Below are 141,435 nucleotides of genomic sequence, written 5' to 3' on the forward strand. Positions count from 1 at the left end.
TCTGGCACTCAGTCTCTGACTGTGTGGGCTCGGGGAGTCAGATCTGGTGGCAAGGGAGAGTTATTCAGGTGTTAGGGGTGGCCTGAGTGGAAGGATAGAAATGGGACAGTGTATGGTCCATTTGAGGGGTGTGGAGAGTAGCCATGACACTGGTACACAGGAAGCATAAAGGAAAATAGGCGATAAGGTGGGGGAGGGGCGCACTGTAGGTATCGTACTATGGAGGCCCTGATGTGCAGGGTTTGGCTTTTATCCTGGAGGCAATCAGTGACCACTCTCGGGGACTCATTCAACAAACCCCAAGTGGAAGAGTTGACACAGAATTGTTTTGGGTGGACGCCATCCTCTGGCTAGGACTACTTTAGAAAAATCCTATTCAGTATATTCCAGGGACCAAGCCTTCTTTGCGCCCAGACCAAGAACCTCTTTGTAGATCCCCTTAAAGAGCACTTGACAGGCTTCAGGGGTGTGCTCTGCTCTGTGACAGGTTTCCTGAGACATTTTGTGGGTTCTGCACTCTGTGTGGTACGGACACTTGACTGTGCAGACGGTGTCAGTCACGACCAGAAACAACAACAGAAGCGCACAGATTCACTGTGAGGACTTGGCTTACGTGGCTGTGACCGTGGATGGCGAGAAGTCCCACCATCTGCCACGTCCCAGCCAGAAAGCTAGCGGCATAAGGGTCCTGCCCAGACCTGGAAGTCAGAACCAAGATGGTGTCAGCCCAGGGTGAGGGCGGAAAAGAACAGCATCACAGCTGAAGCAGGCAGAGACACCCACCTAAGACTGGCACCTAAGACACGCACTGCGCATGGTTTTGTGAGCATGGCGCCTTATAGAGAGAGAAAAACAGGCTTCGAGCTGCAGGTCGGTATCAGGTTAAAGTCCAGGCTGAGATCGCTTAGAAACTGCATGGTTTTGGCAAAGCCAGTACTATCTCCAAGTCCTGATGTTACCATCTGGAAAATGTAAATGATCTTGTCCAGAGCGAAGACAAGCACGAGACCTGCCTGCTATGAGCCTCTGCAAGTGGAGTTTGTCTTACCCTTCCTGGAGCCAGGAAGTGGCTGATATGCCTCGAGGAGGGAGGCTGCGCTTGTGACTAGTATTGTCAGTTGCCCTGAGGTATTTTCATAGGCCTTACCTGTCTTCCAGATCTTTTTTTTTTTTTAAGATTTATTGTTTTTGTTTGTTTGTTTGTTTGTTTTTTATTTTATGTGCATTGGTATGTAAGTGTCAGATCCCTTGGATCTGGAGTTACAGAGAGTTGGGAGCTGCCATGTGGGTGCTAGGGATTGAACCCAGGTCCTTTGGAAGAGCAGACAGTGCTCTTAACCACTTGAGCCATCTCTCCAGCCCTTAAGAGTTATTTATTATTATGAATACAGTGTTCTGCCTTCATGTATGCCTGCAAGCCAGAAGAGGGCACCGGGTCACATTATAGATGGTTGTGAGCCACCATGTGGTTGCTGGGAATTGAACTCAGGAACCTCTGGAGGAACAGTCAGGGACCTTAACCTCTGAGCCATCTCTCCAGCCCCCATGTCTTCCGGATCTTACCTGTTTCTCGGCCCCAACCCACTCTTGGCTTTCGGCCAGTCCCCTCCTTCCAGCTGGGACATACTTAACAAGCTGGCAGATCCTATCCTTGACTGAATAAGGACATTGTCCCATAGGCCTAGAGGTATTGTTGGAAGCTGCTCAGTCCCTAGATACCTTGGGACAACCTGTGCACGCCCCCCCCCCTCCAGCCATGTTTGCAGTCTCTGGGCCTGCAGCAGTAACTGGAAAATGATTATAATAAGCTAAATGGGTGCCTCCTTTTTCTGGAGCTGGGGTGAGTTTTCCCCCTTTGCAACCAAAACAAAACAAAACAAAACAAAAACCACAACTGTGGGTCTTTCTGGAGTGAAGCCTTGAGCTGCTGCTGCACACTGCACACAGGAAACGTGCCTATCTGTGTCCCTGAAGGGGAGCAGACTCCAACCCCTTAACTGCAAGGGGGGCCCTGAAGGTTGTATAGGCCAAAGTGTGGGGTGGTGAGGAGAGAGCGTGTCCACTCCGCGGGCATACAGAGGGGTGTAAGGGAAGAGACAAACCCTCCCCAGAATACTCCTGGGGCCAGACATGTGTGTGCACACATGCTTTGTACACGTGTATTTTCCACGTAAAGCGATTTCCTAGTGGCTGAAGTGGGGCATCTTCTAACTCAGTGTACACTCAGCTTCCAACATTGTGCTCCGCTGGTTAACAGGTCAATAGCACAAGTAGTTACTAGATTGCAACCTGTACTTCCTCCCAGCCACTATAAACTGAGGCGTTCCCAACCAGCCTTCCCTTCCGCCTGGTTTGAATACTGGCTTTAAATGTCTCTTAGAACTCATAGATAAACCTTTATTGTTTCTTTAAAAAGTTACATTTCACCAGGTGGTGGCGGCGTGGGGAGGCCAGCACTTGGGAGGCAGAGGCAGACAGATCTCTGTGAGTTTGAGGCTAGCCTGGTCTACAAAAGGAGCCCAAGATAGCCAAGGCTACACAGAGAAACCCTGTCTCAAAAAAGCCAAAACAAAATCCAAAACCCAAACCAAAAAAAAACAAAAACAAAAACAAAAAAAGTAAAATTTTATTTCTCTTGTTTTGACTTTTTATCCATTTATTTTTGAATAATTTATTTATTTTTATTTGACATGCATAGGTGTTTTGCCTGCATGTAGGTCTGCGTGATATTGGAGTTACAGACAGTTGTGAGCTGCCATGTGGGTGCTGAGAATTGAACCCTGGTCCTCTGGAAGAGCAGCCGGTGCTCTTAACTACTGAGCCATCTCTCTAGCCCTGTTCTGACTTAAAAAACAAAACAAAACAATACACACACACACACACACACACACACACACACACACACACACACACACATATACATGGCTCTGTGAAGGCCAGAAGAGGATGTTGGATCCCCTGGATTTGGAGTTACGAGCTTTTTTATAGTCTTAATGGCAGGGCCACTGTTGTGACTTTTTAATTTATTTCTTTTGTGCTCTGCCGAGGATGAGACCCAGGGCTTTGTGCATACCCTGGCCACATATACAATGTTCTCCGTTTATTATAAAATATACCACAATGGATACAGCCGAGACGCAGAGGACAAGCAGGGGTTTGTAAGCTTCATCCTCTCTGGGGGTTCGCGCCTCCTGCTCCTTCAGGACGCCCTTTAAACCTTGATCAAGACTTTAGTAGACCTCAACCTGCAGTGAAAGCCCACCTCCATCCCGGGTGGCTGGGGCGCAGGGCTGAACCTCACAGATCACTTGGGAGTTAAAGCGTTTGGCGAGCTGTATTTCACACCCTGTCAACGGGTGGTGGGGCATCCGGAGACTCAAACACAATATAGGGGCAGCTGGGAAAGGAAGAGGAATTGGTAATAAGTAAAGGCCTACAGAAAAAGTTTAAAGACAGAGGGATGTGAAAACAACCCGAGACTCTTGATATTTCTTGATAAAGCTGAAACACAAATACCTGTGGGGTTGTAGAGTGCAGACATGGATGTAAATTGGCCCGCATCGCTCACAAGACCTCAGAAACTGGGACCCCTCTTGGTTTGGGACTTGGAAGTTTAGCTGCAGGAGAAAGGCCCACCAGACAGACTGCTATGGGGGACGGACTGACACGGCGCTGGGAAGTGCTTTCACTCAGTGCTTACTGAGGGCCTGTGGTATGCTAAAAGTTGTCCCAGGCTCTGGGAACAGCAATTAACAAAGCGGCCAGGGCTTCCCTGAATCCCACAAGTTTTACGGAAAAGGAAGCAGAGGATCTAAGCATTTCTGGCTCCTAGAGCTGAGGCTGAGGAGCACGTGGGCTCGGCAGTTCCTGGAGGTGTCCCAGCACACGTGGAGTCACCCCTGCAGAACGATCCGGCTGCCGGCGCCTCCGCGGTCTCCGCATGGCTCCGCCCGGCTGGACTCCCGCCCCCGGCCCGGCCGACACGTGGGTTCCTGCACGTCCGCTGGGCTCCCACTCTGACGTCAGCCCGGAGCCTCCATTTAAGGCCCCGCCCGCGTGCTGCTCCGACTGCTGGAGCCACTGTCGCCAAGTACAGGCCATCCTGTCGAGTGCTCAACGCGCACCGTCGTGCACTAGCGGTACGGACGGGCCCACGTTGCCCGCACGAGGGAGGGTGGTCCCTACCCGGGGTGGAGGTGTAAAGGTGTTCGGATCTGGGCACGCGTGGCTTATTGCGCTCTGGAGCACTGAGTAGCCGGCCCCACCCAGCCTGGGACTGCAAGTCCGGGTGTTTGAAGAAGGATTTGGGGGTGGCTGATCTGTAGGTTGGGAGCCACCAAACAGATGCAATGGAGCCTTGAGAAATCTGTGATCCGGTTACTCGAGCCCATACGAGACTAAAAGCCTCAGCACGTTTGAGTGTGTGTTTATGGGGGGAGTACTTGGGAGCAGCCTCGCGGTTTGCATTTTCCCTTTTGTGGACTCGGTGGAGTGGTTGTTCAGATTATAGGGCGCTCTTGGCCTAAATGCAATTTAAGAGGCTCCTGGTGTGGTCTGTGGATTGTGCTAAGCGCGCTGCGTGCGCAGAGGAAGAGCGAAAAGTCGCAGCCTTCTGCACCCTAAACGGAAAGAGGAAACCTGTAGCGCCGGGGAGTGCGACACTCATCGCGTGGGGAGTAGACGCACCCTGACTCAAATGAAGTCCGGAACTGAGGTTCGGGGGAGGGCGGTTATTTGCGAGAAGAAGCCCACGGCCTGCCCTCAGCCTGGAGGAACCTTCAGGGGCTGTCTAGAAATAGCAGCGGTTGTAAGGGGACCGGGTTCCTGCTTGATGGCTCTAGGCTTCTTGCCCGGACATCTTGCCGAGTCCTATTGCTCTTTGGAACGATTTCAAAGAGAGACGTAGTGCTTGCTAGGAAAAATGGCTCTCGTGGTTCTGGGGAGCTCCGGGCCTCGGGCCTTCTGAAACTCTATCGCCTTTCGGAACTGAAGGCATTTCTCCTTAGCGGTCTCATCCTGGGCAATGCGGCCCCGCCCTGGCCGGTGAAGGCCCTGTTTTCTGGTATTGGCATTTGAGATCTGACCCAGGCTGAGACTGCTGGCAGCCTCTCTTCACAATGTTTGTATGTGCTTCGGCTCCAGGAAGGGCCGAAGTGTGACCGAGCAGTCTCATCCATGGCCAGCAGCCACTAGACCTAGCTTACTACCTTGCTCTGGGATTGCGCACGCGCACAGCCTTACCGGGTCAGAAGCATCTGGGCTGGTCATAAAACTTGTAGGTTCCTGTGCGCGGGGAGGGAGGGGGCGCGGGAGGATAGGAAGTAAGTTTGCGCGTGCGTAGGTCTTAGCACGTTGCTTAGCTTAAGGGTCGCACCTTTTGGCCGTTATTGGCGCCCTATGCTCTTTATATTTGGTGCTTCCTGGAGCACCTAGGCACCTTACTGTAGGACTGGGCGATGGGGGAAGAGTAAGGGGAGTCTCTACTAATCGTGTGTGAGGAGAGGCCGTCCCCCTTTGGGATTATTTAAAATGAGTAAGTCCTCAGAAGAATGCTGCACTTACACGGAGACCTCCTTATTCTTTTTTCACTTCAAGGTGAGGACCTTCACCCAGGCTTTTATTTATTTAATTTTCTTTTTCGAGACAGGGTTTTTCTGTGTAGCCTTAGCTATCCTGGATTCACTTCGTAGACCAGGCTAGCCTCGAACTCACAGTGATCCTCCTGCCTCTGCCTCCTGAGTGCTGGGATTAAAGGCGTGCGCCACCATTCCCGGCTAAAGTTGGCACTTTTAAAGACAGGGACTTGGTTGACCCACCCCCCACCTTGGAGAGGCCACAATGGCTTGCATTGTTTCCACCTTAGGTCCCAAGAGATTCAAAGTCCAAGATGGCATCCCTCAAGGACCAGCTGATTGTGAATCTTCTTAAGGAAGAGCAGCCCCCCCAGAACAAGATAACAATTGTTGGGGTTGGTGCTGTTGGCATGGCTTGTGCCATCAGTATCTTAATGAAGGTAAGTGGGGCTCCTTCATGTCACAAGCCCGTGTGTGTGTGTGTGGGGGAATCACCCCTACCTACATTGTCATATTGTATATAAAACTGTTAAGGTTTGCACACTGGGAGAGGGGGTCTGTGAAGCATTTTGCCACATAGTGATACACAGAAAGGATTCTCCAAAGTAGCAGTATCAAGGATGACCAGGCTGAGCTCTGTATAAAATGCTGCCAGCGTGTATGCCCTAGAACAGCCCCTGTATTGTACCTTTACAGTGCAAGGGTTGCATGAGTCAACCGGGGCTTTCCCACATGCTAGGTCACTCTTGAGCCGTGTGCCCAACTCTACATACAGTGCGTGTTGAACGGAAATTTAACACGTGCATGTGGTAAAATTTAAAGTCCTACTGAGCGGGTTACCTTGAACTTCTATCCGATCCAGACCCCATTACTACTTGATGTATATGGTTTTTTTTCCCCTTTGGGTGGAAAATTGTGTGAGCACACATGTGGAGGGCACAGGACAACTTCTGGTTAGTTCTACCTCGTGAGTTCCGGAGAGCAAACTTGGCTCAGCAGGCTTGTGTCCGCTGCTTTCATCCACTGCTTTTATCAGTCATAGAGCAACAGTTTAATTACATAATAAATTACCTACCTATATGGTGCTCTACTTGTAGGCCAGAAGAGGGCACCAGACCCCATTATAGATGGCTATGAGCCACCACGTGGTTGCTGGGAATTGAACTCAGGACCTTCCCTCCAGCCCCATGTTGTTGCTCAAACTAGCCTCAGACAATCCTCCTGCCTCTTCTTCCTGGGTGTTGGGATTATATGTCCAACCTCACTAGCTTTGCAGAATACTGTTATAGTGTTAACTAAAACCTGGCTTATATATATTTTAAATTCGAGGCAAATTTTAAGGGCTTGTTCACACTGGGCAACAGTCGGCCACGGAGCTTTGTGCCTAGTCCTAGTTGCAATCCTTGGTACTGGCCAACATCACCTAGTTAGTGAACAGCAACCCTCACCCCTCACTGCTCCAGGGGGAGCTTTTCCGGAAAGTCTCAACGCTGCATGGGACCACTTGGGGGGGGAGAGCAATGGGTTCTGCTTTGAGTGTTTCCTAACGGACTAGCACAGCGCCACCCTCCTGTGCCTGGAATACAGAAAATGTCATCTCCAGAAAAGTGTTCAAAGTGAGGTCCCGCTTAACTGAGGCTTTTGTCTTTTAGGACTTGGCAGATGAGCTTGCTCTTATTGATGTCATGGAAGACAAGCTGAAGGGAGAGATGATGGACCTCCAGCATGGCAGCCTCTTCCTGAGAACACCAAAAATTGTCTCCGGCAAAGGTTGGTTGCGGCTAGCCGCTCCTAGTGTTAACGACTCGGGCTCCTCGCTGGGAGGGCCTTGGGTACCAAAGCCTTGACAGTTAGTGAAGGGTTCTCAGTGGAAATTCTCTGAATTAGAATGTGATGAGTAAGTTCTGGATCTACAAGTGTGTGATGATGTGTGGGTTGTGGGGGGAGCTGCAGTCCTGGGCACGCCAGGCTGTGCTCCACTTGGCTGAGTGACAGACAGCCCCAACCTTCGCTCTGTTTGGTACTAACACAGGGTTGAGGACTTTACCGCAGGGGCCTGCACAGCCGATTGTTCTTGGCTTGACATTTTTACACTTGACTGGCCCAAGCCAGGAGCCCAGGATTGCAAGTCTTTGCCATCTTACCCCATAGGCAGCTCTCTGGGCCTTCTGTCCTGTGCTACAAGGGGAGAAAAGGAGGTTAGAGAAAACTGCAGGACTCTTGGCAAAAATTAAGTTGGCTATCTTAAAAAAAAAAAATTAAAGAGTAAACAGAATGCCAGAAGAGCCAGACGTGGTGATGGTGGCGGCGGCGCTCACCTTTAATTCCAGCACTAAGGAGGAAGAGGCAGGTGGATCTCTGAGTTTGAAGCCAGCCTGGTCTACAAATTGAGTTCCAGGACAGCCAGGGTCACAAAGAAACCCTGTGTCGAAAAACGAGAGAAAATATGCTGAGTGTGGTAGCACATTACTTTAAAGCCAACCAGAGAACATAGCACATGTCTCAAGGTGCAGTGTGTAATAATACTATGCTGGGATCGAGAATAAATGAATTAATATGGAGATCAAATAGGAACAATTCGTGTTATAATGTATGAGAAAGGCACCGCCCCCACTCTTCCTCTGAGAGACCACAGTTAAAGCTACACACCAAAGGGAGGATGTGGGCTCCATCTGCCATGCACAAAAAGGCTGGAATAAAATCCTCTCTGGTGGAAGGTTTATGGGACAGGTTTTTACTGGGTAGGAAAAGTTCCCTGAAGGCACCTTCACTTATGGTTTTCTCTGTAGACTACAGCGTGACTGCAAATTCCAAGCTGGTCATCATCACAGCGGGAGCCCGTCAGCAAGAGGGAGAGAGCCGACTCAATTTGGTCCAGAGAAACGTGAACATCTTCAAGTTCATCATTCCCAATGTTGTGAAGTACAGTCCCAACTGCAAGCTGCTCGTCGTGTCCAACCCAGGTGAGGCGTGTGGTCTGCGGAGGCACCCAGCCTGTGTTCACCTCGTGGTGACGTGAAATGCCTGACAGGGTCTCTGTGTGTAGCCTTGACTGTCCTGGACTTACTTATAGCCCAGGCTGGCTTTGAACTCACAGAGATCCACCTGCCTCTTCCTCCCAAGTACTGGGATTAAAGGCATGCACCATCACCACCCGACATGATTTTGTTGTTGTTGTTGTTGTTGTTGTTGTTGCTGTTGTGTTGTTTTCAAGACAGGGTTTCTCTGTGTAGCCTTTGGCTGTCCTGGACTCACTTTGTAGATTAGGCTGGCCTCGAAAAATTTAGACTTTTTACTTCTGATCTTGGGGAAGTGAGTAACATTGTGAGTAATTTTATTCTTTTAATAGATGCACAGTTTATTTTTTAAAAAATACTTTGAAAATTTGATGGACACAAATTATATAGAAGGCGCTACCAAAATGCCCATACATCTCGAACAGTGTCAAAGCCATGTCGTCTTTTGAGTTACCCGTTATATGAGTATTTTGTTTTGCTCTTTGTAGTGGATATCCTGACCTACGTGGCTTGGAAAATAAGTGGTTTCCCCAAAAACCGAGTTATTGGAAGTGGTTGCAATCTGGACTCTGCTCGGTTCCGCTACCTGATGGGAGAGAGGCTGGGCATCCACCCGCTGAGCTGCCACGGGTGGGTCCTGGGAGAGCACGGAGACTCCAGTGGTAAGTCTTTAATATCAGCTTCCCTTCTCTTTATGAAAACAAAAAGATTACATAAAAGGCTTCTAGGCATTTCTTTCCTAACCCTCCAGCCTTAGTTTCTGTGCACGTGAGAATTTCAGGTGTGAGTCACCATGCCTATTCACGCACGTTTGTTTGTCTTGGTGCCAGTGATCGAAGCCAGGACTAAGCACAGGGTACTGGGCTAGGTTAACCAGGGCCATTGACTCCAGCAGTTCACACTTGACTTCAAATGCCTGCCCCTGATGAGGTCAGCCAGATGAGATGTGGCAGTTGAGAAGGGTCACATTTAGGTCCACTGCCAGGGAAACCCCCTTTCTGTGTGTGAATGCTCTCATCATATTGACACTAAGTATGTAGCTAAGCAAAGTCGGTTAGCATTTATAGTTCCTGCTTTTTTGGTGGGGAGTAGGTTTTGAGACAGGGTCTCTCTGTGTAGGCTGGCCTCGAACTCACAAAGATCCACCTGCCTCTGCCTCCCCGAGCGCTGGGATTAAAGGCGTGCGCCACCACCCACGCCCGGCCACTTCCTGCTACGCTAAAAGCCATAGCTTCAGTGATCCACCTTTGAAAAGTGGGGGTAACCTTCCTCAGCAGATGAGGCTGGTGAGGGTGGGACGCATACTGGGTGTGAAACAGTAGTGTGAGCTGCCCTGACTGTTCCAGTGCCCGTGTGGAGTGGCGTCAATGTCGCCGGCGTCTCTCTGAAGAATCTGAACCCGGCCCTGGGCACTGATGCCGACAAGGAACAGTGGAAGGAAGTGCATAAACAGGTCGTGGACAGGTGAGGCTTCCCGCTGGCAACCTGGGGGTCTGCAAAAGTACAGCTCTCTAAACGGGTTTTTGTTTGTTTGTTTTTTGAGAGAGGGTTTCTCTCTGTGTAGACCAGGCTGGCCTCAAACTCACAGCGATCTGCCTGCCTCTGCCTCCCGAGTGCTGGGATTTTAAAGGCGTGTGGCACCACCACGCCTGGCTGTAAGATTCTTCAAGACCATAATCAGACAAGTTAAATTCTTTAAGACCATGATCAGACAAGTTAAATTCTTTAAGACCATGATCATACAAGTTAAATTAGGTCTACCTTCCACAACACATTAATTTACTCTAAGAGTTAAAAAAATTTTTTTAATGAGCTACATCTATTTTTGTGTGTGGGTGTTCTGTCTGCTTACATGTACATACCACATGCCACATGCGTGCACTATCCATGTCACCTGGAAGAGTTAACAGGAACTTGGGAGCCATCTTGAGGGTGCTGTCTATCAAACCTAGGTCCTTTGAAGAGCTGCCAGTGCTCTTAACTAGTGTGCCATTTGCAGCCCCCAGAAACCTGATGGGTGTCACCTAGGTTTTTATTTTACTTACACTAAGAAAAATATAGCCAAGTTCTTTATTTGGGTAATGTGGGGATCAAGGTATGGTCTAGTTGTTTTGTTTTGCTTTTGTAGTTCGAGACAAGTTCTCTTTGCAGCCCTGGCTTCCCTAGAACTTGCTCCTGGACCGGGCTGGCTTCCTCCAGAGTTCTGGGATTAGCTTGTGCCACCCTTGCCTGACTTTGATTTTTAAGTAAATTCTAGATTTTTATTTTTGAGACAGGGTCTCTCTGTGTTAGGCTTGGCTGTCCTAGACTCGCTTTGTAGACCAGGGTGGAACTCACAGCGATCTGTCTGCCTCCTCCTCCTGAGTGCTGGGATTTAGATTTTTTTTTTTTTCAAGACAGGGTTTCTCTGTGTAGCCTTGACTGTCCTGGACTCACTTTGTAGTCCAGGCTGGCCTCGAACTCACAATGATCCACCTGCCTCTGCCTCCCGAGTGCTGGGATTAAAGGCATGCGCCACCACGCCCGGCTCCTAGATTTTGTTTTTTTAAGTAAATGTGGGAACTTTGTTTCCTGGCCTGTTTCATTTGAGATGGCCTTGATTCAACTGTGCTGTGTGTGTGAACATCATGGATTTTGTATTAGCGACCTTCTGTTGCTGTAACAGACCAGTTCACAGAAGAGTTTGTTTTGGTCTGGTGGTTCCCAAGGGTTAGAGTCCATAGTAACAAGGCAGAGGCATGAACAGCAAGAGGCAGGCTACTTCAGCAGCAGCTGAGAGCTCCCCTCACCCACAGACAGGAAGCAGAGAGCTGACTCAGTGGTGCCAGCCTGTTGAAACCTGAAATCCCGACCACCCAGTGACATTCTTGCCTCAACAAGACCTAATCCTCCCCCAAACAGCTGTTAACTGGGGACCAAATTTTCAAATGCCCTAGACTTATAGGGGACATCTCATTCATTGAAGACAGCAAAGGTTTTTTTGAGGTGCTTGGAATGGAGCAGAGTCCCCTGCGTATGAGGGACAGAACACACTTCCAGTCCAGTCAATATTTCATTTTGGTTTTCTGCCAGTTCTGTTGGTACAGTTCAATTGTTTTGACAATCTAATTATGTACAGGACTGTCCTGTCCACTGGGGGATCAGACTTTTTGCCTTGAATGTAACATGTCTTGGTGTTACTTACGGTAAAATGTGTTCAGTGAAAACCTTTTCTTTGTCTCTCCCTTGCCCGGCCTTGCTATTCCACAGCGCCTATGAGGTGATCAAGCTGAAGGGTTATACATCTTGGGCCATTGGCCTCTCGGTGACAGACCTGGCTGAGAGCATCATGAAGAATCTTAGGAGAGTGCACCCCATCTCCACCATGATTAAGGTAGGTTTGGAGTTTTAATTATTTATTATGTACACAGTGCTCTGCCTGCATTTACACTGGCAGGCCAGAAGAGGGCATCTGATCACATTATAGATGGTTGTGAGCCACCATGTGGTTGTTGGGAATTGAACTCTGGACTTCTGGAAGAGCAGGCAGTGTTCTTAACTGCTGAGCCATCTCTCCAGCCCTAGAGTTTTGTGATTTTGGTTTGCTATTTTTTTCCCCCGAGGCAAGGGTCTTAGTGCCTGCTGCCTCAGCCTTGAGCTTATGTAGCTGAGGTTAACCTTGAACTTCCTCCTGCCTCCAGCTCCCATGTGCTGGGTTGTGCCAAGCCTAGCTGTTGCTGACTTAATGACTTTCTATTTTACTGTTCATTATTACATCATACCTGGGCATTTCTGGAATAGGCTGGCAATGGCATTCACCATTTTCAAAAGGAGCACGCCTTTAATTCCAGCACTTGGGAGGCAGAGGAAGAATAGGTCTCCAGGTTTGAAGCCAGCCTGGCCTACAGTTTCAGGACGGCCAGGACAACAAAGAGAGACTGTCTTGGAGGGTAGAGGCGGTAAAGATCTAAATCCCAGGAAACTTTAGACAAGATGTAATCTCTGTCATTTGTATCCAGGGTCTCTATGGGATCCAGGAAGATGTCTTCCTCAGTGTCCCTTGTGTCCTGGGACAGACTGGAATCTCAGATGTTGTGAAGGTGTCTCTGACTCCTGAGGAGGAGGCCCGCCTGAAGAAGAGTGCTGACACCCTCTGGGGGATCCAGAAAGAGCTGCAGTTCTAAAGTCTCCCCATGTCCTAACACTTCACTGTCCAGGCTGCCACAGGGTTTCCGTGGAGACCACACTCTGTCTCCTCCTCATCTGGGCTGTGCTTAGTGCGGTGGTGTTGAGGTGGGCTGATGGAAACCTCAGTTCCCACAGCTCTACCCTGATGCTAAGTGGTACTTGTGTAGTGGTAACCTGGTTAGTGTGACAGTCCCACTGTCTCCAAGACACACTGCCAATTGTGTGCAGGCTTCAACAACCCTGGGGGCCTGTTGCGTCACCTCTGTGCACCCACCCTCACCAAACATGCCTAGGCCAGCAAGTTCCCAGCCAGTCACAACCTGGCTCCAGTGTGTAAGTCCATTCTGCAAACCTTGTGCGTAACTGTCTAAAGGATACTATTTTGTGTATTATATGTGTCAGTATACATTGCAATCGTATGTAAAATGTGAGATCTGCACATGGATGATGTAACCAACTACCCAAGTGTCATGCCAACGAGAACACCAAATAAACCTTGAACAGTGACTGCTCTACTAACTTTTTTGTTTTTTGTTTTTTTGTTTGGTTTTGTTTTTCAAGACAGGGTTTCTCTGTGTAACAGCCTCGGCTGGCCTGGAACTCAAGCAATCTGCCTGCTGGGATTAAAGGCGAGCACCACCACAGTGGTAGCCTGCTTCTGCTCTCTTATTAAGAGAAAGTTGAGAAGCTAGTGGAGGTGACCTTTGACCCCAGCGGAGGCTGTGGAGCTCTGAGTTCCAGAACAGCTGGAGCTACAGAGTGATACCCAGCTGGGGAAACAACTCCAGGAAGCCTCGGGTCCCCAGGACTCAGCTGCACCCCTGCCCCTGGCATCTCCGCACTGGGGAGGCAAAGGGAACTGGGTTCAGTGAGGGTCTGTTCTACTGCTGTGAAGAGGCTGCTGTGACCTCACAACTCTTACAAAGGAAAACATTTCATTGGCTGGCTTACAGTTGAGGAAGCACCAGAGGAGCAGGAAGAGCTACCAGGCCTGCCTTGGGCATTGAAACCCCAGAGCCTGCACCCTTTGACACAGTTCCCCCAAGGCTACCCCTACTGCTGCTCCCTAAGCATTCAAACACTTCACTCCATGGGGGCCATTTTTATTCAAATGGCTACAGTGAGGCACGTGTCTCACAAGAAATGTGTCTCACAAGAATTAAAGCGGGGAACTATTAGAAGGCACCTTGGCCTTTACACCTGTGAGCTATGTAGAACCGGTTACCTTGATTACATTGTTGGGAAATAAGGTCTGGAACAACTAAAGTTTTCTTTGTTTTGGTGTGTATGGGTGTTCTGCCATGGGTGTGGGACTGTGCCTTGGGACTGTAGCTGGGATGGTTGTGGGTGCTGGGGACTGAACCCAGGCCCTCTGGGTACAATTTAATGCGCAGCTATATGACATGAATTTACACATTAATGGTGTAACTAGATATTCTTTGGTTAGTTTCCATTTTCAATGGCTATTTGTGTTCTAAACCCAAGGGACTAAGAGCTTCACCATAATATCCCACATTCACATAGGCATTTTATACGTAAACATAAATGCTGGCCAATTGACCATAGGCAGCAGTGCTCCATTAGGAAGGGGCACAGACACAGGGTGCTGAAGAATTCCGGACCAGTGCTTGCCACCTGCTGACCTGAGTTCCCCAGAGACAACAGAATTAAAGGTGAACTGACCCCTACAAGTTGCCTGAACTCAATGCTAAACTAGGGAGCCTCTCGGCTTTCTCTTTAGCCATCCTCAAGATATTTTGTAACCAACTCTTAGGTAGTGTCCTGGCTACTTTTTGATCAACTTGACACAAGCTAGTCATTTGGGAAGAGGAACTAAACTATCTGACAAATAATTGCCCGAAGGCAAGTCTAGAGTGCATTTTCCTAATTAGTGATGTGGAGGGTCCAGCTCACTAGGCAGGTGGTTCTGGATTGTAGAAATCAGGCTGAGCCAGGCACGGTGGTGCACGCCGGTAATCCCAGCACTAAGGGAGGCAGAGACAGGCAGATCTCTGTTTTGAGGCCAGCCTGGTCTACAGAGTTAGTCCAGGACAGCTAAGGTAACACAGAAACCCTGTCTCCAAAAACCAAAGGAAAATAGAAACGAAAAGAAAAATAAAAAGGCTGAGGAAACCAGTAGTTAGGTTCCTCCAAGGCCTCTGCTTCAGCTCTGGCCTCAAGGTTTCTGTTTTGAGTTCCTGTGGTAAGCTCCTGGATGTGGCTGTGTAAGCCAAATAAAGCTCCTCCTCCTCAAGGTTTTTTCTTTTTCTTTTCTTTTTTTTTCCCTTGGTTTTTCTCTGTGTAGCTTTGCCTGTCATGGACTCACTCGGTAGATCAGGCTGACCTCGAACTCACATAGATCTGCCTGCCTCTGCCTCCCCAGTGCTAGGATTAAAGGCTTGTGCCACCACTCACTGCCCGGCCTCAAGTTTTGTTTTGTTTTGTTTTTATGAGACAGTGTTTCTTTGTATAGCGTTGGCTGTCCTGGACTTACTTTGTAGACCAGGCTGGCCTCCAACTCACAGCAATCTGCCTGCCTCTGTCTCCTGAGTGCTGGGACTAAAGGTATGCTCCATGCCAGCTCCTAAATTGCTTTTGGTTATGGTGTTTATCACTTGGCAATAGAAAGCTAAAACACTAGCCCTGGAAATTGCACTATTGTGCAATAAACCAGGGCTATATAGAAAGACTCTGTCTCAAAGTAAATAAATTAATCCTTTATTTTTTTTAATATAAAAAAGAAGAAACACCCCTTAAATCTTAAAAATATATATATATATTAAGTATGCAGTGCTCTGCCTGCATACACACCTGCATGCCAGAAGGGGGCACCAGATCTCATTATAGATGGCTGTGAGCCACCATGTGGTTGCTGGGAATTGAACTCAGGACCTTTGGAAGAGCAGGCAGTGCTTTTAACTCTGAGCCATCTCTCTAAGCACCAAAAATGGATTCTTAATTGCTCTTGTACTCAATGGCAATCTGTAAATGTTGTGTGGAACAGATCATGTTCCAGGCTAGCTCTGAGAGTGGTGGCTGCTGTTCCAGAGGGCCCAGGTTTGATTCCCGCCCTACATACTGGCATGGCAGTTCACACCCATCTGCAACCCCAGCTCCAGGGATCCAACATTCTCTTTTGGACTCCCTCCCACACCCCACAAACTCAGACCCTCTACAAAACCAACATGTGCTCCTAACCTCCGAGCCAACTCGCCAGCCCCCCTAAGGGATCTTGACCATTCAGCTCTTCCACAAAATGTCACATTGCTCCACTAAATCGATGGCATTATGCTGCCTGGATCAAACGACCAGAGGTAGCAACCACTTTGGACTTGCTCTTAAAAATATATGGGCATCCAAGGCTGGGAAATAAATCCAACCGAAACTCAGGAGCCGTCTACATCAGTGAAATTTCTAGGAATCCAGTGGTGTGGAGCACAGAGAGATATTGATCCTACAGTGAAGGGTAAGATTTGGCACCCGGCCCCTCCCACCACCAAGAAAGAAAGAAGCACAGCGTTTAGTGGCCTTCTTGGATTCTGGAGGCAGCATATTCCTTACTTGGGTGTGTCACTCCTGCACTTACATGAATGACTCAGAAAGCTGCAAGCTTTGGGTGGCGCCTGGAGCAGGAGAAGGCTCTGCAATAGGCCCAGGCTGCTGCGTGTGCTGTTCTACCACTTGGACCATACGATCTAGCAGATCTGACGGTACTTAGGGTGTCAGTTACAGATAGAGATGCTGTTTGGAGCCTTTGGCAGCCCCAACGGTGGGTCAAAGTGGAGACCTTTGAGATTTTGGAGCAAGGCTCTACCATCATCTGCAGATAGCTTCTCTCCAGGAGGCAGAAGCAGGTGGGTCTCTGTGAGTTCAAGGCCAGCTTGGTCTACAAAGCGAGTCCATGACAACCAAAGCTACACAGAGAAACCCTACCTTGAAAAACAAAAACATCCAAGAAGAGTTCTTGGCCTCTTATTGGGCCTTAATGGAAAATAAAGTTTGACAATAAGCCACTAAGTTACCATGTGACCTGAGCTGCTGCTCATCATGAGCTGGGTGTTATCTCACCCTGTGTGGGGCTGGAGAGGTGGCTCAGAGGTTCAGAGCACTGGCTGCTCTTCCAGAGGTCCTGAGTTCAATTCCCAGCAACCACATGGTGGTTTACAACCATCTATAGTGTGATCTGATGCCCTCTTCTGGCATGCAGGCAGAATACTGTATACAATGATAAATAAATCTTAAAAAATAAAATAGGATGTGCACTGTAGGCTCAATTTTCTTAGCAAATATATTTTATTATGAACTTATTAACCCAGAGTACCTCACTTATAACTCGACTAACCTAAACAATAGGAAAAGGATTAAAGAATACAATAATGAAGCTGTAAGGATATCAGTTCTGAGGAATGATTCTCCTGGCGTAATCAGCAGGATTTCTTCTGCTGGAACTTGGAGCAGCCAGAACCCAGAGCCTCAGCCGAAGCCTGGAGCCCCAAGCCCTCCCTCGAGCAGTTCTCTCTAGGAGCATCTGGAAGTGGAGCGATGAACAGCCAAATCTATCCAAGTCTCCAAAGGACCCACCTCTTGTTTTGGGCTCATTTTTATACCTCCCCTCAGAATTTGTTCAAGGATGTTTTTCAGCTGGTTAATAACCAATTTCCCTCACACAGTGGTTCGACTTCTAAGGGGATAAACATCACCTGCTCTCCCACAAGTCTTTTTCTCATCCCCCAATTTGTGATCTAAACAAAAAACATGTTTATCTCTCCTTCAGTGCACGGCAGCAATCTATTATCAAATGGAGGTAGTATACACGTGATTAGCCAGGCCGCGTGTGGTGCTGCATGCAGGCCTTTAGTTCCAACACTTGAAGCAGAGGCAGGTGGATTGCTGTGAGTTTGAGGCCAGCCTGGTCTACAAAGTGAGTCCAGGACATCGAAGGCTACACAGAGAAACCCTGTCTCGAAAAAAACAAAACCAAAAATAATAATAGCAATAATAATAAATGTGATCAAGCCCAACAAGTCCTGAAGACACAAGTCGCATGAAAAATTGCCCAAAAGCCTATGGTTTCTTCTGTTCCAAAGCCTTCTGCTCTCAAGCATGCACCTCATGGCGTGTGCCCTGCAGTTGGTGGGCCTGGCTCCCTGATGGTTCTGCAGATCATACAGGCACCACCCAGGAGTGGACAGCTGCAGCATCACAACCCCTTTCCGGTCCAGCCCTGCAAGACACCAGCAAAGGGAAACCTTCACTTTGGGCAGTACACATGGTTGTACGTTTTGTTTGAAAGGAGACATGGCCCAGATGTTCAATTGTTGACTCATTCATAGGAGTAGCCAACGGATTGTTTGGATGGGATTACAGATGTGCACCATCGTGCCTGGCTGAGGTGCGAGTTTTTAAACTCTATTTTGTTTGGGGTTCCTTAATGCCTTTATGCTAGTGCTAGCCACAAGAATCAGCCAGGGTGTGAGGATGGAGAAATAAAAAAGATAGAGGAAAAGATATAGGCATTGGTGGTGCACGCTTTTAATCCCAGCACTTGGGAGGCAGAGGCAGGTGGATTGATGTGAGTTCGAGGGCAGCCTGGTCTACAAAGCGAGTATAGGACAGCCAGGGCTACACAGAGAAACCTTGTCTTGAAAAAACAAACAAACAAAAAATACTGTAGCCCCAAGTTAATTTTTCTCAGATCTTTTCTACAGTATTCATCCATGGGAACCAGAAGATTCCTGGAGCAGAAACACAAGCCACCAATTACTTCAGTGCGGCTCCCCGAGAGCAGCTCCGGGAGTGGCGAGGAGGAGAGACGGATCCGTGGTGGGGAGAGGAAACAGTTGTTGAGGAGAAGTTGAGGACTGGAGGAAAAAGCAGTGGTGCTCTGAGACTCAAGCACGTGCTGTACAGGCTGAAGGTCTTAAAGCCCAGGAGACCTTTTCTATCTGTCACTCTCCCTCTGTCTCCATCTCTGTCTCACTTGCTGTCTGTCTCACTCTTCACTCTCTGTGCACTTCCTTGCTTGCTGTCCGTCTGTATCTCTGTCTATCTAATTATCTATCCATCTGTCTTGTTTCCTGTTACCCATCTTTCCATCTCCTTGCTGCTTGCTCCACATCTATCATTTGCTGTTCCACATCTCACTCTAGCGCTCTCTCTCTCTCTCTCTCTCTCTCTCTCTCTCTCTCTCTCTCTCTCTCTCAGTTCCCCATCTCACTCTCACTCCCCCTCTCTCTGACTCTTTTTTTTTTTTTTTTGGTTTTTTGAGACAGGGTTTCTCTGTGTAGCCTTGGCTGTCCTGGACTCGCTTTGTAGACCAGGCTGGCTTCGAACTCACAGTGATCCACCTGCCCCTGCCTCCCAAGTGCTGGGATTAAAGGCGTGCACCACCACGCCTGGCTCTCTCTCTGACTCTTACCTGCTTTCTCTGCCTTTTATCTAACTAACTTCTTGCTTGTTTGCTGTGTTTGTCTAACTAACTGTCTCTATGGGCCAAGCCCAGTATTTTTATTGAAATGAAGTTCAAATTTTTTGTTACATATTACATTATGATTTTTTTCATCGTTACAATCACCAGGGCAATCAAAAATCAAAGGAATAAGAAGGAAATACAGCCAGGCAGTGGTGGTGCACACCGTTAATCCCGGCCCTTGGGAGCCAGAGGCAGGCACATTGCTGTGAGTTCGAGGCCAGCCTGATCTACAAAGAGAGTTCAGGACAGTGAAGGCTACACAGAGAAAACCTTCCTCATGGGGAAAAAAAGAAGAAGAAGGAAATACAAAAGTTCTGTAACAAAACATACAACCAAAATCAATCATTTTCCAAACAACGGTCAGCATAACCTGCTTCTTGCTTCTTAAACAGTACTCAGGAAAGTTTAATCATAAATTTCCCTGGTCTAAAGCCAATGTGTTCACAAGATGGTCAAAGCAACATAGCTTGAGCTACATGTTCTCCAAAGGAAAAACTTGACTTCCTCCTAGTCCCAGGCTCACAGCTGTGCTTTCCAAGGCCAGGCTAACTCCCAAGGGGTCCTCTATTGTAAAATATCTGTAAAGCATAACGTTCCAAGCCTACCTTCTATTGTTTTCAAAGCAGATTCTAAAGAAACTTTTCTACAGGTAACAGTGTCTAGCCAGATACTGTTCTGTCAAGTTTTAAACCTTCTTTCCTGCAGTTTCTGCTTGGGTGCTCACAGTCAGAGCCAAGACTCGCTCATTGTCTCAAGCCTTTGGCCAAATACCTTCCTTCAACATTCTCTGTGGGAAAAAGTTTTCCCTGTATGATTTTCCTAAGGGCTAAGAAATAAAGAGAAAAAAAAATGGTTTAAGGAGAAATAGTAGATTTCTAAGTAACATTCCCTGTGGACCATACATGATATTTAGGGGCAGGGGTGCTCAGCTGGGGGTCTTTGGAACTTTGTCAAGCAAAGCCTGTATGACTTGTCCTCATGTCTGTGACACTTCAGTCATCTGCATGCTTAGACTTTTTTCATCTCAAGGCCAAAGGTGTACGTCAAGCTCACATCCTCACCTGGAACTAATAATAAACTTTCTTAACCAACAGAAGTATCTGGCCAAGTCCTCAAGGCCTTGCAAAAGTCTGCAAGCCAAGGTCGTGGGTCCTCTGGCCTGCTTCTGTTAAGCACTCCAAAACATGGCGCCTAACACCTTTACCTCTCTTCTAAGGTTCCCCCCCCCCCCAACCCTAGATAGGAGAGAGAGAACATCAGAAGGGACAGGGGATGTAGGTCTCACTCAATTTAGTCCCAGCTGGTTAGGGTTGTTGCTTGCTTTGGGAAAATACCAATCTCAGTCAGGACATCTAGCAATCCAGCATCAGCAAAGCACACACACAGTAAGACAAAGCTCCTCCTTCCGCCTCCATCAGCACCCTCCAAGCTCTCTCTCCCCTTTCCTCCTCCCCTCCCCCTCCCCTCTCTCCTCCTCTCTTGCCCTCTCTGCTCTGGTATTTTATATTCTCCACAAAGTCCTTAGAATTCCACTAGCTCCAGCTGGCAAAGACCACACCCTGCTCAGCCACAGGAGGCAATTAGCAGGTGTGGACAAACTGAAAGCAACCCCATATCCCACACTTGGGATTAAAACCAAAAATCTGCTTACATAACATAGACTGAAGATGAGCAGCCCTGGAAGAATTCTCCAGGCCCTCAGGGGCAGCGTGGCACTGCTGAGACTGAGAAGCTCCCGGACTCTCCGCCTCTCCCGTGTGAGGCCGCCACTGTTGGACTCCACAGATCACAGCCTGTAAGACAATTTAAACACATCTTCTTAATTATGTGTATATATATATATATATAGTGTGTGTGTGTATGTGCATGTGTGTATGTGTGTTTAGATATGTATTTGTGTATTTACATATGTATACAGTCTATTAGTGCTGTTCCTTTAGAGAAGTAGGTCTCATTCCTAAGAATGCAACCCTTTGGTACGGTCGTTTATGTTGTGACGACCCCAAACCATACAATGCTTTTGTTGTTACTTCACAACTGTGATTTTGCTCCTGTTATGAATCATAATGTAAACATCTGTATGCAGCCTCTCCCCCAAGGGGGTAGCGGCCCACAGGTTGAGAACCACTGCTTTAAAGAATCCGGACTAATATCCTATGTGTGTGCTGAGGGCATGTGTGCATGTGAGTGCAGGTGCTCTTGGAGGCAAGAGGCATCCAATTCCCCTAGAACTACAGTTATGTGAGTGTGTGTGTGTGTGTATGTGTATGTGTGGTACGTGGTGTGTGTGTATGTGTGATGTGTGTGTGGTATGTGTGTGTGTATGTGTGTGTGGTGTGTATGTGTGTGTGGTGTGTGTGTGTGTATGTGTGTGTGTGGTGTGTGTGTGTGGTGTGTGTGTGTATGTGTGTGTGTGGTGTGTGGTGTATGTGTGATGTGTGTGTGGTGTGTATGGTGTGTGTGGTGTGTGTGTGGTGTGTGTGTGGTGTGTGTGGTGTATGGGTGTGTGTAGTGTATGTGTGTGTGTGGTGTATGTGTGGTGTGTGTGGTGTGTATGGTGTGTGTGGTGTGTGTGTGTGTGGTGTGTGTGGTGTGTGGTGTGTGTGTGGTGTGTGTGTGTGGTGTGTGTGGTGTATGGGTGTGTGTGGTGTATGTGTGTGTGTGGTGTATGTGTGTGTGTGGTGTGTATGGTGTGTGTGTGTGGTGTGTGGTGTGTGTGGTGTGTGTGTGGTGTGTATGGTGTGTGTGGTGTGTGTGTGTGTGGTGTGTGTGTACATGCTAGTGCACAGGGAAGCCAGAGGATGACATCAAGTGTTGCCCCCTCCTCAGGTGTCACCCACCAGATTCCTTCAGACAAGTATACTCACTGATAGGCGCTAACTCCCTGTCTCTGCCACACCAATTCTGAAATTGCTGCATGTAGAACCACTTGCAGCTTTTTAACCTGTGTTCTGGGATCCAAGTCCAGTTCTCAGCTTGCACTGACTGCGCTTAACCAACTGAGCCATCTCCTCAGACTAGCAGTAATTTAAATAACAGGTGAGTGGTGGTGGCCCACGCCTTTAATCCCAGGCAGAAGCAGGAGGGTCTCTGAGCTAGACGCCAGCCTGGTCTAGAGAGTGCGTTACAGGACAGCCAGGGCTACACAGAGAAACCCTGTCTTGAAAACAAAACAAAACAAAAGCAAACAGACGTACAGACCACCTCCCCACCTTTCCCCCACCCTCCCCTACAACACACAAATAAAATAAATAAATAAATAAATAGCCTACAAACGACGTAAGGCTTGGGTATCCACAAAAGTTCTGCACTTCAGCAAAAAGGTAGCGCAGTTACTGCCAGGGCCTTCAAGGAGGCGCTTCCCGGGCTAGCAGCCTCTGTGTGGCCTCAACGTGCAGACCTAGAGGTCTACGAATCCTTCTGGAGTCCATAGCCCAGGCCCTGCTGGTGGGCGTGCCTGACTGGCAGGGGGCGTGGCAGGGGCGTGGCTTTCGCGCTGACGTAGTCCCTAGCGTGCTACGTTCGTTATAAACGTTGGCCCCTGAACCTAACTGTGGTCCCGGTTTCACTCCTCTGCATCGGTGTCAGCTCTAGGCTGTATCTTTTGCATCCTTCCGGTGAAGGAAGGCTTCTGTGGGCTTGTGGTACTGGGCAGGGGAGGAGCCTGCAGGGAGCCGCCTCAGGAGGCTTCAGTTTTACTCCTCCCACACTCTAGGTAGGGAACCCCTGGGTTTTCCTGGATCTTGGCTCCTGAACTCTGCAAACTCAAGAGGTAGCTTCTAGGCAGGTTTGGTGGCACAGGCCTGTAATCCCTACACTCTGAGTGACTGAGACAGGAGGATTGCTATGATTTCCCCCTACTCTTCCCCCTACCCTCACCCCAGGACAGGATTTGTGTTTCCCTGGCTGTCCTGGCCTCACTCTGAGACCACGAATTTACAGTCATCCTTGCCTGTCCCGAGTGCTGGGATTAAAGGTGTGGGCCCAGCTTTTTTTTTTTCCCCCATTTGTTTTTCGAGACAGGGTTTCTCTATGTAGCCTTGGCTGTCCTGGACTCTATTTGTAGACCAGGTGTGCTCCACCAGGCCTGGCTTTTTTTTTTTTTTGAGTGTGTGTGTGTGTGTGTGTGCCCGCGCGCGAGATGAGTTCAAGGCCAGCCTCGACTACATAGTGACTTCCTAGCCAGCCCTAGATACAGTGTGAAACCCTGCCTCAACTCCACTCCCCACCAAAAAGAAAAAAAAAAAAGTTGTTTAATGTCTTGACTGTAGGGATGGGTATCCACTGAAATTTCCTTCTGTTCTTCAGGCTCAGCATGTCCACTGTCAAAGAGAAGCTAATTCAGAACCTAACTGCAGAAGATAAAACCTCCCGGTGTAAGATCACTGTGGTGGGCGTTGGAAATGTGGGCATGGCGTGCACTATTAGTATCTTACTGAAGGTGAGCAGCGACTCTCTTAGGTCAGGCCTGCAAGACTGATGATGCCTTAACTGAAATAGGTAAATCCTGCGTTGAGCTAGTGAGCTCTTTGGTTTTTAGGTTTTTTTTTTTTTTTGGTTGTTGTTGTTGTTGTTGGTTTGGTGTTTGTTTGTTTGTTGTTTTAGTTTGTGTTTGTTTTTGGCTTTTCCTCTTATGAAGGTGAGTGTTTTGGGCCTTTTCCTTTGAGATGTGAGCTGAGTAGAGGCGCCAAAACGTTGTTTTAGAAAAGGAAAATCTAGAGCCAGGCGTGGTGGCGCACGCCTTTAGTTCCAGCACTTGGGAGGCAGAGACAGGTAGATCGCTGTGAGTTCGAGGCCAGCCTGGTCTACAGAGTGAGTCCAGGGCAGTCAAGGCTACACAAAGAAACCCTGTCTCAAAAAAACAAAAAAAAACCAAAACAAAACAAAAAGCCCTGCTAGCTCAGAGAGGCAGAGAGAGCACCCAGCTGACCTTCCTACTCCGCTCACATCTCAGAGGAGAAACCAAAAAGCTCAAAGCCAAAAGCTTGCCAGCCCAGCTGACAGCCCAGGAGGAAAAGCTAAAAGCCAAAGAGCTTGCTAGCTCAAAGCTCAAAAGCCTCTTATCCACTGTGTCTTTTTTTTTTTTTTTTTTTTTTTGGTTTTTCGAGACAGGGTTTCTCTGTGTAGCCTTGGCTGTCCTGGACTCGCTTTGTAGACCAGGCTGGCCTCGAACTCACAGCGACCCACCTGCCTCTGCCTCCCGAGTGCTGGGATTAAAGGCGTGCGCCACCATGCCCGGCTTCTTATCCACTGTGTCTTAAATCCCCCTCAACTCAAAGTCCTTCCTGCTCTCTACTCCCTGCCAGCTGGTTTCTTGCTCTGCCTCTTGACCTAGCGTCAGCTTTATTAAGTCCTGTGTACAGAAAGCTCTTGGATTAGCCATGTGCTAGGGCTGAGCCACACCATAACCATCTGTTTACAATAAACAAAGTTCTTGGATTAAAGGTGTGTGTTAGGGCTCAACCACACCAAACAAGAAGCAAGTTTTTAACACTTCTCAATCTCCAGTTTACAATAGGATCAAATATCCTGCAAATCTCCTGAGGCAGGGGAATCCTCAGTGTGAGGTGTGCCTGGATCATATAGGGAGAGCTTGTCTGTGTGGCTTGAGGTTTTCCTAAGGCCTAGAGAGCAGGCACAGAAGGTACAGTCTTGGAATAGATTTGTTCTATTGATTTCATTCTTAGGCACTGTCTATGTGGTGGTAGAGCCATTCAGGCTGGGCACGACATACTCCTGTAATCCCAGGATTTTAAAAGGTAGAGAAGGAGAGTCAGGAATTTTAGGCCATCCTCAGCTGCATGGGTAATTTGAGGCCAATCTAGTCTACGAGGGAGAACCTGTCTCAAAAAGCGCAGGGGTCGGGCAGGAGTGGCGCACGCCTTTCATCTCAGCGCTCGGGAGGCAGAGGCACACAGCTCTCTGTGAGTTCCAGACCAGCCAGGACTACACAGAGAAACTGTGTCTCAAAAAAATAAAAACACAACAACAACAAAAACCAGAGGACAATACAACTTATTTATTTATTTGTTTGTTTAGAGTGTTGTTTGTTTCTCTGTGTAGCCTTGGCTGTTCTGGACTTGCTTTGTAGACCATGCTGGTCTCGAACTCACAGAGATTCGCCTGCTTCCGTCTCACGAGTGCTGGGATTAAAGGCATTGGTCACCACACTCAGTGATGTCATAATTTCAAAATAAAATTGTCAAAGCTCACAGATCACATCTTTGTCACGTCTGTACCACTGTGCATGTTCAGGAGCCAGTTTCACTCTGAGGACAGTATGGATTAGTTGCCTGGATGTTTCTTTTTTTCTCTCTTTTGTTTTTCTTTTTCTTTCTTTTTTTTTGGGGGGGGGCATTGAGACAGCGTTTCTCTGTGTTATCTTGGCTGTCCTAGACTCGATTTGTAGACCAGGCTGGCCTCGAACTCACAGTAATCTGCCTGCCTCTGCCTCCCGAGTGCTGGGATTAAAGGCATGTACCACCACCGCCCTGCTGGCCTGGATTTGTCTTACATTTTAACTGTCTTATTATTAACCCAGACATGTGTATGTGTCTTATGAGTGTGTGCCATAAATATATAGGGTGGATGCCAGAAGAGGAAGGGGAAATCCCCACCTCTGGCCTCCTGTTGGATTGATTACAGGCAGAAGTGAGCCACCTGATACGGGTGCTGGGAATTGAACTCAGGACCTCTGGAAGAGCAGCAGGTGCTCCTCACCACTGAGCCATCGCTCCAGCCCCAGCTGTGTGGGATTTGCTATCTGTCAAATACAGTAATGCAGTGAGCACAGGCGGTGAGCTCCCATGAAGCTCAGGGGCCAGTATAAAAGTGAGGGGAGTGAAAGCAACAGACAGCACAGTGGTTTCCTTCTGTTTGAGCCAGAAGGAGACACAGTGAAAGCAGTGTTTGCAGGTCAGTGCCTAGCTTGATGTTCAAGTGAAAACCCTCGGACGGAATGCCCTCAATTCTCAGTGAGTTTAAAGTGCAACTTGAAGGGTTAAAAAAGACTCGTTCTGGGCCTGGAGCAGATGGCTCAGCCCTTAAGAGCACCATCTGCTCTTGCAGCGGTCCTGAGTTCAATTCCCAGCAACCAATGGTGGCTCATAACTATCATGAGATCTGGTGCCCTCTTCTGGTGTGCAAGTGTACATGCAGGCAGAACACTGTGTATGTAATAAATAAATAAATCTTAAAAAAAAAAAAAAAAAACCCTCTGCTCTAGGAGGGTGGCTCAGCAGTTAAGAGCGCTGCCGGCACCTGTATCCGGCACCTGTATCTGGTGGCTCACACACACCTGTAACTCCGCTCCAGAGGATCTAGTGCCCTCTTCTGGTATCTTCTAGTACTACCCCACCCACACACGTTAATGTGTATACCACAGACACACCCACATACACGTAGATGAAAATAACAAAATATAACCTCTAAAGAATTGTAAAAGGAGCTGGGTATGGTGGCACACGCCTTTCATCCCAGCACTCGGGAGGCAGAGGCAGGCAGATCTCTGTGAGTTCGAGGCCAGCCTGGTCTACAAAGCGAGTCCAGGACAGCCAAGGCTGCACAGAGAAACCCTGTTTCGAAACAACAATAACAATAACAACAACAACAACAACAACAACAAAACCCCCATGAGATTCAGGGGCTGGAGAGGTGGCTCAGAGGTTAAGAGCACTGGCTGTTCTTCCAGAGGTCCTGAGTTCAATTCCCAGCAACCACATGGTGGCTCAAACCATCTATAATGAGATCTGGTGCCCTCTGCTGGAGTGCAGGTGTACATGCAGGCAGAACACTGCGTACATAAATAAATCTTAAAAAACAAACCCACCCCTACACACGATTCTCTGTGGGGGGCACACATCTTTTTGGGGGGAGGCAGAGGGGATTTTGAGACAGGGTTTCTCTGTATAGCCTTGCCTATCCTGGACTCCCTTTGTAGGCCAGGATGGCCTTAAACACATAAAGATCCTCCTGCCTCTGCCTCTCTTGAATGTGGGATTACGGATTTATTCCACTGTGCCTGGCTTTGGTGGCATACATCTTTAATTCCAGCATGCGGAGGCATAGGCTGGTGGATCTTTGAGCTGAAGGCTAACCTGGTCTACAGAGCAAGTTCTAGGACAGCCAGGCTACACAGAGAAATCCTATTTTGAAAAAAAAAAACAAGCCGGGCATGGTGGTGCACGCCTTTAATCCCAGCAGTCGGTCAGCAGAAGCAGGCGGATCAATGTGAGTTCAAGGCCAGCCTGGTCTACAAAGCAAGTCCAGGACAGCCAGGGCTACACAGAGAAACTCTGTCTCAAAAAAAAAAAAACAAAATACAAAGAAAAAAGAAAAAGAAAACATTATTCATAACTCAAGTGTGTTTCAGGGTTTGGCTGACGAACTTGCTCTTATTGATACTAATGCAAACAAGCTGAAGGGAGAGGCCCTGGATCTTCACCATGGCAGCCTCTTCTTGAGCACTCCAAATATCGTCTACGGAACCGGTTAGTCTTCTTCGTTCATGTTGCTTATAGAGCTTTGTGAAAAGTGCTGAACTTGCCATGTGTAATTACTTGGGCGCCTTGGTGACTCTGCCATGGCTTCAGCTCCCGGCAACACCTAAGAGCAAAGGCCGCAGCCGGAACTGCAGGCTTCTTGCTCTGGGTCTCACTGGGTTGAAGGGGATGGCAGAGTGGGAGGTGGCCATGTGAATGAGAGAGCATGGGGTAGGCAGGTGGTTGGCGGTCCTGCCTGGAGTGCTGTCTTCTCTCTCCTCCTCAGATTACGGTGTGTCGGCCAACTCCAAATTAGTTATCATCACGGCGGGGGCAACGATGAAGATGGGGGAATCTCGCCTTGACCTGCTCCAGCGCAATGTTGAGATCATGAAAGGAATCGTTCCCGGCGTTGTCAAAAACAGCCCCGACTGTAAGATAATGGTCGTGGCAAATCCAGGTGGGGTGCCCTCCCCTTCCGAGCGATGTTTGGTCCATACCATGGCTTAGAACCGCTCTATTCTACACTAAGGCTGCATCTGCGGGTAATAAGCTTTGCTCATTCAAAGTCTGCAAGCCGTAAATTTGACAGATGCCATCACCCGCATTAGCATCGGGATTGTCACTGTCACCTCTGTGGGGGCTGTGTGCTCAACTGCACTTCATCCCTGTTCCTATCACTTGACTCATTTTCTGGAGCTTAACAAACAAAAAGACAACAGTGAGACAAATTTCTCCACCTACCCGCTTTTACGGTGCAAACTGGAGTCTCCTGTTTATGTTTCCGTGTGTGGGATGTGGTGAGCACGTGTGAGCGCCTGCATGCACTGAGGTTGGTGTCTTCCCGCGCTGCTTGCCAGCATCGCCCACTGAGCCTGCAGCTTGCCATTTTGGCTAGCCTGCTGACCACTGAGTTGTTGAATGAACGTGTCTCTGTGCACCCTGACCCTTACCAGCCCTAGGGTTGTAGATGTAGCATGTCTTACTTTTCTCGTGGGTACTAAGGGATCCAAACTTAGGTCCTTCACTCTTGACATTTTGCCTCCACAGTGAAAAACACCGATGGCTCTTCCAGAGGACCCAGGTTTGGTTCCGAGCACCCACATGAGTGCCTGGTCCAATGAAGGCCAGAAGAGGGAGTCAGATCCCCTGTAACATGTTACAGACAGTTGTGAGCCATCGTGTGGGTGCTCAGAACCAAACCTGGATCTTCTACAAGAGCAGTAAGTGCTCTCAACCGCAGAGCCACCTCTGCAGCCGCTGTGGATGCATTTTTAAGGATGATGTGAACACTCACGTGTAAGCATTTGTGCGGTCAAATCTTTCTTTGGAGTAAGTGATGAGGGCAGAGGGACACAAGCGGGTCACTGCCTCTGAAGTGTTAGGCTCTGTTAGAAGCTGCACACGGATTTTCCGAGTCCTGTGCTGTGCCGTTGACGTTCATACCAGCACTATGTGCTCCAGAGTTCTTGCCCACCTGCTCCTGTCAGCTTTTCCAAAGTTTACATCCAGTGTCTTCATTTTTAAAGATTAATCTGGCCAGATATTTGTGTGTTGACAACTTTGCTACTGTCACACGTGTTTCCTAGCGCTGTTATTTTTTTTCTTTTTCTTTCTTTCTTTCTTTTTTTTTTTTTTTTTTTTGGTTTTTTGAGACAGGGTTTCTCTGTGTAGCCTTGGCTGTCCTGGACTCACTTTGTAGACCAGGCTGGCCTCGAACTCACAGCGATCCGCCTGCCTCTGCCTCCCGAGTGCTGGGATTAAAGGTGTGCGCCACCACGCCCGGCTCCTTGCGCTGTTAAATTTTGTTTTATTTTACTTTTAAGATTTTTATTATGTATACAGTATTTCCCCTGCATGTACACCTGCAGGCCAGAAGAGGCCACCAGATCTCATTATAGATGTTTGTGAGCCACCATGTGGTTGCTGGGAATTGAACTCAGGACTTTTGGAAGAGCAGTTAGTGCTCTTAAACTTTGAGCCATCGCTCCAGCCTTGGCAGAATTTTCCTTAAATGCCTAAAACTCAAAACCCAATCTTTGCTGTTTCCCTCCCTCCTGTCTTCAGTACCCTGATCTGCAGCTTCTGGCTGCCCCTTAGCCATCACTTCCTGCTTGCATAGAGCATCGGCCTGGAAGCAAAGCTGTCATGCTCTTTCTGTATTGCGCATGCTCCTGCAGACCCCCCTGGCGGCGCCCACGCTCCTGCAGACCCCCCTGGCGGCGCCCACGCTCCTGCAGACCCCCCTGGCGGCGCCCACGCCCCTGCAGACCCCCCTGGCGGTGCCCACGCCCCTGCAGACCCCCTGGCGGTGCCCACGCCCCTGCAGACCCCCCCGGCGGTGCCCACGCCCCTGCAGACCCCCCCGGCGGTGCCCACGCCCCTGCAGACCCCCCCGGCGGTGCCCACGCCCCTGCAGACCCCCCCGGCGGTGCCCACGCCCCTGCAGACCCCCCTGGCGGCGCCCACGCCCCTGCAGACCCCCTGGCGGCGCCCACGCCCCTGCAGACCCCCTGGCGGTGCCCACGCCCCTGCAGACCCCCCCGGCGGTGCCCACGCCCCTGCAGACCCCCCCGGCGGTGCCCACGCCCCTGCAGACCCCCCTGGCGGTGCCCACACACAGTATTCTAGGTAACATATTGATAGCTCAGGTGAGGGTGTGGCAGTGGAAAGGAGAAGTCCATAAAGTCAAAGAGGTAGACCTGACCCCTTGTTAGATTTGCGGAAAAGCCCACAGAGTGTCTCGGAGGATGCTCCATGATTCTACTAGCGAATGATTTAATGTAAAACCCCCTGAGTTGCCTACCTTCTCCATTCACTAAACTTTGAATTCTGACGAATCTGCATGTGACTCCAAAAAATAGTTTATCTGTTTAGAAAAGCAACTGTAAAGAGAAATTGCTATGGCTCTTTGTCAAACATCGTCTGCCCTGTTGTTCCTAGTGGACATTTTGACATACGTCGTGTGGAAGCTAAGCGGCTTCCCTGTATCGCATGTGATCGGAAGTGGATGTAACCTGGACTCTGCCCGTTTCCGGTACATGATTGGCGAGAAGCTGGGTGTCCACCCTACCAGCTGCCACGGCTGGATTCTGGGAGAACATGGAGACTCCAGTGGTGAGCGCGGCCCAGCTTCAGGTCCCCTCCTCCGCCAAGATAGCTGCATAAGTCTCACATTTACTTACTTATTTATTGTTTTGGCTGTCCAGGGCTTGCTTTGTAAACCAGGCTGGCCTCAAACTCATAGAAATCTTAATGCTTCTGCCTCCCTGAGTGCTGGGATTGCGGCCGTGTGCCACCAAGCCCAGCTCATAATTTTCATCCCTTTCCTTAGAGGCAGGTTGCTTTTGTTTTTGTTGTTGGTGGTTTGGTTTGCTTTTTTGAGACAGGGTTTCTCTGTGTTATCTTGGCTGTCCTGGACTCACTTTGTAGACCAGGCTGGCCTCGAACTCACAGCAATCTGCCTCCCTCGGCTTCCTGAGTGCTGGGATCAAAGGCGTGCGCCACCTCCCCCCAAGATTTATTTATTATGTATACAGTGCTCTGTCTGCATGTACACCTGCAGGCCACAAGAGGGCACCAGATCCCACTACAGATGGTTGTGAGCCACCCATGTGGTTGCTGGGAATTGAACTCAGGACCTTTGGAAGAGCAGCCAGGGCTCTTAACCTCTGAGCCATCTCTCCAGGGACAGGTTGTATGAGAGTCTACATCGTTCTGTTCCTGTGAAAAAGTGTGCGGTCCTTTAAGTTAAGGCATGTTTCCTAGCAATCCTTTTCTTTGTAGAATCTGCATTTTGTATATTGCTTTAAAATGCCTCCTGCACCACACAATTACAAATAATTCAACTATGTGCTTTCTTTCTGTTTTGTTTTGTTTTGAGACAGGGTTTCTCTGTGTAGCCTTAGCTGTCCTAGACTCACTCTGTAGACCAGGCTGGCCTCAAACTCTAAGTGCTGGGATTAAAGGTGTACACCACCACAGCTGGCCTGTGTTTTGTAATGTTGTGTCTTGTAATTTCCCTTTCTGTCTAATTAAAATTTACTGTGGGGGTTGGAGAAATGGCTCAGCAGTTACAAGCACTTTTTCCTTGCCACCTGTAACTCAAGCCTCAGGAATCCAAAATTCTTTTTAGGGCCCCAGTACAAACACACATGCACAACTAAGTACGGAGGACAAAAATACAAACAGAATACATCTTAAAAAACAAGAAAACCTTAATGCCTTGTTTCTATCTATGATGTGAGATAGCGTCCTACCCATAAGATACAAACCAAAACTCCATCCAGGTATGGCAGTAAGCACTTGTGATGCCAGGACTTAGGAGGCTGCGTCAGGAGGGTCAGGAATTTACAGACATCCTCAGGTGCTTATAGCAAGCCCGACATTCTCAACCAACCCAAGCCGGGAGTGCTGATATATGCCTAAAATCTAACCATCTGGAGGTGGGGGTGGAGTAGAGGCAGGAGGATCAGGAGGTTGACACCATCTTTGACTATACATTGAGTTGAGGCCAGCTGGAGTCATATGCCACCCAGTCAGTCAACACTAGCCACATGTGGCAAAACATACTATGCTCGTCAGCAGTCACTGGGGCAAAGGCAGGAAGACATGAATTTGAAGGTAGCTGAGGCCTTTCTCAAAAGAACAGAAACAGAACAGAACAGAACAGGGGCTGGAGAGATGGCTCAGTGGTTAAGAGCACTAGCTGTTCTTCCAAAGGTCCTGAGTTCAATTCCCATCAACCACATAGTGATTCATAACGATCTATACTGAGGTCTGGTGCTCTGTTCTGGCCTGCTGACTCATATGCAGTACAGAATACTGTATTCATAATAAATAAACTTTTTGAAAAAAATTTAAATCTTTAAAAAAACAGAACATAAACAAACCCTCTCAACAAAACACCCCAGCAGTGAACTCAACCAAGCAGTTGGCTCAGTTTTGGCAAGAGAGACTCATGAGGACAGTTCTGTTTTCTCAGTGCCCGTATGGAGTGGTGTGAATGTAGCTGGCGTACCTCTGAAGTCGCTGATCCCAGGATTTGGAACTGATTCAGACAAGGAGCAATGGGGAATGGTTCACAAACAGGTGGTGGAAAGGTAACCGTAGCTATGTGATTTCCAATGCCTTAATAACTGGTATTAAGAATACATTTTGTAGGTAGGTGCGGTGGCGCACACCTTTAATCCCAGCACTCAGGAGGCAGAGGCAGGCGGATCGCTGTGAGTTCAATGCCAGTCTGGTCTACAAAGTGAGTCCAGGACAGCCAAGGCTACACAGAGAAACCCTGTCTCGCAAAACCAAAAAAACAAAAACAAAAACAAAACAAAACAAAAACCCAAAAACCAAAAACAAAAAACAACCCCCCCCCAAAAAAAACAAAACAAAAAAACCCAACATTTCCTACCTGTTGGTGTTACATACCTTTAATTTCAACACTCAGGAGCCTGTGTTGAACTCTGTGAGTTCAAGACCAGCCTGGTCTACGGAGCAAGTTTCAGGCAAGGCTACATAGGGAAACTGTATCTCAAAAAAACAAAAACAAAAACCCAAAACAAAACAAACAGCTCCCCCTCAAAAACCAAACAAAATGAGAAACAAATTTTGTCAATGGCTCGAGAGCTGGCTCAGTGGTTAAGCATACTGGCTGCTCTTCCAGAGGTCCTGGCTTGGATTCCTAGCACCACGTGGTGGCTCTCAACTTTGTGTCACTCCAGTCCAGGGTATCTGCAGCCCTCTTTGGCTTTTGTGGAAACCAGACACACATGTGGGGCACAGACACATGTAAGCCAAACACCCAGACATGTAAGATAAAATTTTACAAAGAATAAATCTTACACAGACCTTTGCTCCGTTAGATGAATAAGCCTAGGTTTCTGACAGTGTCTCGGTCTGGGCACATGAGGCCTGTGAAGTCCATACCTGCTGCTGGCTTTTTATCTGTGGCACCTCTGTAGGATTTGAGTTTTACTTCCTTTCATGTATTCCTTAGAGTTTCTCTGATGAGCATATCTGACTTTATATATGCATGTGTACCTATATTTGAGAGAGGGTATTGCCATGTGGTGAAGGCTAGCCCTGACCCATAGAGATTTTCCTGCCATCTAAGTGCTTGGATTAAAAGTATGTACCCTGGGGGCTGGAGAGATGGCTCAGAGGGTAAGAGTACTGTCTGTTCTTTCAAAGGTCCTGAGTTCAATTCCCAGCAACCACATGGTGGCTCACAGCCATCTATAATGAAGTCTGGTGCCCTCTTCTGCCATGCAGGGAGAATACTGTATAAATAAAAAGTCATTTGTAAAAGAACAATTTTTTAAAAGTATGTACCACTACACCAGGCCTATACCAGTAATTTTATGTGGTCAGAGAGCTGTATGTAGTAATTTTCAAGGTAATCATAAACTATATTTAAGTATTTAAGCAACAATAATTAATATTACTGACATTAGTTATTGATATTAAAAATTGATCCCATCTTGGTGTCTTAGTAGTCTGACTTTATGATAAAAGAAAGATGAACTGACCAGACAGTGGTGGCGCACGCCTTTAATCCCAGCACTCGGGAGGCAGAGGCAGGTGGATGGCTGTGAGTTCAAGGCCAGCATGGTCTACAAAGCAAGTCTAGGACAGCCAAGGCTACACAGAGAAACCTTGTCTCAAAACCCCCTCCCCCCCCCCCAAAAAAAAAAGAAAAGAGAAAGATGAACTGATTTTGTGGTTTTGTTTTGAGACTATGGATAGCTCTCAGCGGTCAGCCTGCCTTTTCCTCCTGAGTACTGGATTAAAGGTGTGTGCTGCCACGCCTCGCTCTTAGTCAGTTCTTATTTAAAGTGAATTATGGGGCAGGAGAGATGGCTTGGGGGTTCAGAGCATTGGCTGCTCTTCCAGAGGACCTGGGTTCAATTCCCAGCACCCACATGGCAACTGACTGTTCCAGGGGTTCTGACACCCTCACACAGACACATACAGGCAAAATACCAATGCACATAAAATAAAAATAAATGAGTAAATAAAGTGAATAATAACATTTTATGAGACTTATCTATTTGGCACAGGATCTCACTGTGTATCTTTGGTTGGCCCAGAACTTACGGTGTAGATCAGGCTGGTTTGGACCTCACCTATGCCCACTATACTTGGCTGAGACCTATTTTTAGGTCTCATTGTAAGCTCATAAACACAAAAGAACTCTGAGAGACTGTCACAAATGTGTGCTTCAGAAAGGATGTGTGAACAACAGTGTGGTCCTTGAGTTGACATCTCACGACTTTGATTTCCTTCCCTGCACAACTGCAGTGGCCTTGAAATCTTCCGGCTGAAGGGCTGCACCTCTTGGGCTATTGCGCTGTCCGTGACAGATATGTCAGGATCAATACTGAGGAATCTGAGGAGGGTGCATCCAGTTTCCACGCTGGTTAAGGTAGGAGGAAATGTTCATTTATCATGCCTGGTCACTGGGGAGGTTGAGTGTAAAGTAATGAATGAGGCAAGTGGCCGAGTTCCCAGCAGGAAGCTGGGATATAAGGAAAGACCCCAGGAGTGGGGGACCCTTCTCTGTGCACCCAGAGAGCACGAGGCTCTGGGCGAGTAGCGGAGTGGGGACGGATTGTCAGTCTGGCGATCTCCCCTGACCCTCAGCGTTCATACTTGACATGCCTACAATCACCGCTCTTCCATTGCCGATCACAAACCCAGCCTCAGCCTCACAGGATGAGTGGGACGTTTGGGTGGGCAGATGGGGAGAGTTCAGTAAGAGCTCCAGGGGCGGTGACGGGGTAGGTGGCACGTGTGGTTCTTCCCTGGGCGGGGGCCGCGCTGCCGGCCACCAGCCCACCAAGGCAGGAGGGGCAGAAGGCGAGGTGCAGAGCTTAGAAGGCCTCGAGCACTACGGAGATCAGACACTCTGGGAACCACTTCAGGGAGCTAGTTCAACTTTCCTTGGGGGAGAGCAAAGGCTATGTAACCCTTGGGGAGTGGGTGAGGCTTCCAGGATAGGTGTTCATAACTGGTTGGAACCAGGCACTTTTAGGATGCTTGCTTTGTATTGGGCAGCATGCTTCCATCATATGAACACAGCACCTAATTATTCCGCCGGTGAAGGGACGGGAAGGGAGAGCTGGCAGGGAGCTAGGTCAAAGGCCATATATCATCAGCCGGATCACCTACGGCTAGGGGCATATACGTCTAAAGATGCTCTGTAGATGAAGTCAGACAGAGAGCAAGACGCCCTGCTCGGGAGAGGGAGTCCAGCACCTAATGCAATAGCTATCCAGAGCAGGAGATGGCAGCCTCAAACAAGCAGGCTCCTTCCAACAGCAATGAGACAGCAGAGGCTGGAGTATGCGGGCAAATGTATGGGTGGCCATAGCCTTGGCTTTGGCTGTGAGAATGGAAGGGCTGTTGGGCCATTGGCCAGCGTTCCACGGCCGAGTACTGTCTATGGCTGGCTGCTTGTCTGCCATGTCTCTCTGCCCAGCCTGGGAGTCCTAGGGTGGAACTCCAGGAAAGGTGGCAGTTTAGGGTACGGAAGAGCAGGAATACATCCCAAGGCTACATACATCCTCAGATACTATGCTGGTTGTGTTAGAATAACCCTGGGCTGCTCCTCTGGGGCTTTACCTCTAAGGACTTGAGAAGCCATTTGTAGCAGCTGGTGGCCACACTGAGTGCTGCCCATAGTGCCCACTCAGAACAGGCTCCCTGGTCACCACCCACCTTAGCCTTCACTGTCTCCTCAGTGTGCTGGAGAATTCCTGCTCTCGGTCTTTCACAAGTTAAAAAGGTCACATGGAGACAGCTAACCTTTTAGACAGCAAGATGGTCTGTTGAGGGTCCTTTTAAAGGCCTCTGGCACATTCTCCTTGTCACTGACCATCCATGTGGTCCAGGACTCAAGACAGCTCTCATTTCTCCCAAAGATCACTCTGCCTTCTGTAAAGCTCTGCTTAGCGCCCCACCCGCCCACACGGCCTTCTCAAGCTTTCTGGCACAGAGCAAGGGAACCAAACAATGATGTGACCTTGTGTTTCAGGGCTTATATGGAATAAAGGAGGACGTCTTCCTCAGTGTCCCCTGTATCTTGGGACGGAATGGCATCACTGACATTGTGAAGGTGAACTTGAGCCCAGAAGAGGAGACGCTTCTCAGGAAGAGTGCAGACATACTCTGGAACCTCCAGAAAGACATCAAATTATAAAGTCTCCACATTCTGCACTTTAACAGATAGTATTGCATACGTCACATCTCAAGTGTTTCCATGTTAAAAAGTTAAATAAAATATTGGAGACGTATGGCATAACACCAGTCTCAAGATTAGAAAGATAAACGCCAAAGACATCCGCCCCTCCTTGGTTTTTCAAGACAGGGATTCTCTGTGTAGCCCTTGGCTGTCCTGGACTTGCTGCCCCGGGGTTAAAGGCATACACTCACAAGGCCTGTCTGAAATCTCTGCCTTTTAGAAATCCTTTGTGTGTCTGGCTATCAATGCAGGCTGCACAGAGGGAAATTACATCTCCGAGGAACTGATGAGTGAGTACTGCTCAGTTTTATCAGCGCACGTGTGACAACTCATTGCAACGCAGACTGAAGCTCTCACAAAACAGGAAGTACTTCCTCCAGTGTTCTCTCTTCTTTTGTTGCAAGGGAAACATTCACATTGCTTCATTAGTTCCCCTCTCTATGTATATCATTTACTAAATATATGATCATATACATTAAGGGACTGGAGATAATGCTCAGTGGTTAAGGGCACTTGTGGCCTTTCCAGATGACTCTGGTTCAATTTCTAGCATCCACGTGGTGACTGACACCTTCTGCAGACATACATGTAGGCATAACGTTCATACACAGAAATAAAGCTTTAAAAAACATATAAATATCAGAAGAAAAACATTCTTTTTTTTGAGACAGGGTTTCTCTGTGTAGCCTTTGCTGTCCTAGACTTGCTTTGTAGACCAGGCTAGCCTCCAGCTCACAGCAATACTCCTGCCCCTGCCTCCTCGAGTGCTGGGATTAAAGGTGTGTACCACCAGCCTGGCTGAGATGCAACTTTTGAAGTGGGGTAGGGCCAGGCCCTCCTATGCATGGGGCAGCCCATGTCGAGTGGCGCCCACAGCGAGGAGAGTTCAGCTGGCATGTAGAGGACCCTCACCCACTTTGTGGCACTGCCCGGGGTAGGAGTGAGCATGCTCAATGTTTTCCTTAAGTCGATACAAGGAGAGCATGAGACAGCGAGTTCGTTGCTTACCCCTACCTCCACAGGACCAGGCCCTTCCCCTGGGGAGTCGGACGTCATGTGAACCCATTTCCGACTGGCTATGGAGATGAGTAAGCATTTTTTTTTTTTTAAATTAAAGAGTGAGTGTGTGTGTGAAAGGGAGAGTGTGTGAGATGTTTACACTGAGGGTAGCAAAAAACTTGCAGAAACTGGCTCTGTCCTTTGACAATGCAGGGCCCAGGGATTGAACTTTGGCCGGCAGGCTTGGTAACAAGTTCCTTTTCTCCACTGAGCCATGTCACCTGCTCAGGTCTGTGTTTGGGGACCTGCTCTAGTGAGTCCACCCAGCTCCCAGTTTGCTGTAGGGGGGGGGGGGGGTTTCAGATTACCGGCTGCATCTGTGCTTGTTCTAGGCCTAGTCCTGTCTTGTTTCTGACTCAGGCCGACATGTCTCTTCCTGGAAACTGACACATCTTGTAGAGGTGCTCTGATTTGTTGGCTTCCAGCTTGTCTCCTGAAGGCCAGGAGTGATGGCGGCTGCCCTTTCCCTTCAGATCTTAACCATTTGTCTTCTCTCTCTTTAGACTGAATCTCACAGTGTAGCCCAGGCTGGCCTTGAACTTAATGCCTCCTGCCTCCTGATGCTGGGACTACAGGTATGAACCCAAATACCCACAGAGGCTTTTTTGAAATTTTGGCTAGTTTGGACTTCTTGGCTTTGTTCAAAGCCTGTTTTTTTAATGTGAGTAATGTTCTCTACTGGCTCCCCCCCCCCCCTTTTTCTCTTTTGGCTATTTCATTGTTTTATTTCCCCATAATACATTATATTTCTTGGCTTCAGTATACTGTTCTTGTATTTTTGCTTCTTAAAGTAGAGGCTGTAATTGGAGATCTTTCCGGTTTTGTAGCAGGCATGTACTGCTACAGGTTTAGTATTCCTTATTTGAAATGCTTGGTACCAGATTATATATGCCTTAGGAACCAGAGCTTTTCAGATTTTGGAATATTTGATGTAGGCTTTAGCAACTCATGCATCTCTCGTGTGAAATGGATTAAAAATATCTCGCTATATTTTCATAACAAGTCAGTCTCCCGCAAATTATAGTATTCTTTTTGTTTTGTTTTTTTCAAGACAAGGTCTCTCTGTGTAACCTTGGTTGTCGCAGAACTTGCTCTGTAGTCCAGGGTGGCCTCAAACTCACAGAGATGCACTGTCTCTGCCTCCTGAGCTCTGGGATTAGAGGCATATGCTACCACTGCCCAGCAGTATCCTATTTCTTTTAAAAATTCATTTCAAATATTTAAAAATTTGTTATGATTTCCTGCAATATCACACATGAGTTGTAAGATGCTCTATACCTACCCACTGTGGCTGGACTGTCTTGCCTATTGAACATGAGACTTCCTCTTGATTAAAAAGTCACAGTTCAGTTGGTTCTAGAAAGAAATAGATGTATCCTCTAATACACCAACTTCTGTGTTATACCCCACACTAAATGGAACTGTCTTTGTCCTATAGAATACCGAACTGCAACTTAAGCTGGACATTTATGTCCTGTTTGTAATGAGAATCCAGGCTTCTGACTAAGTTTCTGCATCTTTCCTCAAGTCCAAGAAAGAGAGAAATTATGCAACAAAGTTTATTTAGCCCACTCAGTCCTGACACAGCACAAGAAGCTTACAGAGGGTAGAAAGTGCATTAATAAAAGCCAGTCTTTACCCAAAGGAAACAGAAAATATATTATTGATTCAAAATATTTAACACTCAAATGATAAACTGCAATAACTTATTGTGGGTTCTACTGATGAGAGAAAGGAAAAGAAAAGGATGCTTTACGAAGAGGCCGGTGTCCAGCCGATACCGGAGTCAGTAGAGGTCACTGAGACCCGCAGTCTTCCTTGCTTTCTGCATAAGTGCTCTTAGCTGGAACTGTTTACGGGACAGAAGGCGGACGTGCTAGGAAGGAAGAAAGTGTTAACAGGTCAGATTGGCTTTGACCCAGGCATGAGGTCAGAGAGCATCTAGCAATCTTAAATATACATATTTAGCCTTGGATACATAAATATCCAAATAGCAGCCTTTGGAACCATTAACTCTTTATACATGGCTTTTAAAAAGTCTACTGCACTGCAGGGTCTGACTCAGGGTACTTTGGTTGGCTCTGCAGTACTGAGGATTGAACCTAGAGTGTTGTAACCATTAGGTAAGTGTCATACCCTGATATGTATCCCCAGCCCATAGCTACATCCTGAGACACCAAGATGCCAGGAAAACATACTGCAAATCTCACACAAGTTACCAAGCTGTCTCTTACTAAGAGAAAAGGAAGAGCTGAGGAGAAATGGAGCTAACTTTGCCCCTAGTCAATGTCTCCAAAACAGCATACTTTTCTTGCCTCTCTCTTCACATTTTTTCTTGTGTCATGCCCCCCAGCCAGAAGACCGTGGTTGCTTGCATTAGACCCAAGACACATGATTTAGCCACTCATCCAAGTGCCCTACCCAGCTTCCATGAACACTGAGGTATCGCCAGAAGCCAGGTCAAATACACAGAGTGCCTGGCTACTATTCCTAAGCCCATATTCTCTATGACCCAACAAACAGCAACAAGCAAAGCTTACTACATCTTCAGTCTGTATGGTATTAGCAAGCCAGAGATAACCTGCATGAAAGAAGGTAGCCACTTCCTTCTAGGACAACCTGATCTGGGAAAACTCATCTAAATTATCCAACCCTAAGACCAGTAATGGATTAGAAACAGCAAAACAAAACGGGAGTGGGCAATATCTCAAATCCAGGTGGTGTGACTTCTCTGAGGTGCCCTCAGACCCACACAGGCAGAAGGACACCTACCTTCAGGAAGACATCCAGATCTATTACTCCCCGCCTCAAGGCTTCTCCCAGGTAAAAGATAGTGTCTTCAATAGCATTTTCCTCTGCATACAGATTTAGAATCTGTTTATACAGTGGGGCTGTGGGAATGATAACTTCATCAATATCATTATTTTCAGATTGATTTTCCATTTTCTCCAGAGCAGAACTTAGTTCTTCATCCTTCTTTTTCAAAAGTTCTATGTTTTTATCAACTTCAGCCTGAAAACAGAACAATCCGTGCATAACTTTATACTGTTTTGTACATGATCACCTACTGTGACACATCTACAATGTGACCTCATGGCAGTATCTTTTTTTTTTTTTTCTCCCAAGACAGAAACAGTTTCTCTGTGTACCCTTGGCTTTATAGACGAGACTGGCTTTCAACTCACAGAGCCCTGCCTGCCTCTGCCTCTGCCTCCCAAGTGCTGGGAATAAAGGCGTGCGCCACCACGCCTGGCTGACTGACGGTAGGATGTGTGAATGGCGGAAACTTCCCAGAAGGAGCATAATAGTGAGTGAGGCGTGGCGCTGCCAACTGGACCGCAGACACAGTGCCTTCCAAAAGGAAGTCCCTCCCACAGACAATAAAACAAGGAGTTCCACAGGAGAACTTGTGTGTGTAAAGTATTCGACTCTCAGAGCTACAACACTTTCTCCAGTGTCAAGACACTGCAGGTGGTGGCTGTGGCTCTCCATTACACTGCTATCACAGTTCTGAACTGAAATGGTTGGCTATTACGATGTCCACTTTATGCCCGACAAGAGAAAGCCTGAAGACTGAAGGGGCACAAGCTGCATTGATATGAAGCCCTCAAGGCCCCCAAATTACCTGGATGATGAAACCAGAGAAGCTGCTGAGATACAGTTGAGAGAGGGGGTGGGGTGGAGAACATGCAGAGGTACCAAAGGAGACCAGAAACGGGGGTCAGATTCCCTGGAGCTGAGGTCAACAGGCAGGTGTGAGCAGCCTGATATAGGTGCTGGGAGAGCACTTAACCATGGAATCATCTCTCCAGCCCCCCAAAGAGAGTTCTAATAGTGACTCAAACAGCATTTTGGAAATAGCTCTGCAGATCTTGACCATTCACATTCCCTAGAACTGGCATCAGTTTCCCCTGGAAGCAGTGCAGTGCTCCAGACAGCACCCACTTTCCAGTAGGAGACCCACGTGGCTGCACTGGAGACCTTTCCTCTCCCCTCTCTCCTCTGTCTGATCGCCTCTGGCCTCAGTCCCCGAGAACCACCACTCCTGCCTAGAGAGCTTTGCTCACAGACTACAGGCCCCTGCTGCTGACCGAACTTTCCCTTTACACATCCAGGATGTGCACAGAACCCTTTGTTTTGGCGGTAATTCAACCCGCACAGTGTCAATCTTCAATGCATTACTCACTACTTCTTGATCTAAGCGGGTGACCATCTCTTCCAGCTTCTGGTGGCCCTTTTTCAGGTCTTCCTCTGTTCGTTTCAAGGCATTGAGCTCTGCCTGGGCACCATCCATTTCCTCCTTCATCCGCCATCTCAGTTTGTCGCTGACTGCTGAGATGAGAGATGCTCGAATAGTGTCCTCACTGATTGTGCCATCTCTGCTGGGACCTGAAGAAGATAAGGTAAAAAACTCTGGACACCAAGACACAGGCAGGTGTTCAGCATTCAGAACCCACAGCCAACTGTCATCTGTATCCTTTTGCTATAGGCAGCTGTCACCAGCTGTATGGCAGTGTTGATAGACTTGTGTAACCCCTTTGACAGGACGCTAGAACTGAAGGGAGCCTTGGAACTGTTACTTAAGACCACTGAGCACTTGCCACTCCAACCTGACAACCGCAGTTCGATTTCTGGAACCCAAGTAAAAGCCAGATGCAGTGGCCCTCATCTGTGATTTCAGCACTCTTATCTTGAGATAGGAGGCAGTGACAGAACTGACGGAAGCCAATGGAACCAACCAAGAGACCCTGCTTCAACAAGTGAGAGGAGGAAACCAATTTCAAGTACACACACACACACACTTCACCTTTCAATATGGATTAGAGCCTTTTCTTCACCTGCTAAATATGTCAAAGAGCTGTATTTCACAAGCCCCTAATCACAGACTCATTCCAACTTAAATAAGCTGTCCGGGAGTCGGAGAACAGTTCAGTGATCAGAAGAAGCACCCTCAAGCAGGCACTCATAAAAGCCTGTAACTTCAGTTACATGGGATCTGACACCCTTTTCAGGTCACTATGGGAACCAGCACATACCAGTGTATGTGGCATACACTGCCCCCCACAAATTAGTAAAATAACAACAAATAATAAAAAGGGCTTAACTATTTAGTCACCTGGATAGGATAAAGGCCAAATCAATACCTCCAGTTACTTACACTAAATTAATTTATAAAGTTTTTTTGTTTGTAGCCTTGGCTATCCGGAAACACTCTTTGTGGACCAGGCTGGCCTTGAGGTCAAAGAGATCCACCTGCCCAGCCTCCTGAGTGCTGGGATTAAAGGTGTGCACTGCTGCCAACACCACCCTGCCAAGTAGTTTTTAAAAGATTTATTTATTTATTATTATATAGACAGTGCATGTACACCTGCAGGCCAGAAGAGGGCATCTGATCACATTTTAGATGATTGTGAGACACCATGTGATTGCTAGGAACTGAACTCAGGACCTCCAGAGGAGCAGTCAGTGCGTTTAGCCTCTGAACCATCACTACAGCCCCCTATAAAGTATTTTTTTTTAAAAGAGGGGCTGGAGAGATAGCGCAATGGTTAAGAGCACTTACTATCCTTACAGAGGCTTCATGTTCAGTTCCCAGCACACACATGGCAGCTCACAACTGCCTGCACCTCCAGTTTCAGGTCAGCTGTCCTCTGAGCTCCTGTATCCCCTTAGTATAACAGTCTCACACAAAAGCAACCTAAAAGGAGATACTTCCTACAAGAGTTTAGTGCCTACCCAAGAGATGAGAAGACCATCTCTTCTAATGGGTCATCTTATGTGCCCATTCTGACAAGGAGACATCAGAACTAGAGTTTATACGTGTCTTTAAAAGATCTTGGTCCATAGTAACCCATGTGAAACGTGATTATGCTTGTTTGATGCCAATGCCCTTGTCCCAATGATCAGGTGCTCAGATGAGAACCGTGTGTTCAGTTCCATTTATCTGTACTAAGAAGACTTGGGCTGTCCATACACAAGCATACCTTATCTGGGAGCACTGGACCAGACGTTAAATTTCAAATTCCTATGATAAAGAACACATTTAATTTTGGGGTTTATATTGTTTTTATAAACTAGGTCGAGGACATTCTCCATAAAATCCATGTAGAAATACAAAGGATCACAAGCAGCAAAAACCTCCTGAGCAGAAGGACCATTTCTAGTTACTCTACAGAACCATGGAAGTAAAACCAGCACAACATTGGCATAAAATAGGCACGGGGAGGAATGGGACAAGCAGAGCCAGAAATACACTCGGGCATATGACCATGTGAGTTCTAGCCAAGATGCCAGAAACACACGAAACCCCACATTCCCATGTAGAAGACCAAAACCAGGTACCTGTCTCTCACCTGCAAAAATCTACTCAACAGGATCAAAGACGTTTAAGATTCTAAACTCTGAAATTTGTAACAGCAAACTGGGGATACCTTTAAAGATCCAGTAATATTCAGACTTTCTGAATCTAAGCGACAAATAGGACCATATCAAATTTAAAAGGTCCTGCACAGGAGAGCAGACAGCTCACAGAAGGTCTCTGCCAGTTAACTTTAGGATATCTAACATCTATAAAAACCTGGAAATTTAAATTCCAAGGGAGCTGTAGATTAACTATGATGGTTAGTATTTTTAAAAAATGTTTGTGCATGTGTGCATGTGCGTGTGTGCATGTGCATGTGTGCGTGTGCACATGAGTATACACAGTGTGCAGGTGCCTGAGGGACAGAGGAGGGCATCCCCTGGGGAAGCAGCTAGAAAGAAGTACAGGTGCTGTGAGCCACCGACATAGGTGCTGGGATCTGAACTCAAGGCCTCGCAAGAGCAGCAGGTGCTCCTGTCTGCCAAGCCATCGCTCCTGCACCTGATGCCAATCCTGTTGATCTGACAGGGTTAGAAATGTCATGGGGACAAACCCCAGGGGGGACATGTGGCTGGTGACTTCCTAGATTAGGCTAACTGAGGCTTGAAGACCTAAACGTGACACCCTCCATGGGCCATGGTCCCAGGCTGAAGAAAGAGGGAAAGAGGGCCAAGCTACTTGGCTGCAGATGCACTGTGACCAGCTGTCCCCACATCCTTGCTACCCTGACTTTCTTGGCAAGATGAACTCTATCTACACTCACAAACTATGAGGTAAATAACCTTAAGTTCGTTTGTCAGGTATTTTGTTCCAGTTACTAGAGAAGTAACTAATATTAACAGCATAGTTGATGAGGTGCTTGCCTAGCATGTACAAACCCCTGGGGCCAATCCCTGTTATCTTAGAAACTAGGCATGGCGGACACCCATAACCACAGCACACAAGTTTGGTTCCCAACACTCATGTCAAGTGACTCAAAACCACCTCTAAGTCCAATTCCAGTTTTGATGTCAACTTCTGGCCTCCAACGGTACCTGCATGTACATGGCACATACAAAATAAAACAAGGCTTTAAAAAGAATAATCAGGTTATGGTATAAGCCTAGGTCAAAGAAATTGTGGTATATAAGATACTACATAACATTAAAAAAATTATACCACTTGCAGTAAAGTGGACAGAACTACGGCACCATGTGAAGCCAGACACACAGACAAGTGTCATGATTTCTCTCACATGTGAAAAACTAGAAAAGTACAAATTGGAAAGGACACTACCAAGGAAGAGGAAGTGAGCTGGGTCATGGTACCAAACACCTTTAATCCCAGCACTTAGGAGGCAGAGCCAGAAGGATCTCTGAGTTCAAGGCCAACCTGGTCTACAGAGTGAGTTCCAGAACAGCCACAGCTATATAGATAAGCCTTGTCTCATAAAAATAGAGAAGGGTTCGGGGCAGGCAGGCAGGCAGGCACTAGGGAGACAGAAGCAGGCAGATTTCTGTGAGTTTGAGCCCAGCTTGGCTAGCCTGGTTTACCCTGTCTCAAAAACCAAAACTAAATCTGAAAACTGAAAAGTCAAAATAGAAAATTCCAGAGTTTTTGAAGTAGTAAAAATGGAGGGCAGGGCCGGGCGTGGTGGTACATACCTTTAATCTCAGCACTTGGGAGGCAGAGATAGGCGGATCGCTGTGAGTTCGAGGCCAGCCTGGACTACAAAGCGAGTCTAGGACAGCCAAGACTACAGAGAAACTCTGTCTCGAAAAAACAAAAACAAAACAAAACAAAACAAAACAAAAAAACAAAAACAAAACAAAAAAAAAGGAAGGCAAACATTCTGCACTTACATGAGATCTGGGTTCAGTTCTCAGGACTGACCCGGCAACTCACAGCTACCTGTACCTCAAGCTCACAGGTATCCAGACCCTCATTCACATGAATGAAAATAATCTCTAAAAAGCCCAAACAAGCCGGGCATGGGGGCACATGTCTTTATTCCCAGCACTCGGGAGGCAGAGGCAGGTGGATCACTGGGAGTACGAGGCCAGCCTGGTCTACAAAGTGAGTCCAGGACAGCCAAGGCTACACAGAGAGACCCTGTCTCAAAAAACCAACCAACCAAACAAACAAAAAACCCCAAACATTCTGAACTTTAGTCCAAAACTTAGTGAGCTGCTTGCCACTGAAACAAGAAAAAAAGAACTGCTTGAAGCCTCTCAATTTTTAGTCAATTTTCAAGTTGGGCAGGGGTGGGTGCTTTTGAGACAGGGTTTCTCTGTGTAGCCTTGACTCTCCTGGACTGTAGATCAGGCTGGCCTTGAACTCACAGAAATCTGCCTGCTTCTGCCTCCTGAGTGCTAGGATTAAAGGTGTGCATCACCACACCTGGCTTCAAACTATTTTTTATTTTTAAAGATTTATTTATTTATTATGTATACAATGCTCTGCCTGCATGTACACCTGCAGGCCAGAAGAGGGCATCAGATCACATTATAGATGGTTGTGAGCCACCATGTGGTAGCTGGGAATTGAACTCAGGACCCCTGGAAGAGCAGACAGTGTTCTTAACCTCTGAGCCAGCTCTCAAGCCCCAAAGGCAAAGACTTTAATAACAACAACAACAAATACTCAAAATGTAATGTCAGCAATACCCATCATCAAAGTTAACTCTTAGAAAATAAGTTTTCCTAATGTTAGGGAGCAGATAGCATCAAGTAATTAGCTAATAACTTTAAGCGCCCTAGTACACCACACCTGGTTCAACAACACTCAGTTCTCTAGCAGTACTTATTGATCTCTATTTCCTATAAATGAAAAAGATGCCACTTTGTATTAGCAAATCCATGATTAACCTATCAGAAAACAAGATTAAACAGCTTTTCTAATTTTTATTATTTTATTTTTTTCAATTTTATGAGTATAGGTTTTTGCTGGTAGAGGTAAGAAGAGGGGAAAGTGTCAGACTTCCAGGAACTGGAGTTGCAGACAGTTACGAATCACCATGTGCGTGCTGAGAATCAAACCTGGGTCCTCAAGAAGAGCAGCCGACGCTCTTAACCACTGAATATCTCTTTGTCCTAACTTTTCTGATTTTTCACCTTTAACTCCCAGTCCACAAAAACTGGTTCTCAACCTCATCTCAAAAAGTAGAGTGCAACTGAAGACACCTGAGGTTGACCTCTGGCCTCCCTTTACACGTGTGTACACATCTGAAAACACACATACACCAGGGCGTGTAGTGCACACCTTTAATCTCAGCACTTGGGAGGCAGAGACAGGCAGATTTTTGTTGAGTCCAAGACCAGCCTGATCTACAGAGTGAGTCCAGGACAGCCAAGGCTACACAAAGAGAAATCCTGTCTCCAAAAAAAAAAAAAAAAAAACAACAACAACAAAAAACCCAAAAACCAAAAACCAAACAAACAAACAAAACAAAAAACCCCAAAACAAACAAAAACCACAAAAAAACCCAACAACCCCCCCGCACGTATGTATGTATATACATACATGCATGCATGCATACATACACACACACACACACACACACACACACACACACACACACACACACGGAATTGACAGTGGGTAAAAACAAAGATAAGGGAAAAATACTACTTACTGTACAGCAGCTATAGAGCCTGAGTTACCTGACACTATCTGCTCAGAAGTACATCAAACCACGGGGATTATTTCTTTTTATAACAACCTACAAGGTGGCTTCTGAAGTAGGAGCAAACCTTTCAAACAACTTCATGCACAGAATTTTCAATGCATGGTGCTGACTGGCGAGCTGGAGCCCAGCACACGGCTTATGAAGGCTCTAAGTTACACAGGTACAGCTTCGGCACTGTGCAAGCTTTGTGTAAGCAACAGGACTCTGGCTCCAAAGCAAAGCAAAACAACCAACTTCTGTGATCACAGTGAAGCCAAGTGAAGAAAGCTACCAACCGCACACCACAGGAGACACCATTTACTCTAAAGCCCTAATAGTCTGGCACCCACCAAGGCACTACTGCCAGATCCAGTCTGTACAGGCGACCATGCTGCACAGCTGCAGTTTATAACTGAAATGGCAGTCACAGACAATACCGTTTTTTTTGTTTTTTGTTTTTTTTAAACATGGTAAAACATGGTATTAGCTGATTTGGTTATTCTCCAAATCTCAAGTCAAATCTAACTTTAAATGTATCTTTTCATAAAAGCCCATCTTAAGGATAAATGGAAAATTTCTAAGCTATGAAATCCCTCAAATCTAATGTTATGAAATGAATTAAAATACTTTAATGGGCAAAAGAAAAGGTACTCAGCCCAAGAACTTAATAACCTGAGTTCAACCCCTGGACCCAGTGGTAGGAGAGAAGAGATTCCCCAGAGTTGTCCTCTGACCACCACACTAGTACTGAGAATACACACACACACACACACACACACACACACACACACACACACACACACACACACACACACGCATACACACAATGTTTACATTTATATGAGGTCAAAGGGACTATTCTATTAACTAAGAAATAAGACACTAACTGTTCTATTCCCATTTCTCTGATGCTGCTTCAACATAAACAGTAGATCTTTTTTTTAAAAGATGCAATTATTTATTAGTATTATTATTGGCTTTTTAAGATAGGGTTTCTTGGGCTGGGCGTGGTGGCGCACGCCTTTAATCTCAGCACTTGGGAGGCAGAGACAGGTGGATCACTGTGAGTTCAAGGCTAGCCTGGTCTACAAAGCGAGTCCAGGATAGCCAGGGCTACACAGAGAAACCCCGTCTCAAAAAAAAAAAAAAAAAAAAAAAAAAAAAAAAAAAAAAAAAGACAGGGTTTCTCCCTGGAATTCTTTAGTGTCCTAGAACTCATTCTGTAGACCAGGCTACCCTGAAGCTCACAGAGATCTGCCTGTCTTAGCTTCTCAAGTGCTGCGAATTAAAGGTGTGCTCCATCATATTACGTAAAAGATGTTATTTTTATTTTATGTGTATGAATGTTTTACCTGCATGTATGTGTGTGCACTTCTTGTGCCTGTTACCTGAGCAGGCCAGAAGAGGGCATCAGATCCCCTGCTCCTGGGATCACAGACAGTTGTAAAGCATCATGTGGGGGCTGGGAATCAAACCTGGCTCCTCTGGAAAAGCAGCCAGCATTCTTAAACCACTGAGGCATCTCTCCAGCCCCAAATTTAGTGTTTCTGATTTTTTTTTAATTTGTAGATTAAAGACTCCCAGAATTCTTATTTCTTATTTAAATAATTTAAACTAGACTATATAGGGCCAGGTGTGTGGGCACATGCCTTTAATCTCAGCACTTGAGAATAGAGAAAGGCAGATCTCTGTGAATTCAAGGCCAGCCTGGGCTACAAACTGGGTTCCAAATGAACAAAACCATATATATATGTATGAAGCTACAGTACAGAAAAAGCAAGCATATCTTCATGTGTCAAAGCCATGCCATTAGATCCTGCTGATGACAACAGAAGCAGACCCTGGCTGGGTAGCAAAGGCACAAATCAGATTTCATGACATCAGAAAACATAACAAACACCAGCCTCACATCATTCTGTATTCACTCAAACACTTAGCAAAACACAACCCGGCGAGCTGCTTGAGGAGGTGGTAGCACAATAATACAAAGAAAATAAGTAATGAACAAACCTCTCTGACAAGAAGAGCAGGGGATAAGGTGATAGAAACAAGGAGGGGCAGGACCCCACACGGCCTGCTAAGCCTGAAACCTTTGTAGTGAACTCTGAGTGAAACAAGGTTGACTCTTGTTTGAGTAAGACCCTTCAGGCTGCCTTTGTTTAAAACAAATGCAGCGCTGACAGTTCTCAAAAAGTAATTTAGATGAGGTAACGTGACGTGTACGGTATGTTTAGATTCTGTATACTCTGAAGACAACACGATTCTAGAGGAATCAAGGATGACTGGAGTTAGAATATGGAACAGGTACCAATGGAGATGGGTAAACTGTAGAAAGACTTGAGTTCACCTTGGGTCATGATGAGTTCAGGATGCCTATGAAGCATCAGGTGGAGGCAGCAAAGAGCTGGGTACAGCCTGTGGCGGGCAGGAGAGAGGTGCACACTGGACAGGGTTCAGCAAACGGTGGGGACAGGCAGGGTACTTAAATCTCTGCCGTGAGGCAGAAGAATCAAAATGCCAAGAACTCATCCAACACTCAACATTAAGCGGAGAAACCTGCAGAGACTGCGCACAAACACTTGTGCTATAGGAGGAAAAGAACAAAGTGTTCCCTGGAAAGAGCACCAAGATGGCAGTAGTCCACTGTGACAGATGCCGCAGACGGACCAGAGAAGAGACAGCAGTCACAAGCCACTGACAGAGCAGTTTTAAAGGAATGGTAGAGGGACGGCAAGAGGGGCTGAGGGTAACAAGGACAGACAGCGGTCCTGAGGAGATGTGCGGCAAAGAGGAAGTGGATGGTGCAAATAGGGAAGTGTAGCTGATGCCTTTAAGGGGTGTTTCAGGGTGGTGACAGCAGGCCAGTAGGTAAGGAAGGAGATGGCTGAAATGCTAACCCTGTGTGAGTCAGAAGACATAAGGCCTTCAAGAGAAAACCTTCAAGTGGCAGCAGAGGTAGCTGGGTAGAAGGAGAAGGCAAAGGCAGTGACAAGTGGGAGGCACTCCGCATGCCAGGCTGCACAAGTCCTCCTGGTTCAGACAACTCTAAAAAGAAATAGCACTGGTGAGGGACGCCATCTTACTGACCTTTTATGCTAACTCAGGGAGCATTCTCCCACAGGCACACTCACCTGTTTCCACAAAGGCAGGCCGCAAAGCCCTAGGATTTGCTAGAAGTACCCAACGTTAATGCTGGGCCTTTGTCTTTAGGACTACTCCAGCAGCTCCATGCTCTATTAAGGTGACCTTCAGACCCCAGTGACTCAACACGTGAGACTCACCAGTAAGAATGTGGCAAGCAGGAATGCGTCTGAGCTTTCAGCTACATTTGTAGACTTTAAAGGGTGAAGGCTTGTTTACAGAATGTTAAATCACATCACTGAGCACTACAGATTTTCCTATATGAAGAATATTCTAAAATTCTAAAATACATGTCAAAGTGAAACGTGCATTTCACAGCAGAAGACCTTGACTTACATGGAGAAACACAAATGCATATACTTACCGACAGCGGTCACAGGAGGCTGGGTAGGGTACTGAGAGCTTGTTGTGGCAGGGTATGGGCCAGCAGGTGGGTAAGGACAGCCAGGATAACCACTATAGAAAAGAACACCAAATGTGAAGATGCCAACACTGCAGTGCCATGAGAACTCCACTGAGAAAGTTAAGACTGACATGTTATGCTGGGTGTGGTGGCGCACGCCTTTAATCCCAGCACTCAGGAGGCAGAGGCAGGTGGATCTCTGTGAGTTTGAGGCCAGCCTGGTCTACAAAACGAGTCCAGGACAGCCAAGGTTACACAGAGAAACCCTATCTCAAAAAACCAAAAACAAAACCAAACAAATAGAGAAAAAACACTGACATGTTATATTGCTAGTTAATGAACTTGCAATTTTAGAGATGAAGATGCTTATTCATGGAAGAGTGTATGGAAATTCCACTAATGACACTGGGGTTAAAGTAAACTGTGAAGGCCAAGCATGGTAGTGTATGCAACAATCTGAGTGGGAGGCTGAAGCAGGAGGGTGCTTTGAGTATGAGGCTAGGGGCTAGAGAGAAGGATCAGCGGTTAAGAGTGCTTGCTGCAGCTGGGCGGGTTGGCACACGCCTTTAATCCCAGCACTCGGGAGGCAGAGGCAGGTGGATCGCTGTGAGTTAGAGGCCAGCCTGGTCTACAAAGTGAGTCCAGGATGGCCAAGGCTAACACAGAGAAACTCTGTCTCGAAAAACCAAAAAAAAAAAACCAAAAAAAAAAAAAAAAAAAAAAAAAAAGAGTACTTGCTGCTCTTACACGGGCCAGATTCAGTTCCCAGCACCCACATGCTGGCTCATAGCTACCATAACTCTAGTTCCAGGGGATCTGACACCTTCTTCTGATCTCTGTGCGTCACAGAGATTCATGCATGCAAGTAAATTACTCATACTTTTAAAAAAGGAAGCAAGCAAGGGAGGGAGGGAGAGAGGAAGAAAGGGAAAAAGCCAGGCGTGGTGGTGCACACCTTTAATCTCCACACTCAGGAGGCAAAGGCAGAGGATATCTGTGCGTCTGAAGCTAACCTGGTCTACATAGAGAACTCCAGGACAGCCAGGAGGATGGTCTCAAACACAGAGTATGTGGCCAGTTTAGGCTACACAGCAAGACTCTATCTCCAATCAACCTGCCAAACAGAGCCTAACAAGGTAGCTCACACCTACAGCCACAGCATTTGGGAGAGTGTGGTGAGTTTCAGACAGCTGGAGAGACGGCTCAGTTGTTCTTACAGAGGACCAAGGGTCAACGTCCAGCACCCACACAGTAGCTCACACTGCCCCTAACTCCAGTTTCAGGGCATCCAACACCCTCTTCTGACCTCTTAAGGCATGAGGCACAGAAGTGATGCACAGACACACACATGAGAAAAACACTCTTACACATAAAATAAAATAAATACAACTTTTAAAAACAAGTGTGGGCTCCTTTATCAGAAAAAAAACAAAACAAAAAAACAAAACAAAAAAAACCCAAAGAAGTAAATGGTCAAATGTTCTTGCTTTGCTCAGATTATATATGGATACCTTTAGAAAGGCAGGAGTTGGTAGAATATTCCTAAGGACAGGACTCTAATAGGAAAATAAGAGTAAAATTTTCTATTCTGATTTCTAGACTATTAGGGGATGAGGATATTTAATTTTTGCCTGGGTCTCATTGGCAACCTTTTATAAAATTCTATCTGAAAGCAAATCTTTTGTGTATTTGTGTATTGTTGTTTCTCTGTATAGCATTGGCTGCCCTGGAAGTCTGTAGACAAGGCTAGCCTTAAACTCAAAGATTTGCCTGCCTTTGTAGACCAGGCTGCCTGCCTCTGCCTTCCAAGTACTGGGATTAAAGACGCGTATCACCACTGCCCAGCCTGAAAGCACACCTTTAAAAGGGTAAAAAAGTTTCTGGATAGTTTGTGCCATTCAATGTATTCTAATAAATAGTCCCAAATTTGCATTCTGGAAAATCCAAAATTTATTTTTAAAGATTTATTTTTATTTATTTATTGAGATAGGGCCTCACAATGTAGTCTTGGCTGGCCTGGAACTTATAAAGATTACTTGCCTCTGCCTCTAGAGTGCTAGTGCCCAGCTGTTATTTTTACTTCACATGTGTGGGTGCCAGCGGAGACAAGAGGGACTACTGGATCCCTTGCAGCTGGAGTTCCCAGTTTAGGTGCCAGGAACCAAACGTAGGTCCCTTTGGAAAAAGAGAGAGGGCCATTTCTCTAACCCAACAACCTTCTTAAAAGGGAAGAAGCCAGCATTCCAAGGCTACAAACCAATCAAGATCACTGTACTACCAAGTGTGCCCTCCCTCCCCCAACAAAGCTGTGTTTCTCTAGACAACCTATAACTCCTTTGGAATTATCTGCATACATCCTACATAAAATCCCACCAATAACCCAGGTATGGTAGCCCAGGCCTATAATACAAGGCTGAGCTAGGACTGTGGTCTACACAGCCAGACCTATCTCAAAGAGCAAACACCAATAAGCCAACCTTTCACTGCATTCCAACTAAACTTATTTAATCTCTCAGCTAGCATTATTTTGATTCCAAATATAACAGAAATTTTATTACCTGGGATTAGGAGGGTATCCAGATGGATATGCAGAGATTCCACTCGGCATGCCTGGCATGTAGGAGGCTAAAAATAATTTTTAACATTTGAAAGTCATATGCACAGTCCTGAACATAAAGGCTGTAGAGTAATAGGCATCACTGTCACACCACAGCAAAATTTCACACCAAGAGTCCAATCTCAGGCTCAAAACAAAACCAACACCTGGCCTTTATTAGTTCTTTATGAATGACAACACACATGCACATCCTCGGTAAGAAATGACTGGAAGACAGGTCAACCTGCTAAGCTTTACAGCCCCGAGATCATCTTAGTTTATGAGGATTTTCTCTAAGACATTGACTGAGTTGAACAGCTGGTTTTGTTGGCTTGTTTGAGAGCCTAAGACTCCAAATCACTGTAAGAAATCCTATAGAAAACTTACCCCTACACTCATTTAGACTGGCTTTTAAAAGCTTGGAAATACTATGGGGGAAACAGTTAAAAGCCATTAGCCTTCAAGAATGCCTCATTCACTCATAGAGCCCTGAAAGGTCAGTGATGCCAAAGGCTAACCTTGGCCTCGATGGAAAAGGACTTGCCTTCAGAGTCAACTGTAATCATTCTCCTCATTAGATGCCATGTTGAATCAGCACTCAAGCCAATAAACTAATGTTCTATTGTCCTCTACATGACAGGAACCACAGATTCCAGGGGAGGGGGTGGCAAAGGGGAAGAGAGGAGCAGAGAAGAGGATGGTAAGAAGGGCAGGCACGAGATGCGAAGGGATGCCGTGGGGTGACAAAGCGTCAAAAGTGGCATGTCCCGCTACTTGTGCTGCGGGAAAGCAGAGAGAGCTACCTGTGGGACCACCCAGGAAAGGAGCTCATTTAAATCCAAGAGGCAGAGTAAACCTCTTAAGGTTAAGGTAAAAGGTAGAGGAATGACAGATGAAGCTCGAAGAAAAGGAGACACAGAGCCTTCAAAGAAGGAGCTTGTTGAGGACAGAATCCAGGCAAGTGGGAGAAGAATGCTGCACTGCTATCGGTGACAGGTTCACAAACCTTCACCAGCCTAACATACCAGGGTTCACAGCCTTCTTAGGATGTATCAACAGATGCTACAATACTTTTTCCTAAGTATAATGAAGGACGAAATTCAGCATTTCATTAAAAAAAAAAACAAAAAACAAGTAACTCCCCAAATCTCACAACTCCATCCCACACATTGACACTTTCCAAGCAGGACGCACAGTTGACATTTGTGAGTATCTCTTTAAGAAGGTGAGTCCACTGTTAAGTACCAGCGGCACACATGGTCTGTATCCCTCACCTCCATGCTAGTGTCCTCACAGTACAAACCACTCTCTCAGAGTTGGTTTTCCCTTTAACCATAAGAATTTTTCCTTTTCTTATAAATGTGTTACTTCAGGGTTTGGAGAGATGGCTCGATAGTAAACAAGTAAAGCACGCACACACGCGTGCATGCACAAACACACACACACAATCACACACACACACACGGTTTGAGGGGCTCAGGGGTTATAAGCATGTACTACTCTTGCAGAGGACCCGAGTTCTATTCCTAGCACCCACAACTCACAGTTGGACAGCTCACAACTGACTACAACTCCAGTTGGTGGGAGTCTGATGCCTCTGGCCTCATCAGGCACCTGCACTCATGTGCACATACCCACACAGACACACTCACAAGAGGATTAAAATAAACTTTGTAAAATGTGAGTTTTGGATATGGTGCTGGCTTTAATTTTATGGGTCTTGCCTGCAACTACTTAAGCACTCCACATGCCTGCCTGGTGCCTGCAGGGTCAGGAGAGGACAGTGGATGTCCCAGAATGGAATTAGAGATGGTTGTAAGTCACCAGGTGGGCCCTCTGCAGGAGCAACAAGTGCTCTTAACTGCTGAACTGTCCTTCCAGTCCCATAATGCTGACTTTTAAAAGACTCAGTATCTTACTATGCTGTCCAGGCAGGCGTGCACTCCTAGGCTCACACAATTCTCTTGGCTAACCCTCCAAGTCTTTGGAATCACTGGCACATGCTATTAAACTTAAAAACAAAACCAAAAAACCAATGTCTTATAACATGACTCATTATTCTAAAATTACCCTGAAAGAGATAAAAAGTGTTCTCAGTAATGATTTCTCAACTATTAACTATATATTCAAATGTGTATCTAAGATTCTTGGCTACTACTTAGTATGTGCATGGGAGGAATTCAGACCTTTATAATGATGGATATTATCTATGCCTAGAATGTTACTAAAGTGGGAATGGATGGACACTACAGTGGTCTTTCAGTGATTTACTTAAGCTAGCTCTTCAGTGCTCGATGAGGCAGTGTGTACAACACTGGAGTGCAACTGTGACTAGTGTGATCTCTTTCTGGAATACTGTATATCCAAAGGCAATGTGAAGCTGAAGAAAATACAGAAAGGTTCCCTTTGTCTTTTATCCTGAGTGGTTACTAAGTGACCTGAGCAAATAAATGATGGATCAGACTAGAAAATACAGTACTTTAAACTCATCAGGACTTACTAAGACAAAAACAATCACTAACATCCTTAATACAGGAAGCACTAGCTTACTCTCAGAGGGAGGGGAGAGAGGAGGAGTCACTTCTTTTACATCCCATTCTGCTCAAGGATCAAGATATTCTTCATGAAAAAATGATTAAAACAAGAGCATGGCTTTAGGCAGACGGAAATTAAGCTCACATTAGCTGGTCTTCAAAGAGAAGTTTGTCAGAATCACAACTTAAAACACAATAAAATCAGTACAAAACAAAAACATCAAAACAAGGAAGTACAACCAACTCCCAATTACCCAGGATGATTCTGAAGTATCAGCAAGAATCATTCACATAAACAGAACAGGGATGGAGCTATCCCAGGGCCGAACCAGTACTGTCCCCTTGCTCTCACCCTTGCAACAAGGTAGTCACAAATTGGCTGTACCATAGAGAAGCAACCAAGAGCTAGATGTCCAATTGTGTATACCCAGAATAGCTCAAGGGAACGAGCTAGCTGACGTAATTAGTTCTCTACATTATTGATCCTGGAGTCACGGACAGCACTCAGGCTACTTTTCAAACTACATTCGCTGTCCAAGTGTTCAAATAAGGCTTTTCCATGGCATGCATAATTTAAAACTTCTAGCTCTGTTTGGCACATCTTCTCTTCCACTCTGGAATCCAGAACATCCACACTTTGATTTCTACCCACAGACGGAAGCCCCAGTGCCAGACTTTGGCAGGAACCTGTACATGCAGATGCGGGGCCGCAGAATACTTCCAAACACTCCACTAACTTGACAAGCTAAAAAGCAAAGTGAAGTTAGTTTAAGAGCTTTACAAGGTGTATTTCATTTCAGCACATTTGAAAACCAGGTCTCAGTCTACTTACTATTTGGCGGCCCTGTTGCCGTGTATGGGGGGTACGATGCAGAAACAGTGGGGCGGGAGAACACGGGGGGCTCCTCTCCAAATATCACAATCATGATCTGAATAAGCTCCAGCAACTCTGAGCGTGGCTAAAAAGGGGGGAAACCCAAGAAATGTCACTATAATTATTTCTCAGCAAAATAGAAGCGTTTGGCACTTCTGTTGTTAGTTTTTAACTCTCTGACAATCGTCTTCACTCTGTGTCTGTGCAAGCACACACAGCACAGTGTGCGGAAGTCAGTCACTGCAGTCAATACTCTCCTTCCACCTTGAGTTCCAGGGATCAAATGCACATCACCAGGCTGGTGTGGCCTGCGCCCTGACTCATGAAGCCATGTGGATGGCCCCAGCTACTTTTCTGAACATACCCATCAAATCAGTGGGTTACAAAAGAGCATAGAAACATGTCGGTATCTTCTTTATCCATATGTAGCTCTCTATTTTGGAGTAATGATACTTTGCATCCCGGACATCACTTGTGAAGAAGTATGGAACATGTATAAGCTTCCAGCAACAGGAACTAGTGAGGATCACCTCAATAAAAATGCTGGGCCTGCTCAATGCCAGGCTCTTAAAAGCTCATTCTAACTCTGAGCTCTCTCAAAATAAACATGACGGCTAATTTTGGTCATCAAGCTGACTGGATCTGGGCTCTCCTAGAGTGGGCAGAGACAAGACAGTGTCACCTTTTCCTGTCCATCTTCCACTGCTTGCTTTTGAGTGCACCTACGCACTACCACATTGCCACCTGTGTTGCTGCTGCCTCCTCCAACACTGGAAGCCAGGTGTTTTGGCTTTCTAATGTGGATCTCCAGGTATCCTCCAGGCCTTCAACACAGAGCGGGACTGCTGAGGTGCCCATCCTCAGGGGCTGAGAAGCTAGTGGGCTCTCAGCCTCTACTGTACAGGCCACCACTATGGGTTCACTCAACCCCATCCAATAACTCAATCTAGTAAGTCTCCTTACTGACGCTGGAGAGGTGGCTTGGCAGTTAGAGCACTGGCTACTTTCAGTTCCCAGGACCTACAGAGTGGCTCACAACTGACTGCAGCACCAGTTCCAGGGGATCTAATGCTGTCTTCCGGCTTCTACAGGCAACAGGTACACATGTGGTGCTTATACACATTGAGGCAAAATATTCATACACACACACACACACACACACACACACACACACACACACACACAACAACAACAACACCACAACAGTCTGGGCATGGTGGCACATGCCTTTAATCCCAGCACTTGAGAGGCAGAGGCAGGTGGAACTCTATGAGTTCAAGGCCAACCTGGTCTAAAAAAACAAAAATCTTCCTTTGTTTTTGTTTTGTTTGGTTTGGTTTCTCTGTGTAGCCTTGACTGTCCTGCACTCACTTTGTAGACCAGGCTGGCCTTGAACTCACAGCGATCTGCCCGCCTCTGCCTCCTGAGTGCTGGGATTAAAGGCGTGCGCCACCACTGCCTGGCCAAAAATCTTCCTTTCTAACATATCTGTTATCTTGATTCTGTTCCTCTAGAGAACACTGATACAATATAGGCTTCTGTCTGCCAATTACATTAATGGAAGCAGAAACACAAGTTTCCAACGTTATCCTTGACAGCAATGCTTTGAAGAGTAAGATTTGAGCTCTCAAAAATTTCCCACCAGTGTACCCATTTTTTTTGTTTGTTTGTTTTTGTTTTTGAAGACAGGGTTTCTCTCTGTCTTGGACTCGCTTTGTAGACTAGGCTTGCTTCGAACTCAGTGATCCGCCTACTTCTGCCTTCAAAGTGCTGGATTAAAGGCTCACGTCATCACACCCGGCTAGTGTACCCATTTTTAAAAGGAACATTCTATCTCTGCACCTCGTCTGTTTAAGTTTATATTCAAGTAAATAAAATGGTGAATAAGCATTATAGAGTTGTTTACAGACCTTTCAGTTGGCTATACTACAGTTCATCTCAGTGTGTGATCTCAGTATTTGGGAAACTGAGGCAGAATGGATCACTACAAGTTAGAGGTCAGCACAATATACTGACTCTACCTCATAAAACAAACAAACAAACAAACCCAACAACAATAAACACCAAAGGAACAGGCAAGAGCCTTTTCTCCCTGCCTCAGTTCAGTGACTAGTTCACTGTCTGAACTTACCCACCGTCCTTGGAATAGCCCTAAACTGAAGTCAACTGAAGACAGAAGCTAGTGAGCAGAACATGCAAGCAATCATTTCATAGAACCACACAGTACTTACGTGTTTCCAGTCATGTAGATAAGGTAGGTAGATTTTCCCATTTGCATCCACATGCTTTCCTGTTTTAATGGTCATTGAACTAGTAGGCTTAACAAAACAGATAGGGGGATTATATGGGTATGTGTCCAGCAGCCACAGGCATATTGGAATATTATACGTATTTCCTGCAAAAGAAGAAACGACCTCAATTACTATTTATTTTCTAGGAGTGTAAGACACAGGCTGAGAGCAACAAACACCACGTTGGCCACCATCAGTGCTGCTGTTGTAATTTAAGACACTTCTTGGAACTTTGGTTTGTAAGCACATCAGAAAGGCCAGTGCTGACTGCTTGCTGCAGACATTGTTTTGGTCCAAGTTAATGTTTGCTAAATGCCTTGCTGGGAGAGGAGATGGAAGGAAAGTAATGCACCCACTCCCTTCCAAAAGCCGGTCTCTACACTCTAACGGCAACAGAGGCCTCACCGTGTCCTCTATTGACCCATGTTTATGGAGCCTCTGGTTCAGGGTTGTTACCTTTTCCTTTTGCTTTATGAAACAGAATCTCAGTTGAGAAATTTGACTACTTACAGTCAAATGGAAGGATCTCAAAAGATGCAATAGTCACCACATTAACCGTAAACCAGTCGGCCGGGTGGTGGCACACGCCTTTAATCCCAGCACTCGGGAGCCCGAGGCCAGCCTGGTCTACAAAGTGAGTGCAGGACAGTCAAGGCTACACAGAGAAACCCTGTCTCAAAAAACAAAACAAAACAAAACCTAACAACAACAACAAAAAGTAAACCACTCTTTAATGCTCCAGAGCCCATTTTCAACACTTAAGTAACTCACTTGTGTTTTACCTTTACAGAGTTTCAGAAGTACAACTATGTAAGCATGTTTCAGGTAAGGAAAGCACAACTATGTAAGCATGTTTCAGGTAAGGAAAGCACAACTATGTAAGCATGTTTCAGGTAAGGAAAGCACAACTATGTAAGCATGTTTCAGGTAAGGAAAGCACAACTATGTAAGCATGTTTCAGGTAAGGAAAGCACAACTATGTAAGCATGTTTCAGGTAAGGAAAGCAAATACTAATGGTGCTTCTGATCTCCTCTTCAGCCCCAAACACACCTACAATGTGGAGCTCTAACACATAAAGCCTTAGGCTTGCTACCAACATCGAGAATTCCCTGCTTTTTGAAAAACAAGAATCCCTCACGGTAACTCAGGCCCGCCTGCTACGACTCATGGAGAATGGCTGAGGGGAAGAGCAGTCTCGCTTCAGGTAACAGCAATATTCACACACACTTCCACAGCCTGCGCCACAGCTCATCCCAAGGGCAACAGTGCAGTTAGTAGGAAAGCTCAAGTTCATCACAGGGGCTCTCAGTCAACTGATGAGTGACAGGTGTCCTTATCTCTGTGACCTTCCTGTGTGCCCCTGTTCTCCTTTGTGACCTCATAGCACAGCAATCACAGAACTGCTGTGTAATGTTCCCCCACGGGTTCATGCTCTAAACCAGCGGTTCTCAACCTATGGGGTGTAACCCCTTTGGGGTCACTTATCAGATATTCTGCTCTTCAGATATTTATACTATGGTTCAGAACAGTTGCAAAATTATAGTTATGAAGTAGCAATGAAATAATTTTATGGTTGGGGGGTCACATGACATGAGGCACTACATTAAGGGGTCGCAGCATCAGGAAGGTAGAACCACTGTTCTCAACACTTGTTCCTCAGCTGATAGCAATATTCTGGGGCTGATGTTACAGAAGTAGGTCACTGGGGAAGGGCCTTTAAAGGGTGTACTGGCCCCTGGCCCAGCCCATTTCTTTGGGGATATATGTCCTAGATAGCCACAAGGAATAATTAAGGAGCACAACTGTCCCAAAAGAGAAAAGGCTCTTAAGAGAGCTTGGCTGAGCTGGATGTGGTGGCACATGCCTTTAATCCCAGCACTTGGGAGGCAAAGGCAGGTGGATCGCTGTGAGTTTGAGCCCAGCCTGGTCTACAAAGTGAGTCCAGGACAGCCAAGGCTACATAGAAAAACCCTGTCTCGAAAAACAAACAAACAAAAAACCAAAAAAAAAAAAAAAAAAAAAAGAAAGAAAGAAAAAGAAAAAGAAAAAAAAAGAGAGTTGGCTGGTTAACAGAGACTAGTCACCAAACCAACATCATTACCAAACGATAACCGTAAGTGACAGGTGTCTTTTACTGTTTGTTTAGTACGTATCAGGCTAGTTAGTACAAGCCTTTACACTTACCACTTCCATGACCTATCAATACCTGAGTGAGGTTATTACTTGCCAAATGCTGTGGATGCCCATGGTCACAAAATTCACACTGCACAGCAGGAAGCCAAACCTAACCCTGTCCCGACTTTAACCACCCCTCACCACTACACAGTACAGCTCCCATGGTGGAGAGGCATGAATGGTGAGAGAGGCTGAACTAGCAGACACCTGAGATCCCATGCAGTGCCATGATCCTGTGAGACACTAAGCTCCATCTGCACTGTGAAGCATGTTTGTTGCTCTATCTTGACAGAGAAGTTAACAACAAAGATTCAACTAACTGTGAGGTGCTGCTGCCAAATAAAGCTGACTTAGGACCGAGGTTTAATTCTGTCTTGTGAAGAAGGCCATCAGAAAGTGCATGCAGTGTGCTTTTACCTCCTTGGAAGCACTTTCTTGTCAGCAGATAGAGCTACCATGAGAACATCAGCATGTTATTTACCTCTATAGCGCACAGGGATTGTTCCAGCAAGGTTCACCAGCTCTCTGGAACTGCCATCATTAAAAACTGAAAGGAAAACACAAAATCCCATCATGAACATTTTTGTACACACCATCATGTAAGTTGCTCTTTCAGAAACACCAGCTGACTATGGAAAGTGGCTAACTTGTCAGTGTTCAGTAACAAAGACTCCTTCATTGCTTACTTAGATTAAAAAGCTTTGGAATACTTATAAAAAATGGATCTGAGTGATGCATTTCCAAATACAAGCTTTTGGGCTACAACTAACATGATTTTAAGCCCATAAAATCACTCTGAACCAGGATGCGGGGAGTGGGGGTGGGGTGGGGGGGTGGGCTGGGTAGGGTATGTGTGTGGGGTGCACACCTGTAATCCCAGCACTCAGGAGGCAGAGGCAGGCAGATCTCTGTGAGTTCCAGGCCAGTCTGGTCTACAAGTGAGTCCAGGACAGCCAGGGCTACACAGAGAAACCTTGTCTCTGTCTCGAAAACCCTAAATAAATTAAATTAAGATCACTCTGAAGTTACTGGGCTCTAGGCCTGAGATGGATGCCAATGACCATGCAAAACTATATCCCCAATAAGGTTGTTTTTAACAAATTTAAGTGTATATATACTAGTAAAAAAAAAACAAACCTCCACCAAGGCTGTGAGTATAGTTCAATGGAGCAATTGTCTAGAATAAAGACCCTGGGCTTGATCTCCAGTACCACTAAAGAGGAGAAAGAAGCCACTGCCAAGACCATCTTCATCTAAACACAAACCCTCACTCTCATTCTCAACCCCAAACTATAGTTCTGAAAATAGAGATGTCTCCATAGTTAAACAGACACCTTCTTTCCACATGTACTTGATTTAGTTTTATTTTATGTCTATGTGTGTGTTTTGCTCGCATGTAGGTAAGCGCACCATGTACACAGGTACACATAGAGGATAGAAGAGGGCATCGGATTCCTCTGGAACTGGAGTTACAGGCTGTTGTGAGTTGTCAAGCAGCTGCTGGTAACTGAGCCCGGGACCTCTGGAAGAGTAGTAATGTGCTCTTAACTGCTAAGCCATCTCTCTAGCCCCCTTACCGTGTATTTCCTGCTATTCTTTAAAAAACTAAAAATAAAAAGATTTTTACTATATGTACATGGGTGTCTTGCCTACATGTATGTCTGTACCACACGGATGCTTAGAGTCTATAAGGGCCAATACAGAGTGACAGATCCATGGAATTAGAGTCACAGATAGCTGTGCGCTGCCACATGGGTGCCAGAAAATCAAATGAACCTGGATGCCTTTTATGTCTTTTGCCTAACGCGTGCTACATGGACTGCTTCATTTCTAACACTTGCTTAGAAAGGACACTGTATCACACAGAGCAAAGGCTGGACTGTGGATCTGTAGAAGGACACAGGGCCACATGCTTGCAGCAAGAATTCTGGCACCATATAAGCCAGAAATTTTTTTGAGACAGGGTTTCTCTGTGCAGCCATGCTGTCCTAGACTCACTTTGTAGACCAGGCTGGCCTTGAATACACAGGAATCCACCTGCCTCTGCCTCCTGAGTGCTGGGATTAAAGGCGTGCGCCACCACACCCGGCCAGAAGCCAGACTTGTTAAACATGCAGGCTTAACGTGGTGATCTTTTGCTAGTCATCCAGGTCCCCCAGAACTCTGAGCACCGTTTCTCAGTCACATGTACTTTATGAAAGACTTTGCTATTAAGCTTCTTATAAAAGCCTCCTCCCTAGGCCCTTATCTTGAGTGTTGTTTCTCAGGCAACAGAAAGGTGGAGAGCCACGTGGAGGTTTGTCCTTTGATATGGCCCTGGGCAGGGTCACACCCCTGTGGCAGGTAAGCAATGACATCACAGGTAGGCGGATTGAAACAGAATCCTAACACCCATAAGTGACATGATAAAAGGAAAACAGACTCCTATAGGCTGCCCTTTGATTTGTACATGCATGCTGTAGCATACAGTCTATCTGGCTGTAGAAAGTGATAAACCAAATTATCTTTAAAATTCCCTCCTATGGGCCGGAGGTACAGAGAGCATGCACGGGTGAGACTTGGGGTTTGATTCCCCCAGCAAAGAAAAACAAGTATCTCCCCAAGCCTAAATTTGTATTGTATTGTATCAAAGTAAGCACTCAACAGAACTGGTTTTTCAAACTTAATACTCTGCTGTTTCCTGACACCTTTTGTTAGGTGGAAGCTCAATCTTTCAATTGGAAACCCAAAAACCTAAAAAGGAAAACAAGAAAATTGTAGCCATAAACCCAAGAACAAACTCAACACAGTGACAGATATTGTTGCATATACTTACCATATGAATCCAATACAGGTTTGAGATCTTTGTACATAGCGATGACATTGACAGTTTGACGGACAGTTAGATCTCTGTATTTGTACTGAAAAGCAAAAATTACAAAGTTTACTTAAAACCAAAGTGCATCACTTTACAGGTGGCTTTTCTTTCTTTCCTTTTTTATTTTGTTTTGCTTTTTTGAGACAAGGTTTCTCTATGCAGCCCTGGCTGTCCTTGAACTCAGAGATCCACCTGCCTGTCTTCCACATGCTGTGATTAAAAACCTAAGCTACCACCACCAGGTTGTATTTTCTTTAAACATTACTTTGTTGCAGGGGACCATAGGGTCTCTTTTCTTTACCACCACCTAAGCGAAGCCTTACTAAAGCTGCTCACTATTTCAGTACTTTTATTCAAGTTAAAAGGGTCCATCCAAAGGGCTCAGTGGTTAAGAGCACTAGCTGTTCTTCCAGAGGGTCCAGGGTGGATTCCCAGCACCCCCATGGTGGCTCACAACTGTCTGTAACTCAAGTCCCAGGGGAGCCAGCGCCTGTTCCGGCTTCTGCAGGACCCAGGCATGTACTTGGTATTAAAAAAAGTTCCCATCCAAAAACGTTTTTAATGAGGTTTCCTTTTATTGCCTATTCTGGCTTCAAAACTAATGATCCCCTGCCGCAGGCCCTGGGAAGCTGGGGGATTACCCGTTACTCAAAGACCACGCTACATTTCTTTTAGCAAAATCTTTCCCATGGGCTGGAGCGATGGCTCAGAAGTTAAGAGCACTGTCTGCTCTGATTTAGTTTTTGGATCTAAAAACGTTATGATATTCAGGACATTTATGCTCTTCCCCCTTTTCTCTAGCAAGCTTATTGTGGAGATGATGATGCTCTGGGCATGCCTGTGGCGTCAGCATCCACTGCTTCAGACCCACTACAGCCTGGACATTCCACCGTGGAGACAGTGAGATGTGGTCAGATGCACATGTTTGCTTGTAGGATTTTCTGTGATGGGAAAAGAGGTCTCAAGAATTTCTGCCTCAGCAACAGAAAGGGTGCACAGATATTTTATACCTACCCCTTCATCAAAACTGTTGATCAAAGTCACCAATGCCCGAGATATGGTGTGCCACGCCCAATTCTATCTTCACTTTACTTATAAGTGCTATTTGATCAAGATCATTTCTTCCTCTTTTTTTTTTTTTTTTTTTTTTAGACAGGGTTTCTCTGTATAGCTCTGGCTGTCCTGGACTTACTTTGTAGACCAGACTGGCCTCGAACTCACAGTGATCCGCCTGCCCCTGCCTCCCAAGTGCTGGGATTAAAGGCGTGCGCCATCATGCCTGGCTCATTTCTTCCTCTTAAAATGTATTCATGGACTTGTAAAATGGCTCACTAGGTGAAGGCCTGAAAATCTGAACTCAATCGCCAAGATCCACACGGTAGTAAGAAACCATGAACTCCTACAAGTTATACTAACCTCCATATGCTCACACACATACACACAGGTGCATGCACACACACACACACAGATCAGCGTGACTCCCTTCTTAATCTCTGTCCTTTCTCTTCTAATCAGTTATTACTGAGCTACAGGACTCGCTCCTTCACCTAATCTCACTTCTTTAGTGTTCTCCCTTGTGTTTTAAGTGTTAAAACTCCCACATTACAGATCTCTAATCTATGGCTGGCACGACGGCGCAGTCAATAAAGGAGCTTGTTGGCTAGGCTTACTATCTAAGTTTGCTCCCTAGAACCTACATGGCAGGACAGACTGACCTCAGTGGTTTACTTTCCTACTTTCAAATACTTCCTGTCATATGTGCATTAGTTCATACATGCACGTCTTTTAAAAACATTTTCATTCTGAACCTTTTCCATAACTCTTCCATCTGTCCCTTCTTTCAGCAGTTTCAGTGATCAATGGTTGACATCAATCCTAAAATATGTGGCTGTGACACCCACTCTTAAATTATTTTATTTATTTATTTATTTATTTATTTATTTATTTACTTAGTTTTTCGAGACAGGGTTTCTCTGTGTAGCCTTGGCTGCCCTGGACTCACTTTTGTAGACCAGGCTGGCCTCAAATGCACAGCAATCTGCCTGCCTCTGCCTCCCAAGTGCTGGGATTAAAGGCGTGCACCACCACCGTCTGGCGTGACACCCACTTTTAATCCCAGTACTAGTAGGTAGAGGCAGGTGGATCTCTGTGAGTTTGAGGCCAGCCTGGTCTACAAAGTGAGTCTAGGATAGCTGGGGCTCGGTTACACAGAGAAACCCTATCTCAAAAAAAAAAAAAAAAAAGTGTGTACCACCACTGCCAGGTAAACTGATTTTTGAGTAGCATGACATCTTGAGGAAATCTCAGGGGCACTCCCCTGCTCAGGAAGTGAGTCATCCCTTTATTCAGAATAATTATCTACACTACATAGGCTACCCCACCTGTTAGTGACTGACTGGCCTAGGATCAACTGTTCCAGTGCTTGTGTTGAAGGAACTATTTTACTCAATGGGCCTGGTGTTCAAGAGTAGTAACTCTTTCAGAAATTTTATTAGAATATATTTAGAATTGTTCTACATTGTTACATTATTATTAACGTCTTACTGAAACTAATCTTTAAGTTAAAATTTCTCACACAGATACATGCACAGGAAAAAGCACAATATATAGGGTTCAATATATCTGCGTTGTCTTGGAATATATCCCTATGGGTAAGGGAAAAGGGAGTATTTTGTATCCAGTTACCAGTGTGACAGCTGCATATCTAATGAACACTAAACTAATCATGTTGGAGGTTGGTCTGATGTATTTTGATACTAATTACTGTTTGCTATCTTTGTGCCCCAAGTATTACTATGTTACCTTGCCTAAAAACTTATTCCTATTTGACCAATAAAAAGCTGACACAGCTGGACAAATGTGACAGGCGTGGCTAAGGTTCCTAGGCTTTGGGAGACTGAATCTTGGGAGAGAGGGGAGGGAGGAGAGGAGGAGGAGAATCACCTTGGGTAGAAGAGAGCCACGTGACACACAGAAGGGCCTCTGAAGTTCCACATGGAAAGAAATGCAGAATATTAGCAAGTATTCTGGACTTATGGATGGGAGGTAGCCCAGATACAAATGATTAGAAGCAGATGGGTTGGGATGGAGACTGGGAGTTATTGGAGGAGAGCTTAGGTAAAGTATCTGTCTTGCCCAGGTAGGGGCTCATTCTAGAATACATCAAGTGTCTGTGCTTTCATCGATTGCTAGTGGGTTAGAAAATAATCACCATAATAATAATTAGCCTAATAACAAACATTTATTAGGCCATACTTCAAAGTTAACCGCAACATGATCAGGAACAAAACTCATTATCTCCCTCCTAGTTTTATTCTTCCCACAGCTGAACTCTAGTTGCTGTTCAGGGACCAAACCTTGAAGTTGTCCTTGAATACCTCTCTCTAGCCACAGCAAATCCTGCTCAGCATCACCTGAAGAGGTGGCTGAGTGGCTAAGGGAGCCTGCTCCTCTTGCAAAGGAACCAAATTCAGTTCCCCAGACCCACATTGGGAGACTCTGAACAGCCTATAACTCCAGCTCCAGGTGATCCAAGGCCCTCTTCTGCTTTCTGTGGACACCCACAGACACTGCTGGTCCTCAAACTCACAGAGATCTGCTGTTAAAGGTGTGAGTCACTACATCTGCTCCATACACATAATTAAAAAAAATAAAATAAACTTAATTGTTTGCTATCATAATCCAATCAAATGCCAAAATACTTACACTGCCCTGCAAGGTCCTCCAAAATCTCCCACATCACTGGCAGTCAATGTCAAGTGTCACCACTTTCTGTCTGTTCTCAGCTGGCCATGCAAGCACCCTTTTGCTGAGGAACTTCTGTTTCAAACCTTTGTACGTGTTTTTCCATCTTCCTAGAATGTTCTTACCAAAGCTCATTTCCTTATATTGCTCAGGTTTCTGCTCAAACAGTCCTTCTCACAAAGCCCTCCCCTTAACGTCCAAGAGAAAACTATGGCCTTAGTTAAATTTGTTAGTACAATTTCTAGTCTAATTGGGCACACGGCTGTACCCATACAACTTACGGCGCAAGGGCACTTTTTTATTTTTTTGAGACTCTCACTGTGAAGACCAGGCTTGCCTCAAACTCGGGATTTGTCTGCCCTTGCCTCCCAATTTATAAAAGTGTGTGCCATCATTTCAAAATCAAGAGCAACTTCCCCGCCCCTCCCCTCCCCCGGTGAGACAGGGTCTCTCTGTGTAGCCTTGACTGTCCTGGTCTCGCTTTGTAGGCCAGGCTGGCCTAGAACTAACAGTGATCCGCCTGCCTTGGGCTTCCCAGTGCTGGGAATAAAGGCGTGTGGCACCAGGCCCGGCTCAAGTTATTTATTTATTTTAAACACTATTTTTGTTTGTTTTGAAACAGGGTCTCACTGTGTATCCCTTGCTAGGCCGGAACTCGTGATCTGTCCATCTCTGCTTACAGAGTGCTGGGTTTAAAAGGTCTGTGCCACCACGCCCAGCTAAACTGAAAACCCCAAAAACCTACACTCTCTAGCCTTGCTTTGATAAAAGTATCAAAGCCAACTCAAAGACCGGAAGAGTTAGGGCTGAATCACATAACAGATTTTTTTTTAATTCCAATTAAATTTGGTAAATTACAAAAAGCAAAACGTGATCACCAAACTAAGAAATATGCAAACTTTTCCAAAGGCCTTTTAAAAAGTGAAGGGAGAAAAACCCGCAACACCAGTCAAGCAGTGAGAAATTTTAAGTTCAACTCAAAGTAAACAAGCAAACAACTGTGTTAATCATAGTTAATGAACGCAATGGAACCGAATTGCGGAGTATTCCAGAGTGAGGAGGGGATGGCAATCTAGATTTTTCCGGTTGCTCTACTTCAGCGAGCCAATTGCACCAACAGTTCCCGAGCTGAGACCAGTGGGAACCGGATCTGAGCAGGCAGGGCCAAGCTCCGGGCCGCAGGACAAGGCGACAGCGGGGCCGTCTGGGACAGTAAGCAGCGCCGGGCAGAACAGCAGCGGCCGCGCCAGGCACGACCCCGCTTTTGTTTATGGAGGCGAAGGCGGGAAGGGCCGCTCCGCAGAGAGATGACGGCCTCAGCCCTGTCCGCGGGGCCACCCAGTAGGGCGCGGGCTCACCTTGGACATCATCTTCTTCAGCTGACTCTCGGACACCGCCATGGCGCGCGCCTCCGTCCCCACAGGCAGAGGGTCAGCGCCACGGGGCCGCCCCAGGCCGCCAGACAATCGCCGCCGCCCCGCCCCTGCCAAGCAGGAAGCCGGCGCGCGGTGCTTCCGCTTCCCGCGCGTCACTTCCGGGGGCGTCGCTCGGCCCGGGGAGGCCGGGCGTGGGTTATGGACAATGTCTACAGGTGCGCATGGGACCGACGTTGGCAATTCTTTCTCGGCCCGTAAGACTCCTGCGGCTGGCCCGCTAGAGAACGTTGCCACAGACTGCAACCTAGAAGGTCCTGCCTGTGCCCGCGCCACTCGCGTGACTAACTTGTGGACAGTCTGTCCCCTAGGAGTTGCTTTCGGTGACGATGCCCCTCTGATTATCACTTGCGTTTTTTGTTTTTGTTTTTTGTTACTCTGGTTTTAAGTGCTTGAAAGCCCTTCATGCTATGTTCGAAGGGGCAAAGGAGCCTTTTTCTCAGGGAACCATGCAGTAATTTCCTCCTCAGGGTATTTTCCTCTAATAAGTACTATGCGCCCACCGTAAAGAGAACAGGCTGCAGTCTGCCTTGCCTTGAGGCAAGCTTGTTTTCAGATTAAAAAGAATTTCCCCCTTCAAACTTCTGAGCCATTTCCCCCCTTTTCCCCTTCAAACTTCTGAGCCACCTTTCTCCAGTGTTAATCCCAACGATGCGAGGAAGACCATGAACCCAAGTAATCACGGCCAAATTAATTAAAGCAAGCAATTAATAAAGCCAGCTCTTTTATTTGTGTACAGGTGGTCAGCATTGGACATAGGCAAGAAAATGGCTTTTCTAGCTCAGGGGCAGGGGAGGTTCCAAATGGGGGATTTGGCAGGCAAATAGGTGGGCTTGCAGAATCGGAACATAACAAATTGGTCATAACGTTTTTGTGAAACAAAGGGGTCATTGTTGCAAGGTGGTCTTAAGGTAGTAATGACAAAGTGGTCAAATGGTGGTAATGACCAGGTGGTTATATTAACAACGTGGTCATAATAACCTTTGGAGAGTTGTAGAGATGGCTCAGAGGTTAAAAGCACTGTCTGTTGTTCTAAAGGTCCTGAGTTCAATTCCCAGCAACCACATGGTGGCTCACAGCCATCTATAATGAGATCTGGTGCCCTCTTCTGGCTTGCAGGCATACATGCAGGCAGAATAAAACTATAAATAATAATTAAAAAATAATAACCTTTTGAAACAAAGGCATGGTTACTGTTGGGAACAAGCAAAAGAAACATATTCTAAGTACTACCATTTCATTTTTAGATTTAATTGTAGGGAGAGACTAAATTCAAATTCCCAGGCCCTAGGGAAGCTGGGGACTTCCCAATAGCCGAACAGCTTCTACTGTAAGAAAACAGTTATCTGAGTCCAGACATCTCAGGGACAACTTTGTAAGGAGACAGTGGTTTGAATCCAGCCATTTCAAGGGCAACTTTCTCCATCTTGTTGGCAGGGTCAAACTAAGTTCACGTTCCCAGGCCCTGGAACCTACTCCCATCCTGATTGATGGAAACTCCCTTGCTCAACTCCTTATGTCAAAATATGATTGGACAGTGCTACAGTGCCCCACCCCCTACCTCACTTTCTGGTTTCATCCTTTATTGTTGATTTTTTTTTTAAGAGACAGGGTTTCTCTGTGTAGCCCTGGCTGTCCTGGAACTTACTTTGTAGACCAGACTGGCCTCGAACTCAGAGAGATCCACCTACTTTTGCCTCCCACAAGCTGGGATTAAAGCCTGCGCCACCTCACCTGGCTGGTTGCATCTTTTAAATATGCTGTACAAAGTCCGTTCAAGGTTGAAGTTCAGCTCCAGAGTCTGCTCTGCAACACCCTGGTCGATCAGTAGCGGCTTGATGACAATAAATTTTTGTCATCTGTATTAACTTGATGTTTGAGTTATGTTGGAGTTAAATGGACCCACAAACGTATCTTTTCCTGGAACAGGCAGGACAGAACCATTTGTAGTTTAGGTTACAGGTGGGGCATAGACCAATCCTTGACAAACAGAGGTCTGAACATAAACAGGAAGGAACCTACTTTGTTTATACTATAAGATGGCTTTCAAGCCTAAAATGGAGACATGCTGGCTCCACCAGCCCTATTTTCAGATTTTAATTGCCTTGTAGAATACAAGAGGTGACCCTTGATCTAGGCTGAATTTCTATTTCCAATAAAAGCTTGCTATAGGTGTTGGGGACGGGCTACATGGCCAATCTTGTCAGAACCTAGGTTCCTATTTCTCCAGAAGTCTGCCGTTCACCAGAAACTAGCTGACCTTGTCGTAGGTTGGCAGTTAGACGCCTGTTGTGGTTTACTGTGGGGGCTGTCATTCCAGACCCCAAGCTACTCCTTTTCCGGTGGGACTACTGATAAGATCAGATTAAGGGCCAGCTGCCTGCGAGCAGCAGTTCCGGGAGCTTTTTCCTGATTAACCAGATCCTTCATGACTTTCCTGGAATTTCTCTCCTGCAGTTAGCAGCTGTAAAGGTATAAAGGTAGATACCTACCTGCTGGAGCAGTCCACAGCTAGGTATCCATAGCAACCCTTGCTTACGCAAATACCCATGCCTCTGTGCCTATATAAACTGAAAATTTTCAATAAACGGGGTTTGATCAGAATGCAGACTTGCCCCCTTCTTTGTGTCTAGTGTTCTGTCTCAGGCGAACCTGGGGCAATAGGTCTTGGAGAGATGGCTCTGCAGTTAAGAGCACTTGTTGCTCTTACGGAAGGTCAGGGTTAGGTTCCTAATTACAGGGAGCCCTGAGAGCCTCTATGGTGTATGCAGGTGGTGCACGTACATGCAGTGCAGGCAAAACACTCTCTCATAAAACATTAACCATTCATTCTTAATACATTGTATAAGTCCATTCATCCAAAGTATAAAAGCTAGTATAGACAGAGGTTAAAGATGATACATCTGAACGGCTTAGTATGGTAAGTCCTTTCTAAGCCAAAGGTGAGGGGCCTAAGTTAAAGTGCACGGCACATGTCAGCACACTCCATCCCCGATAGGTCTTGGAGAGATGGCTCTGCAGTTAAGAGCACTGACATCAGCCTTGAGTCAACTATAGCCACAGACAAACCTGAAGCTTACTCAGTCCTGCTGTGCCCACTGTTTCTGGTAGGTTAAAAGCATACCCTGGAGCTGGAGAGACTGCTTAGTGTTAAAAGCACTTGTTCTACAAGTATGAGGGCCGGAGTTGAGATCTCACAGGGCCTTCCAACCCACACCTGTGACGTGTTAACACTGGCTTCAGGAGCGGTGGAGGAGGGTCTCAGGCTTGCCGGCTTCCAGCCTTGCCAAGAGGTGAGCGAGCCCCAGGTCCCGGAGACTGCTTCAAGGAATAGGATAAGTGGAGGACACTGAATGACTTCTCCCTTCCTAGTGTCTTTAAAGATACGTAAAAACACACACTTAAAGCTGTTTGTAAAGCTGCAGCTTACTTAGAACTCCCTTTCATGAGAGCATCTGTTTCTATGGATTTGAGGAGTATGTGTAATGCTTTGAGTTCTTTTTTAACCAGGTGAGACAATCTCTAATCTAGAATTTGAAGTCTTTGGGAGGCTGAGGCAAGAGAATCAAAGATCAAGGCCTGGGCTGGAGAGATGGCTCAGCGGTTAAGAGCCCTGTTTGCTCTTCCAGAGATCTGAGTTCAAGTTCTGGCAACCACATGGTGGCTCACACCCATCTGTACAGGGATCTGATGCCCCCTCTTCTGGCCTGCAGGTGTACAAGCAGATAGAGTACTCACATACATAAAATTAATAATAATAACAAGGCCTGCAAAGGTTATATAACACTATCTTGTTTGAGAAGTTTTTATCCAAAATCTATTTTTAAAAATTCAAAAACAACTGATAAAGGCCATTCCCTTATTTTCCACTCAAGCCACGTAAGTGACTAATGGATGTGGGTGCTCTGAGAACACCATGAGAAAAAAACCACCTTAGTGTGAATGTATTTTTTTTTCATTTAATCAGACATCACATGGTCCTTTTAAAATCAGTTTATTTCATTATTTTTGACATTTAAGGAAGACAATACAAATTGAAAAATGAAGATATATCTTACAATATCAGAAAACATTTAATCCAAGTCCCAATAAAAATCATGAGGTACTGCATGATTTTGGAAAAATGAAAGTTTCCCTTCCTTGTCACATAGCAAGAAGAAAAAGCAACTAAAGTGAGGAAATAAGGCTGGGCATGGTGGCGCACATCTTTAATCCCAGCACACAGGAGGCAGAGGCAGGTGGATCTCTGTGAGTTCGAGGCCAGCCTGGTCTACAAAGTGAGTCCAGGGCAGCTAAGGCTACACAGAGAAATCCTGTCTCAAAAAACCAAAACTCAAAAGAAAAACTAGTTTAAAACATGTAAGAAATGGTTGTTTCAACTTTACTTTCCTATTTCATAAAAAAAAAAAAAAAAAAAAAAAGAGCCAGTAGAAGCAACACCAAAATAATCTATAAAGAACTAATAATGGTCATCTCCTCAAGTACCCCAAGTTTGTGTGGTTCTGGGATGAGACCCAGTGGTCTGTGCATATCAGGCAACCCTCTTTCCATCGAGCTAGCCACCTAGCCTGGATGTCCAAGGTTTCATCAACTAGATCTGGTGGGAGTCTTTGTCACATATCCCGTTCCTGCTTTCTCCATCGTGGGACACTCAAGTATCCACAAGTATCACTTATCCCTATCATTACCCAGTGTCACACTGAGAGGAGATTGTTTCCTTCCTACCTCACAAACCACTGAGCTCCCCTCTCTGGCCAGTCTGGATTCCTTGTCACGGGCTTTCCCAATGCTCTGGACTTCACAGTACTGAGCACACTTGCATTTATATGCTAATGGTTACTGTGTTCCCTGCTAATCCCTAAGCACCAACAGGGCTTGCCTCGATCTGGGCATGTTCACCAACAGTGCTTCGTTTGTGAAAGACTAAACAAATACTGACTTCGGCACATATCACCTCTGCTATTTGTTGAACCTCTGGGGTTAGGCTAGTCAATCTTTGTAAAAAGCATTTTTAAAAAATATATAGGCAGATGTGGTGGCTCACGCCTTTAATCTCTTTGGGAGGCAGAGGCAGAAGGGTCTCTGAGTTTGTTAGCCTGGTCTACAAGAGAGAGCTCCAAGACAGCCAGCACCACATAAAGACCCTGTGTCAAAAAAGAAAGGAAGGAAGGAAGAAAGAAAGAAGCTCCCACATGAGAATGAAGGCAATTCTTTCACAGTACCCTAAACCTTAGCTCTATTTAATGTTTTTTTTTTAAACAACTTGGCTTTTAGGCTTCTGGGTCTCCCCAAAGCCTCTGTTGCTACTTTAAAAAGTAAAGGTTGTACAGGTAAGAAATGCTCCTTAGAACCCATGTGATCCTAGATACCAAAGTTCATTTTTCTCCTACCTCAGCCAGTTAATGCGAAGATTCTACACATAAAAAACTCATGCACAAGAGCTGTGTTAGCTGGTGCTCTCATCAGTGTCACAACGGTCACCATGCTGTCTCTCCTGCATGGAAATACTGCTTCTGACCAGTACAAGGCACAGTCAGACTGTTTCTTCTGGAGTAAGGCCTGCTCAGAAGTAGCACACTTGTCACCATCTCTCCCTTAAGACCAATCAATGGCTTTTATGAAAGCCTCATATTTTGGCCTCAAAATATATTGTGTGGCTATTATTCATTACCTATGGCCACAGAAAAACACATCTCTCTTTTTCTACTAATACAGTTTTAAGATACATTAGAGATATTCTAGACCAGGAGGAGGTTATAGAAATTTTCAGAAAGAAAAATCTCATTGGAAATTAAATCACATACTTTTCATATATTAAAAATTCCATTTAACAAATTTAACATATAGACTAAAGTCCTTTCTAGTCTTTGGTGGCTAATGAATAGCTTTGTCATTACTATCAACTGGATCTTGGAAAGGAAGCATTAGTCCAGAAAGCCAAGGATCTCTGAATATACACCTACCACAGACTCTATGCCCATCCTGCCTCCAGCTTAGCAGGTTTAGACTTAATGTCCAACAGAAATCTCTAAGGATTGCATTTCTTTCAACCATGTCTCCAAAGTGCTAGGTGTGCCATAAGTTTAGGACATGCAATCTAAAATGACATAGTACAGTGCAAATGAATGTTTATCCCTGCTGTAGGTTTAAACAACAGTATAGGTCTGTCAAAAATCCCCAAAGAAGTCAGGTCCTTTTCCATTCTCTTCCCAAGGTTTCAAATTATAAAGCTAACTAAGAAACCATCTATTATAAAGGCCATTTTTAAGAACAAATAATAAATTGTGGAAGTTCTCTAAACGCAAAAGTAAGTAAGTGCCCTGCTCTGGGTGACTGCACTTGGGATTCACAGCTTTAGCTGCTGCTGGAGACTGTGGATTGAGGACGCACTGGGCTGGAGTGTCTCAGCCACTATGTCTTCTCCTGCTGTGGTTTTGATGACTTCAGATACTCCACTGGTTCCCAGGATGCACGGCAAACTTAAAAACACTTCATTGTCTAAACCATAGTATCCCTGAAATGAAAAGGTTGGGATGATAATAGATCTGAATTTAAAAAAATAATAACAATAAAAAATAAAGGGGTAGGGGGAGCGGAAAGATGGCTCAGCAGTTAGGAGTGTGCACTGTTCTTCCAGGAGCGAAGCCATTCCCAGCACCGTGTTTGGCAGATCACAGCCATCTCTAACTCCGGCTTCACAGGATCCCACACTTTATTTTATTTAATTTCTCTGAAACAAGGTCTCTCTGTGTAGCCTTGGCTGTCCTCAAACTCACATAATTAAAAATAATCAAAACAAATTTTAAAAGTATGAAAATAAAAGAAATTCTTTCTTGCTTTTCTAGTTCTAGTACAGTTAAACTTAATTTGTCTGGATACAAGTTAAACTTAATTTATTTACTGATTTTGTAAACTCAAGTTAGAGCTCCAGAAAGTGTCTGTGATGGGAGGAGCCTGGTCAAAGATGCCCACTTTGCAGGGCAGTAAAGTAGCTGTAATATGGTCAGTAGGCTGGAGGGTACCCAGAGATGGACAGTAGAGTCCTTGGGGGAAGACAGCATGGACCCTGGGGACAGCCAGCACACAAAGTTATTTTACATTTCCTTTCCATGCTGTATTTCCCTCCTGGTGTTTAAGAAAATCTGAAAAGGGGGGGGGGGGGAAAAGGCCCAGCACGGTGATGCACACCTTTAATCCCAGCTCTCAGCTTTGAGTTTGAGGCCAGACTGGTCTACAAAGTGAGTCCTGGACAGCCAGGGCTGTTAAACAGAGAAACCCTGTCTTGAAAAAACAAAACAAAACAAAACAATCTGACCCAATGTTCGTATCTCACTTTGGCTGTGTTTGGGGGCAAGGGTGGAAGGGGGGAATTTAGGCTCTGGGAAAAGGCAGGAAACTAATGGGGTGACTTGCTGGCTTAGGGGGCAGAGGACAAGCAGGGAAAGCACAGATTCCATCAACGTCTTGGTCAAGTCCCCCAGGGTACATGGAAGGGAAGGACAGGCTGACCCTGCACATCTCCCTCAGCGAAGCGACTGAGTGAGCACTCACGTTCCTAGGTCTCATGCTGGAGCTGCCGTGGGGACACAGCAGTCCTGCTGCCTTATATATTTATTACCAAAGATAGCAAAGCCTAAAATATGTGAATGAACTCATTACCTTTGCTAAAGTTGATACAGAATGTATCTTCTTTTTGTTGTTTACAATGGTGTCCACCAGGTCAGCCACCGATAGTCCAACAGACCAAGATCTCTGACCTTTCACCCTCAACAGTTCCATGGCTCTAGATTACAAGAGAGTGAGAGTTCAGAAAATGTAAGAAGGCCTGCAGATAATTATTACTTAAGCTTCTCCTAAAATGTGAGATCCACAGTTCACAGCATGAAAAGATGCTCGGCATCGTAATTATGTAACTAAATGTTAGTTAAACAGTATCAGCTGGGTATGGCGGCACATGCCTATAGCCTCAGCACTTGGAAGGCAGAACACGAGTGGCTGTGAGTCCCAGGCTAGCCAGGACTAGCTCTGTCTCATGTCAACAAAACAACTGGACAAAAAGCCTGCGATAATCATCAGTCAGACCATCAATGACGACTAGTTCTGCAGACCTGGAACTGCTGCTCCGAGCATAAAGTAACGTCAGGGAAAGCCAGGGCCCTCATCTAGAAACCCGCTTCCTCAGACTTTGTCCTATGGCAGCAAGCACAAAGTGTGCAAAGGAATACATAAGAGCATGCTTGCTGTATCTGAGAAAAACTTATCAAAGGGGGGCTGGTTAAATAAATCATTGCCGAATGCCACACTGCTGAAGTTATTTTTAATAAAACGTTGTTTGATTCTCTTAGTTCATTTCTTAACCTGGCTACAACACAAATAATTGAGACTTGTAACCCAAGGCTTCACAACACAATCTTGAGCAGCTTAAGTCTGTTCTTAACCCTCTAAGCAAACCTTGCACTACGTGGCTTTCCTCAGTTCCAGCTCCTTCCTCCTGATCTTCCTTGGCCCTCTACCCATGGCTCAGTCCCCTAGCTGAATCCCCTGCTTCATCTCTTAACTCTTCCTCCCCTGGCTGGCAGCAAGTCCAACCCTATCTTCTCCTTTGCTCATCAATTGGCTGTAAGCTGCCTTACTGACATATCAGGGGTACAACTGGGCAGCAGAATTTACACAACATTTAGACAGGAAATTCTTAGAATAAAGTTTGCAACCAGACATGGGGGGGGGGCAGAGGGGGTGTACAGAAATCAGCATTTAAACTACACAATACCTTATGCCTACACCACACTACCTAGCTCTTATGAAAATAAGGTTGGGAATGAATTAATAGCTCAGAGGTTGAAAGTCCAGGCTGCTCTTCTAGAAGACTGAGTTCAGTTTCCAGTCTCCTGTCAGGAGGCTCACAACCGTCACTCACTCCAGCCCCAGGGGAGCTGAGACTCAATTCTAGCACCCATGCACACACACATACACTTACATACAAATAAAAATAAATCACAGAAAAGAAGAGAGGGGCTGGCACCACTGTTTTAAAGGCATTTGTTGTCTCACTGTCACCAATAATGCTTTCCTTTAGTCTGGAGTGATCGTCAAGTGTGCGTTTTAAAATCTTCAGCTCCTAAGTTTCAGAACACGTAACAGGAAGAGCAGTGCGTGAGGAAATGTAATCTGATTACAAAATACTTATGGCATTAATAGGTTCCTCTGCTTTGTTTCACCGGGGTGGTGCTGGGATTAAACTCAGAGCCATGAATGTGCTAAATGACTAAAGTCCCACGTCTTGCACCAAAGCTGCTGGTGCTGACCCAGCAGTCTCGCAGCCTCTGTATGATCAGAATTTAACACAGGAATGGAAACAGTTCTCGTTCCTGAAGCTGATATAGAACGTGCTTTTACGACAGTGTCCACTAGGAGAGAGGGCTCAGCAGTAAAGGGCACAGAAGGGCCAGGTTTGGGTCCCAACACACACAACCACCTATAACTCCAGCTCCAGGGGGATCTGACATTCGCGGCTAGCCTCAACACATGTCAGACACACGTGTAGTGCATATACATACATGCAGGAAAACCCTCATACATATAAAATAAAAGTAAATCCTAGAAAAGGAAGGCAGACCTACATGTGTAATACAAAGAGATATTCAATTTTACGACTACACAGGTTGCAGGATGGTACAGACAGGACAATCTGTTACAAATGAACAGTGTGTGTGCATGTGGGGCATGTGGACGTTAAATGACTGTTTCTAGAAGATGGGATGAGCTCAGCTTCTAACTCTCTGTAGGTAGCTGTGGCACTGAAATTTATAATAGGCACACTTTTTACTTAAAAAAAAGGTATGTAAACTAAAACTATAAATTTATTCCATTTAAAAACTATAAGGCTGGGTGTAACTCCAGCATTCAGGGAGGTAGAGGCCAGCCTGGTCTACAGAGTGAGTCCAGGACAAGAACACCCAAGACTACACAGACAAACCCCATCTCAAAACAACACAAAGAAAACAACAAACAAAACCTATAGGGAACATAATTCAGTGGTAAAACACATGCTTAGCTCATCCATGGCTCTTTAGTTTCCAGCACCATTAAAACAACAACAAAAGCAAACAACAACAACAAAACAAAACACCACAATAAAGAGAAGAACCTATAATGCAATAATGTAATAATGCAGTGCTATTTACTCAAATTAACTTTCCTTACACCTTATTCTTTCCAACTGTTGTATGTACTAAAACTCAGCAGCTAGCTGGGTGTGGTGGTGCACTCGGGAGACTCGGGAGGCAGAGGCAGATGGATCGCTGTGAGTTGGAGGCCAGCCTGGTCTACACAGTGAGTCCAGGACAGCCAAGGCTACACAGAGAAACCCTGTTTCAAAGAACAAAACAAAAACAAACAAACAAAAAACAAAACACACTACTCAGAAGTTAAAGAGTTAAACATCTAAGCTTTACTACCACACCAGGCTTGGGGAGAGTTCTCTAACAAATGGTGTGAAAATGATCTGCGTGTAACCCAATGTACAGGGCAAACCCCGAGGCCTGCAGCTAGTGTCTGTGCACTTGCACTCCCCTCCAACAAGACACGGCAGACTGTGGTTTTACACTAATTTCCACATGTAATCTTGTGTGCTTATTCTGATCCACTTCTAGCTGGCATTCGATGATAGAGATGAGAGGAGGTGAAGGAGGCAACCCTACTTCACTGTCCTCCGCTGTAAATGTCTAGGCAAGTGTGCAAAGCGCCTCGGACGTCCTGCACAGCACTGCTCCCTGGGCTTCCGGACCTCCTGCTAGCGAGTCCTGGTCACAGAAGCCGGGTGGGCCCACCATGTGAGCTGCTGTGTGACCCCACTGTGTGACCAGCTGTGTGGACAGGGCCTCTCTCAGCTATGAAGCACATGAGCTTTCGTTAGACACTGTTACCTGCTGGAGAGCTGTGCCTGAGAGCTGTGACTCATCACTCCATCTCGGCCACTCCACAAGCACGCTAGAATGAAACAAAGAACTGGTTATATTTTGCCAATGGTCTTCTTAAGACTAAGATGTAACATAACGGCTGGGGGCTATGGCTTACGCTTTTTTTTTTTCCCCCGAGACAAGGTCTCTCTGTATAGCCCTGGCTGTCCTGGACTCACTTTGTAGACCAGGCTGGCTTCAAACTCACAGAGATCCACCTGTCTCTGCCTCCCAGGAGCCAGAGGCAGGAATACAGATCTCTTTGAGTTCATGGCCAGCCTGATCTGCACAAGTTCCAGGACTGTTAGGGCTACATAGCGAGACATTGATTAAAAAACAAAACAAAACAAAAAAAGATTGGTCTTTTTGAGGTCAAGGGACCTGATCTGCTTATACCTTTTCACTTATCTTCTTCTTCTTTTTTTTCTTTCAAGACAGGGTTTCTCTGTGTAGCCTTGGCTGTCCTGGACTTGCTTCTGTAGACCAGGCTGGCCTCGAACTCACAGCAATCTGCCTGCCTCTGCCTCCCAAGGGCTGGGATTAAAGGCGTGGGCCACCACTGCCTGGCTCTTTTCACTCTTCTAACAACAGTTACTTTCCCATTTATGGCACTGAATTTTCCGTGCTGGGACAAGAAAGATTTCAGGCTTTAATCTCCAAAATGTGTGATGCCTCAAGTCTACTTGTGGCTTCCTTACTTGTTCTCACTCATCAGCAACAGGTGTACAAGGGCCACAGTACATTCCTGTAGGAAGAGCTGTTTCCCAGGAGGCTGCAGCAGGTAACAGGCTTTCAAATGCTATAAGCACTTGACATCTGTTTTGCTGCGAAGCACACTGACTGGTTTGAGGAATAACGTGGTAACCTATTTTGGCATGGAATTTCTACAATTGTAGGAGAAGCAACACCTTCCAGGTTACCCACATCCTCTAACCATGGTGTTTAAAAAACAATTTAAAAAATCAGATTCAGCCGGGCATAGTGGCGCACATCTTTAATCCCAACACTCGGGAGGCAGAGAAGGTGGATCTCTGTGAGTTTGAGGCCAGCCTGGGCTACAAAGCAAGTCCAGGACAGCCAAGTTATGTAGAGAAACCCTGTCTGGAAAAACCAAAACCAAAACATTGATTCAGCTCAAACAAGCTGCAGTTTGGGGCTTTGTTTTTGTTTTTGAGACATGGTTTCTCTGTGTAGCCCTGTCTGTCCTGGACTCACTTTGTAGACCAAGTTGGCCTCAAACTCACAGAGATCTGCCTGCCTCTACCAGTGGGGTACTGGGATTAAAGGCATGGGCCACCACATCCAGCCATTAACAGCAGCTTTAAAAAAAAAAATGTTCACTTATTATTATTTTTGTTTAATGAGTGCTCTATCTGCATGTACACCTGCATACCAGAAGAGGGCATCAGACTACTTTATAGATGGCTGTGAGCCACCATGTGGTTGCTGGGAATTGAACTCAGGACCTCTGGAAGAGCAGCCAGTGCTCTTAATCTCTAGCCCTGTAAAGAGCAGTTTTAAAGCACAATGGGACCTGACATCTTTCTGCATATGTCAAACTTGAACTTTGCCAAGGCCAGTGCTGTATCGGAAGCACCCACAAACTGGATATCTGTGTCAGTTTTATTTACTTATTTATTATTTTTTTGAGACAGGGATTCTCTGTGTAGCCTTGGCTGTCCCGGACTCCCTTTGTAGACCAGGCTGCCCTTGAACTCACAGCGATCCACCTACCTTTGCCTCCTGAGTGCTGAGATTAAAGGCGTGTGCCGCCACTCCTGGCCCTCTGTGCCACTTTTTAACATTGGCCTGAACTGCAACACTTGAAGCAATTCCAGTATTCATCTAAATAAAGGCATTTTTAAAATAAAGGCATTTTTTATATAGGTCTGTTTTGGGGTAGGCAAAGCAAAAATACATTTGGTTATAGAAGAATATCTTATGTCTAAAATTCATATACTCTAAACTGCATTTAAAAAAAATCAAAACAGCTGGGCGTGGTGGCGCACGCCTTTAATCCCAGCAGTCGGGAGGCAGAGGCAGGTGGATCACTGTGAGTTCGAGGCCAGCCTGGACTACAAAGTGAGTCCAGGACAGTCAAGGCTACACAGAGAAACCCTCTCTCAAAAAACAAAAAACAAAAAACAAACAAACAAACAAAAAACCAACCAACCAACCAAACAAACAAACAAAAAACCCAAAAAACCAAACCAAAACAAAACAGGAGCCGGGCGTGGTGGTGCACGCCTTTAATCCTAGCACTCAGGAGAGGCACTCAGGGAGGCAGAGGCAGACGAATTGCTGTGAGTTTGAGGCCAGCCTGGTCAAAAACAAACAAACAAAAACAAACAAGAAGGTATATATCACCATGCTAGATCTAAGAAATTTCTTTAAATGTTCTAATTAGAAGGATTATATAAGAATTATTTACTTGTTTTCTGTTATACTATTAATGTATTAGCAATAATTAAAAACTGGGACATGGAGAACATTTGCTAACAGAAATACAGTATTACAGTCCTTGAAAGGATGAGTAAAAACAGTAAGGTAGGTGTAAAAATAGACTCACAGAGGAGATAAAATATCCAAAAAGTTGTAAGCACTGCTGCCATGATGTACCTAAGCAAAGATGGGGCAGATGGATAAACAGTAATCTCAGTCTTTTTGTACTTAATTTTGTTTTTTAGATGTATTCTATGTGTGTATTGCTTACATCTATGTATGTGCATATATAGTACCCAAAGAGGCCAGAAAAGAGCATCAGAGGCCCTGAAACTGGAGTTCTAGGTAGCTGTGTACACCATGTGGTGCTCGGAACCAAGCCTGAGACCTCTGCAAGAGGAGCGGGTGTGCTTAACCCCTGAGCCATCTCTGTAGCCCTGTGCAGCTCCCATCTTTTAACCTTTCCTCTATACAAGCCCTGACTCCCTCATAACTTCAAAGAGCACAAGGTTCAGAGTGTTCCAGTCTGCCTGCAGTGAAGGAAGGAAGCTGGGACGCACTCAGCTACACTTTCTGTTTCACCACTCAGCCCTTTACCTTTCCTAATATAGATCCATCCTTGCTTAACACATTTAAAATAAGGCACTTAATCATCTTTATTTCTGTTCCAATCCTCAAAAACAAACCGTAAGAATTTTCATGAAAAATCTACTGGGGACAAGGATCGCAGCTCAGTCGGTAGAGTCTCGCTGAGCATGTATGAAGTCCTGGACTCAACCCGCAGCACCGGATAATTATAACTGAGTGCGGTGTCACCTTTCGGTAATTCTTACTTATCACCATCTTGTAAGTCTTGGAATAATGATCTCTGGCTGTTTACTGTGTGCCAAGGATGGCATAAAATGCTTTAAGTGACATTAAGTGACAGAAAGAAAGAACAAACCTTTAGCTTCAATTTAGGGCTGCTCTCAATTGGCTATGTCACCCTCACTCATCTCCACTGGGCTCTGTGTCTTCTATACATTTAGAAAATCAGGGCTCAGTGGAAGAGTGGTGGTGCACACCTTTAATCCCAGCACTCAGGAGGCAGAGGCAGGCAGATCTCTGTGAGTTCAAGGCCAGCCTGGTCTACAAAGCAAGTCCAGGACATCTAAGGCTACGCAGAAAAACCTGTCTCAAAAACAAAACAATATAAAACAAACAACAAAACAGAAAAGAAAAAAAAGAACTCCGGGGCTAGAGAGATGGCTCAGCAGTCAAGAACACTGGCTGCTCTTCCCGAGAACACGAGTTCAATTCCCAGCACCCACAGGGCAGCTCATAACTACCTGTAACTCCAGTTCCAGGGGATCCGACACCCTTACACAGACACACATGCAGGCAAAACACCAATCTACATAAAATAAAAATAATAACGTTAAAAAAGAAAACTATGTCTCTCTTCCTAGGGTATTTGTAAATTTTAAGTGAGATACCTGTATGAAAAGTACCTCATAAAAATGATAATTATTAAAAATCAATTCTAACACATGACTGTTATGATGTCACTTGTGCAAACATTTCCAGTTGGTATCTAACATGCAGCCAGCAGGGGAGCCTCTGACCCATTTCTGCCTTTAAAGCCAGAGAAGGAAACCCAGCCCAGTTATAAATAAATCCCTGGAGAGATGGCCGAGAGGTTAAGAGCACCACCTGCTCTTCCAGAGGTCCTGAGTTCAATTCCCAGCAACCACTTCGTGGCTCACAACCATCTATAATGAGACTGGGTGCCCTCTTCTGGTGTGCAGGCATGCAGGCAGAACACTGTATACATAATAAATAAATATTTAAAAATAAATAAATAAATCCCTCTGTGAAGCAAGAGTTGAAGACAAAGGTGAGAGCCAGGGGTGTAGCTCTGAGTTAGAGCTCAAGGGTACCTGGGTAAAAGACAAACACAAAGCCACCTGTACTTTCCTAGACAGAAGCAAGACAATGGCGTAGGAAGTGTCAGCAGTGCCTGTGGTGCTGCTGACTGAGTGTGCGCATGCTCATGAGAGCTTGCTCCATTCCACTGCAAGTTCTGCACATGGCCCTCTCTGCACATGTATGTACGCATATATGTTATATACTACAACACTGGATTTAAGTCACCCAGTTTGCATCTCCCAGATCCTTCCGTTTCTGTTTCCCAGCTGAGAACAAGTCAGAAGTCCGTGCCCACGCCACATGTCCTCACTGCCTGGATCTGATTCCCGAGTCCTGGAATGTTTTCAGCCCTCTTCACTATCAATTCAAAACCTACCCATTCTGCCAATGTCTAGATCAATGGCGGCCTTTACCACTATTTGAGGTACTATAGGTACAGTATTCTTTTCTTCCTAACGATTTCAACCCACATCAAATGCATGTGTAAATGTCTAAGTACCAAAATAACACTTAATCAAATAGTATGCTATATATCTTGTCAGCTAAAATAACTTGTATTGTCTTCTAACGCAGTGGCAGTGGTTCTAAACCTTCCTAATGTTGCAACCCTTCAGCATAGACCCCCAACCTTAAAATTATTTTGTTGCTGCTTCGGGTTTTTTGTTTGTTTGTTTGGTTTGGTTTGGTCTTGGTTTTTTCCAGACAGGGTCTCTCTGTGTAGCCCGGGCTGTTCTGGACTCACTCTGTAGACCAGGCTGGCCTTGAACTCACAGCGATCTGCCTGCCTCTGCCTCCCGAGTGCTGGGATTAAAGGCGTGCGCCACTTCCCCCCCCCCCCCCAGCTCTTTGTTGCCACTTCAAAACTAATTTTGCTACTATTCTGGATTGTTTGGGTTTTTGTTGTTTTGTTTTTGTTTTTTGAGACAGGGTTTCTCTGTGTGTGTAGCCTTGGCTGTCCTGGTCCTCTGTAGACCAGGCTGGCCTCAAAACCTCAGAGACCCACCTGCCTCTGCTTCCTGAGTGCTGCAATTAAAGGCCTGCGCCACCACCACTGCTGCCTTACTGTTCTGGATTGTAATGTAAATGTCTGATATGGACCCCAACGGGGTCACCACCCACAGGCTGACAACTACTGCCCTGAAATACAAGACCTTGTCCACACCTTGCACATCACACGGGCTTCTGGCACGGCAATGAGCGCAGTGCAGACGCTCATATTCTTGTTACATGAATACAAGTGGATTAGATAACAGCAAGCTGTGGTCCCCTCACTCAACCAGCCTGGCTTTACATGAGATACGGAAGCTGTGAAGGAAGGCATCCTCAAATACAGAAAGCCTTCTTTTGGGGTAAGTAAAGGGGTTTGGTTTTGTGTCCATACAGGGAGCTGAAGTGATGCTTTTGTAACAGGGAGAGAACAAGTAGCTTGTTAAAAAGGCCAGGGGATAGTGGCGCACGCCTTTAATCCCAGCATTTGGAGGCAGAGGCAGGTGGAGATTTGTGAGTTCAAGGCCAGCCTGGTCTACAAGGAGAGATCCAGGACAGCCAAGGTTACACAGAGAAACCCTGTCTCGAAAAACAAAACAAAACAAAACAAAAAAAATAATAAAATAAAACCTGAGCCTGGGTGTGGTGGCGCACGCCTTTAATCCTAGCACTCAGAAGTAGAGGCAGGTGGATCACTGTGAATTTGAGGCCTGCCTTGTCTACAAAGGGAGTCCAGGACAGCCAAGGCTACACAGAGAAACTCTGTCTTGAGAAACCAAAAATTTAAACCTGACTAAGGCATCTTGTTTTAAGCTCAAGAATAAACAAATATGAGCATGACAGGAGCTGAGGTTGTAGCTCAGTGGTAGTGAACCTAACACACTTGAGGCCCTGAGTTTAATTCCTAGCAAAACACACACACACACACACACACACACACACACACACACACACACACACACACACACGGAGAGCAAGCGACCTTCATGAAGGCTCTCTAGAGGGCACTGACTAAGGTCCACAATTCTAAGGGCCCTGCACGGATCTGAATGTCAGGACTTCAGAGTTAGCAACATAATTAGTAATAGCGTACTTACCTCTGTTTTCTCCCTGCTCGCCAACAACCCACATGTCTTTGCCTGAATTCTGTGCCTTCAAAACACTCGTAATAATGTATTGTAACCTCTGTGAATCCAGATTGCATCCAGTCCCAATCACGCGATTTGCAGGAAATGTGCTCAGTTTCCATGTCACATAGCTCATGATTTCCACTGTTACACACAAAGTGAAAATGTTAAGGATTAAAAAAAAAAAAGAAGCAGCAGAAGAAGAAGTAGCCAGGTAGTGAGTGGTGGCACACGCCTTTAATCCCAGCACTCGGGCGTATCTCTGTGCGTTCAAGGCCAGCTGGTCTACAGCGTGAGTTCCAGGACAGCTACACAGAGAAACCCTGTCTCAAAAAACCCAAAACCAACCAACCAACCTCCAACAACAACAAAATGCTTCTAGCTTAGCTCACACGAAGCGAAGGATGTCAGCGCTTCTACAGACGCTTTGCAAGCCGTAAAAGCACTGAAACGCATTCAAGGCAGGGTCTGGCTATACAGTCTAGCTGGCCTTGAACTCCCACTCTTCCTCCCTCTGCTCCTGAGTACTGGGATTACAAAAGTGCACCAACATGTCTGGTAGTATGTTTATTATAAAGTGTATCGAAAACACAAACTTGGTTAGAGCCTTTTTATTAACTTTCTTACTATGCATAAATAGTTAGGGTAGAAAATAAACTCCCAGTACAGTTAATCAAGAAAAGTAAAAACTGGGTATAGAAAGCAGGAAAACAGGGAGCTGAAGAGATGGCTCAGCGGTTAGGAGCACTGGCTGCTCTTCCAAAAGAGCCGGGTTCAATTCCAGGCACCTACATGGCAGCTCACAACTGTCTATAGCTCTAGGTCTGGGGGATCTGACACCCTCACATACACATACAAGCAGGCAGAACACCAACGTACATAAAATTAAAATAAAGAAGGGAAGGGCTGGAGAGATGGTGTAGAGGTTAAGAGCACTGGCTGCTCTTCCAAAGGTCCTGAGTTCAATTCTTAGCAACCATCTATAATGAGATCTGGTGTCCTCTTCTGGCCTGCAGGCATACACGCAGGCAGAATACTGTATACATAATAAATAAATCTTTATTAAAAAAAGCAGGGAAGGGGCTGGAGAGATGGCTCAGAGGTTAAGAGCACTGGCTGCTCTTCCAAAGGTCCTGAGTTCAATTCCCAGCAACCACATGGTGGCTCACAACCATCTATAATGAGATCTGGTGCCCTCTTCTGTAACGCAAATGTATATGCAGGCAGAACATATGTATATATGATAAATAAATAAATCTTAAAAAAAAAAGCAGGGAAATATCAATTTCATTGCAATGAAGCATAATTATTTGAGAGTGTGTACATGTGCATGGCTTTGAACCCAGGGCCTCATGTATGCTAGGCAAACACTCAACTATCAAACCATATCCCCAGCCCAATAATTTTATTTCATTGATAAATTTCCACTTTTGTTTTAGGCTTAAGTTAAAAATACTGATTCATATATTATTATACAGTCTAGCACCTTGAAAAGAACCCATAACTTCCTTTCCTCTTACATGCCAAGAGGACTTAAAAACAGCTATAAACCACACACGTAACTCCGGAACACTTTCAAACACATGCTCACTAATTAAGCCCAAACCACTTAACTCTTGGGAAACATTTGTGTGAGTTGAACAATCTATGAAATATAAGCCATTAAAGATGGACAGTGAGGGTGGGTGAGACGGCACAGGGGGTAAAGGTAGTTGCCATTAAGCCCGACAAACTGAGGTTAACCCACAGCCCACATGGTGAAGGAGAACTGTCCTCTGACCTTCAACACAGTGGGCATGTGTGCAGCCGCTCACACACAATGTGGGAAATAACACCACATTTCATGCAAAGCTGTGACTTGTAACCCATGCAGTGACGGCCCTGAGGAGCAACTGTTGGTAGACTATGGACGGATGTACTGTTTATTGTAAGACGATCTTACTGAACGTCCCTTTACATACCACACCGCTTTGGCTGTTTTTGTTTCTTACATCAGCAATGGCAATGATACTGATAATCTGGACCATCGTTTGAATTTAAAATCAAGCTTTTTACCTGGTTGAGAGGCAACAAGCAAGACAGCATGCTGGCTGTAATGCCCCAGAGCTGGAACAAGAGCTCGGAACATGTCCACGTTGCTCTGTACTGCATGCAGGTAGGATTCAGAACCACCCAGGGAGTTGGCTGTGAAGATCACCACCTTAGAATGAGCAGAGGCAGACAAATCTGATGAACAGAAAGAAACAGTCTGAGTTCAAGACACTCTAAGACATTCTAAACTAATGTCAGTACATGATAAAAATGTTTCTCTATTCAGTGACCCCAGAATATAGGCATGCATGCCCCTATAGCGATCACTCAGAACACTGAGGGGTAACAGCTTGTACCCCAGGGCCAAGCATGGTGATACACAGCTGTGATCCAGCACTTGAGAGGTAGAGTCAGAATGGCTCCCAGCTGGAGGCCAGCCTGGGGTATGCAGCAAGCTAGGCAGGAATCTAGACAGAGCCAGCACCTGTACTCAAAGACTGAGTTTTCTATATAGTTTATAATTCTTAAAGGGAAGTGAGTAATACAATATAGGCAAAATGAGCTGACAGCCACCGGCTTCTGTACTGTGCTTGGGAGCCACAGGATGCCTTGAAAGTGACTGAGAGACCCTAGGGGAGGATGGGAGGCGGCCGGAGCACAGAGGTGAAGTGACTTGGGCAAATCAGCAGAGGCTGGAACGCAGGCCTGGGCAGTCGAGCATCAGATTCTATACTATTAACCCCTCTTGAAGAAATGAAAACTGGTACCTTGAGAGGTTGAGACACATGTACAGATAATAAAAAATCAGTGACCAGTTTAACTTACAACAGTACACCTTGGCTTCAATCCGCTTTGCCTGAATTTCCTCCTCTGGCTTCCTCTGACTTGAATGATAAAAATGTCCTTATCCTCACGGGCAATTCTGAGTCCCTGATAGGTGGTAAGTACCATGTACTGCACATTTCTTCCACAGATTCTGTTCTTTCAATTATTCAATTATTTCACCAGTTATCAATGGCTAATGAGACTCACAGGGAAACCAAAAACCAAAAATCCAGTTTCCTTAGGTCCTATGTGGACTCACTTCTAGGGTTGGGTACCAAACAGTTTCTCCTACAGGGATTTAAAGAGTTGAGAGGCCCCTTAAGAACTCCAGGACTGGGAACTGACAGGCACAAGGGAATATGCAGCTCCCACAGGAACCTCTCCCCAGCCACGAAAGGACCGTTAAAGCAACTACAGTATGACCTCAGATGAGGAAAGTGAGCTAACTGTCTCCCGCAGGGATCTGCTCACTGAGCTGTGTTGTACTGTTTTTAGAACAGACAGGAAAGCGAACTCTTTGGACCACCATCGCACATGCCACCTTACGAGGCTGCTTTAAACATCTGAAAAACAGTCAAGGAATATAGGAGACCCAAGGAAAGGCCCAAGATGCCCCCACCACTGAGGCATGTATAAGCTGGTCTAATCTATAGACCAGTAGAAATGTTTTAGGAGATGTGTCTTGTTCAATTATCTGTTTTTATTATTTTTATTTTTAAAATTTATTTATGGGGGGGCTGGAGAGATAGCTCAGTGGTTAAGAGCACTGGCTGCTTGTCTAGAGGTCCTGAGTTCAATTCCCAGCAACCCCATAGTGGCCCACAACCATCTATTATGAAATCTGATGCTCTCTTTTGTCATGCAATCCTACATGTAAATAGAGTGCATATATGTACAAATACACAAATAAATAAATGTTAAAAAAGTATTTTTAAACTGGGTGTGGCGACACACGCCTTTAATCCTAGCACTCAGGAGGCAGAGGCAGGGGGATCGCTGTGAGTTCGAGGCCAGCCTGGTCTTAGATCTAGTTCCATGACAGCTGGGACTACACAGAGAAACCTGTTTTGAAAACAAACCAGGGTTGGAGAGATGGCTCAGAGGTTAAGAGCACTGGCTGCTCTTCCAAAGGTCCTGAGTTCAGTTCCCAGCAACCACATGGTGGCTCACAGCCATCTATAAGGTAATCTGGTGCCCTCTTCTGGCCTGTGAGTATATGCAGGCAGAGCACTGTATACATAATAAATACATAAAAATCTTTAAAAAATAAGAAAAAGAAAAAAGAAAAACAAAACAAAACAGCTGAACACACACACACACACACACACACACACACGTGTATATAGGTGTGTATTTACATATTATTTAATCTATCTGTGTATGTATGCCATGTGTGTGGGTGCCTGTGGAGGCCAGACAAGGTTGTCGGATGCCGAGGAGCTAGAGTTACAGAGAGTTGTGAGTTGCATAGTGTCGGTGCTGGGACCCAAACTTGGGTGCCCTGCAAGAGCATGCTGTTATCCACTGAGGATCTCTCCAGGCTTGGTTGGTTTGTTTTTTTAAACCATACATTCCTAGTAAAATAGTTTTAAACCTGCATCTCCAAATACAGTCTTCATCTAGATGAATATCTCTGTACTAATATGATGATAGGTGTACTATGAAATGATTTTTTTTTAAAAGGCAAAAGCCTGGCTTCAGGGGAGGTGCCTACCGCCCCACGCCTGCTGTGGGCGAGCAGGAGGGCTCAGGGATAGCCAGGAAACAGCAGGATAAGGCTCACACACAGAAAAAGGATTGGGCAGCAATAAGAACTCCCCGCCCCGTTTTTTTTTTTTTTGTGGGTGTTGCAATTGTCTTCAGGGTTTCATACATACATGATAGGTTAGTACTCTACCACTGTGTTATATTCCCAACTGCCTAAAATAACAGTTCAATTCTTACTTATAGCACAACATCCCTTTTGGATCTCGTTAAAACCCATGTTAAGCAGGGCTTGCATACAAAGTGAGCTGGGTGTCTTCTGTCGGTCTTGGTTTAGCGCTCTTGTGCAGCACCCAGCAGACGGTGCTTCCCCAGTTACGGCAGGAAGCGGACACTCTGTGCTGAGGGACTCTTTATCCTGCAGATGCTGTACTGTAATGTGGCCGAGTTAAGATGAAAAGTGCAGCTGCCTGACTCTCAGGTCAGTGAGTGCTCTCAACCGCCATCTCCTGAGAGAGGAACAAGGGGAGGAATGCTTCCTTGGGGCTGTGGACCAGAGGAAAAGAAGGAGCCTGCTGACCAGCTGGGCAGAGTAGGAATGCTCTCTGCTCAGCTGGGGCTGGCTGACACAGCTGCTTATAATTGGTGTAAGACGTTGAATAAATCAACTGAGTCATTTCAAAGTCTTTGCTTCACAATATGTAAAACGAGGGACTTGGAGCAGGTGAGCTTCATGATCCTTTTCAGCCTTAAAATTCTAGGACGGGGCTGGAGAGACTGCGCAGTGGATAAAGGCTCCTGCCACTAACCCTGACGACCCGAGTTTAAACCCCAGGACCAATGTAAAAATATAACTTAAAACTTCTAGGGCTTGATTCCGAGTCCCACAAATAAACAATCAAAGAATCAGCTATTAGAGCAAGTAGCACAACCATCTTGAATAGAATAATCAAACCTTTGCTGATCTCTACGTTAGGCAGCCTGAAGATATCAAGGTCCATCGTGCCCTGGTTAGTCCCATCCGAGAGGTCTAAAAGGAGCAGCTTGTCTGCAATGCCCTGTGTGGAAAAATAAGGACAAGAACAGCAGTCTACCGACATGGCTGGCTACTCAACACAAGCTCAGTGAGAAAGGCAAATGAGAAGCAGCCAATAGCAATAAAGGAGATGGTGCTGTGTGAGTGATGCTTCCTTTCGGCTTGACCACTGACCACCAGCACCTAACCAGGCTTACTGAGGAGGCAGCTACAGCGTCTCTTGATGGAATAAATAACAAAGGGACAGGAGCACTAGGGAAGCATGCTATTGTGCCTCTTGAGGTTAAGTTGTGATTTTAACGCCACAGTGTCAGTTCTTCTTCTCTTTCCTTCCTTCCTTTTTTAAATTTAATTTAATTTAATTTTTTTTAAGGCTTTTGGAAACATGGTTTCTTTGTGTAACAGCTATGGCTGTCCTGGAACACAGTTGTAGATCTGGCTGGCCTTGAACTCAAGAGCTCTGCCTCCCAGGTGCTGGGATTACAGGTGTGTGCCACCACACCCGGCTTAGTGTCTGTTCTTAAACAGTCTAAAATGATTTGGGGTCTAATTTAGCACATCATTCCTTGCTTAAAAGTCAAAATTCATGCCAGATTTCCTCAAAACAAATAAACAAACACTTTTTACATAGAGATAAATAAATATGAGAGAGAATGCATGCCGCCGTGGAATGTTTCATCCGATGCCTGGGAATGGCTTCCTGGGCAGCACGGTGAGCAGACTGCAAGTGACAGTGCGTAAACTCCTAAGAACTTGTGAGAGGCACCAGGAGCCCTTACGCCGAGACACCTAGGGACCTACTCTCACCAGAAGTAAATAACTCCATTTATTATGTTACCTACACACTGAACCCACCTTACTTAAAATATTTGTGGGATTATGTGTGTGTGGGTATCAGTCACAGGGCCAGCCATAGCAGTCCTTTCTAAATCACAGCTATTAACCTTATTATTGTGAACCACACTAGGATAATGTAGAGTATCTATTTCCATCTTCATTTAGCATACATACAAATATCCAAAAGCACGAGAACAAAGTAGTGCAACCGACATAGCAGACAATTTGATTCTTTCTTCTTTTTCTCCTTTAGTCAAGATGGTCTCTGTGTAACCGTAGTTGTCTGGGAACTCTCTATGTAGACCAGGCCGGCCTTGAGCTAAGACATCCTCCTGCCTCTGCTTCCTCAGAGCTGGGATTAAAGGAGGGTGCCACTTATGCCCAGCTCAATTTGACAATTTCTAGCAAAAATTCAAAACATTTTAGAAATTCAAAACTAATGAATTATTCGTTTACTAATCTCATTAATGGAAGTTATCCTACAGATGCACTAACACATGTGAGAAATGTATAGCTACTCAAGATGAGACTCAACTCAAGTACTCACTGTGAACAAGTCAAGAAGCAACACAGAAGAGGGGCTCAAGCTCTTCTGGATGGCCACCAAGTCACCCGCGAGGCACTGACTGCCAGGCTGAGTGAAGCGGAAGATTTAGCCTAGGCTATGCATTTCCAGGTCTTAGGAGAGGCCAGTGTCATGGCTCTGAAAGCCAGGCATGGCTGAAAATGCCTGAGGTCCCAGCACTCCAGAGGCCAAGAAAGGAAGAGGATTTGAGGGCAGGCTGGCTGCACAGCAAACCCCATCTCTTTCAGCGAGTGCTAAGGATCTAGACTCTAGGTTCCCACCCCCCGACACCCACATAAATGCCAGATGGGCATGCGCATCCCTGTTAACTGCAGCCTCAGAAGGCAGAAATGGGGGATCCCAGGGTAACCTGGATGGTGGCACTAGCCATCTTGTGTGTGTGACTGAAAGATCCTACCTCAACGAAGGAAGTGGAAGAGCAATGGACGATGATCCCTGACTTCAACCTCAGGTTTCCACACACACAAGCACACACAATGTGTGTTCACACATGCCAAAAAATGCATACACACATATATGAAAAATGGAAAAAAAAAATGAAAGTGTAATGGAAGTATAGATCACTTACAGCCACTATGTCTACATACCTTTGCTGAAATGGCCAGGGTGCAGGCAATACCCAAATCTCCACTTCCAACCACAGTAATTTTATTGGGCATTTTATTGTCATTGTTTGTCCAGCCCCTTGAATTTATATCTGAGACACCTGTAATAAAAATATTATCCTGGGAGTTAAAAAATAGTATTAAAAAAAATCTTCCCTAACATTTACATCTAAAATCCCAGCACTCAAGAAGTTGAGGTAGAAGGATTCCAAGTTCAAGACTAGCCGAACCCCACAGAGAGTGACTTTGTTCCTGTCCCTTTCCCATAGAAACTCTTTCTAGCATCTTCTTAAAAATGAAACAAACTTCAAACACTTTGATAGGGATTCTTTAGATTTTTGTTTGTTTTATTTTGTTTTGTTTTTAAGACCGGGCTCCTCTGTATAGCTTTGACTGTATTAGAACCTGCTCTGTAGACCAGGGTATAGATCTGCCTGCCCCTGTCTCCTGAGTGCTGGGATCAAAGGCCTGTGCCACCACTGACCAGTGAGTCTATAAATTAAAAACAATAAAACAATAAAACAAAACCAACTTGCTGAACTAATAAAGGCAAGGACATGATGAGCCTGAAGCCAAGCCATTAGGAGACTGAGGTAGCACCTGGGTTACACAGAGACACTTAATCTTGGGGGGGAGGGTGTAAGAGGAGGACGCTGAAGCTGGGCGTGGTGGTGCACGCCTCTACTCCTGGCACTCAGGGAGGCAGAGGCAGGTGGATTGCTGCTGTGAGTTCAAGGCCAGCCTGGTCTACAAAGTGAGTCCAGGACAGCCAAGGCTACACAGAGAAACCCTGTCTTGAAAAAACAAAAAACAAAACAAATCAAAACCTGGGAGTGAAGGCAGATAGGTCAGGAGTTCAGGGTGCTCTTCAGCCAGCCTTACCTGAGACTCTTCCTCAAACTAACACGATGCACCCTCCCCCAAGAAAAACAGGAGCTGGGCTGGAGAGATGGCTCAGCAATTAAGAACCACATGGTGGCTCACAACCATCTATAATGTGATCTGATACCCTCCTCTGGCCTGCAGGTGTACATGCAGGCAGACCATTGTATATATAATAATAAATAAATAAATCTTAAAAAAAAAAAGAAAAACAAGAGTCATATAATTGAATGTTGTTTTACATTTAGAAATTCTCCTTTTTTTCTTTTTCTTTTTTGTTTTTTTGTGTGTAGCCTTGGCTGTCCTAGGCTCACCTTGTAGTCCAGACTGCCCTGGAACTCAGAGATCTGCATACCTCTGCCTCCCTGAGTGCTAGGATTATAGGTGACTGGCTTGAGATTCTCCTTTGAAAAGACAGTATAATAAACATCTAAAACTTTTTATTTGGGGCTGAAGACATGGCTCAATGGTTAAAAGCACTGCCACTCTTCCAAAAGGCCAGGTTCCATTCACAGAAGTCACATAGCAGCTCATACCTGTTTGCAACTCCAGTTTCTCACACAGACATACATGTAGGCAAAACACCAATGTACATAAAATAAAAATAAATAAACCATAGATATGGCTCAGTTAAGAAGAGTACTGGCTGATTCTCCAGAGAAGCTGGGTTCAAGTCCAAGCACCCACATGGTAGTAGTTCACAATGCCTATTACTTGCGTTCCAACACCCTCTTCTGGCCATCGCAGATACCAGACACTGACATACGTGCAGGCAAAACATCCCCACACACAGAATAAAATAATTTTTTAAAAAGTACATAAGCTGGTTCCCCTGCCTCCCCCAAAAAATAAAAAAAAGCTGAACCCACTGGCTCCCACCTGTAATCCCAGCACTCAGGAGGCAGAGGCAGAGGCAGATACAGGCCGAGCTCTGTGAGTTCAAGGCCAGCCTGGTTCTACAAAGCGAGTTCAGGACAGCCAACGCTACACAGAGAAACCCTGTCTGGGGGGAGGGGGCAGGAGTGGGAGGGGCATAAGGGAAGGGCACAGTGTGAACATGATAGAAATACACTATACATATGTATAAAAATGCCTACTGACAACCCTTATTATGCATAATTGTTATATACTAGAAAAAGACTAAGAAGACATTCAACACTGACCTCTGACCTCAACATCCACAAAAATCTTACTAAAATTTTTTAGGCATGAATATTCGGCTTTATCCCCAATAAGAAACTCAGACTTATATACTTCTGGCCCCATATACTGAATAAGCTGAAAAGCTGCAGAAACATGTGGTGATAAAGGTTTGGGATTATTAATTTATAAGGGGCTCTGGACAAAGCAAGAACTATTTTATCTGTCTATATAAGAATAACATTTTTACATTTGACCAAACTTTACTTGTAATTGTACAGAAATACTTTATGATATAGAGGGATGGACAGGAATATATGTGTGTGTAATTCATACTTATTTACTAAATTCAAGCAGCAGAGAGTGCAGCGCATTAGTGAGTTCTTGTTTCTTAACTCTGAAGGTGATCTGACTGACAATACAAACCTTCAGTGATTTTTGCAATATAGGCCAGCAAGTCCACCTGCTGCGCTTCGCTGGACGATGACACAGAATACAGAGGAAGTTCCTCTTGAAACTTGGCGATCATTTCTTTAATTAATCCAACAATGACAGATTTAGGCTGAAGAATACACGCAAAGGGAAAAATTACACAGTGTAATTTTAAAAGGACACTAGTTTTATATTGTCAGTCAGTCAAGCATCACCTTGCACAATGCAGTTAAAACCGACCTACGCTGCCCCCCCCAAGCCCCTCCTTAGGCCCCATTCTTTGTCTTCACTCTACCCGCTGCGTGATTTCTTCATGCGCGCTGGGAGCTGAACCCACAGCCTTGTGAATGCTAAGCAAGCACTTCACACTGAGCTACACCTCCAACCCTCACTAATAATAAAAAAAAAACAGCACACATTTTATATATGCTATATCACTGTATAGTGAAAAATGCATGGCAGCCATTTGATGTCACTTTTTTAATACAAAAATTTAAAGGAATAATCAATCATGAGGAAGGAACTTCACTCCGTGGGAACAGAAGGAAGCCCCAATAGTAAAACAACACTCTCCTCAGTACAGCTTACTATACAGTTCTAATACTGTGTGTCTGCTTACACTATTGCTACATGTACAGGGCACCATGTGTGAGCTTGAAGTGTCAGCACACACTTGTGTGTATAAGCACATGTGCAAGCTTTTTATTACTATTACTATTATTACTACTACTATTATTATTATTATTATTGGTTTTTCAAGACAGTTTATTATTATTATTATTATTATTATTATTATTATTATTATTATTATTATTGGTTTTTCAAGACAGTTTCTCTGTGTAGCCCTGACTATCCTGGACTTGCTTTGTAGACCAGGCTGGCCTTGAACTCACAGCAATCCACCTGCCTCTGCCTCCCAAGTGCTGGGATTAAAGGCATGCGCCACCAATGCACAGCTAACTGGGTCTACTGTTTGTTTCTAAGGTCTGCGCTTTGTGGTCCAGGAGGGCTGAGTGCTTGCTGTATGTAGCTCAGGCTGGCTCAAACCTGTTAAATGTGGTGCCCCTTGGTGTTGTGTTAAGCACACTTGACTCTCCAAGTTTGATGGATTTTAACTTTTTGAAACAGGCTTATGTAGACTTTATGGTAGCAATAGTTAAATACTGTCTTTTTTACTTTACACATTAATGACAACCTTTTCTTCAAACCCAGGTTGTCAAAGGTCACCTAAATTTACTTATTTTCTCATTTTTCTAGATCACTATACAAAATGCCTTTAACGCTTTTAATAGTCTTAACTGAAAGATACAAACAAGCCACTCGGTAGTGGTACACACTTTAATCCCAGCACTTGGGAGGCAGGGACAGGTGGATTTCTGTGAGTTCAAGGCCAGCTTAGTCTACAGAGTGAGTTCTAGGACAGCCAGGGTGATCCAGAGAAACTCTTGAAAAAAGAAAGGAAGGAAGGAAGGAACAAGCAAACTGCATCATACAGTAAGTAGCCTCCCTAGAGATCTCATGGAACACATTCCACATACCTATTCAATACAAGGCAGAAAATGCTAAACCAACATCTTCCAAATGTAAAAAAACAAGATAAACACACTTTGTAACAGAATACACAGGTTAGTCATGCCTTTAATCCCAGCACTTGGGAGGCAGAGGCTGGTGGATTACTGTGAGTTCAAGGCCAATTTGGTCTACAAATCTTGAGTGCAGGCCCCCCAAGGATACACAGAGAAACCCTGTCCAAAAAAAAAAAAAAAAAAAAAAAAAAAAAAAAAAAAAAAAAAAAAGAATACACATGATTGAAACTTTCTATTTTGAAATCATTTCAGACTAATAGAGAAGCAATAAAAATAGCAATATACCTGCCATCTATCCCTTATTTTCTAAACCATGTAAAAATAAACTGCAGACAGGAGCCCTTTATCCCTAAAACTTTTGTGTAATATCCTTACAAAAGAAGACTAGAAGGGCTGGAGAGACGGCTCAGCAGGGAGAGTGCCAGGGCTTGTTTACTAGCGCCCACATGACAGCTCCCAGCTGCCTGTAACTCCAGTTCTAGAAGATCTGATGCCAAGTTCTTGCCTCCAGGGCATCAAGCACACATGACTCACATATGCAGGAAAAAGTCCATATACATAAAATAAGATAAAAAATTTTGAGACAGGGTCTCTCTGTGTAGCCTTGGCTGTCCTGGACTCACTTTGTAGACCAGGCTGGCCTTGAACCCACAACATCCCTCCTGCCTTTGCCTCCAGAGAGCTGAATAAATATTTTTTTAATGATTGATTTTTATGCTGTGGGCATTGGTGTTTTGCTTGCATGTATGTGTGTGTGTGTGAGTATTGGATCCCTGGAACTGGAGGTACAGACAGTTATTAGCTGTGATGGGAATTGAACCTGGGTCCTTTGGAAGGACAGCCAGTGCTCTTAACCAATGAGCCATCTCTATTGCCCCCACACTGCTCATAAAATAAATCCTAAGAGAAGATCCTGAAATGGGGCACAGGTATCAAATGCATTTTGAAGATAACGGTTTTTAAAGATGGTAATATAGATAATTCAAAAAGGAAGAAACAGGGTTGAGGGAAGGGCTCAGTCATTAAAGTGCCTGCAATGCAAGAATGGGGACCTGAGTTCAGATCCTCAGCCACCATTTAAAAGCTACATGTGGCTGGGCATGGCGGTACACGCCTTTAATCCCAGCACTCAGGAGGCAGAAGCAGGTGGATCTCTGTGAGTTCCAGGCCAGCCTGGTCTACAAAGCGAGTTAAAGAGTAGCAAGGGTTGGGAGCTGGAGAGATGGCTCAGAGGTTAAGAGCACTAACTGCTCTTCCAAAGGTCCTGAGTTCAATTCCCAGCAACCACATGGTGGCTCACAACCATCTACAATGAGGTCTGGTGCCCTCTTCTGGTGGGCAGGCACACATGCGAGTAGAATATGTATAAAAAAAGAGTAGCAAGGGTTATTATACAGAGAAATTCTGTCTTGAAATACCAAACCAAAATAAACCAAAACAAAAAGCTACATACATTGACAATGTGTGGCTGTAACCCTAGAGATGGATGGCCAGGCCCAACTAGCCAATCAGAAAACTCTGGGTTCAGTGTGAGGCCCTGTCTACAAACAAGCAAACAAGCAAACAAACAAAGGTCAGTGAGATGGCTCGGTAGGTACAGGTGCTGCTGCCAAGCTTGACAGCCTGCGTTTCATCCCTGGGACTCATGTGACGAAAGGAAAACCAACTTCCACAAGTTGTCCTCTGACCTCCACACACATGCCATATGTGCACACACAAACACATGCAATAAATAAATACAAGTTAAAAAATGTTACAACAAGCTGGGTGTGGTGGCACATGCCTTTAATCCCAGCACAAGGGAGGCAGAGGCAGGTGGATTGCTCGAGGCTAACCTGGTCTACAAAGAGAGTTCCAGGACAGCCAGGACTATTACACAGAGAAACCCTGTCTTGAAAGAAAGAAAAAAAAAGTTAAAGTAACTGACTGCCAGGCTGAGCAGTGCTTGTATGGCATGAGCAAGGCCCAAGGGTCAATCCTCAGCACTGCAAACATGAAAACGATATCGAGGCCCCGAGTACAGACCCACAGCCTCGCTGTTTCAGAGTAAGGCCTGCTTGAGCTACGGGATAGGGCAAGGCCAGCACAGACGAAACTCAGCAGTAGAATCCTGCCCACCCATGCTTCAGGCCCTAAGTTACCCCCACCCTAACACGTACACGCACGCACACGCATGCACACACACACATCAGCTACACAAAGCACATTATGGATTAAATAGAGTTTGATCAACTTACACAAAAATTTAAAAGTATCTATATGTAACAGGAACTAGGAAACAGGCCCAGTGTTTTGCTAACAGCTTTTTGTGTACCCTGCTAAGTGGCAAATGGTAATAAGACAAGGAGCAGCAGCAGCAGCCCCCAGGCCTAGAGAAGGTGGCTGCACAGACTGATGCTATCCCGGTTCTGGAACATCAAAGACTCAGGAGAGCTCAATTTCAAACAGTTTCTAAACATCACGTGAGGTATGTCATTGAAAGATTACCCTCTGAAAGGCATTTTAGTCCCAGCACTCAGGAGGCAGAGGCATCAGATCTCTGTGAGTTCAAGGCCAATCTGGTCTACACAGTGAGTTCCAGGACAGCCAGGGCTAATAGTTAGATTCTTGTGTTAACATCAAAGCATCAATAAATAAGTGAGGGGAGGAGGGGGACAGAGAGACGGACAGAGGAGGGAGGGGGAGAAAGGAAGATGTAGTATGTTCACTTGTACTACCAAGATGAAAGACAAACATTCAGAAAAATAAAACAAAGAAAATCCGCCTTGACTCACATGGCTCCAGTTCTGGAGATAGGGCAAGTATATCCTGCCTTTGGCATCCACATGTTTCCCAACCGAGATTTCCATGTTTGCAGTTGGCTTCAAGAAGCAAATGGGTGGAGCAAAAGGGTGGGAATCCAAAATCCAGAGGCGAATGGGGATGTTGTATGTATTACCTATTTGAGACAAAATAAACAATCACGACACGTCTGCACTGTATGTGTGATGTGGCTGGATGGCGTTTTAGAAGCAGAGCCAGGCATGGAGGTAAAAACTTACAATCTGCCTAATGGTGCTGGGGTGGGGGACTGTAAGTTTGAAGCCAGTCTAGACAACACTGAGACCCTGTCTTAAAATAAAAGGGGCTGAGATATAGCTCAGTGGTAGAGCCTTTGCCCGGTGTGTGTGAGGCCCTGGTTCCGTTCTAAGTACCGGAATAAAAGGAAGAAAGATATATCTCCCTCCTGGCTGCCTGCAGGCATCCTCATCCTCACTTGGATTTCCTGTTGGGCAAGTAGCTTGTCTGAGGCTCTTTGCTTACATCATTAACTCCGCACAGCACAGCAAACCACATGGGAGGAGGGGACAGAAAGGAAGGCACCTGACTGCACGCTCTTCGCTTTTCCACTGTTGTGACGACAGGTCAGAGGTAAACAGTTCTCTTCTTCGCTGTAACTGTTTCCTCATTATACAGTCTTTCTACTAAAAGCTACTTTTCTCATCTTGCTTCCTCCTCACTAAGCACGTGACTACACATTTTATAAACAGGGAAAGCGCTTGGCCATATCCCTCATGAGTTGCTTGCAAACCAACTGAGTCTAGACAACATTTCTTCAAAGCTTCCACTGCCAGGCTTATATGCAACCAGGACAGGAATTAGCACATTAGAGACAGGTTGAAACCTGGCAATGTGCCAGTTTTATAATGGCCTTTCTCAGAACATCCTGTGTGGCTTTAGCCTAAGTGTTTACAAGGTGGGTATGTGCATAACCAATGTCAGCTGGCCCAGAGAAGACCCTATAACTACAAAACTACACACCATAAAGTGACCAACAAGTAGGAAGATACACCATCACATTTCTCCAAAAGGCAGTTACTGGCCGATGGTGAAAAGGCTGGAGCATGGTTTTTGTTTTTTGTGAGTCGTTTTTTTTTGGGGGACACAACCATCTATACTGTCATCTGATGCCCTCTTCTGGTGTGCAGGTGTCCAAGAAGGTAGAGCACTCATCTACATAAAATAAAATCTTTAAAAAAAAATGATAAAACTGAAATCAGAGGAGTAATAAGAATTATTCTTGCCAGGCATAGTGGCAGATGCCTTTAATTCCAGCACTTGGGAGGCAGAGGCAGGTGGATCCTTGTGGGTTCAAGGACAGAGTAAGTCCAGGACAGCCAAGGCTACTCAGAGAAACTCTGTCTTGAAACACACCCTCCCCCCAAAAACAGAATTATTCTCTTGCCTCAAACTGAATTAGCTGGATCAGTCTCCCTGCCCCTCTTTTCTTTCCTCACTCCCTTTCCCTTCCTTCTTAACAACATCTACCCAAGGAAGCGCAGAGCACAATGAGTCAGAGGTGTGAGTGACGCTCGGACAGCCACAGCTCAACCTGAGACCCAGGCAGGAGAGAAGTAAGGAAAGCAAAGTCGGTGAGCTCTGCCTCAAAGCCAAGACTTGCACCTTCACTCACGGGCTCGGCACACTGGTGACGGAAGGTCACCACTGCTGGGGAGACGGGGGTCAGGGAGGCTTGCCGTGGCCTAGAGACTAACGTACGGAAACACCTGATATATAAAGAACCTTTCTAAAGAGTTTTCTTCCTACCGGACTTGACTGCCCGAGGCCCTCTTAGTGCACTGACTCTTCCAGTGCCTGTGGAGTTCATTTATCCCTATGCCTTCCAGTCAGTAATGCCGTAACTAACTCATGAGAAACGCATGCTGCTAATTGCTAGGCAGCATTACTCATCGTGCATTAGTCATCCCAGGCTTCCTCTGTCTGCCATGACCTGGATGTGAACGAAGGACATTTGTGTGTTTGAGACACAGTCTTGGTATGTAACCTTGGTTGCTCTTTGACTAAACCCAGGATTACAAACGTCCCCTTCACACACAGCAAGAGCAAATGTTTAATGGTGGAACTGTGGGCACTACTTCAAAATATATATATTTTGTTTGTTTGTTTGTTTGTTTGTTTTGTTTTGTTTTGTTTTTCGAGACAGGGTTTCTCTGCGTAGCCTTGGCTGTCCTGGACTTGCTTTGTAGACCAGGCTGGTCTTGAACTCAAAGCGATCCACCTGCTTCTGCCTCCTGAGTGCTAGGATTGAAGGCATGTGCCACCATGCCCGGCTCAGAGAAATATTTTGAAAACAGAGCTTTGCTGGTGTTTTTCAGATGATACTATATGAGCAATCTTTTACTATACCAAAGGTATCACTGTTGAACAGTAAGTGGAGAATGGTGAAGAGACAGTTGATGATTTTTTTTCCTTTCTTTTTAAGTAAATCCTTACTATATGAACCTGTCACTAAACTCTAAAATGTCCAGTAATGCACTGCAACACTAGCTGTGTTCGCTCAGTCACATGACCAGGCTGAGATTCACTTTTACCTACAGAACAGGTAGAGTGCTACATCCCAGAGAAGGAGCGAGAGGACAAGCATGACGTCACTCGCTCCTGAGAGCCAGGCTGTGTCTCCCGAAGCCTGTGTCGCTGTGCCATGCTTTCTTCTGCCCTCAGAACCCACTGGCCATGGAGACACTACTTGACAAGTATTTGTTAAATGTAATTAACATGGCTGTAGGCCATTCTCAACACATGCAGGATCCAGCCGGATCTAGTAAGGTCCTGAGCAGACCCCTGGTATATGCGAAAACACTTTCAGAGCGGTGTGCACCGGGAATTTAGTGAGCTGCCTCAGCGGAGATGCCCCACGTTCCCTCAGCGTCTGTACTTACCCTGGTACATCACAGGAATAGTACCAGTGAAATTTAGCAGGTCTTTTTGAGAAGTATCTTTGAAAACTGGAAGACAAAGTTGCAAAACATCAGTCAGAATTAGAGAGACTAGTAAACAAAGCATGTGACCCCGAAATGTCAAAATAAATAAAAATTTTATAAAGAAAGTGTAAGAATATAAAGCTTTGGCACTGAAATCCAATTTGAAGCCTCTCTTCCTTTTTTTTTTTTTTTTTTTAGTTTTTTGACACAGGGTTTCTCTGTGAAGCCTTGGCTGTCCTAGAATTCACTCTGTAGACCAGGCTGGCCTTGAACTCACAGAGATCCACCTGCCTCTGCCTCCCAAGTGCTATTTCTGTTTTTTTTTTTTTTTTTTTTTTTTTGGTGTTCTTCAGGTTGATTGCTTGAGACACAGTATCTGTGTAACAGCCCTGGCTGTCCTAGACTAGCTTTGTACACCAGGCTGGCCTCAAACTCACAAGCCTGCTTCTGCCTGCCTCCCAAGTGCTGGGATTAAAGGTGTGCATCAACATGCCAGGCTCCACCTTCCTTTCTGAAGAGCTATGTAACTGGCCAGGCACGACGTCCTAAACTTATAACCCCAGCACTTGAGAGGTGGAGGCAGGAGGACTGCCGTGAGTTCAAAGCGAGTTTATGCTATATTATGAGAGCCAGTACAGATCAATCCTGTCTCCAGACCACAGAAGGGAGGACTGGAGCTCTGTTAGTAGAGAATCTGGCTAGTGTGCAGGAAGCCGTGGCACCAACCTCCATCACCAAAGAAAGCAGGGAGTGACAGTGCCTGCCTGTAATCTCAATCCTCAGGAGGAGGAGGAAGATCACAAGTTCTGAGATTCAAAAAAGAAAAATAGCCGGGCATGGTGGTGCGCACCTTTAATCCCAGCACTTGGGAGGCAGAGGCAGGCAGATCACTCTGAGCTCAAGGCCAGCCTGGTCTGCAAAGCAAGTCCAGGACAGCCAAGATAACACAGAGAAACCCCCGTCTCGAAAACAAAAACAAACAAACAAAGAAAACAAAAACAAAAACCACTACCACAACAACAACCAAAAATAAAAATACTTTGGAAGCTCTTTTTTTGTGTGTTTTTTTTTTTTTTGAGGCAGGGTTTCTCCGTGTAGCCCTGGCTTTTCTGGACTCACTCTGTAGACCAGGCTGGCCTCGAACTCAGAGCTCTATCTGCCTCTGCCTCCCGAGTGCTGGGGTTAAAGGCATGTGCCACCACCGCCTGGCGTAACCTGGAAGCTTTTTAGGCCAAATAATTAGTAACACACACCATGCAGCAAGGACTAGAGGGGAAGCTACACGTACCGTAAGTGTCCATGGAGTATCTGAAGTGCGGGTAAAACTTGTTCACATTCTTCAGCTCTTCCACAGTCAGATCCCTGAACTTGTACTGAAACGAGAGGACAGGGCACAGAATGAAAGTGAAGCTATGAACACGACTGTAAATCTGCAGCACGCCAGGCCCCGGGCAGCAGGACCAAGCACTCCACCACTGCAACTGTCACCAGGGTTTCACCTTACAGTGCAGGCCTCAAGCTGGCCACCTTCCTGTCTTTGCCCCCTCCTCAATGCTAGGAACAGGCAAGCATCACCAAGGCTTTCAAATCTAATCTTTTTTAAACCATGGTGCTAAGGCGTAAGTAGAGTTTATAACAGTCTGTCTTATTTAGTAAAATGAAATCTAGAGAATCCATGCATTTTACTAAGTCAGATACCAAGTGAAGCAGTGAACCCTGAGCTTAAATTAACCCCAAACCCCAGGCCTCGGTTAGTTCAATCTAAATGACTCCAAATACCGCCCCCTACCGAAAGCCCATGGGACAGCACAAGATAAACCATTCATTTCTATTCAAGATAGCTACTTCTCTTTTTTAAAACTTAACTAAATTTTAGTGTGTTTATTTAATGTAGGTATATATTTGTGGGTGCACAAGTGGAGAACAGAGGACAATTTGCAGGAGTTCGGGTTCCCAGGATCAAACTCAAGGTTGTCCTGCCTGATGGCAGGTGTCTAACATCCTGGCAGTCACTAGAGACACTTGACTTTCCCCTCGTGCCTCTAGCCTGTACCCTGGACTACAAAGGGGAAGTGATCACAAGCAAGATTTGTAGCAAGAACCGCCCCTTCCTGTCTTTCTCTGTGCCCTTGCCAACACCGTCATGTAACTACAATCTTACCTGCAAGGAGAGATAATACCCACACCCTAGACTCCCGATGAGGGTTAGTGAAAAGAGACAAGCTGGGTGGTGGTGACCCATGCCTGTAATCCCAGCACACGGGAAGCAGAGGCAGGATTACTGTGAGTTCGAGGCCAGCCTGGTCTACAAAGCAAGTTCAGGATAGCCAAGGCTATACAGAGAAACCCTGTCTTGAAAAAAAACAAAACAAAAAAACAAAAAAACAAAAACAACAAAAAAAAAAAAAAAAAAAAAAGGGAAAAAGAAATGAAAGGAGGCAAGTCTATCAATATCCTGAAAACAGAATAAAACTACTTGGATATAAGCTCAGAAAGGTACAAAAGTGATGTTGAAAGCCTAACACTGCTGGAAGAAATAAAGTGGAAAGCTGTTTTTAATGGAGGGAGTTCCTGAGTTTGTGGATCTAAAACCATCACGATAGTAAAATTCAGCATAATCCCTTAGGGAAGCTTCAGCTGTTTTAAAATAAAAGTCTGGCTGGGCAGTGGTGGCGCACACCTTTGATGCCAGCACTCGGGAGGCAGAGGCAGGCACAGCTCTGTGAGTTCGAGGCCAGCCTGGTCTACATGTGAATTCCAGGACAGTCAAGGCTACACAGAGAACCCTGTCTGGGGGAGGGAAGTCTGTAACTGGGCTGGAGGTGTATCTAAATCATAAACACATTCATTTGGGATATCTAGGGGGCCTGGTTTCTGTCTGCAACGACACACTTCACCACCAAACTGCAATTAATCCGGAAACTCGTGAGACTTGGAACAGCTAAAATAATCTTGAAAATGAAAAAAAAAAAAAAATGGAAATCACAGCATAATCAAGGTACAAACTATAATCAACATGAGACAGCAGTAAGTGCTGGGGAGATGTGGGTAAACCAGAACTCCCCCACCCGTCTGCACTGCTGTGTATGATACAGCTGCATTGGAAAACGGTCTCAGAGTTGCTCAACCAGCCAGGGGTGGTTTTCCTCCACAAGCCCTTGATCCCAAGTACTCGGGAGGCAGAGGAGAGCAGAATCTTGGGCAGTTTGAGGCCAGCCTGATGTAGATAAAGATAAAGATAAAGATATAGATATAGAGTTCCAGGACAGCCTGGGAACAAAATGAGACCCTGTCAAAAAGCAAAAAGAAATAAATAAATGAATGAGTAAGTAAGTAAAAACAAAAGGCATGCAGACTGGTGAGATGGCTCTGTGATTACTAGCAGAGGACCTGGGGCTCAGTACCCACACTAGACTCTCAAAACCTCCTGTACCTTTGCTTGCAGAGGCTCTGACATCCTCTTTTGGCTTTCAGGAGCACAGAGTATATGTATGCACACACATACACATATGCCTATATATAAATAAACCTTTAAAAAAACAGAATGTTAACCGGCCGTGGTGGCTCACGCCTTTAATCCCAGCACTCATGGAGGCAGAGACAGGTGGATCACAGTAAGTTCGAGGCCAACCTGGTCTACAAAAGCGAGTCCAGAACAGCCAAGATAACACAGAGAAAGCCTGTCTCGGGCTGGAGAGATGGCTCAGTGGTTAAGAGCACTGCCTGCTCTTCCCAAGAGCCGGGGTTCAATTCCCAGCACCCACATGGCAGCTCACAACGGTCTGTAACTCCAAGATCTGACACCCTCACACCAACACACATAAATTAAAATTAAATAAATAAAAAATATTAAAAAAAAAAAAAAAAAAAGGAGAAAGCCTGTCTCCAAAAACCAAAAAAAAAAAAAAAAAAAAAAAAAAGGAATGTTACAGCTGAGGCTAAAGATGTAGTGGTAGAGTGGCTGCTTAATTCAAGGCCTTATAGTCAATCCCTAGCCCCCCCCCCACACACAAATACATTGGCTTCATTGGCAACATCTAAAAATTATTAACATTCACATTAAATACATGTTTTTTTTTTTGGTTTGGTTTGGCTTTTGAGACAGGGTCTCTCTGTGTAGCCCTGGCTGTCCTGGACTGGCTTTGTAGACCAGGCTGGCCTCAAACTCACGGCGATCCACCTGCCTCTTAAATACATGTTTTAAGATGACCCATCCAGGACTAGAATACAGTAACCAGAGAAGCAGAGTTTGTTTTTGTTTTTTTAAAACATAAACTGAAGAATATCCGCATTATAGAACACTTGGGTTGTTTCTGATACTTCATTTTTATAAATAATTCTTTTAGAAACATTCCTCCACCAGGGTATGGTGCACTCACTCCCTGAAAGACACAGAGGCAGGGGAGTAATCCTACTTTTCTTTTTATTTATTTATTTATTTATTTATTTATTTATTTATTTATATTTTAAGATAGGGTCTTGTGTTGGGAGCCAGTTTTTGAAATGCTTAACAGAAGCAGGCCAGAGGACTTATGACCTTGGCTTGCAGACTCTCACATAGTCTTGAGGACTTGCCAAGATACCTGTGTTGGTTAAGAAGGCTTATTATTAATTCCAGGTCAGGACATGGAGCTTGATGTAACTCTAAAATTTGAAAAGAAATCTAAGCATATAGACAACTAAAGTAACTGGTAGCTTTTGTTTCTGTTCCAAGAATCCTCTGGTTCACACAGATGAATACTATATAAAAGCTCTGAGAGAAGAGCCAGGCGTGGTGGCCCACGCCTTTAATCCCAGCACTTGGGAGGCGGAGGCAGGTGGATCTCTGTGAGTTCAAGGCCAGCCTGGTCTACAAAGTGAGTCCAGGACAGCCAAGACTACACAGAGAGACTCTGTCTCAAAAAACAAACAAACAAAAAAAGCTGTGAGAGAAATAAACTTGGGGCTACAGTATTTACTGTTAGTCTTCCCGAATACTTTTCTTTTTCCTTAACTCTTTTGCTCTATCTTTTCCTATATCTTTTTTATTTTCTCAGCCTCTCGCCCTGTATCCAGGTATTGGTCTATACTGTCCAGCGCAGGCTCGTTACTAGGCCTGTTTGCCCAGGAATTCACCGTGTAGACCAGGCCTCAAATCCACCGAGAGCTGCCTGCTTCTGCCTCCACAGTGCCAGGATTAAAGACGTCTACCACCACATCCAGCTTCTTTTTCTTTTTCCTTTTTCAGTTTTTCGAGACAGGGCTTCTCTGTGTAGCCTTGGCTGTCCTGGACTTGCTTTGTAGACCAGGCTGGCCTCGAACTCACAGAGATCCGCTTGCCTCTTTGCCTCCCCAAGACAAGGTTTCCGCGTGTGTAGCCTTGCCTGTCCCGGACTCCCTTTGTTGACCAGGCGCACCTCAACCTCACAGAGTGGTAGCTGCAACCAAACGCTAGGAACTGTAAGCTAAACCACTTGTTATCAACTACATACACGACTTCAATCTTGGAGCTCTTAAAACTCACGGGTGTAAAAACTGTCCGTCCCTCCCCCCCCCCCCCAAAAAAAGGAGACGCCCCAGTGCCCAAGAAAATCAGCACAGATGATGGCTCTTCCAGGGAAATGTCAACCACCAAGATCACTTAACAAGGTAACTTCTGAACGCTCCCAGCTGCAAGTGGGCGGGAGTCAGGAATGCTGAGCATCCAGCCCCGGATGGGGGTGGGGGAGGGAGATGCAGGTGAGACGTGAAGGTGGAATAAAGAAGCCCTCCACCTTCCGACAGTAAACGGCTGAGCCGGCCTGCACTGGCGTCGGCGAGGTTTCTCGTTGAGAGCATCTACGACGTGGCCACGAGGCTCAGATGAGAGGAACTGAGAAACAACAGCAGCGGGCACAGCCACAGGCGCCCCGGGAGGAAGCACTGTGGACAATCGCTTTCACAGTGTGACAACCCGGACTCCTCAAAGCAGGTGGAGGGAGTCACATCGCGGGGTGGGGGACGGGGGCGCCGCCAGCCTGTGACCCCAGCACCGGGAGGCTGCAGCGGCAGGAGGATTGCCGCGACTTCCAGGCCAGCCAGCGGGGGCAACAGTTATGATGAGTGGATGTGTCAAGACAGCAATTTAGGAAAAAGGATTTGGGAGGGGAAGTGGGCCACGGAGGGGCAACGCGCGGGGACGAGAACGCTGGCTCCCGCCCAGCCCGCCGCCCGCCGCCCGCCGCCCGCCCGCACCTTGCTCAGCAGCCGCCTCACGCCCTCACAGTCGAACTCCATGGTCCACAGGGATCTGTTCCTCCCCGGCAGTCACCACGCCTTCTCCGGAACCCGCGGTGGACGGAGACCGCGGAGGCCCAAACTTCCAGTTGGCGGACTTCAGGTGGGATGCACGCCTAGTCTGGGCCCCAGAGCCCACGCAACCGCAGCCCCCGGCCCCGCCGCGCCCCGTCCTGCCCGCCCCTTCCACTCCGGCTACTCCGGCGGGTTCTGCGCTCACGCTTCGCCCAGAGGTTAACCGCAATCGGGAGCTCCCAGGACCGCAGCGCTCTGCGAGGCGGAAAAACACAGCCGGCTTCCAGAGAGAAGTTTCGTTAGGAAGAACCAATGAACAAACCGGTGCAAGCAACAAGCGAGTTTCCGGAAATACTGGAATTCAGTCCAGAAAGGGCGGGGGGCGGGGGCGGGAAGGGGATCATCAAAGCCAAAAATTGTAGCATGATGCTCATCCAAATAGATTTGGATGTTCTAAAACCAAAGTTTCGCCGGGCGACGGTGGTGCACGCCTTTAATCCCAGCGCCCAGGAAGTAGAGGCCGGTGGATCTCTGAGCTCGAGGCCAACCCGGTCTATAAAGAGAGTTCCAGGACAGCGAGGGCTACACAGAGAAACCCTCCCTGTCTCTAAAAACCATTAATTAATGTCAGAGTAGACAGGGAGGAGTCTAGTGGAGTATTGAAAGATAACCCAGCTTGGGAGGCTGATAAGACCGAAAGCCGAGTGCGGTGGCTCACGCCTGTAATCCCAGCACTTGGGAGGCAGAGGCAGGCGGATCGGTGTAAGTTCAAGGGTAGCCTGGTCTACAAAGTGAGTTCAGGACAGCCAGAGCTACACAATTGTTACTCTGGCTCCAGGGCTGTAGGGCATCTCTGGACTTGTAAGGCACCTGCACTCATGTGCACAGGCACACAAATATATAATTTTTTAAAATGTGAAGTGCAGGTGGGGTGAAGCGATGGCTTAGCTGTTAAGAGCAGTTGTTGCTTTTTTTTGTTTGTTTTTTTTAAAGATTTATTTATTAAGTATACAGTGCTCTGCCTGCGTGTACACTTGCAGGCCGGAAGAGGGCATCAGACCACATTATAGATGGTTGTGAGCCACCATGTGGTTGCTGGGAATTGAACTCAGGACCTCTAGAAGAGCAGAAGAGCTCTTAACCTCTGAGCCATCTCTCTAGCCCCCCCTCCCCCAATTGTTGCTTTTGAAGAAGAACAAGGTTCCATTCCCAGCACCCACACAGCAGCTCAATACTGCTTGTAACTCCAGCTCCAGGGCATCTGACACCCCCTTCTACCCTCCTCAGACACCAGGCTGTTGGGGTGACTCACAAATATTGAGACCTTGTGTGATGTTAGTGTTCTGTGGAATGCTTTCTGTCCGCCAGAAGAATGAACTGGCTCAGCTCTGAGCCACAGGGAGAACGCTGTTGATACTGAGCTTAGCTGTGTGATAAACAGCTTGTTAAATACATATGCACTTGTGTGCATGTATAAAGGAAGAGTGATGTAATGTGAGTGAACATTTAAAAAAATATTTATTTAGGGATGGAGAGATGGCTAAGTGGTTAAGAGCACTGGCTCATCTTCCAAAGGACCTGGGTTCAATTCCCAGCACCTACATGGTGTCTCACAACTGTCTGTTAACTCCAGTTTCAGGGGATCCAATGCTGTCTTCTGGCCTCTGTGGGCACCAGGCATGAAAGTGGTGTACATGCAGGGTGTGGTGGCGCACACCTTTAATCCCAGAACTTGGGAGGCAGAGGCAGGTGGATCACAGTGAGTTTAAGGCCAGCCTGGTCTACAAAGTGAGTTCAGGACAGCCAAGGCTACACAGAGAAACCCTATCTCGAAAAACAAAGCAAAAGTGGTGTACAGATGTGCATGCAGACAAAACACCCATACAGATACAAATAAAATAGAAAAAGATGTATTCATTTTTATGCATGTGTATATGCCCGTGTGAGTGTATATGTACCATGTGTGTGGCAAGTGCCCTGGAAAGGCAGAGGGCATCAGAGCTCCTGGAACTGGAGTTGTAAGCCCGTATGAACCACTGGATATGAACACTAGGAACCAAACCCTGGTCCTCTGCTGAGCCATCTCTCCAGCCCCAGAAGCCTGACATACTCTTGATCCCATAACTCTACTTTTTAAGATCTATCCCAGGGGCTGGAGAGATGGCTCAGAGGTTAAGAGCACTGGCTGCTCTTCCAAAGGTCCTGAGTTCAATTCCCAGCAACCACATGGTGGTTTACTACCATCTATAATGAGATCTGGTGCTCTCTTCTGGTGTACATATAGGCAAAACACTGTGTATATATGATAAATAAATGAATCTTAGTATCCCAGAGATGTAGTGGCACAACCCTGGATTGCTGTGAGTTCCAAGGCAGCCACAGATGCATAGTGAGTCCCTGTTTTTTTTTTTGGGGGGGGGGCCGAAGGCCTGTTTTATAGAAGTAAATGTACTGAAGATGGGAGGCTGGAGAGAGTCCAGTGAGTTGAGTGCTTGCTGCACAAGCATCAAGGACCCGAGTTCGGTCCCTAGAACCCACTTAAAGCAGCCAGGCTTGGCAACCTGTTCTTGTGATGCCAAAGCTGGGGAAGGAGGATGCAGGCGGGCCCTTGGAGCTTCATGACTAGCCAATCTAGGCCAATCAGCAAGTTCCTGGAACTCAGTGAGAGATTGTCTCAGAAACAAGAAGGTGGGTCTCCATCATGCATGTGTGGTGTAGAGGGATTTTCATCCAGCAACGTGGCTACTCCAGCTGGAATACAGACACACACCTTTAATCTCAAACACTGAAGGTAAAGTTAGTTTGTTCCAGAAAGAGCCTATGTTTGAAAGTGATGTCTACTTGAGTGGCAGACAAAGTGATGAATCAGAGAAAGATTTGACAGAATGAGCCAGGATAGGATAGGCCCAGCTGTCACTGGAAAGGATGGGAAAAAGAGGACTTAGGAGAGCAGCGCAGAGGGAGAGATGGGGGAGGCAGTTTCACCAGGAGACTTTTGCAGAGACAGGTTGCCTCAAGAGAACAAGCTTGACACAGGTGAAGACAGAATAAGCAAGAGAATGAGAAGGAGCCAGAAGGTTAGAGCAGACTTCTAGAGTTAGTCAGAGCATTTCTGTCAGAAACTGAGATGCCAGATGGAACCAGTCAGCTTGGAGAGTGTTTGAGCCAGAACAGCTAAGTTGAACCAGCCAGCCAGAGTTCAGAGAGTGCTGGGGTAAGCTGACTCAGCAGTAAGTCTCAGAACATTCTAGGCCTTGGTTAGATTGTACAGAGGCTGGAAACTTCCCGGACTAAGCCTAGGTTAGCAGACAGAGGCAGTGAGACGGAGATGACTGTCCCATCAGGAGAAGAAAAGGTGTTCTTACAGCACGGCATCTCATGACTGTAACTCCAGTTCCACAGATCTGATGGCCTCATCTGGCCTCCACAGGCTCTGCATGCATGTGGTGCAAAGACACACACACACACACAGGCAAAACATGCACACGAATAAAATAATAGTTCAAATCCTAGTACCAACATGGTGGGCAGAATCGTCTGTGACTCTGTGGGCACCAGGCACTCAAGTGGGTGTACAGACATACACACAGACAAAACACCCATACATATAAAAATATAAAAATTAAAAAAAGAAGATGTGAAAGTGTACAAAGTGGTCTCTGAAACCCAGCAGCTGAGGTGAAGTATACAATCCTCCCTGAAGGTGGCCAGAAGCATTTCCATTTTGATGGAGGTGGTAGGTACAAGGCTGACGACATACTTTTCAAAACACAGCAGCAACTTACACTAAAAATGAGAAATTTTTATCCTACGTAAATTACACTTCAGTAAGACTTCTCATTAAGAAGTAAATAATTGCCAGGCGCTGTGGCGCACGCCTTTAATTGCAACATTCAGGGAGGGAGAGGCAGGTGGATCTCTGTGAGTTTGAGGCCAGCCTGGCCTACAAAGCAAGTCCAGGATAGCCAGCACTGTATAGAGAAAACCTGTCTTGGGAAAAAGAAAAAAAAATGTGTAGTGAGGCACGCCTTTGATCCCAGCACTCAGAGGGCAGAGGCAGGCAGATCTCTGTAAGTTTCAGGGTAACCAGGATTACACAGCTTGTCTATTAAAAAAAAAAAAAAAGAACAAGTGCAAGTTTTGTTGGAATTTACTAAGTAGCTGCTGGCCTTGAACTCACAGCAATCCTTCTGCCTTAAGCTCCCTAGGCAGCACTAGGATTACATGGTAGCTCATATAGTTCTGTAAGATTCATTTTAATGACTCTGATATATTGTTACATGGGTAAAGCATGTTTCTCAGTCATATGTGAAGGTGGTCATCTCTAGCAAAACAACACAGGGAGAAGACCCTCTGTAGTCTTCTGTATGTATGGAGTTGCTTGCGTGTAGGCTAGTAGAGGGTGTATGCTGTGCACACAGGCAGTATGGTGATGTCTGAGTGAGCATCTAGAGGAGAGGGCTGAAGAGATGGCTCAGAGGCTAAGGGCACTGGCTGTTCTTCCAAAGGTCCTGAGTTCAATTCCCAGCAACTACATGGTGGCTCACAACCTTCTATAATAAGATCTAGTGCCCTCTTCTGGCTTGCAGGTGTACATGCAGGCAGAACACTGTAAACAATAAATAAATAAATCTTAAAAAATAAAAGATTTGTTTGAAAAGGAGAGACTTGAGTGTAGTCCACTCATCTAGGAGGTTTGATCATAACAGGAAATTGGCCACAGGACAGATGGGAAACAAACCATTGTGGCAACTGGAGGCTTTCTTCCTTACTTTCTTTTTTTCCTTCCTTCCTCCCTCTCTTCCTCCTTTCCTTCCTTCTTTCTTCCTTTTTAGAAAAGACCAGGAATCCGAGTGGCTTTTGATAACCTAGAAAAGAGGCTCAGTGAAGAATTGACCATGAGCACTGAAGAACATGAGTAACAAGTGCTTTGAGGAAGCATTCCTCTTTTCTTTTCTTTTCTTTCTTTCTCTTCTCATCTCTTCTTTCTTCTTCTTCTCTTCTCCTTCTCCTCCTTCTTTCTTCTTCTTCCAGATAGGAGGAGAGGTCTTGTAGGGATACAGTAAAGGAAGATGGAAAACTGGGGTAGGGTCTAAGGACAGTGTTGACAGTGTTAGCTATCTAAGCAAGCTTGAGGCCAGCCTGGACTACATAAGACCCTGTCTCAAAATAAAACGCATGTATTATTTTCCTAGATCTCAGCTGGCTGCATTGGCAGCTGTCATCGTGACATCTTTTCAAATCTCATCTCACATCAGTAGTATGCCCTGGTGCTCCCTGGCGTGAGTCAAGTGCACTTTCGGAACCTTCATTTTCTCACTAGTGACCTGGGGCTACACTAATAGGGCCTACCTTGTGGCAGTGCTGTGCAGTCATGTATAAAAAAAAAAAAAAACTTACGGTGGCCGTATCTATGGCATGCTGAATCTAAGTCACCTGATCAGTGATGTCACAATGCCTTCCTAGACTCCAACTTCTTCACTGGAGAGTCTCGGATCCTTTGGAACTAACATGCGACACGTCTGTCAACAGAAGGTTTCATGAGTTCGCTCCTTTGCCAAGACCTTGGCGAACAGTCTCTCACCGTGTGATTGTAGCTCAGAAAATTATTTTTCTTTTGGTGATGATCGTGCTGGGCTGGATCCTTTTTGTTGGGCTTGCGTCCTACATGGGAACATTTCCAGAGGCCATGGTAGGCACCAGCTTGGCATGCCAGCTGGGTCTGGGGTTTCTGACCAAACAGGAGAAGGATTTTTGGGGAGAGGGGGAGGGGGGATCAGGATGTGATAAATGAAGACCGGGTATTCTCATCCCATTGGAGCATCCTCCTTAGGAGGGTTTACTATCCCTTCCCTCTGCTGGGATAACGTCACTTGTATCCAGGCTTTATGGTATTTGTAGAGGTTTTGATTGTTTGGGTTTTCGTTTTCACTGCATTTTACAGTTATGGACACAGTGCCTAACTGCAGAGTATCACACCAAGTAGACGAGGAATTTGTATTAGGGACGTTGGGCTGGGGGTGTGTTTTGAACCCAATCACCCCACAGAAACACTGCCTTTCTCTGGCGCCAATGGATGGGACCATGTCTACCTCTATTTTTCTCTCTCAGCCTCCAATGCTAAAGTGGAAAGAGAGGTTGCCTGTTCGGGAGAGCAAGGCACGACGAAGGAGCCAAGCTTTGGAGGAGGAGCTGCTGCTGTGAGAGTGGTCAGGTCTGTTGGGCTGGGTCTCCCTGTGCACAAAGGGGATGTGGGGGGGCTACCCTTCTGGCAAATAGACAAAACATGGAAGGGGATGGGCCTGAGGTGCACGTTAGGGAAGAGGACCCGGGGCTTACTGCTGGGGAAGGCGGGCTGAAGTCAGTGGCCAGCCAGTGGCCATGCGTCACAGGATTCCTTCTGGACAAGTCTACTCACTAACCCATTCTTTCACAAATATGGTATTAGCATATGTTGGTCATATACAATAGATTATCATACACACATATATAAAAATTAAAGGGTCTAGCCAGGTGTGGTGGCGCACGCCTTTAATCCCAGCACTCGGGAGGCAGAGGCAGGCGGATCGCTGTGAGTTCGAGGCCAGCCTGGTCTACAAAGTGAGTCCAGGACAGCCAAGGCTACACAGAGAAACCCTGTCTCAAAAAACCAAAAAAAAAAAAAAAAAAAAATTAAAGGGTCTATATATCCATGTATATAACAGATCTTGATTGTATTACCCCTCCTCTTTACTCTCTCTTTTCCTCCCTCATCTCCCTTTTCTTCCTAAATACAGCCTTCTCTCTCTCTCTCTCTCTCTCTCTCTCTCTCTCTCTCTCTCTCTCTCTCTCTATGAGAGCACACTATGTTAATCAGGCTAGTGTCCAACTCCAACACAGAGACCCACTTGCCTCTGCCTGCCGAGTGTTGGCGTTAAGGTCATGTGCCACCATACATGGCTCAGAGCGAAATGCCAACTTGCCACGTCTTTATTTTGTATCCGCTTCGACACTTCTCAGCCTTCTACCCGACTCCCCAACAGCCACTTCTGCTTTGGCAACACTTTTGTCTGTGACCCTGACCATGTCCAGACATATTAAACCAAAATAATTGATGTTTATGCAAGCAAGCTAAAACATAGTACTAAAATAACCAAGAGGAAGTGTAAATCAAAGATAATTGTCATGCCGTGTCTAGAAAGCACTGCTGAGTTTTGCAAGAAAGCAGATGTTAGTTCCTAGGCCACCCCAAATCCTTTACTGATGTGACCACTCCCCTCACTGGCTTTTGTCGTTAAACATACTGTACATCTGAGCTTGGGTACTAAGCGACATTTTGGAGGCACAAGCCCACTCTTGGTCTGGCCATTAATAAAAGGACTCATATGCCTTTAGTTGGCTTAGTTGGCAAGGTTGTTGGTAATTTTCTTTCCTGGATCATTTCAAGATCAACACTTTTTTGGTTTGTTTGGTTTTTTGAGACAGGATTTCTCTGTGTGACGCTTTAGCTGTCTTAGAACTCACTCTGTAGACCAGGCTGGCCTCGAAGTCACAGAGATACACTTGCCTCTGCCTCCCTGAGTGTTGGGATGAAAGGCGTGTGCCACCACGGCCCAGTAAGATGAGCACTTTTAATGCCCCTTCTGGACTGTGAAACTAGTTAACATAAGCTTGAGATCAAGCCGTAACTTTGCCACTTACTGAGTGAACTTGAGAGGTTTAAGTCTTCTGCGTGTCAGTTTCTTCACTGACACAATTTCGGTCTTTTACTGTTTTTGTGAATATTACGTTTGGGAATCTGTGTAAGGTGTTTAGTGCAAAGCTTGAGAATTACAAACTCAATATTGAACTAAGTGGGATGAGACCCAGTCAGGGAACATCTACTGGTGACAGTGGCCTCGGGTACACATAACACAGCACAACCCCCCCACCCCCGCCCCGGTGGTTTTGATTTGTTCTTCACAGAGATCTTTTGCTGCCTTTGATTAGTTTAAGCGGACACATATCTTATCACATCATGGCTTTTTACAGTTCTAAACCGAGGCGAGGAGGCATGGGAGTAGCTCCCGTTTCTGGTTTCTTTCATCCGAGAACCTTCCCAGTGTCCTGGCCCGACCCAGTGCTGCTCTCACCTTTGAGGAGGCCCCGTTGTGTCACAGGGAGTGATGTCACAATTAGTGTCTGAGCTTTGCCTCCCCCAAAATGGCCATTTTAGTTTAGACCACACACTGTACACCGCAAGGCTCACCACTCAGGAACTGCCATGCTGGGATGGAATGAAACCAGAGATCCCTAGGACTCCGCAAACAGAGCCAGACCTTCCGGTACCCACCCCGCCACCAGCAGCCGAGAGGGCTAACGATGATAGTTGTCTTATGGATGGTTCTCATTGCAGGGACGATGTGGAAGGGATATAAATATCCCCCAGGAGGGGTAAGTGTACTTTTGACTTCTTCTTTTTTTTTTTTCTAGTTTTTCGAGACAGGATTTCTCTGTGTAGCCTTGACTATCCTGGACTCACTTTTGTAGACCAGGCTAGCCTCGAACGCACAGCGATCTGCCTGCCTCTCTGCCTCCCGAGTGCTGGGATTAAAAGCGTTTGTGCCACCACCGCCTAGCCTTTAAAGAAAATATTTATTTATTATTATGTATACAGCGCTCTGCCTGTACATACACCTGGATACCAGACGAGGGCACCAGATCACATTATAGATGGTTGTGAGCCACCATGTGGTTGCTGGGAATTGAACTCACGACCTCTGGAAGAACAGCCAGTGTTCTTAACCTCTGAGCCACTTCCCCAGCCTCTTGACTTCTTTACTACTAGAGTCCCCTGCATTAACACAGGAGGCATGCAAATCTAACCCTGGTGACTTTAGAAACAGACTCCCTTCAGGACTTGAGTAAAAGCTCCTGAAACTCACCTGCGTCTACTGTTAGCTTCTCTACTTAGAACTGGGAGCGCCCCAGGTTTCTTTCATGTACCTTTAAGGACCAGTTGTCTCACACAGCCTAGGCTGGTCTCAAGCTAGCAATGGAGCCAAGGCTGCCTTGGTCCTCCTGACTGCAGAGTTCATGTGGTGCTGGGATGAGGCTTAGGGCCTCCCGCATGCGAGGCAACTACCAAGCTAGCCTCGAACTCACAGCGATCCACCTGTCTCTGCCTTCAGAGTGCTGGGATTAAAGGTGTGCACCACCACGCCTGGCTTACACGATTTATTAAAGAATGGAGGTGAAAAGTCTTTGTGACCCAGGGCCAAAGCTAATCTCTGTAATGCTGGCAGGGTGTTTAAAAACATTTAGCCTTCAACATTATTTCCTAGATCAGCCCACTTCTGCACACCAAGCCAAAGTGGGGTTCTGGTGGCAGGCATCTCTGAAATGTCCGTTCCCACAGTGCCGAGCACTTCCTGGCAGCCGGCATGAAAGGTTTTGGGTAAAAGGCTCAGCCAGCCCCCTCTTCCAGTTTGGCAACTGCCTCAGCCCTACACCTGGCGATGCTACAGCCTCCTGACGTACGCTTGCTTTTCTCCCCCTTAGACGCCTCTGGAAGTAAGCAAAGATGACCCTGGTGAAGTCATGCAGCTGTGAAGAGCACCCAACCGCACAGTTCCTGTTGTAGGTTTCACATAAAGTAATCGCACATTATTTTGTGATATTTTGTGTAGTTTACCACACTTTTTAAGATGAACAAAGACATTCTCCTAACGGGACGCAGGGTGAGTCGGTAGGCAGGAGTGAGCAAGTGATGACCAGGTCCTACTTGTCAAAGCCTCTTATGCCTGGGATCGAAGGCCAAGACACCTAGTTTAAATTGTCCCCTGTTATGTAATTGTACGTAATGATTTTTAAACCCACTTCCTAAGTAACATACCCCAAGTCCAGGGTCCAAAAGTAAAAACTAACCCATGTGGGATGGGGAGTTGTGTGTGGATGACTTATTTCAATATTGGGAGAGATGTTAAAGACATCCAGGCTTTCCTTGAACTCAGAGATCCACTTGCCTCTGCCTCCCAAGTGTTGATAAAGAGAAATTTTAATCCCCACCCAAACCTGCTGAAACTGGGTGCTGGCCTCATTTTACAAAGCGACTAAAGAGAAGCTAAGGGGCTCAGGTGTCTTGCCAGCACAGCAGAGATTTAGATGCAGGCTTCCTCCAGGAACACCATGCCTCATGTGCTAAGGCAACAGTCAAGCAAGACTGAGGTTGCTGCCTAAATAGCCCCCTCACCCAAAAAAGCAGACATTGCCTAAAGATCCCTTTAAAAGATTTACTTTTATTATTTATTCAATGTATTTGTTTTTCGAGACAGGGTTTCTCTGATTACTCTGGAACTCAGTCTGTAGACTAGGCTGATCCTGAACTCGGAGATTTGCCCGCCTCTGCCTCTGGAGGATTGGGTTTAAGGGTGTATTGGAGGCCAGAGGCCTCTGATCCCTCTGGAGTTTGTTACAGGTAGTTGTGAGCTGCCCAGTGTGGGTGAAGGGAATGGAACTCAGGTCCTCTGCAAGAGCTGCTTAACCTGAGCCCTCTCTCTAGACCTCTGATGATCCTTTAAAAGGTAACATACTATAGAAACAGAACTTACACCGTGACGGGTGGATCGGAGCCCAGGTGGGTCTGCTCAAACTACTGCACTAACCAAGGACAATACAAGTAGTAAACATCGAACCCCTACTCTGATCTAGCCAACGGACAGGACATTCTCCACAATTATGTGGAGAGCGGGGACTGACTCTGACATGAACTCTGGTGCCCCATATTTGACATGGTGGCACTCAAAGAAAGAATAAGCAGGCTACCAAGATGAGACTCGATAGCCTATGACCACATAGTGGGGGAGGAGTCCCCCTCAGTCTTAGACCTAAGGGGATGGGAATAAGGTGAAAGCGGGAGGGAGGGAGCAACAGGAGGATGCAAGTGATAGGATAACAATTAAGATATAATCCGAATAAATTAATTAACTTTCACTATGATGCAGTGAATTTGAGCCCAGGAATGGGATCCTAAACGTAAGATCCAAGCACAGGAGTTGAAAATCGAGATGTGTGGGGTGGGGGGTGGGGGGTGGACTGGGAGGAGGGAAGTAAGATATTTCAGTGATTGATGGTTCCGCTGTTCAAGAGAACAAACCTGGCCTGCAAAGCAGCCCTGCAGTTTACACCGAAAACACTGTTATTTGCTATTTGTTAAAAGGTTTTGCACCAAGAGAGTTGAGACCGTTTCCCACTGAACCTGAGACTTGTCATCTTGATTAGACTGGGTGGCCAGGGAGGCACAAGCACTGGAGATGTATGCTACCGTGCCTCCCTCTTAGGTGGGTGCTGAAGCTCTGAGACTCCCACTTGTGGCAAACACTTTACACTCAAGTCCATCTCCCCAGCCCCCAAGATCACCCTTCCTACGGGAAGGACCATGAATACAAAATCCACACGTGCAATTATCAGGAATTTGGCGATCTAGACACTGTTAGCATCTCTTGTGTTTCTCACATGACCTAGACCCAGCACACGGTAGTGGGTCCAGTCCTCTGTGTTCTCTGTTCCATGGGTGTGTCCACCAGCCTCACGTACATCCCTAAGGGCTCATCTTTTCAGTGTCACCCACCCATCTGTCCACACACGCATGTCATGTGTCTGTGAGTGCACAGAGGTATGGGGTGTCCTCTCTCTCTCTGCCTGTTCCTTCCAGGCCGTTGTGTTCCTGACCTGGAGCCTTTTGTTTTCCAGGATAGGCTAGAACCCGGCAAGTGCTGGTGATCCTGTCCAGCCACTCTTGGAGCTGGGCTTACATGCTATGCTCATGATTGTATAGTGAGCACACTTTAACCACTGAGCCACTTCTGCTCCTCAGACTCCTGTTAGAGATCTGAAATGATATCTGACAAGAGATTATATACCGGCTCTGCTGTTTCTCTTCCATTTGAATAAGCCTTCAAAACCCTGAGTCACAAAGCTAGACTGCATTGCTCTAACCACTTTCTTTTTTTTCTTTCATGTACTTATGTTTTGACTGTTTTGCTTGCATACCTGGTACTTGTGGAGATTAGAAGAGGGTGTCAGAGCCCCCTGGATGGTTGCGAGCCACCAAGAGAGTGCTGGGTATTGAAACTGAGTCCTTTGCAAGCATAACAAGTGCTCTTAACCGCTGAGCTAACTCTCCAGCCTTTTGCTTTTAGTTTAGTTTTTTTTTTTTTTTTTTTAAACTTGGTGTCTGAGAATACAATGGCACTCTAGGTGGTGGTGGAAGAGAAGTCAGTGGAAGGCTGACCAGTTACAAGTATATAAGGGGCAAGGCGCAGGTGCATGCAAGGGGCACGCCTGACCCCAGGCCCTAACAAGCTTACAGAGGTGTTCAGCTAGCACGGGTTCCAGGTGACAAGGAATAGCTTCAACTTTTGATCAATAAATGAAAACCAGTACAAATATCAATAAAATATTTTAATACCTACAATTTCTTGTATACATAAATTGCAAAACATTCACCTGTATGTGCAAAAGTATATTCTTCTGCAGATCAACAGCACCAGAAAACAAGCTAAGCTATGTTGAAGTTGCTTTTACATTTGATTTGTCTATTATGTAAAAGACATTATGGATTTAATAACTCCAAAGAAAATCTATATTCCACTCTTAAATCATACACTAAACACCTGAATAGGCATATCACATCCACTCACAAAATAAATAGTCTAATCAGCACACTGAAAATAAAACCACCAGTCTCTCTTTATATAGTTATTCTCTTTCCAAAAATGTTTTGGTCTCCTGCTATATCTCAGAAACGTACTACTAGTTGCTTTTCAGTTATAAAATACAAAATAATTTATTTCTTGGAGAAAATCTTGGGGCTTACCATTACAAAAATGAAATTTTGAGTTCCCGTAGACTTGGTTACAGTCTTTGAACTTTCTCATGGCACACATGTAGGGCTGCCTAGGACATGTGGTACCCTGCCTCCAAATGGATGTGACTGCATACATCGCTTAGAGAAGATACAAAGGCCAGTTCTGAAGTAGCTTTAGAAGAAGGTGTCCTTTGCTTTAGCAAGTGGGACTGTGCAATCAGAGCCTTGAGTTTTATGAAAACTACTTTCTTGTCACATCTTTGTTAGAGGACGCCACACCCACCATCATGTACCATCACAATTGTGAAACATCACTACATTCCAGAATTAACATTACCCGATAAAAGGCACATCTTCAAATATTGAATCAAAATCCCAAACTCAAAACAGCAAAGAGAACACATTAAAAATCAAGCACTTAATTTGTAAACCTTGAAAGAAATAATAGCCTGCCCCTCTTTCTTCAAAGGCTTTCTTTTTTTTTTAAAGGTGGTCAGGGAATACAGAATAGCAAAATGGAAGACAGGATTTGGACTTACAATCATTCTTTCCTGTGTTTTCTCAGTGAGTCACACAAGCATACTTGTATAGAAGTTGATGCACATCTTTTACAGAATGCGCTCTGTGCATTCAGCTACAGCAAACATTCCAGCCTGACTTACCAAGTTCTCAAACATTCATCTAGCACAAATGGCTCCTTTTTGTGCAGACAGCTGCACCCTGTAACTGGGTACAGTAAACTTTCAGCCACCACAAACCTGGGCTGCAATGACAGATTCCTGAGTGTGACTACTGAGAAAAAGGTCACCCTAGAACAATCCAGAAGGAGGAGGAGACACAAGGGATGCAATAATGTTCCCAACCTACTTCACCAAGTGGAAAGGTTACTCCCTTTAAATAAGGGATGGGACAGGGAGCGGGAAGTTAATAGGCTCTCTGCTACTAGTCCATAAAGGTCTACGTGGAGTGTGAGAGTTCTAATGCCTCTAAACATTAAATCCTTGCACTTTCAAAGTTTGAAACTCAATTCAAACTGAGTTAGTTTTAAGGTCTGGGTTCAAGTGGTCCCACAAAGGAAGGCTAAAAATGATCACTCATAATATTCAAGCTTAAAGAATGAACACCATGGACAAAATACAAATAAAGTCTGGACCTGTTGAAAAGTAAGAGGTTTTCTTTTCTTTCTTTCTTTCTTTTTTCTTTTTTTGTAGGACAGCCTCTCCCAGCTCCCTACCCCTCATGGCTTAACAGCTTAAGACAGCCAGACTCACTGTGGAATTGTCCCACAAACCGAATTCTGGCCACTCCCAACCCTCCACACTCGAGTCTCTAGCGTCCTGTTTCATTTTCTGTTGCTGGCTGTCCTTGGACATGGCTTCCTTCCAGCCAGAGCACAGATCAGCCTGGATGGCCTCTGGCTGAAGTGACGTAAGGGCTGTAGGTCTGACTGGGAGCAGGAGAGAACTTAAGGTTTCTCAGCTCAGTCACAGTGCATAGTTTGAGACAAAAGTGCAATATGGACAACAGAAAAGGTGATACTCCTGATACACTAAGTATTTAGTTTTTGGTTTTTTGGTCATTAACATTTTCTAAGGAATTTAAGCTAAAAATGCAATGTTAATTAACATCAAGAGGTACAGGGGCACTTTGGGGTCCCAAATAGCTTTTTAATGGGGAGAAAAAAGGAGAGGGGGCCACAACACACGTTACTTGTTGATTTTTAAACTATTACTCTTTCAAATCTAATATCTGAATAACCATCTTTAATATAAAAAGGAATTAAACAACAGAGAAACCCAATCAACACAACAGTAAGGCCCTGACCTATTTCCCACTAAGTCAATGTGACAGGAGGCCTGAACGGCATCCTGGAAAAGAATATTCTTGTTCTGGCAAAATTTGTATTTGAACTTTAAAAAATTTTATTATCTAATATAAATTAGGAATGCTTAGCATCCAATTCACAGATAATGCTGAATACAATATATTTCATTCTATTTTGTAAGTCAAAGTCGTAAGGATGAGATCCATGTATAAAGCTTACTCTTTCCTGGGTTTTCAATTCAAACATAGACTGAGACAGGTCACTTTATTGCTGGCAGCACTCACGGAAGGGCCAGGCCCTTCAGAAGGACTAGTCTGACTGGGATCTGAGTAGTACCTACTCACACACCCATCTCCCCTTTTACAGTAGCAAAAGAGCAACAAAGAGCAGCTGGCTGCGGGTGCCCCCACATCAGCGCGCACAGCTCATCAGGTTCACAGCCAGCGCCTGTGGAAGGTGACCCTGCACAGAGCACACGGCCAGCATTATAGCATTGCATGACAGAGTCCACTCTGACTCAAAACAGTAGCCTGGACAGTATGCAGTCCTTCCTCCAGCGGCCACGTGGGAATCTAAACTGAGAAGGGCTTGTTCCATCTGAAGGCAGGAAATCCTTGCAGCAGTGTCCCAGAATTCAGAAACTCAACAGCAGCAGCTAATGTCGCTTCAGCTTCTTGGCCTTTCGACGCTTCATTTCTTCCTCTTCCCGCCTCATTTCCTCTAAGTCCTCCTGCATACCTAGTCTTAAACTATGGAGAAATTGTTTAAAGGATATTTGTTAATATGCATGAAATTACAACTTTAAAAAGCAAGACTGGCATCTCAACTGGGACTTCCATGAGGACTGTGCTAATGAGTGTGCTCATGCACAGGGACATATACATATACACACTCATGCACAGGGACATATACATACACACACTCATGCACAGGGACATATACATACACACACTCATGCACAGGGACATATACATACACACACTCATGCACAGGGACATATACATACACACACTCATGCACAGGGACATATACATATACACACTCATGCACAGGGACATATACATATACACACTCATACAGAGGGACATATACATACACACTCATACAAAGGGACATATACACACATACAGAGGGACTGTGAAGGAATGTCTTGAGTGGATGTAACAAATGTCAATATAGCACTGTTTAGCCAATCAGCTGGGCAGAAGGGCAGGAAGTGGAAGGCAGGACTTCCTGGAGAGGGCAGACCCAAGATTGACAGTGGAGAGGGGAAGACAGCTGGCAGTGGAGGACGACAAATGGGGAAGAGAAACGGCCCAAGGATCACAGTGGCAAGTGCTTGGGATATATGTATGTTATGAGGTTTACAGTAGTCTGTTTAGTTTACTAGAAGATTTGTATTCGTTTAGATTCTGCCCAGTGCATAGTGCTAACAGCTTTAAAGTACATTTCAGACTCTGTGTCAGTTATTGGCTTTGTAGGCTGAACAGGTACAAATTAATATAACAGGGACATATACATCCACACTCACACACAGGAACACATACATACCCACTCATAGAGAGAGACATATGCATACTCAATTCATATACACAGTTTAAAACAGGACCCTAGACAAAAATCTGAAGGTTTCACAGCAAGAATGACAAAACTCTTAATATACACATTTAAAGTAATCAAATATTAATTCTTTAAAAAAATTGTAGCAAGGTGTGGTGGTGCGCGCCTTTAATCCCAGCACTTGGAAGGCAGAGGCAGGCAGATCTCTGAGTTCGAGGACAGCCTGGTTTAGAAAGCGAGTCCAGGACAGCCAAGACTGCAAGAGAAACCTTGTCTCGAAAAACAAAGCAAAACAAAAAAATTGTGAGGCCATGCACGGTGGCGTACCGCTTTAATCCCAGCACTTAGGAAACTGGTCCCTGTGAGCGTGAGGCCAGACTCCTCTATATACTGAGTTCTAGGACAGCCAGGGCGACATAGAGAAACCCTGTTTCAAAAATGTGTCCATATGTGCATGTCAGTGTAGGTGCCTGTCTAGGCCAAAAGAGGGCAGATTCTATGGTGTTAAAGGTAGTTCTGGGCTACTGGTATGGGTGTTGGGAACTGAACTGGACCTCCACAAGAACAGCTGTCCTCCTTAACCAGAGCCGTCCTTCTATCCTTCTCAAAAACACTTAAAGAGAGCGCTCGTGATCTGCGTGTGCTCCTTGGCACCCACATAAAGACAGAAGAGAAGTGCCCTACACACGCACACACACAAAGTACACAATCCCTAGTAGTAGTCCAGATTATTCTGCTCTTAATCCTTATTTTGACATTTTATCTATAGGAGGGATCAAGAGAAAAGAAAGCTGTTTCGTGCTTTGTGTTGGGACTGAGGTGAAATATTCTTCTAGAATAGGGACTTGTCATTATTAGTACTCTAAGCAAAGCATTCATTTATTACCCCTACCGAAGCAGCGCTCAGGAGCTTATGACCATGCAGCCAAACAAGGTGGAGGGAATCTTTTATTTTTTGCCTTTGCCTCCCTGAGTGCTGGGAGTAAAGGCGTGGACACCACACGGCTACGGCAGACTCAGGGAGGCTTCTAACTTTACTGCACATTTCACCTGAGACACTGTAAGCACCTGGGATACAGAGTGTCAGAATCCTTACAGTGCTTAAGAGAGTCAAGCAATGTGTTCTCATTTCACAAATGGGGAAACCGTAGCCAGGCAGGGGGTCTGTAAGGCTCTCTCAGCCAGGCCGTGCACAGCCCCATGCAGGCCTTTTGGGCATTTTTGACATAATGTACCAAGTCCCATGCTCACCTCTTGGCTTCTTCCTTCTGCTGCTCCTTCCAACTGCTCTCCATGTAACGTAAGGCATAGTCACTCTCATCTTTATATCTGGAAAGAAAGCAAAATAAGTGAACAGAAATTCAGTTTTTTTTTTTTGGTCTTGTTACCTTGGAGCTTATTTAAACTAAGGAAAAGGTCATGTTTTCATGCAATACATACTTGGTTCTTTAAATAACAATCGTGACAAACAGCAACAGTTTTCTTAAAGAGCTAAATCCTCTCATTAAAAAAACAAAAAAACAAAACCAAACCTGCTTACAACTAAAGCACTCAGTTTTTGGATCGCTCCTGCCTTGTTTGGGAGGAAGCCAGACACTAGGTATAAGATAGTTTTGCAGTAAAGACATTAAACGAGTCTTAGGTGCTCACAAAGCAACTCTTCCTGAACGCAGCACTCAACCCAACAAGGCTTCCTCAACCAGATACAATTAGTAACTATAATCCTGAAAGCACAACTTGAAATTATATATATATATATATATATATATATATTAATCTCATTACACCTTCATGACCACTGGGAGATGAGAGCTTCTCAACAGAAAACTGAGGCAGGCAAGTTAATGGCATGGCGCAAGGCTAACAGACAGTGCTGCTGCTTCTCAGCCTGCCCTGAGCTCACAACACCTGGCTGCTCCTCCCACTGTGCTAAGTGTCCCGGATGTTCTGTGTGTCTCTTGTTAATGCTTTTCTGATGGCCCAGTTTCTAGAGGGGATCTAAAGATGAGCAATCAGATTGTCATAGGAAATGTGATGGGTCTCATCTTACACACATAAAACTTCACCTGAGTCTTCCAAAGTGTTGTCTGAAAATTTTACTTCATTAGGATGTGGTGAAGCGTTATTTCAAGTCCTGGTCTTTTTCTTTCTTTCTTTTTTTACTTTAATGGTTCACAAACTTTTAAATACACACACCCTTACCTGGGGACTTTATAAAATAGATTTTCATTCAGTAGGACTAAAGTGGGGCCTGACAGCCTGCAGGGTTTTTTGTTTTGTTTTGTTTTGTTTTTTTCTGAGACAGGGTTTCTCTGTGTAGCCCTGGCTGTCCTAGACTCGCTTTGTAGACCAGGCTGGCCTCAAACTCACAGTGATCCTCCTGCCTCTGCCTCCCGAGTGCTGGGATTGAAGGCGTGCAGCGCCACCGTGCCCGGCGCAGAGCCTGAAGCTGTAATAAGCTCCTAAGCACATCAATGACAGTGATGGCCCCACACCGGCCAGGGCCACATTCTTGGGTAGCAAAACATCACACCAAAGAAAAGCAGGCGTCAGATCAGAATGACTTATTTACTGTGGCTCGTGAATGACTTTCTGACTTCAAAGCCTATGTATTTCTACGTGAACCTGCTTCATTCCCTATCTGTTAAATAAAGATACTACATACAAATAACATCATAAACTACTCTGAATTCATTAGAAATTATCAAGTGCCCTATCTTAGTTAAGATTTCTACTGCTGTGACCAAAACTAACCCCAGGAGGAAAGGGTTTATTTTATCATAGAGCCTTTTTAAAAAAGATTTTATTTATTTATTATGGATACAATATTTTGCCTGCACACCAGAAGAGGGCACAGATCTCGTTATAGATGGTTGTGAGCCACCATGTAGTTACCGGGAACTGAACTCAGGACCTTTGGAAGAAGAGCCAGTGCTCTTAACCCCTGAGCCATCTCTCCAAGCTCCCCCCTCCCTTTTCCTTTTTTAGCTTTTCCAGATAGGTTTTCTCTGTGTAGCCTTGGCTAGCCTGGAACTCACTCTGTAGACCAGGCTGTCCTGGAACCCACAGAGATCCAACTGCCTCTGCCTCCTAAGTGCTGGGATTAGAGGCCTGTGCCACCACCACTTAGCTCAATCTGCTTTCTTAGAGGAACTGGGAGCACCAGCCCTTGGGCGACACTGCCTACAGTGAGCTGAGGCCCTCCCAAATCAACTGTCCATCAAGAAAATGCACCACAGGCTTGTCTAAAGGCCAACCTATGAGGGGCGTGTTCTCAGTTCAAGCTCCTGTGTCAAGCTGACATTAAAAACTAGTCAGCACATGCTCTAAGACTAAGTCTTTTTAGAACCCCTCCCCTGCCTCTGCCCAATCCAAAGGCTCTACGTAAGCATTCAATGACTCTACTGCTAATGTTTCTACGTTTATATTTAGGTAAATCTTCAACTTACTTTTTTCGGTCATAGCCAAAGATTTCTCGAATGTGCTTGGATATTTCTTCCTGAGGTTCTCCTTCATCTTCAATGAAATCATCCATTTCTGGGTCATATTCATCATCATCATCATCTTCATATTCTCGATGCCTTTTATAGCCAGTAGGGAAGGGCCTTTGAGGACCTAAGAACAAAAGCCATGGCTTTTAAGAATACCGTATGGCGAAATACTTCCTACAGGTGACTACGTCACTTGGGATTCAGAGAAACTGACAATAAGATGGCAGCCTTAAGCTGGGTGTGGTGGCGCACGCATTTCATCCCAGTACTTGGGAGGCAGAGGCAGGTGAATCGCTGTGAGTTTGAGGCTAGTGTGGTCTACAGAGCAAGTCCAGGACAGCCAAGGCTACAGAGAAACCCTGTCCCTGCCTCCCCACCCTCTTACCCCCCCCCAAAAAAAAAGAAAAAAGAAAAAATAAGATCAGTAAAATGTCTGAAACTGATTCAAGTTACAAACTAGCAAAGAATCATTAGTATTTAATTCTACCAAATAAACACATCAAAGGTAGTTCCCTATTTTTTCCTGTCATTTCACTTAAATTCAAAGCCCTCACATGCCTGTAGCTTCTGCTATTTGGGCTTGAAAGCTTGAGCCAGCAGTTTGAAGAAGCTCTGGGCAACATAGGAAGACCATACCTTAGTAAAGAAAATAATCCCAAGTATAAAACATTTTCAGACTTATAACTGTTCAAAGATTGTTAAAAGCATGACACCATGAAACATTCATTTATTACCCTATTTTTGCCTAGTGACGGATAAAAATTGAAAAAAGAATGCCATGGGGATGTAGCTCAGCAGAAAGCTTGCCAGGACATGTGAAGCCCTGGGCTTGGATCCCAGCACTGCAACAGAGCAGTGGGGCTGCACACATGTAATCCCGGCACTCGGGAGGTAGAGGCAGGGGATGGGACATCAGAGGTCACCTTCAGCTACACAGCAAGCTCCAGGTCAACATGGTTATCTTGTCTAAACAAAACAAACCCTAAACCTCCCTCCCCCCACCAAAAACAAACCCAAAACAACAAACAAACCAAGAGCAGGACAATTTTTGCAAAAGACAGGAACTCAACAGACCAGTGAGAGCCACTTTCTAGCCTGTGAAATGTAAAGCAAGGGATTTTGCCATTGGTTTCTCTTTGTATTTTCCCTGGATGCTAACAAGGGCTTTAACAAGTGCCCACGCAGCCTGCAGGATCCACAGGAAGCAGCTGGCGTGGCCTTCCAGGACTTTGAGATGGCACATTCCTAAAGCACCAGTGACAGGTCTCTTCAGAATAGTCTAAAGCAGCTGCTGTTACAGGACAGGTGTTTGACAAGCATATGCTGACTGACACTGCAGCAAAGGCTGGAGGCTCATAATTGCCCTCTCATCTTTAAGTCTTAGCCTTCATGTAAACCATTACTCTACCCATGGACCCACCAGCCTTCTCTCACAAACCACAAAGCCAAGTCTACTGCACGTGAGAGAACAAGGTGGGGGTGGCGGTGGCGGTGTGAGTGGCGGATGCTGACCAGCCTCTTTCCTATTCTCAGCAATTGGGCATTACAAGGGTATGAAGTGGTCATGGGGCTTCTGGTTACAGAAAGCTACGTGCTTTTCCCAATGGCCTAGTAATAAATACTCTTCAGAATGAGGCTCAGTTAGCCAGGCAGTGGTGGCGCATGCCTTTAATCCCAGCACTTGGGAGGCAGAGGCAGGTGGATCTTTGTGAGTTTGAGGCCAGCCTGGACTACAGAGCGAGTTTCAGGACAGCCAGAGCTATTACACAGAGAAACCCTGTCTCGAAAAACAAACAAAACAAAAAATAAATAAGAATGAGGCTCAGTTTTACCTTGGACATTTCTGTAGCCAGGCAGAGGAGGCTTCATTCCATTTATCTGTCCATTGCTTGACCGACTAATAATATTCTTTGAAGAAATAGTTTCTGAGACAACAGTGCACTTGGGCTTTGCGGGGAGGCCTGGGCTACTAACTGGTCGTCCAGGTCCTAAGTTGCTCACGGGTCTTCCTGGACCTGAACTGACAGTTCGCCCAGCAGGACCGGAGCCACTTATGGCTCTCCCAGGGCCACTGACTGACCGCCCAGAGGAGCCTAGGCTTTTCATTGGTTGTCGAAGGTCATGCGGGCTGCTTACAGGCCGTCCAGGGCCTCCAGCACTGCCCATAGGTCTCCCAGAACCAGTAGACCCAGTGACTGGTCGTCCAGGGCCACTTGAGCTGCTTGCAGGTCGTCCAGGGCCACTCGTGCCATTGACTGTTCGCCCGGAGGCGTGTGAATTGCTGGCCAGCTTTCTGTTCCCACTGACGGACTGCTCAGGCCCTGAGCTGGAGCTGCCATTCTGGCGCCTGGGCACAGGGCTAGAACTAACTGAGGGCTGAGCTGCCCCTGGGCTAGGTCGCCCAGGAGCTGAGCCAAAGTTGCCGCCTGGCTGTCGGACACCTGGAATCTTTGCTTTGTTGTGGGAGAGACCTGTGGGCCCAGGCTTAGAATGGCCGGGATGAGAAGGAAGAGATTTTTTGGCTTTGTGCTCAGAAGCAGATTTCTGAGTCCCGGTAGCAGAAGTCTTTGGGACACTTGGTGAACAGGTGCTGGGGCGGGGCTTTCCAGCCCCATTGAAGACAGGTCTGTTGTGGCCCTCCCGAAGCGAGCTTTGGGAGCTACTGGCAGACACTGCCTTGGTCCTCTCTCCTGGTGTGGATCTGGATGAAGACAACACTGCTTGTTTCTCATTGGCTGTGCCGGGCCTGACTTTCTTCTCAGCATGAGGAGAGGGCAATCCTTTGGAAGAAAGCTGCCTGTCTCCAGCACCTCTGCTGGGCTTTGTGCCCATGATGTCCTTCTGAGACGGTGCCCTTTTGGGCACAGATGGAGGTAGTTTGGCATCGGTTTCAGGCTTCTTTTTCCTATGCTTTCGTTCAAGAAACTCCCGCTCCCTAAGTTCCTCTGCAGTCATGGGCCTATCTTCTGCTTTCCTCACTGCCTTGATCTCCACTGGTTCAAATTGCTTCTTCTCTGCGAGCCTCAGCAGATCAGTGAAGTTCATGGGTGGCGGGGCGCCTCTAAGGGGGGCCTTTGGTTTGCTTTCTACTTTGGGAGGCTCTTGCTCCTCCTCATAGTCCTGTTCCAACTCTGCTTCGCCGTAGTCCAGGAACTCCTCCTCCTCCATGTCCCAGTCCTGGTCAGCTCCCTGGGTCAGGTGGCTTTCCACTGCCTGCCTCTTCTTTGTCTTTTCCTCAATAGGAATCCCATCGTAACCATGAAAATTGTCCTTTGTCCTCTTGGCCATAGCTCTTGCTTTTTTGTCATGTTTGAGCTCAATTCGCTTTTTCACTAGTTCTTCTTTCCTCTTTTTCTCTTCCAAGGCTGAAAGGAATAAAACAAAAGCACATTATTTCAGCAGATTCAAGACAGCAGCTGCTCATGCGATACCAGTCCACAAAGCACACTGTGGAGTTACAGATTCCAGATCTCTAGAAATCAAATGAGGAAGTCATCTAACAAAACTGAGTAATTTCTACACAAGTGGGTCGCAGATGAGCGTCTCTTTATGACTAAGCAGGTCAGGGACTTGGTTTTGCTTTAAATGTACAAAACAGCTCAGAAATACACCAAGTCAACGGGACACCCACTGAAGTTGTTAAGAATGAGTCAGTGGACACCTACACCAATGCCAGAGCCAGGGGAAGAATGGAGACATGCTACGGCCAGGTAAATGGCTGCTACACCATGCCTTCTCACCTCCCCCACCTTCCTCAAGAGACGAGGCCTTGCTGTATTGCCCCTACTGCTCTGAAGCTCCTGAGCTCAAGGAATGATGTTGCCTCAGCTTGCCGAATACTTGAGAGGACAAGTGATTATCAAAAGCCTTGGGGGGCGGGTGGGTAGGATGAGGTTAGATAAAACAATACAACTAACCAACCTAGGAACGCACGTGCACACATATGTTTGTGTGTATTTCCATAAAGTTAACCCAGAGACATGCATACATCACCCCCAAATTACTAAGCTGTTAGGATGTTTCTACAGCCACACACTGGTTTGGCAGCAGGAACTGAGACTGACAAAAGTACAAACACATACCTTTTTGTCTGAGCTCCTCTTCTTTCCGCCTGAGGAATGCTTTCACGGCTGCCGACTGGACACCTTTAACTTTTGGGTCTTTCTTGGGAGGCCCCACTGCCAAGCTATACCTTTTCTAAAAACAAAAGCAGAATAAAAGCTATAACCAATTCAACTTAAAATATATATAGTCTACGGTGTAAATGTTGTTTTTAATTTTCTCAGATGTGAGCAATGAGCTGAGAGCCATACCCGAGCTTTACTAATCCACGGCTTGGGCTGAGCCCAGAGCATTTCTATCTAACTATCCCTAGGCCTGGAAGCATCTAGCCTCTATATAACCTCATCTTCTGCAAGCCCAGACCCTGAAGGCTTCAGCTTCCAGCCTCTCTCTGCTAACCTGGGCCTAGAATGCTGTCAGCCTTTAAGACTCACCCTCTCGTTCTCAACTCGCTCGATGGCTGGTTCAACTCAGTTGTTCTGGTTCGAACTCCTCTCCAAGCTGACTGATTCAACTTGGCTTCTCTCCAAGTCTCTGTGAATTGCTCTATTGTATCCCTGCATCGCACTCTCCTCCTCTGTACTGTACTGTCTAACACACTCTCTGTGCTGCTCGTAAGCAGTGCCCCCCTCATTGGGAATATCCTATCCCTGACTCATTCTGTGAAATAATTCTCCAATCCGTCACTTTGTCAGTCCCTCAATTAGAGACTGCTTAGGACTAAGGGTGTGTCTATATTCCAGCCAGAGGGATTAGAGGTGTGTATTCCAGCTGGATCACACAGTCCTAGGTCTTTGGATGTGATCCCTTGTCAGAACAGCCAGGCTGCCGGGCTGTGTGGCTCAGTGGTAGACTGCTTGAGTTCAAGCCCCAATACTGCAGGAAATGTAGAGAGACAACGAGGAAAGGAAGGGAAGTGGAAGGGAAAGAAAAACAAGAAATCTAAACAAAGGGCCTAGTTCTCTGTAATCTCTACATGTAGCATTTAAATTTATTAAAGATTAATTTGTACTGGGCGTGGTGATGCACTCCTTTAATCCCAACACTGGGGAGGCAAAGGCCCATGGGATCACTGTGAGTTCGAGGCCAGCCTGGCCGACAAAGTGAGTCCTGGACAGACAAGGTTATACAGAGAAACCCTGTCTCAAAAAACAAAAACAAAAACAAAACAAAACAAAACAAAAAAGGAAAAAAAAAAGATTAATTTGCTACATAAGCTCCTTTAGACTGGTTTCCGAATTACCAAGATCATAAATACTGGCCAGACACAGATGTTTTTCTAGACTTCAGTTTTTAAGTAACTGCATATAGAAAATGACTAAAACAAGAATAATGATTTGACCCCCTGAAAGAAAAATACTTTAATTCTTAAGTATCTACTATTGAAGAAACATGATAAACAGAACTAATTCTCCTGTCTGGGACCATGGGACATAATTTATGAAATAGGAACTTTTCTTTTTTAATCACAGAGCAGAAGAAACCCAGAGCCTCACACGTGCCAGCCCTTTCTGTTATGTAAGAGACACCCATTTTATCTACTGAATCTGTGTCTGTGTTGGAGTAAAACCTATCTCTGTGGGAGAAGCCAGCAGTTTATAAACCCTAATGCTCTCTCATCCCATGTATGACAGCCTTGGAGAAAAGCCAAAGATCTGCTTACTACAGGGCTGACAAGTACAATGTATTTTGAAACAAGCTCGAGTTCCAACTAAATTAGTCAACTAAAAAAGCAGCTGGCCAAGAAAACAGGCCTCATCCAACCTGAAAATCCCGCATGATGGATGGCAGTGAAGACTGACTCATCCCTGACTTAGAAACCCCAAGACAGCACCAATTATTTTCCAGTCACCCAGGCTATGACATAATTAGATCCTATAATTAGTTGACATCTTTGTAAACTGAATGGAGAGCTCTTTGCTTCAAAATACTACCACGACTATGACACCTGACTCAAGTGTACTAAGACACAGCTCACAGGCAGCACCGCACAATTTAAGTGACTTCTGGTATATGCAGAGTTCCAGAGCAATCATTACTGGTTTTCAGAATATTGTAACCATGTCAAGAAGAAACTGCTTGCAACCACCAGTGAACTTTCTATTGCTGTGCATTTGTCTATACATTTAATGGGAATGAAATCTTACCAATGTGGCCATGATTGTCAACCTTGGGTGCTCACTTGGCTGAGGAACCACGCTATTTAGCCAGGTGCTTAGCTTCTGCTGCCTGGAAGAATTTTACTCCTGCAATTAACATCTGCAGTAATCCCCTGCCTAGTGTGGTGACTTCAGAACAGCGCTGGGGTCAGCAGATAAGAAACTACCTCAGGATGAGGGCGTAACTCAAGACTGCCTGCTTTCCATACAATTTGTGGACTTGCCAGCCCTACAAATAACCCCCTCAAATCACTCCTGCCTGTCTGTTTCTCTGGATAACCCCATCGCACAGAGCAGTCCTTTGCAGTTGGCCTCTCAGTGAACATAGCGGCTTCAAGGCTAGTGTTGCATCCGCCAGGAGCTCATTCCTTCAATAGCTGAATACACTGCAGGATACAGATAACTCAGCATATTACTTATCTGGCCAATTTCCATTCTTTGGCTTCATAAAAAATGCTGCCATGACATTTTAGGCAGGCGGGTGCATGTTTAAATTTCTCTTGGGTATGATTACATATCTTAGCACTAAGCTCACTTGACCTTTCCAAAAAGGGCTATGAGCAGACCAAAATGTTTTGTTTTGTTTTTCAAGACAGGGTTTCTCTGTGTAGCCTTGGCTGTCCTGGACTCCCTCTGTAGACCAGGCTGGCCTTGAACCCATAAAGACCCACCTGCCTCTGCCTCCTGAGTGCTGGGATTAAAGGTGTGCGCCACCACGCCTGGTCCTTCCTAAATATGTTTTGATGGAAGATTTCATAAGATTTCCCCCCAACTCATGGTAGAAAACAATGTTTAAAAAACAAAAACAGAGCTGCTGGCTAGAGTAACCAAAGTGTTGGGCAAGTGTGTGTGGAGTTTATGGATGACACCAACCACTCTGTCATCCGAAATGTCAAAGGCCCCGTCCAAGAGGGTAGTGTGCACGCACTCGGGAGGCAGAGGCAGGCAGACCACTGAGAGTTCAAGAACAGCCTGGTCTACAAAGTGAGTCCAGGACAGCCAAGGCTACACAGAGTAACCTGTCTGGGGAGGGGGGGAGAGAAAAGTAAACAAAGACAAAAAGCTGGGTGTGGAAAGACTGAGGTTAGAGCACTTTGTGTTCTCTTTAAGGCAGAGGAGTCATTTGGCACGTCCCCTCCATCAGATGGCTATACCTGGCCATGGCAGCAGCACACCATGATGTACCCAGCAATTCTGACTTTTGATTCAAGACATCAGGCTGCTTCACTGTCTGGGCTTCATGAAAAGCAGCTGGACAGGTTTCTTTCTTTCTTTTTTGGTTTTTCGAGACAGGGTTTTTCTGTGTGGCCTTGGCTATCCTCACTTGCTTTGTAGACCAGGCTGGCCTTGAACTCACAGCGGCCCACCTGCCTCTGCCTCCCGAGTGCTGGGCTTCCGGGTGTGCACCACCGCGCCTGGCTGGACATGTTTCTTGTATCCTAAGCATAGCCATCTTATCAACCTGCAAAGCCAATCACCTCACACTTCTGGACTCTGAAGAATGGCCCACAATGGTGGCACTTCTGTCCTTTAATATAGCACCAGAGAGTTTGCCAAGATGTGTAATTCTAAAGCCAACAGGCCGAGAAAACATGAAGCTATTTAAAAACACTCCTTCTGTGGAAGCCAGCCTGTCAAGATGGGAGTAAGCAGCAGCATGCAGTCTGGAAACCTTGACAAGCAAGTGTGCCCAGTGGCAGCCAGCATGTTCCTCCCCACCCCACCCCCAGCGGCTCCTTAGGAGAATCAAGACTCTTGTGATTGTAGAAAATACACATTTTCTGATGATTTTACATCACTTATTATTGGTTAGAGCAGTCAAATAATACATTCTTAACTTTAATCCACACCACAGCCTTAAACAGGGTGATACATTAGTCAGGGAGTCAGGGAACAAAGGCAGGGAGACAGCTCTTTGCATTAAGCTAGCTCAGCGGGGTGGGAAAAGGGCAGTGGGAATAAAACATTTGTGCTGGCTATGGTGTTTAATGCCAACATCAACTGTTAGCGGTTTGTAAAACACCTGATTAGGGTTGGGGCACAGCTCAATGGTAGCATATTTGTTGGCATGCTGAAGGCCCTGGTTCATCCTTAGTGCATCATTCAAATCTGGCATAAAATCACAGATCTTTCTTAGGAATGGCCTTACAGGGGGCTAACTGGGTTTCCTGGTGCTTAGGCTTAGGCTTTGCAGATGAATCCATGTGAAGGCCTGTCTTCTGACTCAGGACCAAACAAACATATTTGTACACTTTACTTTCTATTTAACTCCAACCCTTTTTGCCAGCTCACACTTGAATCTTAAATGGAATTCGCTAATCTCTATGCGCGTCTACCCCAGACAGGTCTACACTGACCTCTATGCTCTTCTCCTTTCCCCTTTGGGAGAGTAACTACGCTGACAATTTGTAGAACCCATCTAGCAGTTTCCATCCATGGACTACCAGGTTCAATCCTGCTTGCTTCAGAAATCAGACAAGATGAGACAGATGGGCCCCTTCAGGTGGCTGGCCATAGAGTCCACTGGTTTTTATATGCTGCTGGTATTTCCTCTCCATCTTTATATTAAGAATGTCATAAAAAAAAAAGGCAACAGTATTATTGCTGAAAGCTGTGCTACACAAGAGCTTGAGGCAAGGAGGCTGAGCTTTGTCTATGAAGATGCTGAGTTCTCTCACTCAACAGAGGGCCGCAGTCAGGAGCAGGGACTCTGAGCAGCCTGTAGGATTAGATCCCACAATTCGCTGTGTGGCCTTAGGCAATTTCTTCACACCTCACTAGGCTTCAGCCTTTAAAATAAAATCTCCTCCATATGTTCATCATGGTGACTAAATTAACTGACACATGAAGTGCTTAGAACAGTCCCTGGCACCGGCTCAGCACAATGATGCTAACTGCTATCACCATTACTTAGAGATTCTCTAAGGTGTTCGGGGAAGAGAGACAAGGAACCCCTGTGGGCAAGGGGGGAGCAGCAGTTCCAAAGACCTCCTCCAGGCAGCACAGGTTCAGAAGTACTGCTCTGCACCAGGGAGCGGCTGTCTGGGATAGCAGGGATGGTCAGTCAGCCCTAGTGGAAGGCGAAAAGCCAATTTCCACAGAGCCATCACTACCTCAGCAAAAACGTGTGTTAGTCCATGCCATTCTTTACCAGGAACCATTACAATCCCAGCACTTGGGAGGCAGAGATTGACAGATAGCTGAGAGTTTGAGGCTAGCCTGGTCTACATAATGAGTTCCACAGGGCAACCAGGGCTACATAGTAAGACCCTCTCTATAAAAAAAAGAAAAAGAAAGAAAAAGAAAAGAAAAAGGGCAGCGACAAAGACTGGTTGCATCACCCTGATCAGCTGTTATTTTTGTATTAGGAATTCCACTGAGAAAAGAGTGTATGCCTAATACTTCCACACATGATGCAATCCTACCTTTGTTTTAACTAAAACATCAAGATGACTGTTTCATTTAAATACAAAAGCAATGAGGGACATGTTAGTACAAACTAGGCATCCTTAATCCAAAAATCCAGAACCCAACATGCTCCAAAATCTGAAATGTTTTAAGGCTTGATAATGAAGTCAGGTAAAAGCACAGAAGACAGTTTAGTTTGGGAGTCCCCATTTAGTTTGGGGTTACTCACAAACCCTTAAGGAAAGGTACTCAGCAGCCCGGTTCCTTTACTGGTACATACTTTGCACTCATACTTAGCCACCCCAAACAACGGACCTAGCGACCTCAAAGCTATCCAACTCCCCACTGGCATGGGTTACACGCTCTCTCATCTCTGAAATAATGGTGTACTTCTCCAGTCCCTGGTAACAATCAAATTTATACTTTCTATTCAAGCGTATCTCTGGCTTAATAGGGCTGACAATTAGAAGGGCCAATGAGGCTTGAACCTGGTTTTGGGTGCATGCACAGCAAAGAAAGACTGCATCCTCCCTTTTAGGGAGAATCTCTAGTTACCATCTAACGCCTGTGTATAATTGGGAGGTGCACAGGATTAAAATCTGATGCCTTATGGGGAGGGACATGCACAGTAGAGAAATGATTATATAACCTATCTGTCAATCAAAATAAGGAGCTCTCTAACTGTACCCATAATATACCAGGCCACTCTTCCCCAGGCGCTGACTGGGACACTGAGTATCTTTATTCCTGTGTTGTCAAGTACTGTCTTAATCTGTACTTTTGCTTTGCTCCAAATAAAATTATTGTGTTGTTGGTGCTGTTGTTGTTGGTTTTTTTGCAAATGTGTGTGTGCCTTTATTTTCAACTCTTTGAATAAGAGGCCAAGAACCTGAAAACACCCAACACAAACTCTGACCCCTC

General features: G+C 45.8%; 5 protein-coding genes and 2 long non-coding RNA genes across 13 annotated transcripts in view; 3 read left to right on the forward strand and 4 right to left on the reverse strand.

The window, feature by feature from the left end:
- Positions 1-3,983: 3,983 nt before the first annotated feature.
- LDHA (lactate dehydrogenase A) lies at positions 3,984-13,276 on the forward strand. Of its 2 annotated transcripts, none has more exons than XM_084773940.1 (8): positions 3,984-4,139; positions 5,864-6,013; positions 7,226-7,343; positions 8,363-8,536; positions 9,079-9,252; positions 9,937-10,054; positions 11,840-11,963; positions 12,589-13,276. In XM_084773940.1, the coding sequence occupies exons 2-8, from the start codon at positions 5,888-5,890 to the stop codon at positions 12,751-12,753; spliced, it is 999 nt and encodes a 332-aa protein (XP_084630066.1). In that variant the 5' UTR covers positions 3,984-4,139; positions 5,864-5,887; the 3' UTR covers positions 12,754-13,276. The 2 variants fall into 2 exon arrangements, with proteins under 2 accessions (XP_084630066.1, XP_084630065.1); XM_084773939.1 differs by lacking the exon at positions 3,984-4,139 and adding an exon at positions 5,407-5,595.
- Positions 13,277-16,849: 3,573 nt separating this feature from the next.
- On the reverse strand, positions 16,850-22,652 carry LOC311585206. 2 transcript variants are annotated; one of them, XR_014775137.1, is made up of 3 exons: positions 22,502-22,652; positions 20,881-21,022; positions 16,850-17,981 (listed from the first exon to the last, which is right to left on the reverse strand). It is a non-coding gene; the product is annotated as an uncharacterized lncRNA (long non-coding RNA). The 2 variants fall into 2 exon arrangements; XR_014775138.1 differs by lacking the exon at positions 22,502-22,652 and adding an exon at positions 22,097-22,368.
- Positions 22,653-22,743: 91 nt separating this feature from the next.
- LOC311592982 (L-lactate dehydrogenase C chain-like) lies at positions 22,744-37,165 on the forward strand. 2 transcript variants are annotated; one of them, XM_084773943.1, is made up of 8 exons: positions 22,744-23,001; positions 23,538-23,670; positions 27,601-27,718; positions 27,996-28,169; positions 30,653-30,826; positions 32,694-32,811; positions 35,009-35,132; positions 36,744-37,165. In XM_084773943.1, the coding sequence occupies exons 2-8, from the start codon at positions 23,545-23,547 to the stop codon at positions 36,906-36,908; spliced, it is 999 nt and encodes a 332-aa protein (XP_084630069.1). In that variant the 5' UTR covers positions 22,744-23,001; positions 23,538-23,544; the 3' UTR covers positions 36,909-37,165. The 2 variants fall into 2 exon arrangements, with proteins under 2 accessions (XP_084630069.1, XP_084630068.1); XM_084773942.1 differs by having other exon boundaries at positions 22,745-22,944; positions 36,744-37,072.
- A 2,389-nt stretch (positions 37,166-39,554) lies between these two features.
- Positions 39,555-70,149, reverse strand: TSG101 (tumor susceptibility 101). 2 transcript variants are annotated; one of them, XM_084773937.1, is made up of 10 exons: positions 69,991-70,149; positions 64,847-64,931; positions 62,513-62,578; positions 59,796-59,959; positions 57,523-57,649; positions 54,119-54,185; positions 51,522-51,613; positions 42,196-42,398; positions 40,782-41,021; positions 39,555-39,885 (listed from the first exon to the last, which is right to left on the reverse strand). In XM_084773937.1, the coding sequence occupies exons 1-10, from the start codon at positions 70,030-70,032 to the stop codon at positions 39,796-39,798; spliced, it is 1,176 nt and encodes a 391-aa protein (XP_084630063.1). In that variant the 5' UTR covers positions 70,033-70,149; the 3' UTR covers positions 39,555-39,795. The 2 variants fall into 2 exon arrangements, with proteins under 2 accessions (XP_084630063.1, XP_084630064.1); XM_084773938.1 differs by lacking the exons at positions 51,522-51,613; positions 54,119-54,185.
- A 3,894-nt stretch (positions 70,150-74,043) lies between these two features.
- On the reverse strand, positions 74,044-112,289 carry UEVLD (UEV and lactate/malate dehyrogenase domains). 3 transcript variants are annotated; one of them, XM_084773337.1, is made up of 12 exons: positions 111,127-112,285; positions 106,202-106,286; positions 104,872-104,937; positions 101,926-102,089; positions 97,560-97,695; positions 95,094-95,212; positions 93,003-93,105; positions 89,543-89,713; positions 87,458-87,631; positions 80,991-81,054; positions 77,725-77,848; positions 74,044-76,579 (listed from the first exon to the last, which is right to left on the reverse strand). In XM_084773337.1, the coding sequence occupies exons 1-12, from the start codon at positions 111,166-111,168 to the stop codon at positions 76,412-76,414; spliced, it is 1,416 nt and encodes a 471-aa protein (XP_084629463.1). In that variant the 5' UTR covers positions 111,169-112,285; the 3' UTR covers positions 74,044-76,411. The 3 variants fall into 3 exon arrangements, 2 of the variants coding, with proteins under 2 accessions (XP_084629463.1, XP_084629464.1); XM_084773338.1 differs by lacking the exon at positions 93,003-93,105 and having other exon boundaries at positions 89,543-89,687; positions 111,127-112,287; XR_014777473.1 differs by lacking the exons at positions 74,044-76,579; positions 77,725-77,848; positions 80,991-81,054 and having other exon boundaries at positions 87,494-87,631; positions 89,543-89,687; positions 111,127-112,289.
- A 6,840-nt stretch (positions 112,290-119,129) lies between these two features.
- LOC311583431 lies at positions 119,130-120,810 on the forward strand. Its single transcript, XR_014774508.1, has 2 exons — positions 119,130-119,595; positions 120,703-120,810. It is a non-coding gene; the product is annotated as an uncharacterized lncRNA (long non-coding RNA).
- Positions 120,811-123,588: 2,778 nt separating this feature from the next.
- Positions 123,589-141,435, reverse strand: part of SPTY2D1 (SPT2 chromatin protein domain containing 1) — a 22,054-nt gene continuing 4,207 nt past the window's right edge. The window contains exons 2-6 of the mRNA XM_084774151.1: positions 134,968-135,082; positions 132,718-134,250; positions 130,844-131,009; positions 128,646-128,723; positions 123,589-126,583 (exon numbers count right to left, since the gene is read on the reverse strand). Coding sequence (XP_084630277.1) covers positions 126,490-126,583; positions 128,646-128,723; positions 130,844-131,009; positions 132,718-134,250; positions 134,968-135,082 — 1,986 coding nt within the window. The 3' untranslated portion in view covers positions 123,589-126,489. The remainder of the gene's footprint in view (positions 126,584-128,645; positions 128,724-130,843; positions 131,010-132,717; positions 134,251-134,967; positions 135,083-141,435) is intronic.

This window comes from Acomys minous (assembly GCF_964271855.1).
Source record: "Acomys minous genome assembly, chromosome: 2".
NCBI classification, from domain to species: Eukaryota; Metazoa; Chordata; class Mammalia; order Rodentia; family Muridae; genus Acomys; species Acomys minous.

What these genes read in the sequence shown, in the direction of transcription:
- TSG101 (XM_084773937.1), bottom strand. Translation starts at nt 70,032, where the DNA reads ATGGCGGTGTCCGAGAGTCAGCTGAAGAAGATGATGTCCAAG. An exon ending in AATCCCTGTGCGCTATAGAG is followed by an intron (nt 59,960 to 62,512) that starts GTAAATAACATG and finishes CTTCTTTTGCAG; the next exon opens with GAAATACGTATAATATTCCA. An exon ending in GGATACCCTCCTAATCCCAG is followed by an intron (nt 51,614 to 54,118) that starts GTAATAAAATTT and finishes TCTTTTCTATAG; the next exon opens with TGGTTATCCTGGCTGTCCTT.
- UEVLD (XM_084773337.1), bottom strand. Translation starts at nt 111,168, where the DNA reads ATGGAGTTCGACTGTGAGGGCGTGAGGCGGCTGCTGAGCAAG. An exon ending in TATTCCTGTGATGTACCAGG is followed by an intron (nt 102,090 to 104,871) that starts GTAAGTACAGAC and finishes TGTCTCAAATAG; the next exon opens with GTAATACATACAACATCCCC. An exon ending in GCTTGTTGCCTCTCAACCAG is followed by an intron (nt 87,632 to 89,542) that starts GTAAAAAGCTTG and finishes TGTGTGTAACAG; the next exon opens with TGGAAATCATGAGCTATGTG.
- LOC311592982 (XM_084773943.1), top strand. Translation starts at nt 23,545, where the DNA reads ATGTCCACTGTCAAAGAGAAGCTAATTCAGAACCTAACTGCAGAAGAT. An exon ending in AATGGTCGTGGCAAATCCAG is followed by an intron (nt 28,170 to 30,652) that starts GTGGGGTGCCCT and finishes TGTTGTTCCTAG; the next exon opens with TGGACATTTTGACATACGTC. An exon ending in AGAACATGGAGACTCCAGTG is followed by an intron (nt 30,827 to 32,693) that starts GTGAGCGCGGCC and finishes CTGTTTTCTCAG; the next exon opens with TGCCCGTATGGAGTGGTGTG.
- LDHA (XM_084773939.1), top strand. Translation starts at nt 5,530, where the DNA reads ATGAGTAAGTCCTCAGAAGAATGCTGCACTTACACGGAGACCTCCTTA. An exon ending in TATTCTTTTTTCACTTCAAG is followed by an intron (nt 5,596 to 5,863) that starts GTGAGGACCTTC and finishes TTTCCACCTTAG; the next exon opens with GTCCCAAGAGATTCAAAGTC. An exon ending in CCATCTCCACCATGATTAAG is followed by an intron (nt 11,964 to 12,588) that starts GTAGGTTTGGAG and finishes ATTTGTATCCAG; the next exon opens with GGTCTCTATGGGATCCAGGA.